Source organism: Marmota monax, unplaced genomic scaffold, assembly GCF_021218885.2.
Source record: "Marmota monax isolate L192 unplaced genomic scaffold, Marmota_monax_Labrador192_F-V1.1 WCK01_AAM20220418_F8-fsc00080, whole genome shotgun sequence".
NCBI classification, from domain to species: Eukaryota; Metazoa; Chordata; class Mammalia; order Rodentia; family Sciuridae; genus Marmota; species Marmota monax.
In genome coordinates, this window is record NW_026694750.1 from 2,042,497 (window position 1) to 2,170,927 (window position 128,431).

Below are 128,431 nucleotides of genomic sequence, written 5' to 3' on the forward strand. Positions count from 1 at the left end.
TGGGAAGCTGTGGGAGTGCCTGTTGTTCTTGCTCCATAAGTGGCAGAGTCAGTCTGCAAACTGGAGCTACCTGGAGAGACGCTCATGAAAGGAGCGTCTACAAAAACCTCTGCACGCATGTAGAATATTGAACAGCCTCCTCAGACCAGCAAACTGGAATGAGAACCAAATGTGGTCTTCAAGGCTGACGGGAATGGGAAAGTTTTATTTTAAAAACAGCAACTCCTGGGCTGGGGATACAGCTCAGTTGGTGGAGTGCTTACCTTGCATGCACAAGGCCCTGGGTTCAATCCCTAGCAACACACACACACATACACACACACACACACACACACCAACCAAACAAAATTAAACAGCAACGCCTAATTGGCTCCAGAAAAGATGATTTACCACACACACACACTCATTTGGTTCTGTTTACCCACCCCACCTTTTTATTTTTTCCACAAAAAGAAGAGACTCAAAATTCCTTGTGTGTGTGTATCACCGTTTATTGTAGTTTGCGTTAGGAACTGAACAGAGGACATGGTCTGTGGAGGGGAAAAAAAGGAAAAGAAAAGAGAAAGTATGTTTTTGTAGACTTAATTTCTTCAAAACACTTTATGGTTTCAAATCCTTTTTTACCCCAAAGGAAAGTCAAGAATTCAAGTATGTTACTTGGGAGCGGTAATACAAAACGCCTTTGCCGTGTGCGTGTGTGTGGCTGGCTGTGAGTGTTTAAACAAGCACACCAACATCCACATTTCTTGCACCCTTTTTTGCTTTGGTAAGGCCAAACCCCAAAGGACACATCATACAAATGAACCCTGCCTCAAACTCAGACTCAAGGGTAGAGCAATTTATTTACCCTCACAGGATAACGGTAAAGGTTTTGAACTGTCACACAGCATTAAAAAGACCAACCCTCACCCCCAAAACCATCAGTTGCTAAGTCCTGATATCCCTCAGCACCCCCATCTGCTGCATTGTTCCTTCAGTTCCTAACAGAGGGCTTGTTATAAGGACCAGAGCAACAGGATCCTCTTCATGTTGATTATAATAAAAAAAATTTAAAAGGGACATCTCAAAAGGAAAAAAAAAAAAAAAAACTGAAATTCAAATTCTGAAAATATCTTGCCTTTTTTATTAATCATGTCATCTAACACCAATTAAAAAAACAAATATGAGAATATGATATAAAAATACGATCCCAGGATTAACACTTTGTCGCAGGCACAGTTATCTCACAGAATATATGTTTGGAGGGTGGGGAAAGGAATTTGTTTTTGTTTCTTTTTTAAAAAAATCCACAGCAGTGCAAGTAGGGGCAGGAAGTGGGAGAAGGGAAAAGATTCTTTAGCAGCAAAATGTCCGAGTTCTCTAATCACAATCAAATCAACGGATACTGGATTAAAAAAAAAAAAAAAACAGAAAAAACAAACAAACAAAAAAAACTCAACAACAAAAGATGAAGGGGATGCTGCCCAGGCCCATTCGCCATCACTAAAAGACTTCCACTGCAAAAGCCCCAAATCGTGACATGGAAGGACGTGCTTTATTACGCAAGCAACCATAAAACCTGTCCCTTGAGCTTTTGACTGTGTCTGTCACTTAAATATATGTACAGGAATTGGGCTCCTCTTCTCATTCATGTCCCTCCAGATCTCTACTGTTTGGTCACTGGGCTGGGCTCTCAGGAATTTGGCCGCATCTGGCCTCCGATGTTTGAGCAACAGTTGCACCTCGGATGCTGCTTCTGGCCTCGCTGGCCTTGGCTGCTCCCAGCAGAGGGGGTGAGGGGGACGGTTAATGATCGCTGTTCTGTTTCTCTCTCATCCATGCCTGAATCTGTTCTTTCAGTTCTGGCACTGAGGGGAGAAGAAGAAAGGAAAATTAGTGTCCAGGTGGGAGAACTCTTCCTGAGATGAGGCTTGCATGGAAAGAAAACCACTCATTGCCTAGTTAGCTGAAGCCTGCAGAAAACAGGACAGAACAGGAAGGGCCAGATGTCTTTTCTGTAGGAAGTGCCACAAGCCTGGCAGAGCCCGGACTTGGCCCTTCTCCCTTTCTGGCTGCCTCTGGTACGGTTCTGGCTGAGCTCCTGGCACTGAGGGCAACTGCAATGAGCTGTGCCCTCCCCTACCTGGTTCCAGCATGCTCTCAGTCAGCGTCTGCCGGTTGAAGGGGTCGGTGGGGGAGTTCAGCAAGTGCCGCAGGATGATGGAGCGGTCCATGATGGTGCCAGAGGGCAGCCGCACGGGGTCAGTCATCAGGGTATCCATCAGAGGGTCTGCAGAGACAAAGCAAAACAAACTCTACCTGATGATAGGGGTTAAAACTGAAGAAAAACAAAACCAAGTCCCTCCCACCATCAAAAATATATCCAAAGGATATAGCAAATAGCTTCTCCAAGGTTCCCAGTTTGGGGAGGAAATAGCATGAGATGAAGGAATATCCACTGCCTTGTGGAGAGGGGAAAGTAGTCGGTGTCACCACTGCCGGGAAGAGAACAAAGACCTGAGGGCAGTTATGCAGCAGGACTTCTCAGAATTCTTTGAAAGCATGAGTCCTCATTTACAAAAGACAAAGCTGTCCTTCAAATCTTCCAGACTGTTATGTGGTTTGAAATCAGGCTAAGGACATTTTTTCAATTTATACTGTAACCTAAAAATAGGCAAAAGTAATTTCAGACAGAGCCTTTCAAGAAGCAAAGGCAAGCCATGTGTGGTGGTGCACTCTCTAATCCCAGCGACTTGGGAGGCTAAGGCAGAGGATTCTAAGTTCAAAGCCAGCCTCAGCAACTTAGCAAGACCCTAACCAATTTAGTGAGACCCTGTCTCGAAATATAAAAGGAATGGGGATGTGGCTCAATGGTAGAGCACACCTGGGTTAAATCCCAGTCCAAAAAAAAGGCAGCACCTGTAGTGCATCATTAAAGAAACTGGAAGTACAGGCAGTGCTGTTAGCGTATATTTCAAGTAGACTCAGATCACAGTGGTCAGTGTGAAAAAGCCAGGCCACTTGCCTCTGAACTCATCCGGAGCATCACTGTAGTCGATCTCTGCACGTGCGTTCTTAGCCACTATCTCCTCTACTTTTTCAGCGAGAAGTTTAAACTTCTCTATCGCTATTGTGGATTTGATCCCCGCCTTCCGCATTTTTGAAATTACTTCTTCAAACAGTTCCTTGCTGTAGGATCTCTGCATATGAGGAAAGACAATGTAACACATGAATTCATTTTGGATGGGAGAGCAAGTCCCAAGTATAATCCATCTGTGGTATCTCCCCCTAATGAAAAACCCCCCAAAATCACCAGGCACAGGGTGCATGCCTGTAATCCCAGCAAGTCAGGAGGCTGAGGCAAGAGGACTAGTTTGAGTCCAGCCTCGGCAACTAGGAGAGACCCTGTCTCAAAAAATAAAAAAGGGCTGGGAATGGAGCTCAGTGGTAGAGCACTCCTGGGTTCCATCCCCAATATCAAAAAAACAACCCCCCCCCAAAAAAAATCTCTGAATTCACATAATTTTGTATTATATATATATTCTAGTTTTCTCTGTGCATTTGTAGCTAGATAAAACATAAAGGATATATTTTTTTATAATTATAAATGCTTAAAGACTGGAATACTATGTGCTCAACTGAACAAGGCTATCATTTATGAAGACAGCTACAGGATTAAGGGAAATAGGGAGTTTTGACTTTTGAAGCCAGTGTGCCTTCCTTTTAAATATATGTTTAAATACTAAAGAGACACAAATTTTGACCATCTCAGTTCCTGCGGAGCACTGATTTCTAACAGCCTATGAGAGGAGGGGGCAATTTCAGCTTTCTTCCTTAATGGTCAACAAGGTAAGAATAGTTCAAACTCAAAAGAAGCCTTCTCCTATTGACTACCAATCACTTCACATCACTTAGCTTAACACTGTCATGTCAGGTGCTCTGCTTACATGTGACCATCCCAATAATACCAGTGAACAGGCCTGGGGGCAGACACAATCTATGTCCCATAGGAGGGTTGCAGATCAGAGGTATCCACCAGGGACCCAGACAACTTGAACATCAATTCTGGCCCTACTACCCACCAGCTGTGTGGTCTTGGACGAGTCCCTAACTCTCCCAAGCCCATTTCCTCGAGTGAAGTGGGAATGGGAACTTACCTAATTCACATAAATCACTGCCATTACACAATATCAAAGTGTATCATTCCTTGCACTTACCACTAAAGCTGTGGTCACTGGTTGATTTAGTGACAATGATACAGAGAACGGAAATAATTAAATCTGAGACACTGGGATAGGACCACAATCTCTCATCATGTCAGCTAATGCCAAAGAACTCAGACAAGGCTAAGCCCCAGTGACCAAGAGATAGTGTTGCTGTCTTGGGCTCTGCTCACCCTCATGGCCTCTTCTCCAAATGAAGAGGACTGTGTCCATCTGTCTTTCCCTCCCTGACCCCTAAGTCTGTGACACAGGCAAGCAACTGGGTGCCAGGCCATAGTACACTCTCCCCAGCCCAGCATAAGAGCACTGGCCCCGGGGCTCCACCCGGAGGGGCTTCTATGATTCTGCCTCACTGCAGGGTGCCCTGCTGACACTGCTGCTCACTTTCAGCTTTAGCTTTTGGGCCGTAGGACCTGTTGTTCCTATCTGGATTCACATCGCTGTCTTCTGCAGGAATTCATCTCATACTTGTTTTCTTTTAGAGCACTGGATCAAATTCCCCAACCTTTCATCTTTTTTTAACTTTGGTTTCTAAATAAGCACACAATCTTGCTTTCTCTCCACACACACCCACACCCCGCTAACCATGCAACTGGGGAAAGGGAGGAAAGGGGCTGGAGGTTTAGCTGGGGGCTGGCATGCTGGCACTGGCGAAGCAGGTGAGGCCCTGCGTTCACCTAGCAACACACACCCAATGGGAAGCAGAGAGGGAGAGAGAATGAAGAGGGGGAAGGAAAGGAAGGGAAAGAAGAGACGGGGGAAAGGAACCAAGAGAACACAGGTAGGGGAAAGCGGCAGCAGGGAGGCTGGGCCCCAGACACCCTAAAAGGCCATCTTTCTGGAGCCCCGAGGCATACAGAGTGCCTGGTTCAAGTTTCCCAAAGCTAAATTACTACATGAATTCAACAAACACTTTACTCAGTGCCTACTTATTGTCACGAGGTAATGGCAAAAAGCTGCCATAGGCACTACTGCACCATGAAGGCACTGATACTGAGGGGACAAGGCATTCAGCCTTGGGGAGCAATGGCACCGGCGACGCCAAACAGCTCACTCAGCTACATCCTTAGGTTTGGTGTGGCAGGTGTCAGAGAAGCAGATGACTTTTTTTTTTTTTGGGGGGGGGGTACCAGGGATTGAATTCAGGGGCACTCCACCACTGAGCCACATCCCAGCCCTATTTTCTATTTTATTTAGAGACAGGGTCTCACTGAGTTGCTTAGCACCTTGCTGTTGGTGAGGCTGGCTTTGAACTCACGATTCCTATCTCAGCCTCTAGAACCGCTGGGATTACTGAGGTGCGCCACGGCGCCTGGCTAAAAGATCATGTTCTTAACTTTAAGAATCTTACTATAGAGTAGTTACAAAATTAAAACAACAATACCTGCAAGTCATACATCAGATAAGGAACTACCATCCTGAATACACAAAGAATTCTTTCAACTCAACAAGAAACAACAAAGTGTCCAACTAAAAATAAGCAAAGGACTTGAACAGACATTTCTTCCAAGAAAATATATGAATGAATGTCTAGAAAGCACATAAAAAGGTGTTCAACAGTGTTTCTCATTAGGGAAAGAGAATCAAAATCACAATGAAATACCACTTTGCTTCCATGAGGATGGCTACACAAGTTTGTTAACCAGAAATTAACAAGTGTCAGTGAGGATGTGGAGAAATCTGAAGACCTGTACACTGCTGGGGGGAGGGTAACAATGCAGCAGCTGTGGAAGTCGGTGTGGGCTTTCAAAAGCTAATCACGGAATTGTCTATGGTCAGCCACTCCACTCCTGGGCATCCGGGAGACCGGAAAACAGGTATTCAAGGAACTCAGTGAGACTCTGTCTCTAAATAAAATATAAAATAGGCCTGGAGATATGGCTCAGTGGTCAAGTGCCCCTTAGTTCAATCCCCAGTATCCCCCCTCTAAAAAAGAAAACAGGTATTCAAATAAATACTTACATGAATGTTTATAGCAGCATTATTCATAATAGCCAGAAGGGGGAACAACCAAAATGTTCATTAACTGATGAAATATTCAGCAATAAAAAGGAATGAAGTGCTGAAACATTCCATAATATGGATGAACCTCAAAAACATTATTTACCTATTTAATCCATTTATTTTTATTTTTGTGTTGCTGGGGATGAAACCCAGGACCTCATGTATGCTAGGTGCTTTCCATCACTGAGCTACACCCCAGCCACTCAAAAACAGTATTAAATCCAAGAAGAAACACACACAAGTTACGTACCACATGATTCTGTTTATATGAAATGTCCAGAATAGGTAAATAGGTAAATCCAAACACAGGTAAAAGAGAGACAGAACCCAGAATTATGGTTGCTGGGTGAATGGACAGTGACTGCTTAATGGGTACATGTGTTCCTTTTGGGGTGATAATAATGTTTTGGAACAGAGATGATAGTTGCATACCACTGTGAATGCATTATACACCATCTAATTGTACACTTTAACATAGTTAATTTATATTATGGGACTTTTACCTTAAAGGAAAGAAAGAAAAACTTGAACAAGAAAATGAAGCACTAAATTTACAATAAGAAGGCTCAATATTCTGGTAGGTTAGAGAAGGAGCTTGCTTGGGAGATGTGCAACTTGAGACGGGTTATTTTACTTTTCCCTGGGAACAGTGTACTAATGCTCCATGAATGCTGGAAAGCAATCTGTCTGTGGAATTGGATCTGCCCATGAAAGGACGGTCAGGTGTGGTCATCAATGCCACCTGAGTCCCCCTCGGATCTCCCTATCCTGGGTTCTCTCAGTTCCAGGGACCAACTACTAAATGCCACTTCTCAGTAGTGCAGAGCCCAGGGGCTCTTCAACCCTGCAACTTTATCAACCTCCTGCACCTGGTCTTTAGCCCTTTCCTGATGTAGCCCTTAACTTTTTCCTTGTAAAGATGTCATTTTTTTCTTCTTTTGTTCTCCGTGAAAACAAGACATAGCAAAGCCAAGCCAAGCCAAGCCAACTACGATGATTTCTTCCAAAGGAGAAAATGGAATTCTGCTGCCTCTCCTCTAATTCCTCTGAGTGCTCAATACTCCCAGGCCTGAAAACCCTCAGATGAAACCAGCAAGTAGCAGAGTACTGGAATGCACACCTGTGATCCCAGCAACTCATGGGCTGAGTCAGGAGGATCCTAGTTCCAGGCCAGCCTCAGCAAAAAAATTAAGTGAGACCCTGTCTCAAAATAAGCAACCCAGGGTTGCTCAGTTACAGAGCAACCCTGGGTTTAATCCCCAGCACCCAATAAATGAATAAAATGAAATAAAATAACCAAGCAGGCAGGACTCTAATCACCTTAAGGCCACCATAAACAGAAAATGCCCAACCGGCAGCACAAACAATATCCTGTAAAAGAAAGCAAAGATACTACTGAAAATGTGTGTGTGTGTGTGTGTGTGTGTGTGTGTGTGTTTTTCAGCTGGGCACAGTGGCTCCCACCTAATCCCAAAGACTTGGGAGGATACCAACTTTGAGTCCAGCCTGGGCAACTTAGTGAGACCCTGTTTCAAAATAAGAAAAAAATTTTAAAAAGGGCTGGGGACATGGTTCAGTGGCAAGGCACCCCTGAATTCAGTTCCCAGTATAAAACATAAGTAAATAAAAGATGAATAAATAAAATGGGCTGGGATGTAGCTCAGTGGTAAAGCATCCCTGGATTCAATTCTCAGTAGCAAAAAGAAAAAAAAAAGTGTTTTTTCTCCATGTGTTATTGGTAGGGAAAGTCTCTTTCACAGGTCTGTTTTTTGTTTTTTGGGTACTGAGGATTCAATGCAGGGATGCTTAACCACTGAGTCATATCCTCAACTCATTTTTAAACTTTTGAGACAGGATCTCCCTAAATTGCTGAGGCTGGCTTTGAACCTGTGATCCTCCTGCCTCAGCCTTCTGGGCTGCTGGGATTATAGGCTTGTGTCACAGCAGCTGGCTCCTTTACAGGTCCGGAAGGTCAGGGCTCTTTAGACCCGGGGCAGGGGAGACTGGTGTGCCACGGTGTAGAATCCACTAACCACACTCCAGCCGTTGCCAGCAGAAGATGCCACCACAGTCCCTGGCACTGGCACTGGCACTGGCAGGCAGGGTGGAGCTGCTGTTGTCACCAGGACAGGCAGCGAGAGGCTCTCCTGTGGCTCCCACTTGTCTGCAGCCTTGCTGGACATGCCTGCTCATCTGCACTGAAGGCTTCCTGACTACCTTAAACTGTAGCCACAGCAAGACCCGCAGAGAACAGGGCACTCCAAATGCCCCCGCCCCCTTGGTGGTAGCGAGCAGCCGGGGATGCTTCACTGCCATCAGCCGGCTATGCAGGAGAGGCCAGCTGCCATCCAGCTGCGCAGTCTACCTTAGTAGGTACTTCCACTTCCCTGTCCTCACTATAGACTATCCACCATTCCTGAATATGTGTGCTATTATATAGTCATAGGCTAGAAAACAGTACATATTTTAACATTTCCCCAAATAACTACAATTTTCAAACCCTTTCATTTACCACCACTTTTTATGGAAAAAAAAAAAAAAAAAAAAAAAAAAAAAAAAAAAAAAAAAAAAAAACTGCTTTAGACACACATTTTCCCCCATTATAGGTACTCTGTCGAGGCTACTTCCCTTGCTTATAATAAAAGCACCCACATATGTAAATTATAACTCAAAAAAGCTTTAAAAAAAAAAAAAGCATCCATTAGGGGTGAGACGGGTAAAGAACCTTCCAGAGGGCTGGGGATGTGGCTCAAGTGGTAGCGCGATCGCCTGGCGTGCGTGCGGCCCGGGTTCGATCCTCAACACCACATACAAACAAAGATGTTGTGTCCGCCGAAAACTAAAATAAATAAATAAATATTTAAAAAAAAAAAAAAAAAAAAAAAAAAAAAAAAAAAAAAAAAAAAAAAAAAAAAAAAGAACCTTCCAGAATGGGTAACCTGTGAAGTGAGAAATTCTGGAAAAGGGGTGTGAGAAAGGTGGAGGCACAGAAGCCAGCAAGGCCCTCTCTGGGCACTGAGAGCAGGAAGCTGAGAGGACAATGTGTTCAGGGCCAGACACCAGGAGGCGAACTGTACCTCCATCCCACCCGAGCTCTGTGCACTTGCACAGGCAATTCGGCCTCTCTGAGCCTCCGTTTGCTCCTTCAGTAGAGACCCCACATCACTGAGTTCTGCGAGGACCAAGTGAGTGAAACAGAGGAGGGGTTCACTGCAGCAGTGAGTGAGCGCTGCAGACACAGGGAGCAGAGCTCAGAGGGAGGGGAAGCCCCTTCTGAGGCGACTGCGTATCACACAAGAAGGCTTCAGAGCAGGAGCTTAGACTAAATGGATGGCTGTGGAGGAGCAAAGCATACCTGAACCAGGCGCAGTAGCATATGCTCAGAATCCCAGTTATTCTGGAGGCTGAGGCAGGAGGATGGCAAGTTTAAGGCCAACCTGGCCAATTTAATGAGACCCTATCTCACAATAAAAAATGAAAAGGTCTGGGGAGGCGGCTCAGTGGCAGAGTGCTTGCCTAGCATGGCAATCCCCAGTACCCTAAAAACACACACAACCCAGATCTAATTCCAGGGGGCACAGGAATGCAGGAGAGGGAGGAGTACAGAGATAACCATGAGTGACTCCAGACCCAGATCATGAAGGCATGGCATCACTACAGCAGGAGACTGGGAAGATCTGGATTCTGTGAGAAAATCTGGCTCTTGGGAATTTAATGTGCTGTTGAATAAGGTGAGGGAAGAACTCAACCTCGGGAGGATCAGGGAGCCGGGTCTGCTCTTTACTCCCTAAGGAACATAAGCAATTCATCTCCTCTTATACCTGACATGTTTCCCAGCCACTGGGGCCATTATTCATGCTTAGGTACTAAAAACTTGTCAATCCATGATGACCATCACCTTTCTTCACTGGGAGTGGGGAGAATTCAAAGGACAGACGGAAATGTAACTGGGCAGGGTCTGCCAGGAGAAGAACTGAGAAGTGATTGAAATGCCCAACTCAGCAGCCTGAACTCCAGGCCCCTGAAAAATGGCCTTGCTCCCTTGGCACTAACCTGGTCATCAGCAATGGCTTTAGCAAACCGAGCACAGTCCAGCTGCAAGTAAATATCCGTCAGCTGGTCCAAAAGCTTCTTTGGTTCAAAGCCGTATTTCTCTGGATTTTCAACTTTCAGGTCACGGCACTTTGGGCCACAGAGTTGCTGAAGATTGAAGTTCAGCATTGCAGCCAATCGGGGTCCAAGTTCCTAGGAAATCACAGGATAATACAACAATTAATGCTGTTGAGACAAGTGAGAAGGACCAAAAACTCCTACTTCAGTGGCTGGTTTAGCCCTCAAAGACTCTCTTAAGTGTGCTGCGTGGCACATGCTAAAGAAGTCCAGCTTTACGTTCATATGTCTTTAATTCCCATTTCTTATATGAAAATTCTGGTAATTAATGGAATGTTGAGGGCTGATGACAAATACCAAAAAAGTCTTCTCTTTAAATTCATGCTTTTAATTATGAAAATAAGAAACATTCCAAATTCAGAAAGCCTGGTGTGGTGGTACACAACTATAATCCCAGCAACCTGGGAAGCTGAGGCAGGAGGATCACAAGTTTAAAGCCAGACTTAGCAATTCAGTGAGGCCCTAAGCAACTTAGTAAGATCCTGTCTCCACAAAAATAAATAAATAAATAGGAAACAAACAAAAACAACTTATTTGTGGTTCTAATTAGCCTTTGGCTGCTGCTGTTGCTTCTCCTTCCTTTTTTGGGGTTTTGGGGATGAAACTCAGGGCCTCTTGCATGCTAAGCATATTCTCTACTCTTTATCGACACCCCACGGAGTTTGTGGCTTCTTTTTATTTTTAAAAATTTATTTATTTATTTTTGTGCTACTGGGGACTGAACCAGGGGTGCTCCACCACTGAGCTACATCTCAGACCTTTTTAAGTTTTGAGACAGTGTCTCACTAAATTGCCAAGGTTAGCCTCAAACTTGCAATCTTCCTGCTTCTGCTGCCTGCGTCACTGTGATTACAAACGTGCACCACTGCATCCAGCTCTTTGGCTTCTTGAATGTGACAAAGCTATATCTACAAGAACCAAAGAACTTACATATTATCAATGATTCTACTTAATGTATTCCAATTTTATGTTACCTAATATTTTCCTACACAAAGAGGAATCAATAATGATAAAAATGTCATAACTTCAGTACCAACAAACCAATGTACTGTCTAAGCAGAAAGTGAACAAAGTCACCTTGGAATCATTTGCAGAAGGTGTAGTAACATCAGAGATCTTCACTAGAGTCTAACAGCAGGGTATCTGTGTGTATCAATTAGCATAAATGGGAATAAAATCAGCAACAGAACTTCATGTATTGGTGACTGTGATGCTAACATTTCCAGAATTTCAACAATTGCATCAAGTTTTAAGTGCTAAGGTCTGGATGTGGGGGCCAACAGATAAAACAAACACCCCACAGCTTCTACTCACTGGTCTGAGGAACGGCTTCTGGACCTGCTTCGTGAGGATATGGAACATGTCCACGGTTTCTGTCGCCAGGGCCAGATAAGAGCGTGAAACACGCTCATCCTGAGCAAGCTGAGACTGCCGGGCCTGCTGCTGATCCTAGGAAACATCAAGCAGGTGCCAAAAAAATCTCAGAACCAGCCATCAGCTCACTAACACGTCAAGTGCAAAGGAAAAACACAGTCATCTCATAACTGGAAAAGTGGCTACAGAGCCAACATGCTCAGGGGTAAGGTAACCACCCCCCACCCCCACCCCACTGCAGAGAGCTGACGTGGACTCCTCTCAGTGTGAGAACCATTTAGGTGGCCTGGGGACTTTTTTGCTTGGTGCTGAGGATAAACCCAGGGCTGTGTGTGCTAAGGATGGGTTCTACCACAGAGCTCCTCCCCAAGCCTGGCACGTTCCTTAACTCTCTTGAATTTCCTCTGTTTTCTCAATGATAAAAAAAGTGTCTCAATTTCCACGGAGGATGAGTTACGTGACTGTAACATGGCACCTGGTACAAACTGGTGCTATAAAAGTGTAGTTCATTTCTCTCTCTCTCTCTCTTTTTTTTTAGAGAGAGAGAGAGAGAGAGAAAATATGAAAATGAGAATTTTTAATATTTATTTTTTAGTTCTCAGTGGACACAACATCTTTGTTTGTATGTGGTGCTGAGGATCGAACCCGGGCAGCACGCATGCCAGGCGAGCGCGCTACGGCTTGAGCCACACCCCCAGCCCAGTTCATTTCTCTTAATAAAAACTTTTACTTAGTCATCGCTATTTTAAAAACAGGCGATGCACTCTGCCATGAGGCCTATCATTCTGCCCTTGCACCAGGTGCCTGTGGGTGGCCGAGCTTTCTGAATTTTCTTTCGACTGTCAGGCTGTCACCCCTTCATGGCGTCAGCATGCTTGCCTCTGGCACCGTCTTTCTCCCTTGGTTCTGCCTGGGTTGGGAAATGAGGGGAACTGAGCTCGTGAGCAGTCGAATTATCCCTAAGTTTTACATCTGCCCAGAGGCCTTTTCTCATAAGGGGAGGGGAAAACAGCTGGAACAGCTAATGTCACTCAGGGAGCACTCTCTGGGGTCAGAATTTGTCATGCCTGGTGGAGATCCTGCAGCAAGGCATGGGACCTATGCACTACTCCGCGGTCACAGATGAGCCCATTCAGAAAAAAATGAAAGAAAAGCTAGGTGCAATCCGACACTCTATGAGTACCATGTAGATGGTACTGAGTACCATGTAGATGCCTCTAGAGGCTGGGCCTCTGGTGCCCTGTGAGAAGCACAGCACAGGCCCAGGGGGGCTCTGCATCCTCCAGGAGCTTTGAGTCCCTTAGGGAGACTTTGCTTAATAAACCAACACCCCACAGAAACTCAAGTCTGACAGTGATAGAAAAAGTGGCAGTGGGTGAGGGAGAGTGACACTGGGCTCTGCGGATGCTATTCTGGAAAGGGCGGTCACCTCTCTGGGGGGTGATTTAACCTATGGGACTCCTCGAAGTAAGTGAGTCAGCAAAAGTCTGGTGAAACATCACTGCAGTGGAGGAGCCGCCAGTGCAAGGATAGAGGCCAGTGTGGCTGGGTGCAGGGAATGGAGGGGACAGTGTGGGGAGAAGAGGGCAGAAAGGTGCTATGCCCTGCAGGCCATATCCACAGCTGAATCAGCGGTACTGTGCTGACGGATTTTAGTAGCATCCCTCTGGTAGAGAAATGGGCAAGGGTGGAGGCTGGGAGTCCAAGAGCAGGCTCCTGCAATAACGCGGGCAAGACATGGTGGTGGTCTGGAGGTGGTGGGAAGTGGTCACAGAATGGGGGTACACACACATTATGTATATATGTGAGTGTGTGTGTTTTGTTTTGTTTTTTTTTTTTTTGCAACAGGGATTGAACTCAGGGGCCCTCAACCACATCTCTAGCCCTATTTTGTATTGTATTTAGAGACAGGGCCTCACTGACTTGTTTAGAGCCTCACTGTTGCTGAAGCTGGCTTTGAACTCCCAATCCTCCCGTCTCAGCCTCCCAAGCCACTGGTATTACAGGCATGCACCACTGTGCCCAGGTGTGTGTGTGTGTGTGTGTTTCTTTTTTTTTAATTTTTTTTATTTTGTGTGTTTCTTTTTAAAAATCTTTTTTTTTTTTTTTAGTTGAAGATGGACACAATACCTTTATTTTATTTATTTAATTTTATGGGGTGCTCAGGATCGAACTCAGTGCCCCACACGTACTAGGCAAGGCCTCTAACACTGAGCCACAAACCCAGTGCCTCCATCTTCCATGTGTGTGTGTGTGTGTGTGTGTTTGAAGCATATCTGTTTATTACAGTTTAAGCCAAATAATTATTTTTTAATTTTTTGTAGATGTTGATGGACCTTTATTTTATTTGCTTATTTATATGTGGTGCTAAGAATTGAACCCAATGCCTCACACATGCTAGGCAAGTGCTCTACCACTGAGCCACGACCCCCCATGTGTGTTTTTAATGGTGTAAGGAAAGGAACTCTTGCCTCTCAGATGCTGGGCACAGGCTCTTCCACTGACCTATAGCCCCAGTCCATGAGATAGTTTAAGATAGTGCCTAGAAGAATCTTCTGAGAGGGGGGTGGAAGAATCGAAGACAGTGCTGAAGTGTCCAGCCTGAGCAACTAGCAGAGGGAAACTCACAGCTGTTAAGGTTGGGCAGACTTAATTGAGATTTACAGGACACTGAAGTTCGGTCAGGGAGAAGTTAGGTTTGAGGTATGTATTAGGCTACCTGCTCATAAGGGAAGCCAACCCTGGCTGCACAGCCCAGAGTCAGGAGAGACCTGAGCTGAGGAGATATATTTTGGAGTTTTTATTCAACACCCTGGAATAGATGAGATCAACTGGCAGTGGTTTTTCACTTGGGGCATCAAGTTACATGTGGGGGTACTGGCTATGACGACTGGGGGTAGGAGTGTACATCACCGATGCTAAATGGACAGGAACCGAACATGGTAAATGTTCTATAGTGTAAAGGACAGTCTCTCACCACAAAAAAAATTCACAAAAATAACAAACTCCACTATGCTTAAAATTCTAACCAAAACCCTCCCTGAGAAATGCTAACCCAGCAGCGAGAGTGGAGGCAGAGGAGAAGCCTGAGGCTGAGAGTGGGAGTGACCTCACTCAGAGGCTGCAGAGATGAGCAGGAGCAGCCAGGGAGGTGGGAGGTAGCACCTAAGTTCAAAGTCAAAGAAAATGATTCCTGAAACAGTGATTATTAGGGACTATTTGTGTCCCCTTTCGTCCACTAAACAGAAAAATCAATAGTATCCGTTGTTTTAAGCAGACAGGAAGCAGTACCCACCGTGTGGCAGAAGGACCCTTTATAAAGCAGTTATTTGGAACTAACCCATGTCTGAAGTCACCAGCAGCTGTCAAGGGCCCAGTAACTGACCCAGGAACCACTGAAATGGCCGCAATCATATCAGGAGGGGACAGTGTACTGTTACCAGCACAGTGTGAAACTTGGCAAACAAGTATTCTTTCTATTAATAACTAAATATAAAAACTAAGATTGCTTCAAAGAAAACCCCCACAAGAAACCTGAGTGATTTAGTTGTCTGGAGAAGACCATATGAACAAATTGAATTCTTGTCCAGAGACAGAAATCTAGAGATTCATTTCGTAGTCACTTTCATAAATCTTAATATACTGACAATAAAAGCCTGTCTCTAAGAAGTGCTTCAAAATTAAGAAGGCAGAGAAGGTTTTGAAGATGCACTGTGAAAAGCTTCTCAACATTTCTTAGTTTTCTCTTAGGGTACAATTTCATGGAACCCACAGAAAGGAAAATCCTGGCAGTGAGACCTAGGGTCACCTGACAGCCCGAGAGGCCACCTAAGCAGAGCACCTCTGTGTCCAAGGCGGACTGCAGCCTCTAAGGGCCCAGGACTGTGTCCTCACCCGCGGCAACTGGGCCCACTGTTCTTTGTTTTTCATCTCTTCTTGCACCTCGTGGATCCGCTTCAGGGACTCCAGACTTTCATCCAGCAAGAATGTCGTGTCGTTTATCAGCATGTTTATATAGCGAACAAACTGCTTCCCAGAACTGAAAAGGAATGAGAAGGGGCATGCTCATTAAGTCCAGCAGGTTCCAGAGCCGTGCCCCTCCCTCCACCGAGTGCTGAGCTCGCCACCTGTGAGACTGCGGCATGGGCACAGCTCAAGGACAGTGAAGTCCAAGTACTACCAAGCCTCTCTTTTTAGATTCCATTATACTTTTTAATTAATCCTGATAAGCTCATTTTAGTGGCATCCTGGAGCCACTGTGAATGGCTCATGAGAGCCAACTGATGAATTTTGTGAGCTGCTTCCCTTGGCATCTTAAATTCAACAACAGAGGACACATTCACACCAGCAAATGCTGCCATCTCCCTCTAGAGAGCAGGTTTACCAGCTTGCCCTGGCTCATGTGCTCAGTGTCTTTAAGTAGAGAAGACACTCTTTCAGACTAGAAATGGAAATGTGCTCATACTCACCATAGTATAAGGAAAGCACAAATAATCACCTGTACAGAGCAGACAAGAGAACTGACAAAGTCATTCCTCGTCACAAAAAAAAAAAACATTTAAAGAAAAGTCGGACCTTGTGATACTGTTATGGCAAGACACTTGCTTTACAGAACCTGAAGCTTCCAGGCAAAGGACTGTTCTGCAGACCATGTTCCAACAAAGAGAGGAACTAATTGGTCAATGAAATAGCTGGCCTGCCTGTTAAGATGGCAACTGCCAGATTAGCAAAGAAAACAGAAACTTCACTTCAGGGCCTACGACTGTGCAAATCAGTGGATGGGAGGCCCCATCTCAGGACTGTGGTGAGTCCAGAGCACGTACTCCCAGTGAGCACCATGCTGATTAAGCCAGGAGCCGCCTCCTCTTTAAGCTCACACCAGGCTTTTGTTGGAATATAACTGACTACAAGAGCAGTTCATGGAAATAATGAATTCACTTCATCTCTTCTGGAAAGTTACCCAACTAATGGTTACTCAGCTGGTAATACATGCACTACTGACTCAGGTAACAAGGGGTATCTACACTTGATCAAAGATTTAAAACAAGGGTTACAGAAGATCCAACTAGGTGGGATACATTTTCTTTTGAAGCTCAGCAGTTCAACATCTTCACCTATCTTCTTTTTCTTTTTTTAGTTATAGATGGTCACAATACTTTATTTATTTGTTTGTTTGTTTGTTTTTATATGATGCGGAGGATCAAATCCAGTGCCTCACATGTGCTAGGTAAGCACTCTACCACTGAGCCACAGATGCAGCACCCTTCACTTATCTTTTTAAAGCACTGACAGATAACTTAGATGGAACTTCTACTGCCTGGATTTAAGTAATTCAGGAACCCCCCACCATTTTTTTTGTACCAGAGAAACTGAACCCAAGAACATTTTACCACTGAGCCAAATCCCCAGTCCTTTTAATTAATTTATTTTTTAGTTGTAGATGGACACAATCTTTATTTTATTTATTTTTATGTGGTGCTGAGGATTGAACCCAGGGCCTCACATATTCGAGACGAGTGTTCTACCTCTGAGCCATAACCCTAGCCCCCCTTTTTATTTTGAGACAGGGTCTAGCTAAGTTGCTTAGGGTCTTACTAAGTTCTTGGCAGAGGCTGGCCTCAAACATGTAATCTTCCTGCTACAGACTCCTGAGTCACTGGGATTACATGTGTACCACCACACTTGGGGAAAAGTCCTTAACCAAGGTTTAGGGCCTTACTACTGAGAATGACACCTCTAATGACATCCCTACTCTGCTTCTAAATCTAAAGCCTTCCTAACATTTCTAACTCCAAAGCTTGACATCATGTTCAAGAACACAGTATGATCTTTCTTCATTCTACCTTCAGTATGTTCTGTAATCAGAAATATCAAAAAACACTGAACACATACAAATGTATAGACTCTTTCTTTATGTAAACTGCTCCCAAAAGATGTTGACAAATCCAGAACTCAGCATTACCTTGTAAGTGCAGACAGGTAGATAACCCTGCCCACAATGAATAGCACCTGGGATAAAATGAGGCTGAAACCAGCAGCCAACAGCAACCCAGGTGTGAAAGCTTTTCAGCTGCAGCCCTGTGATTTGCAAGAGATCAAGCTGTGACATCAGGGGCCCAATACTCACTTGAACTCCTCCATAAAGGTGCCATGGTGAGCTATGTTTTGCCAAAGGCTTTTAAAAATGGTGCTAATGTGATAGCGAATCGTGAACTTGTCATAGAACTCACTGGTGGCTCCAGTATGCTCAACATCTAAAGAAGAAAAACAAAAAGATTAAGGAACACATCCTTTCTCATCTTTCCAAATGCAGTTACTGCCACAACAATAACATGGAGGGATAGATCTGCAGAATCAGAGATGTGGTAAAATCTTGCCTATATTTTTCATGTAAGCAAGAGAGAGATTATGAGCTGGTCTTTTTTTTTAAAATATTTATTTTTTAGAAGTAGTTGAAAACAATACCTTTATTTTATTTATGTATGCTGAGGATGGAACCCAGGGTCTCGCACATGCCAGATGAGTGCTCTACCACTAAGCCACAACCCCAGCCCTATGAGCTGGTCTTAAAGACAAAAATTTCACAATAAAGGTCTGGCAATAAGAGAATATTTAAGGAATGGGCTAGAGAAACAGGCATCATTCAGATGGTTATCTAATCATCAATGACCCAAAACTGAATTATCATACCCCCAATTTTATATATATATATATATATTTTTTTTAAAGAGAGAGTGAGAGAGAGGTAGAGAGAGGGAGAATTTTAATATTTATTTTTTAGTATTTGGCGGACACAACATCTTTGTTTGTATGTGGTGCTGAGGATCGAACCCGGGCCGCACCCATGCCAGGCGAGCGTGCTACCGCTTGAGCCACATCCCTAGCCCATACCCCCAATTTTAAATTAGAAATTTAAAATTAGAAATTCCACAGCACTTCAAATGCACATCCCAAGTGGAAAATTGGGATAAATTTTATTGAAGGACATGCACCTATTAAACGTGCCTATTATTTTATATATTTTTGTTTCAGGCACATTTTCTTTTACTCTTTTTTTTTGGGGGGGGTGGGTACCAGGGATTGAACTCAGGGGTACTTGACCACTGAGCCACATCCCCTGCTCAATTTTGTATTTATTTAGAGACAGGGTCTCACTGATTTGCTTAGTGTCTCACTTTTGCTGAGGCTGGCTTTGAACTTGGATCCTTCTGTCCCTGCCTCCTGAGCCACTGGGATTACAGGTATGTACCACCATGCCTGGATTCTTTGACTTCTTTGGTGTGTGTGTGTGTGTGTGGCGCGCCTGGGGATTGAACCCAGGGACACTTTACCACTGAGCCACATTCCTTGCCCTTTGAATTTTTTATTTGGAGACAGGGCCTAAATTGCTTAGGGCTAAATTGTTGAGGCTGGCCTCAAGCTTGGGTCTCAGCCTCCCAAGATGCTGGGATTATAGGCATGCATCAATGTGCCTGGCTATGCACATTTTCAAGATGTACTAAAGTAGAGAAAAACACAGTTAATCCTTCATGTACTCATTGTTCATTTACCATTTATCAACATCCCCGTACCTATTAAAATGGAACAAAAATCAAACTTGATTATATAAATCAAATGCAAACACTTCAGCCTGAGAAATTCCAGAATTCATTACAAATTTTAAAAAGGGGACTGTGTCAGGTCCCCTAACTCAACAAAGACATTATAAAAAAAATGTAAATTAAGTTACCATTTTTAACCTATCAAATTGGCAGACATTACAAAAATGACAAGACTGAGTGGAGGAGAGGATCTGGGGACACAGGCACAGTGTACATGCTGGTGAGTGAATGGTGACACAAACCCTCTAAAGGCAACTGGCATAGACCATCAACATTCTGCTGACCCACAAATTCTACTTAAAGAAAATGCACACAAGCAGTTCAAAGACTGATTTCTAAGGACGTGAAGGAGGTACTCCCCTGCACCCCCCGGAATAGGCCTTGAGCTTGCTAGGCAAGTGCTCTATCACCAAGCTACTCCCCAGCCCCAGGGCAAAATACCATTTTTTAAAAAAATAAATATTTATTTTCTAGTTGTTGGTGGACACAATACCTTTATTTTATTTTATTTAATGTGGTAATGAGGATCAAATCCAGTGCTTCATGCATGCTAGGTGAGTGCTTTACCTCTGAGCCACAACTCCAGCCCAAAGTATCATTTTTATTACAGAACAAATATAAATAATCCAAATGTGAAAGGGAGACTATGAAAAACTAATATATCATAATATATTAATAAGTGAAAACTGAAGACAATCAAATAAAACTATGGTTTGAGCTCAATGACATTTAAACCCAATCATGTTTTAAATTCCTTCATTTATACGTGGTGCTGAGAATCAAGCTCAGTGCCTCACACACCTGAGGCAAGCTCTCTACCCCTGAGCTATGACCCCAGCCCCCCAAAAGACATTTCTTAGTATTAAAGTGGAACATTAAAAATATTGCTAAAAAGCAAATGTCTACATACTGGTCTTCACTAGTGCCATTTTATTGTGGAAAAGTGTGGCCAAAAGTATGGAGAAGTGATTTAAGCAGAGCCTGCAAGAGACATATGGGGGCTGGCACAGGGCCTCTACCATCTAAGACTGCCTCTACTGTCTGGAATCTATTTCAAAGAAACAGAGGCTAAGCAACTATCCCTTAATTATCACCCAGCAACATACTTCTTTCAGTATTTTTTTATTCATTCCTAAATTTCCCTTACAATCATACCAGCCAAAGCTCTAATTCCCAAGTTCTAGGAGTCTTTAAGTGACCTTGACTCCTGTTGACTTCAAGATCTTCATCCTGAGCCTCTTGTAGGTTTTCTTGTTGAGTTCTTTCTTGATAACATTGCCACCAAGGCCTCAAGTCCTTCACATCTGCTGTCCCCTTTGCCTGCCACACTGTGGCCGAGAACTTATGGTTTCTGCTTCTCTCTCTCTCTCTTTTTTTAACATTTTTTTAGTTGTAGATGGACACAATATCTTTATTTTATTTATTTATTTTTATGTGGTGCTTGCATGTGAGGCAAGCGCTCTACCGCTGAGCCACAACCCCAGCCATGTCTCATTTTTAATGTCCCTCCAAAATCATCTTCTCAGAGACCTTCCCTGCCCAGTCTCCCACAGTAGCTTCCAATGCTGACTCCAGGTCTCTCCCTTATCTGTCCAGCATCTGCTTCCCAACAAGACTCTGATCTGAGGTGGCAGGGATGTGTTAAGCATCTGCTGAACCAGTGACAGAGTCCACTCTGGCCATGCTGGACTTACCATTCAGCTCTGCTTTGAGGAAGGTAAGAGTCTGGAAATAGGTCTTACTTTATCAATGTTCTTTCCAGTCCCCAGAGTTTTTTCTTAAGTTCAGACTATTGTGATACAATAACTACTCTTCTTTTAAAAATAATTTTATATTTGAAACAAAAATCAGAGCATAGCATTTTCCAAGCTAGAAGACTCTCTGTGTGGCACCAAGGAGCTTATTCCATGGCTGGACCTGGCATAGCAACTATAATTCACGCCTGAGAATCACACACCTTCAGGGCCAGACCTCATCAGCAGCTCTTAACAGGGAATCCAAGGGGCCTGGGACAGGGTCTGTGAGGGCCACCTACAGGGCTCTTGGTGGCTGGGAGAACAGAAGAGTGGCAAGCACACCTGTGCTCAGTCCAACTGCTGAGGTTGCTGCCACTTGCTAGTTAATGACCTTCAGCAAGCTTCTTGATCTTTCTAAGCTTCAGTTTCCTCATTTGTTAAATGGAGATATTTATAGTGCCTATCTTTAGGACTGCTATGCGGATTAAGTGAAAGGATTAGTGCATACTGGGTGAGTGCGCTATTATTAGGTCAGGTATCAACTATCCCTGAGTACAGAGGTGGTCCAGGCCAGAGGGCACACTGCCCCACCACAAAGGGGAAAAGAGAGAACAACACCCACCCACTGGCTCCTGGGAGACTGGCTGTGGGCTCACCGGTCCCAGCACCAGTCCCATGTAGGCCAGAGACCCAGCCCTGGTACTCAAATGCCAACACACACATACTCTATCCTGGTGCATGGTGACAGGCCCAGGGTACTAAATAAGCAAGCACTAAATGCCTTTAACTATTTTTTTGTATTTATTATTAACAATATATGTTTACTATAGAACTAAGAAGTTCAGAAAATAAAAAAGGCAATAAAACTATTTGTAATTATTATTATTTGAAAAAAAAATTAAACTTTATTAATTAATTTATTTTTATATGGTGCTGAGAATCAAACCCTGGGCCTTGCAAGTGCAAGGTGAGCACTCTACCGCTGAGCCATAACCCCAGACCCTTAAAATTTTTTTTTAGTTGTTGATGGTCCTTTATTTTATTTATTTATGTACTTATTTATTTATATGCAGTGCTGAGGATTGAACCCAGTGCTTCACATATGCTAGGCAAGCACTCTACCACTGTGCTATAAATCTGGCCCTCATAATTATTTTGTAGTTTAATTTTTTTTGAGAATTTTTAAATATTTATTTATTTTTTTTAGTTTTCGGCGGACACATCTTTATTTGTATGTGGTGCTGAGGATCGAACCCAGTGCCGTGTGCATGCCAGGCGAGCGCGCTACCGCTTGAGCCACATCCCCAGCCCTTGGTTTAATTTTTAAAAATAGAAAATTATTCAGGGCTGGGATTATAGCTAAGGCATTGTGTTCATTGCAACTGAAAATATTTCAACGGGGCTGGGGATGTGGATCAAGCGGTAGCGCGCTCACCTGGCATGCATGCAGCCCGGGTTCGATCCTCAGCACCACATACAAAGATGTTGTGTCCGCCGAAAACTAAAAAATAAACACTAAAAATTTCTCTCTCTCTCTCACTCTTTCTTTAAAAAAAATAAAAAAGAAAATATTTAAAAAAAAAAAAACTATTCATAATTCTCTTTTTCAAAAATAACCAATTCATGGGCTGGGAACATAGCTCAGTTGGTAGAGTGCTTGTCTTGCATGCACAAGGCCCTGGGTTCAATTCCCAGCACCACAAAAAACAAACAAACAAGTAAACCAATTCACCATTATACCTTGATGTATGTTCTTCCTGCTTTTTTGTATTACACATATTTGTACAAAAACGTGGGTGTTCTTTGTCATTACTTGGCATTTTCTTTACTTTTTGTTAACCCCTTGATGTGAATAACACCTTATTTTTCATTTCACTGCATTATAAATAATACTGTGGTGAACACTGTCATGGATTAATACAAATATACATTTACAAGCATTCCTCTTGAATAAACTACTAGAAATTAAATTTACAAGTAGGAGGATATGCTGGTCATCCTGCTGTGGTCCATCAGCTCTAAATCCTCTTTTCAGCTTTGCTTTGAGATTCAAGGGCTGGGACTCTGCAGAAGTTTTCCTTTGCTACTGGACTCTGTTTGGGTTGCCAGTAGGGAGTGCTGCAGGAGAACTGGAAAACTGAAGAAGAGACAAGGTCTTTGCTGTTCCTATCAAGGTCAGTTCTCCATCCCAGCTCTCCAGCTATTAGCAACCTTGAACACCCTCAGAGATCCTCACATTGTTGAAGCCCTTGGTCTCATAGCTAAGTTCTTGATGGCTGCTTCCTGCACCTGTACCCCAGTGGTACTGTTTTGCTGAGTCAGTCCTCCAATATGTAGATCAGTTCCCTCCATTAAATTCTATTAAAATTGTTGGTATAATTCTATTTTCCTGGCTAGTCCCTGACTTACATTAAAAAAAGGGGGGGGAGTGCTGGGGATGTGGCTCAAGCGGTAGTGCGCTCGCCTGGCGTGGGTGCAGCCCGGGTTCGATCCTCAGCACCACATACAAACAAAGATGTTGTGTCCGCTGAAAATTAAAAAATTAAAAAAAAAAAAAAAAAAAAATAAGGCTCTTGGTGCGGACTACCAAACAGCCTTCCAGAAAGTCTTTTCTTCGTAGGTTGGGGACTATACCAGGGACACTATACCCCTTAGCTAAGTCTCCAGACCTTTATTTTTTATTGTTTTTGAAATTTTTGAGATTGGGTGTTCCAGTGTTGCCCACGGTGGCCTCAAACTTGCTATCCACCTGCCTCAGGTCCAGTTACTGGGATTACAGGCCTGCACCATCTTTCACAGCTCAAAGGGTTTACCAACTTACATTTTCATAAGTTTCACAGCACCGATTTTACACAGTGGTTACAGGGAGATAAAATAGGTTCTTGCACATTATTTCTCTGTAAGAGCATTGGGTATTTCTAGCTTAAAAAATAAAATTGGTAGGTAAAAAGAGGTATGTCATTATTATTTTAAGAAATGTTTACTTATTCAATTTCCTAAGCCTGCCATGTACAAGCATCACACAAGGTCCTATCCTGCATATACTCTTTGTACCTCAACGATCTGTGTTTGTTCCCACCAGGGCCAAGAGGTGAAGAGAAGGACTTTCGCTCAATAAGGCTTTAACCCTGGGGTGTCCTCTGCTGTTAACAAAGAAAGGATACTGACCAGACATCCCTGGGTGGTGTGCTTGGCTTTAGATTTAAGGGGGTATAAGTAGAAAAGGAAGAAGGCAAGAGACTCTTACCAGATGCCACAAAATAATAGCGACAAAGGGAAAGGCAGGTGGACAAATTCTTAGAGCTCTCTTAAGTGGAGACAGATGATGGCATGGCCCCAAGAGAGCAGGAGCAGGTCTTGGCTGAAGGCAAGGATGACTGTCCAGGAGAACAGGGAACTTAAACTAGCTGCTGCTGGGATCAGTAAGGGGGCATGCTCTTGGGCTGCCTGAGTTTCTTGTAATGGCATGGGGAGTGTGGTCTTCAAAATGCCAAAGACCTGCCCAGAATACGCTGAGGGCAACAGAAGATAAGAAAGCAAATAAGAATACTTGCTTCCTGAGAAATTTACAAACTGGCAGGAAACCGGTCCACTTGTACAAATATGTGCCCTTGCCAGAGTACAGTGAATAGGTCTCCTACATAACAGATCAAAAGTCAAATTAAAAATTCAAAAATTAGAGTACAATTCAGCCAGAAGAGGAGGGTGTCCTTGTGTAGTGTCTCAAGTTCTCTACTGTTTGCAGGGTAACCCAGCACCAAGAACTGGGCCTGGCAAATGGTAGGTACCTGGTAAACTTCTCAAATTAATGATTGAGGGAAGGTTCCCAGAGGCTCTCAGAAATCCTGACTTCACTGGTTAAAGTGGGGTCAAGGATTCTTTTTTTTTGTGTGTGTGTGTGTTTGTGTGTGGGGTGCTGGGGCTGGAACCCAGGGCCTTGTGCATGGTGGGCAAGTGTTCTACCACTGAGCTATACTCCATCTCTAAGGATGGGCATTTTTAACAAGATCACTATTTTTCCCACACTTTGGAAACTGAATTACAGGGAGGTGCTACAAAACCAATGCTGTTAAGATCACAGCTAAAATAAACCAGGAACTTTAACTCAGATTAAAAATAACCAACTTGGAGAACTGATACCAAACTAAGCCTGCTACATATCAGAGATTACGATGCAGAATGGTCAGTGTAATATTTCAAATGTTCTGCAAGAAAAAGAAGCAACAGCATATGCTCCACATGCAGTAGGTTGGCAGGGTCTGAGGGGACCAATTTAGAGTAACTTCACTTACTGGCATAGGTGACCTTACCCAAGCCTGCTCTTCTGTGCTACAACACACACCCAGGAACCTACCTGTGTAGAATTTCATCAGGGAAGGTACCAGCAACTTGGTGGAGAGAGGATGGTTCTCAATCATTTCAAAAAACTTTTGGGTTCGTGGTTGAACAGCAGGGTTGGTCATAAACATGACTTCTACCAGTTTGGCCACGAGGTATGGATTTCGGATGTAGTTCTGGTTGCACAACATCACAACAAGGAACATCACAATATCCTGAGTGCAGGGCTCATAAAGCACCTGAGGAGAGTATCTGAATAGAGGGAGGAAGGGCAAGAAGTGAGTCTATGGAATCAACTTGTGTGGAGGCTGGTGTCACTGGGGGTGGGGGATAAACAGGAGTAAAGACACTCAGTTCCCTTTAGCTTGCTAAGTTCAAAGTGACTGTCACATTTTTTTTTCTTAAAATCATTTATACTAATTTTGGATTTTTCTATTTATTTTATTTTTTTGTTTCTTGGGGTTGAACCCAGGGGTACTCTTTCACTGAAAGACATCCCCATCCCTTTTTATTTTTGAGACAGGGTCTCACTAAAGTGTTGAGTATTGCCTCAAACTTGTGATCCTCCTGCCTCAGCCTCTAGGAATGTCCTATCACACCAGGCTGAATGCTTCTGTTAGAAAACTTTCACAATTTACGTTTTGTGACTGTTTATCTATGTATACTTTAATCATTCCCTGCCCCCATACTGAGTATACTACACTTACCATTTTGTCTTTTAAAAAGCTTTATGTTATTTATTTTTATGTGGTGCTAAGGGTGGAACTCAGTGCCTCACATGTACTAGGCAAGTGCTCTACCACTGAGCCACAGCCACAGCCCACTTTACTTTTTTTTAAAAAAAAATTGTTAATGAACCTTTATTTATTTACTTATATGAGGTGCTGAGAATCTCTTGAGATGTTCATTACTGACTGGTATGGACCTGCTGATGCAGTGGTTGATTTATCTTTCCAGTCCCTAGGCAGTATTTTGTTAAAAACAGTCCCATAAAATTTCAAGTTTAAACTGGACACCTGCAACATAGTTCATAATATCACAAACAAATTAAGTATGCATAGGAACATATTAGAAATATATAACAAGTCAAAGTCACTTACTGTACAATAAAAAATAAAAATTCAGCAATATCTTCTACATAAAACTCAGGCAATGCTGCAAATACCTTGGGGACATCTGAATTTAAAGGCAGTGTTATGCTGTCAAAAAGAAAAGAAAAGCATAATTGGCAGAATGAAATCACAGCACACCAAATTCTGAGAAACATAACATTAGCATTAATTAAGGAATATTACATTACCATTAAATATATACTTTATTTTTTGGGAAAACCCTTCATTCTATAATACAACTATGTAAAAGTATAGAGGCGAAGACCACAACTAAAATGAACAGGGAATAATGAAGACACTGGTTATACACCAGGGGACATGAAATGTTTCCCCTGATTTGGTATCTTGTTAAAATTAATGCAGTAGGGCTGGGGTTGTGGCTCAGTGGCAGAGCGTTTGCCTAGCATGTGTAAGACACTGCGTTCAATCCTCAGCACCACATAAAAATAAGTAAATAAAACAAAGAACTGTCAACAAATAAAAAAATATTTAAAAAAAATTAATGCAGTAAATACAACGGGAAGGAAATAACAAGGACACATTTGGTGACGTATGTGTAACTCAAACTGTTCGAGCCAACAGAGCCATGAATGTATTTTACGTAACATTTTTCTCTGAAGAGAGGCTGGGCCAGTTTTATCACAATGGTGACACAGAGACTTCGTAATAACCATAAAATAATAATAAATGAAGTAAAAATAGCTATCTAGAGATTCTGGTTGATAACAAAGGTGACTGATGCCATCTTGGCTTGCTCTCTGGACTAGTTGGACATTTTCCTGGACCTAGCACTTAGGAGGACCTAACACCCTGCTATCACCAGCATTTTGCTTCCAGTTTACAGATTTCTTTTTATTTATTTATTTGTTGTAGCTGTAGAGGACAGAATGTCTTTATTTTGTTTATTTTTATGTGGTGCTAAGGACTGAACCCAGTACCTCACGCATGCTAGGCAAGTGCTCTGCCACTGAGCTACAGCCCAAGCCCTACAGATTTCTTTTCCCATTAATTAAAGATTTTATAGCAAACTTAAAAAATATTGTCAAAGTTAAAGGAAAAAAAAAAGGTACTGATGTTCACCTACGGCTGTAACTAATTACAGGCAAAACACTGATTAATATTGACCAATGTCACAGTCTGTGTAAAGATAATCTGCAGACTGGGTAGTGAATTCTTGGTAGAGTAAGGTTTTGACTTCAGTAACCACCTCTGCGAACAGTGAAGACGACACAGCCCAGACAAGTAGAGATGAGGCAAAGAGGAAAGAGCACACTCACTCGGGATATGCAGGGTCCAGGATGCGGAGCAGCAGCTGAATAAGAAGGCCATAAAAATTCAGACATCTTCTCAGGAAGCTCTCGTCAAGTAAGCCAGCGTCAGCACAGGCCTTGCACCGTACCAGTTTCTGTGGAAGTAGGTGTGCCCCCAGCCATACATTAGTCAGGAGCTGAGGCCTGCAGTGTGACTGGGCAGGGAATGGGACCAGGATGTGGGAAACCTAGGTTCTAGAGCTTGAAGAACTTCCTCTCTACCTAGCTACTGGTTGCTGGTTGTGCAGCCAAATCTTTCTTTTTCCTGAGAAAAACACAAAGTAGGCCATGCAAACCACTGAGCACAAAGTCCAGCTCACAGTTAGTGCTCAAGATTAGTTATTACAGAGTTGGAATAACGTGGTTAGGGGAGGGTTCGACAGGGAGGCCCTGTAGGTATCAGGACAGTTAGTGGAAAAAGCCACACAAATCCACATCAGAATTCCAGCACCACCACTTGTGAGCTGCCCTCAGGCAAAATGCCTGTCCAAGGATACCATCCCTCCTCCAGGGACTTTTGTGATAACACACATGCATGCACACACTGACACACAGATTTAAACAATTCAGTGACACCTCATCGAAACACATCTGTGGACTGCTTCAGACCCCAGAGAGGCCCTGGTTTATGCTGCCTCTTGAAGTGGTCTAGTCTATTAGCAAATGAAACACTGAAATCTTAACATGTACCAGAAACCAAAGACAGGTTGATTCCATGTTTCATCCTATTTATCAATAGGGAGCATGACCAGCTAACATTCAGATTTATAATCCAAATATGAGCATACAAAAAAATGTATAAATTTGCTATCTAGTTTTCCCTATCCGAGGCTGGCCTGTATTCTTTTTCCTTCTTCCGTACTGGGAATTGAACCCAGGACTGTGCACATGCTAGGCAAGTGCCCCACCACTGGGCTACCTCCCTAGCCCTTTTTATTTTGAGACAGAGTCTCACTAATTTGCTGAGGCTGGCCTGGAACTGGCAATCTTCCTCCTCAGGCTCCCTTGAAGCTGGGGTTATGGGCATGTGCAACAATGCCCGACCAGCACTTGTTTTTAGTTCAGTCTCACGAGCAGGAATATTTCCATCTATCTTCACGTTCCACACAACAGATTGTTTTCCATTAAAAATGAAGAGTGAGGGGCAAAGGAAAGAGATCTTGCATTCCCACAAATCCTGCCTGTGCTGGAGGACCTGTGCAGAGGCAGCATGGCAGGGACACTGCGCGAGGGAGGGAAAGGGCGGGGGGCTGAACTGCAGGCGCATGTGCACGTTCTGTACTGAGACTGAAGTAATTACATGTAGATATGTGAAAGGTATCAACATGTTTTTAAAATGTCCTATTTTATCTTGAGGAAAAAGAATAATTAAGAAAAAATAAGGACACTAAACTACTTACTGAAAACACATATTCTGGTAGGAAAATGACTATTATGAGGCTGGTCTATAATTATTCCAATTAACTATACAAACCTTAAGCTGAGTTTTACAGCGTTTCAGCATTTCGCGGTGTCTAGTTGCCAGCGGGGAATCTTTCCACTGGCTTTCATTATTTTTCAAATCTTCTACAGTTCTGAAATTAAAGATTAACAGTCAAATGAAAAAAAAACACACATATCCATTTTCATCTATTCATTTTTACCATTTCACTGACTCTCAGACATAATTTTTTTTTAACATTTAAGTATATTTAAAATCACAGTATTTTTTTTTTTGTAGTGGGGATTGACCCCAGAGGTTCTCTACCACAGAGCCATATCCCCAGACTTTTTTCTGGTGGGGGTGCCAGGGATTGAACTCAGGGCGCTTGACCACTGGAGCCACATCCCCAGCCCTATTTTGTATTTTATTTAGAGAAAGGGTCGCACTGAGTTGCTAAGTACCTTGCCTTTGCTAAGGCTGGCTTTGAACTCGCAATCTTCCTGCCTCAGCCTCCTAAGCCACTGGGATTACAAGCGTGTGCCACCACGCCTGGCCACTGCTGGCTTTGAAAATGGAGCATGGGGGTCATGAATCAAGGAGAGCAGGTGGCTTTCACAGGCTAGAAAAAGCAACCCTGAGTTTAGAACTTTGGACTTTCATGACTATGGAAGAGAATTATTTTTGTTGTTTTATGCCAATAAGGTAAGATTGTGATTTGCTGCAGCAGCCATAAGAAATGAATATAATGACATATGTGGTTAACAGTGCCAGATCAGGTGACAGGGACGTGAGTTTCTATGACTACTATGGAGAAGCAGAGTCCTACAAGTTACCCAGTCATAATACAAGCTAAATTCACAACCTCCCTGGGGCTCCTAACTCTAAGCGAGGGCAAAGACTGGGACCCCAAGAGTTCAAATGGAGGAGTCTGGGCGAATCTGGTAACTTCAAGTACCCAAATATCTTAAGTCCGCTGTGGAGGCAGCTCCTGTAATGATCGCTCCTGACTGACTTGCCCTTCACCCTTCACCGTCTCAGACCCAAAATAGAGTCCAAACAAGCACCGCCTTGAGAACGAATTACAAAATAAGAATAAGCATATATATATAAAAGTTATTGATGGGCCTTTATTTGATTTATTTGTATGTGGTGCTTACCCAGTGCCTCATGCATGCCAGGCAAGTGCACTACCACTGAGCCACAACCCTAGCCCCAAGAATAAACAGATATTTGATAGGAAAAAACATGGCAATATTTGCTAACGTGTGGTATTAGCTTTCTATTGATGCTGCAACAAACCATCCCAAGACAAAACACATTTCTTGTCTTAAAGTTTTAGAGGTCCAAAGCCTATAACAAGTTGGCAGAGAGTTCCTTCTGGTGGTTTAGGGGGCATATTTCCTGGCCTTTTCCACTTCTGCGGTTACTGGCTGTCCTAAGCTTGTGACAAATCCACAATCACTGTTTGAATCTACATAAGCCTCTCAAGAACTGATACTATAAACTGATAAAATTAGCAGAGATTAGGAAAAACTGAAAAAAGGATCAAATACTTTACCTGAATGATATATAGATACTGTAGTAAGCACAAAAAACACATTCTTTTTAGGTCAATAAGGAACATTTGCTAATGTAGATTTAGGCTATAAAGTAAGCCTCAAAAAATTTTTGAAAGAGCTGGGGATGTAGCTCAGTGGTGGAACGCTTACCCCGAATGCATGAGGCCCTGGGTACAATCCCAGTATCAAAAAACTAACTGAATAACATGAAAAGAAAAATAAAGAGGATACCATGAACAACTTTGTGCCTGAAAATTTTAAACTTTAAGCAACTGACATAAAAAATGATATGAAAATATAAATAGTGAGCTGGGGATGTGGCTCAAGTGGTAGTGCGCTCGCCTGGCATGCGTGAGGCGCTGGGTTGGATCCTCAGCACCACATAAAAATAAAATAAAGATGTTGTGTCCACTGAAAACTAAAAAATAAACATTAAAACATTCTCTCTCTCTCTCTCAAAAAAAATAAAAATAAAAAAGAAAATATAAGTAGTCTTATACCTGTTAATTGAGTAAAACGCATAATTAAAAATCTACCAGAGGACATAAAAAAGCCTCTCCTCCCCATTAACTGGACATGACAAATTTCAAGGTTACAAGTGTCTCTCATCTGCAGCTTTGCTCCAGGGTTTCAGTTACTCATGGTCAAGCACGGTTAAGACATTCTCAGGGACAGATTACATTCATGTAAATTTTACTACAGAATGTCACTATATTCTATTTTACTATTGCTTATTGTTGTTACTCTGTCTTATACCTGTATTTACAAACTCAACTTCACCTCAGGTACGCACGTATAGGAAGACACACAGCAGACAGGTTTGGGAGCACCCGTAGTTTAAGACAACCACTGGGGATCTTAGAAATATCCCTTGGGGAGAAGGGAAACTACTACATTGCTACTCAACATTGTATTAGAGATTATAGCCAGCATGTTAAGGTATAAAAGCACAAGAAAGGAAAAAAGAAAATCATCTATATGATATGTGGAAAGAAAAATCTGAAACCACCTAAAAGTAAACATTAGGATTAATGAGCGATTTGAATAGGGTAGATACATAGAGGTTTGCCACAATCTCTCTCATAGCCAGACTAAATCAAAAAGCTCAAGGGGATTTTCTATTATTATTGCAAATATCTGTTCAAAAAACATTTGCTTCCATATTGCTGTGGCTGCCACCTGGGAAGCAGTGCTTGGGTGAGGAAACATAGCAACAGTGCTAATGCCCTGGAACCCAGGCTGCTATCTGGCATTGGGACTCTATGCTGTGGAACACCGGGCGAAAGGGGAATCACAGCTGGCAGTGATAAATCATCTTGATTATCAGAGGAATGATAACTTTGGTGACTACTTTGTGGTCCAGGGAGAGAGGGGTATGTCCAAAAGCCAGGGAATCCTTAAAAGTACCTCCGAGTAACACTCTGTCCAGGGAACATTAATGAAAGTTGCGGTATCCACAGAGGAAGAGCAAGGGCTTAGAACACTGGGAATCGGGGGATCAGTTCACCTGGTGAAGAGCTCTAGACAACGGAGGAGCACGGATGTGGCATGGAGGCCAACAGCACGCTGTCACAAACACCCCACATTCAAGTCTACTGTCACAGTTGGCAATCCCAGGACACACACGGGTCAGGCACATACCTATTTAGCTCCCGGATGGCCCGAAGTCTGCGAATATAGCGACGGCAACTAGGCAGAATAGAGAGGTGGTGTGCGTGCAGGGTAAGGAAGAAGCATTCCGTAGGGAATTTCGGCTCAGAAAATGGAGGCTGATCTCCATCTAGGAAGAATAACACAATTCACTAAGTAAAATTTATCACAAGTCTAAACCAGGGGGAAAGCTTGATTCAGAGGGAATATTTCACTTGAATTTTAAGAATATTTTTTTAAAATTATAAATTTAAGCAAAGTCACAAGAAGAATTGAATTCCTGTGAGCTCCATTTAAAGACCAGGTGTCCCATCTGATTAAATGTCTAAATAGATGTCCATTCACAATTTTTTTTTTTTTTCAGGGACAGCAGAACTGGGGACTGAACCCAGGGATACTTTATTTATTTGAGCCATACTCCAACCCTTTTTATTTTGAGACAGAGTCTGACTATGTTGCTGAGGGTCTTGCTAAGTCACTGAGGCTGGCCTCAAACTTGTGATCCTCCTGCCTCATCCTCCCGAGTCTCTGGGATTATAGGCCTGCACCACTGTGCCTGGCAATAATCTTTTTATTTTAGTTGTAGATGGCCACAATACCTTTACTTCATTTATTTATGAGGTGCTGAGGAGCGAACCTAGTGCCTCATGCGTGCAAGACAAGCACTCTACCACTGAGCCACAATCCCAGCCCTGGCAATAATTTTTCTTTCTTTTTTTTTTTTTTTCAAACATATTTTTTAGTTGTTGATGGACCTTTATTGTATTCATTTATTTATACGTGATGCTGAGAACTGAACCCAATGCCTCACACATATGAGGCAAATGATCCACAACCCCAGCCCAAATCTTTTATCATGTGTTTTCCTGATATATTTATAAAAACATTTCCACTTTCTAATACACATATATAATTTAAATCTCAAAACAGCATTAGATCATATTAATAAGCTACTGATTGCATAGCCATGTCCCCCATGTCTGTTCTGTTTTTCCTAACTTTTCTCTATTATAAACAACATATTGGGGTTATATAGCTGGGAAATAGCTCAGTTGGTAGAGTGCTTGCCTCACATGCACAAGGCCATGGGTTCAATCCCCAGCACCACACACACACAAAAGTCTTAAACAATATACTGCTGTGAGGAACTATGTGCAAAAATTACTCCCTCACCCCTTGGCATTGGGAATACACTCTGAAAACTAGGTTACTGGAAATCATATTATTGTATATTCATCCAAAGATAGATAGATAGTTATAGATGGAGAGCATGCCTTTATTTGTTTATTTTTACATGGTGCTAAGGATTGAACTCAGTGCCACATACATGCTAGGCAAGTGTTCTGCCACTGAGCTATAGACCCAGTCCTATATATATTTGTTTTTTAATTGACAAATAATATTAGCACATATTTGTGAGGCAAGATGTGACATTTTAGTATATGTATACAACGTGTAATGATCAAATCAGGGTAGCTGATATACCCATCACCTCAAATATTTATAATTTCTTTGTATTGGGAGCATTCAAAAGCCTCTTCCCGAGCTGTTTTGATTAAACAAGTAACTGATGTCAATCACAACTACTCTACTGTGGTAAAGAACATTAGAAGTTGTTCCTCCTATTCAACTGTACCCAAACTGGGTGCAGTGGTTCACACAACACCTACTATTTGGGAGACTAGGGCAGGATGATCACTGGAGTCTAGGAGTTTGAGGCTAGCCTGGGTAACTAGCAGGCCCGGATTCAAAACAAACAAAACAAAACCAGGTTAGGGGTGTAGCTCAGTGGTAGAGTCCCTGCCTAGCATGCCAGAGGTAATGAGTTTAATCCCCAGCACCACAAACAAAACAACCAACTACACCCTTGTACCCATTAATCATTTTCTCTTCATGCCTGCTCATTAGTATTATAAATTTTATTATAAATTCCCCGAATTCATGTTAGGTAGATTATTTTTATTAAATATTCTTTCTTCACAAACTTACATTCTTATAGAGCTCTTATAGATTACTTTGGTTTTGGCTAATTTATAGATAAATAATGCTAACTTGAATTTCTTTCAATTTGTACCATTCCTACAAGTCTCTTCCTTCCCCCAAATATATTTTATTTCCCAAGATGTATATATTACATATGTATATTTATACATTAAGGTATAAACATACATATGTAGTAAGGTAATACATAATTATATGTATTACCTCTTATAACAGGTTCATTTCCTAAATTCTAAATTTCTTCTTCACAATTGGGCCAATTCCTACATTTGGTTTTCTAAAGTTTTATTAGATTAATAGCCCTTTGGCTCTTGGAATTTATTGGTCTACAGATAGATTCCGAGATGAACACCAACAGCCATTCACTCAAAAGAGAGTCAGATGCTGAGCTTATTGTTCACCCTGTCATTAAATAAAGTTTACAACACCAAGATAAAAGATTAACAATCATCACATCTGCAAAATATTCATAATTTCAAATCATTCAATGTCTGTGGAATATTTCATTAACATTTTAATTTGTACAGTATAAACTCCATATAATAAGCTGCCTTCAATTTTAATATTTTATTTCTTCTTCAATGTGTCCATTTGTTCTACACATCTATTTGCTTTGGCTAATCCATATAAAAAGGTTTTACAGCCTGAGTTTATACTGTGCACCCGCAGCATCTCATCTGTGGAAAGGGGATGGCGTGTGTGAGCACTCAGCCTCTAGAGGGAAGGGCAGCCCCGCGTGGTCTCATGGTACTCACAGAGTTCAGCCAGCCAGTCGTTCACGTCCTCCATTGTTGCGTTCACTCGAGTCTCATCATTTGGGAGAGAGACGCGACATCTTGGGTGGAATATGTACGTGGGGTCAACTGTTTCCAATTTGATTTTTGTACTCAGCTGCTGCAGCACCCAAAGGAAATTCAGCATAAATCCATCCGTAGATACCAACCTATCATCTGTCTGTGAAGTATGAAAACAACTTAAATCATGATCTGAGTAGAAATTCTGGCACAAATTTTTATGAAAGCAGACTGAACATTCAAACATGACCAAATCTCAAGTCAATGACAGGACATATGTTGCCACCACTGTCACTTATCAGCAGGCGTTAACAGGTGAGAGTCATCAACTGTGAAGTTTTACACATTCTATCACTAAATCTTCCCAATAATCCTAAGAGGCCAGCAATACACACGTGGGGGTCAATATTCACATTCTTCTCAGGAAGAAACGAAGGTTTGTAAAATTTAAGAATTTTTGCCCAACAGCCTCAAAATGAATAAGGGCAAACAGTAGACATTGCTTCCTTTTTCTTCTTTATTTTCCCTCAAAAACATCAGAACAACGATCTCTACTCCTGAGCACATGTCATAGCTTTTCCAACTGATGTCGTGGTATAGTTCTACGTTAAACAATGTCAACCACTGTACCAGTGATGGCTAACACCAGCCGAGCAGTGCTATGTACTAGGCTCTATTCTAACAGACTACACACACCAAACCCACAGGCTAGGCACCATTATCACACCAGTTGGTAAATGAGAAAACTGAGGCACAGGGAACCAGGGTCTCACCTTTAGTAAATGGTAAAACCACAACCCCAAATCACCAGATCTGTGCTCATTTGCATCCTTTTTTTTTTCTTTTGAGCACAAGTGGTCATATCAACAATAGTTATTAACAACGCCAGAAGGAGGCCTTTTAAACTCTTCTACTCAGGCCAAGCAGCCCTACTCACAGCCTCTCTTCCTGAGGCTGCTGTACCTCGTGACTGTGTAGCTGGGCTCTTTGGTCCACTCTGACCCCTTTCCATACAGCAGATTTTGAGGTTTCCTGGCTGAAAGCCTTGCAGGAGGTTCCCAGCACAATTCTCATCAGATAAGCCTAGGGAAGCCCTGCACATCCCTAACCCATGACTACCCTTTTCTTTCCTGTTCACTCTTCCCAGCCACAGAGGTCTGTGTGTTGGGCACCAAAGTTGGTCCATTTCTACAGCCTTGCAATGGCTGGCTTTCTTATCAGTCAGGGCTCTGATCAAAGGTTACCTCCCCAGAAGCCTTCACACCCTAATCAAAAAATCACTCCACACCTTCGTTCTGGCATTCTATGGTTGTTCTCAAGCCCTTTGCTTTATTTTCTTCATAGGTCTTATCATAGTTCGTTTATGGTCTACTGACTAATCCAAAGAACCCACGCTCCACAAGAGCAGGAAGTCTTTCTTTTTTTTTTTTTTTTAAATGTTCAAGTTTTTTTTATTTTTTTTATTTTTAGTGTTTATTTTTTAGTTTTCGGCGGACACAACATCTTTGTTTGTATGTGGTGCTGAGGATCGAACCCGGGCCGCACGCATGCCAGGTGAGCGCGCTACCGCTTGAGCCACATCCCCAGCCCAAGGAAGTCTTTCTGTCTCAGTGAACACTGCATGCCCAGTTCCTAGAACAATGCTTGGAGGTGCTGGGCAAATCTGGGTTAGATGAACAGATTTAAGGAACAACTGAAAGCAGTCTCCAGGAGCCATACCTGCATCTGTGCTTTCTTCATATTGGCATTGACGACAGCTGCCATGTAACCAAGAGCAGCCTCTCGGGTTTCACCATTTAACAAAATACTATGCAGAATCTTGAAAAGCTCTTGCTAAATGGATTTTTAAAAAGAAGAAAAAAAAATTAACTTCATTTTGAACACTACTCCTTTTTGACTACAAGAAGAGCTGGCCCACTTCCCACTCCCTACTCTCCCACCACCGCTCATGTCAGTAGAGCCTGATGATAGAAGAAATGAAGAACTGTGTGCACGCGACTGGGTTGAGGTCATTAGCAGAAAAGCATCATCAAGAGTGGAAGAGGTAAACAGAATTTTAATAAAACAGTCTTTGTTATCTTCCTTTCCACAATCAAAAGTATCTTAATTACCCAATCCTGTAGTTTCTTTGCTTTTACATTTGGACCTGAAGACACGTTAATATACATTTGGGATAAGTGGGTCAGCAAGGTAAGTGCACAAACTAACCGCTCTCACTCGACCTCATGACAATAGGCAAGCGGGAGAGAGATTATGGCCACCAAATTTAGGACTAGTTCCTGGTTCTGCTAAGTAAGAGAGGCAGTGAAGAATAGTTGCAGTTATTATATAAGGTAAGTGGAGGCTGGTAATGTAGCTGAGTGGTTCAGTATTTGCCTAGTAAACAGGTCCCAGAACTGCAAAAGACGAAAATAAAATGTTTTCAAAAAGACATGAGTTACTGATGTGCACCACATCTTCTTTTTTAACTATCATTAACACTCATGAATCAGGCAGCAGACCATCTACAGAAGGAGCTCCCAAGGTACACAGTTCATCTTTCATTCATCCTTTGGATTCATTTTCTGAACACCTACCCTTCCCAGCTCCAAGTAATGCTGTAGTGATTGACTAACGACACGAGTGTTTTCCAGGGTAATGGCAGGCCCTGAGAAATATTTTTCAACCACTTTAACCTGAAAAGAGAAGAAAAAATAGTCAGCATATAATGTACATCTGGGAAGAAATCTGAACGAGAGCAGCAAATGCAAATGGTCACCATACTTACATCGTCTTCTGCAAAGACAGAGAAGCTAAAGAAGGCCCCCAAGTAAGAGAGTCTCTGCAGCTCCCGCCCAGAGCCAGGGCTTAAGGATTTCGGCAACCACAAGGGCAAAGAGGCAACCTAGGCAGAACATGGAAGAGGCCAGTCACATTACGATTAGGCTAACGAGAAAGGATGTCACAAGTAGAGTTCTCAGTGGGTAGTCCACTCAGATAGCACTGGCCACCAGCACCAGACTGAAACCAACCATCCTAAAATATAAGGCACAAACATGTTAGGATTCCTGGTGATGTTCCTCGCCTCAGATAAGAAAACCTTTCGACTGCTCTACATTTTCACAAGATACTCTTTGAACTTCTAAGTTCCAAGATATTCTCTGTGGAGTTCAAATGTACCATTCTTATACTACCCAAAGGACTCAAGCACATTTTCCTATAAGACTTGCTATTCTAGATGTATAATACTTGTCTTCCTGTGCACCCCACCCCCAAATTCAGAACTTCATTGCAGGAAATAAACCACATATAATGGAAGTTTAGCAATTGAGAGCCCTCTAGATAGGCTACTTCCACCAAACATCCTTCAAGAGAGGTCTTTGAGCTGATTTTATTCTGGAACAGCTTCTGCGTTGTGATAAATTTACTGTAAACGTGCAAGCACATCAGGCAGGCACTTACCAAATTGCACACGGGGTGTGTCTTCCCAAACTTAGTTTCACAGAGCTCACCTAATGCCTAGAAATAAGATAGAATCAATCAATTAAAGTATCACATCTCAGACTATAGTCACAGGTAACAGCAAGGGACAGCTTCAACTACTGCTATACACTCATGTGCATTTTCTCTAGGATGGCAAGATGTTTATGACTTTTTCTACTTAATAAATTAATACGTGTGCATCATAAAAAAAAAACTTCAAATGACACAGAAATGTAAAGCAAAATTATCAACCATAAGCTTTACCCTCAGATATAACCCTGCAGATACTCTGATCAACAGCTTGTCAGAATTATTTGTGCGCATCTCTACAGAGAAATAAAGGGGTATATTTGTTCAAAAAATATGTATTTAGTTTACACCTTTCCACGTGAAAAAGATTTGTTTCCTCAGTTTTAGGGGGTCAGGCTTGCCAGTGTTAACCATGGCTATTCTTACAATTCAATATGCTATTAAATTCAGAACAAACTGAAAAGCCTGACTTGGTTTCAAGATATGTAGTACTGACGAGAACTCCAACATGTCCCTCCAGCACACCAAGCATTCTCACGCTGGAGAAGTGGGAGAACGGTTTCTACACATGCCGTTTACCGTGGCCATAGTAATTCAATCACACAACACTGAATGTGCACTTAACTTTCTCTGTGATTTAGACGTAGCTATAGAAGATGCCGAGCTACCAAAGGAAGTTTTTCAGTTGATACTTTTAAGCACTCTTGTGACTCTGAGAAGCCTCTGGGGCCAGAGTTCCCACTGCCTCTGCTGCATGTCAGCATCACAGGGGAGCAAACCCCAATGCCATGCCACTCCCCCACAGTTTAGTTCCCAAGGCCTGTGGCAGGGAGCCAGGCATCAGCACTTTTAAAGATCCCCGGGGATTCCAACAGAGGACAGAGTAGGGCCCACTGACCAGAGAATCCCTGCTCCTTCCGATTTGAGCCTTCTCTCCTCCTGCCTGTCATCACTGCATTCCTCCTTGCTGCACCCTCATTATTATACAAGTATCAATAAAGGCCCCAAATAAACTTAGTATCCACCACAATGGAGACTTGTGTTTTTTGACCAAGGACACTTTTTTGATCTGACACTGAACGCTTCTCAGTGAAAGATTAAGCTAATTCAAACCAGAAGGAATATCTATGATACAGTGCTAATTAGTGTTAACTAAAACACTGCATGACTGAACTCCAACAATGAGATCACTCCATTTCCTGTTCTGTGTGCCACAGATAGAAATTCAACGAATAAGGATTAACGCATTTTAATTAGGAACTTGAATAGTACGTGCAATGGAGAAAGCTCTGGCATAAATGCATTCAAAATTACTTTAAAAGTAAGAAATCTGTTTCACATTCTGATTTCTACACATCACGTTTAACTTTTAGCCTGGTTTTTGATGATAGTTTTATTTATTTTTTTGCTGTACGGGGGACTGAAACCAGGGGTGCTCTACCACTGAGCTCCAGTTCCAGCCCATTCATTCATTCATTCATTCATTTATTTTCTGGGACAGGGTTTCATTTATTGCCCAGGCTGCCCTCAAAGCTGGGATGTTCCTGCTTCAGCCTTCTGTGTTGCCTGGATTATAGGTGTGTGTATTCAGGCTCAGCTTAACTTTTTTTTAATATTTTTTTAGTTGTCAATGGACCTCCATTTTATTTACTGATATGTGATGCTGAGAATCGAACCCAGTGCCTCACACATTAGGTGAGCACTCTGCCACTGAGCCACAAACCCAGCCCTAAGCTTAATTTTTAAAAAATTTTTATTAGTTGTTCATGGACTTTTATTTTATTTACTTATTTATATGTGGTGCTGAGAACCGAACCCAGTGCCTCACACATGCTAGACAAGTGCTCTACCACTGAGTCACAACCCCAGCCCCCTAAGCTTAATTTTTTAAACACAGAAATGCATCCTCTGTGAACCCCTCAGTTTCAACATTTACCAATGTAATTATCAAACTGTTTTGTTGTGGCTTGACTTGTGCAATGGATTATGAACATGTTAAGGGGGGACCTGTCTCATGAGCTCCCTGTCCCAGTGCCAAGCACAGGACAGATCCTCAGTAAACAATGAATTCATGGGTAACAGAACCTAATTAGCAGAATAAGTAAAAGGAACAAATAAGGTCTTAAAAAAAATCCATTTAACCATAGCCTCAATTTACACAGTCTGTAAGTATATACTATGTAATATATAGTAATTTCATGTTTCGATCTTTTTTCCTTGATACTTCTAAAATGAAAAATACTCGGGAACACTTGAAGACATTTTTCTGGCAAAATGTCAAAGAAGCAAATTGAGAATACAAAAGAGCTTCTGATTTTTGTCCGAGTTCCAATGTTTTCAAAGCAGTCCAGATGTCCCCTAGGAATCCAGGTTCTGTTCAGAACTTGAGCCTGCTCTGAGTGCTACAGGGGCTACTCAGACCAGTGTTCTCAAGGAAAGCCTCCAGACAAAGCATGTGGTCTTAGGAACAAGAGAGTCACTCTGAGATTTTTCTGTGCAAAGTCAACACATAAAGAAAAATTATATTACTTTTCTTGGTGTAACTCTGCTTTTTAAATTTGTAAATATTACTAATATTTTTATAATCAAATTTCATCTCAGATATGGTATGCTCACTGTATGGGGAATCAGAAGGGTACCACCAATGATCATGGTCATCTTTTTTTATTGGCTACACTACGTGGCAAAGTCCATTTTAGTCAGGGCATGGCTAGTGCCATCCAGGGTAGGGGCTGGGAGTGTGGACTGGCTGTGGCCTGTCCTTGCCGAGCTCTCCACTGCACAGCAAGCGCTCTCTGCATGGCCAACACAAGGACTGCATGTTTTAAATTTGAAACCAAGTTGATCTTAGACCTGAAAGGAAAGTGTATGTTAAAATTATTTGACAGAAAAACACCTACTGAATATATTAAAGAAAAAGAACTCAGTTTTACCATGAGGGGGTACTTAAAGTAGTCACTATCGAGGGAGCATTCTTTGGCAGCAAGAGCCAGGCCTTGTAAAATGGGGATAAAGATCTGTAAGAAAAACACAAATACAACATTACAAAAACGAAGAATGGTAAATGTCTAAGAAGGTGCTGGGTCTAAGTGCCCAGGCATCACCGCCTCTCCTTCCCCAAGGAGAATCCCTCTTCATACAAAGGAGCCTAGAACCAAGCAAGAGTGTTGATTTCTCTGTTGATAAACCTAACTATGAAGCGATGCAGCTGAATTCTCCAGAACTGACAGCATTCTGATGAACCCTAGTACTCCGGCGGGACGGCCAGTGATTCAACAGAAACCCACAAGTGTGCAGCCACTGAAGGACTAAGGGTCCTTGCTCTCATCAACTACATTCCGCACGTCTCAGAAATTGTGTTCTTGACTATCAGGCTTCTGTAAGCTGTGAGGAAGTAAGACTAAATGGCCAATACTTTCTCAAGTCTATCAATACTTTAAAAAATCCTTTAATATTTTGAGGTAAATAAGAAAAACACACCAATGATGGATGTTATCATTAAACATAATTGAGAGCAAAGAGACAGCTAATTAATGCTCAAATTGAAAAAGAAAACGTAAGAGCACCTTGCCTCCAAACACAGTGTAATTAACACAACAACCGACACTGAGATTTACTAAGGACACTCAGATTTACTTTTATAAGTTCACCATTAACACTGGGTAACACTATGCCAGATTTGCCAGCACAGCTCATCTTCAAATTACATTATGTACCCACTGATCCACTCATCTAGGGAGTGATTGGGATTCAAGACCAATACCATCAAGTAGAAAGCATGAGCAGCAGCACTCTGAACACCAACAAGCTGTAAAGGGAGTACTGAGAAAGCCGTTGGAAAACCTGAAAAACTACCAACTTCCTCCCATCTGTGTGAGCACCTCTGTATTTGAAAAGCACAAGAATAAAAAAGGTGCCCTAGATTTTAAGTGTCTGCTGAATGTCCTGAGGTATCAACAGCTCTACAAGAGATCATTGTAGTTTGTGCAACTTCAACAATCAGGGTAGAAGTAATGTAGTTTCACAAGCTGGGAAAAACAGACAAGAACCTCTCAGGCACAGGGTAAGGAATATCAGTCTGTAATTTAGAAGGAATGGCCAGCAGAAGTTCCAGAATCCAAAACAAAATCTCACAACTATCATCCAGGAAAGCCTCTGAACATTTTTCTCAGGAACACTAAAGTATCTTCACTCTCCCCACTAGAGCTACCCTCCTCTGCAAATCAACAAAATATGACTCAGCATAATATTTTTCAGTCAAGCATTATACTACTCATGTGACCTACATATTATTTTCTCTTATTTTCAAATAAATACCTCCCAGCACTGATGGAAGAATTCTACAGCTATTCATTTCCAATCCTAAATTTCAGCTGCTATTTGTTGTTTATCATCTGTGAACACCTCTCAAACATTAAAAGGTCATTAAAATTCCAAAGATTTAATAATTCACATTTGCCACACTTTTAAGAGAGGTAAAATGCATCCCCCCCCCCAGTTTAGCAGCTGCATTTAATTCCATTCCTTTCTCTCCAGATAAAACTTCTGTTAACATACGACAACAAGTGTTCAATCCTGTGTGGCTGAAAAGCCATCAGAGTTCCTTCTTTTCCTCTGTGACCGGGAGATGGAACCCAGGCAAGTGCTCTACCACCGAGCCACAGCCAGCCAAGGCCTTAGAATTCTGTGGGTAAAAATAATCAGGTCCATGGTGATCACACAACACTGTGAATGGGTTAAATGCCATGGATTTTACACTCTGAAATGGTAAATTTGATGTTATGTGAACTTAGCCTAAATTTCAAAAACCAAAGAGGTAACTCTGTGACCTCTGCATAAGTTTGTTCATGAGTAAAATGGCATAACCTGTCCCTTTTAGCAGATTCTGGGGCGGATTTTCTAGTTAACAACAACTGGGCTCCTCTGTCTGTGAGGCCTTTCTGAATAGGAAAGGCATTCCACATGCTACCGCCCACTATGGCTGTAAGAGCGCTTCGTTCAGCACGCTTGGGCAGTTCCTTGTTTCATCAGAGTTCAGCTCACTCTTCCACCTTCAATATGCCTGTTAGTCACAAGAAGATAAGCAGCCAAGGAACCCCAGGCAGAGTACACAGCAGGCCCTGGAATTTTCTTTTCCAAATACTTTGAAGACTGCTAAAAATACAATTCCCAAGAACTCAAAAGGTCTTAAAATCAATGCCACAGGTATGTATAAAATAGGTATAAAACAAGAGTAAAAGGAATCATGTCAATTACAGAGATTGCCTCTGTTTTTCTTTCTAATCACACACACAAAAAAAGAAACAGTAATGCAGCAAATTGTATAAAAAAATTGTAAAAATGCTTTCATCAGGGGAAATGGCCTGTGAGTACAGCTCAGACAAAGCACCCTTTACAACATGCAGTACAAAACATCAAACAGAATGTGCTACCTGTTTGACCTTGCAGGAAACTTTCAAGACAATGTAAACAGCTTCACCATTACACACTGCACATCTGCATTTGCACTTGGTTATAACCACCATGATATCAAAACAGTGTAGAAATAATGAATGAAATGAAAAGGTAACAGGCATCTTTTTTAGTTGGGTGGTAAGGAGACAGATCCTGTGTGACATGTGAACTGCCACTTAGCCAGCTGGGTCACTAATTTATGAATCTTAACAGACTCAGAACTACCTGTCAGCAGTACTCATCTGGAAAAATGCTCAGCATGCCTTATGCCATCTCCTGGTATTCCCTGATTAACAAGCTCCTTGAAATAGGGGACAGGGTTTTATGTTTCTTTCTTAGCTCCCAAAGCAGCTAGCATAGACCCTGTTTAAAAGACTAGATGCTTGACTGATTAGTTGAAATGGGTACATGATTTCAATAGTGCAGCTGTCAAACCAATTTCCTTAAGAAAAGAATCTTAGGTGGGTCTTCTCTCTGAGCAAATAACACATGCACGTTCAAATCTTGGAACAGAATTTCTAATATATGGCATATTTGGAAATCAGCCTCAGATAGATGCAGTTAGGCTAAAAGTAGTTAGATAGTAGTAGCAAACCTCACACATCCATACCTGTTTAAATACTTCCTCATCCTGGTGAGTGGTTCGCACCAGTTCTTGAATGAAGCCATATGGGAGATTCCTACATAGCATGTACGGCACGAGGAAGGACGGCTGCTGCATGGACCTGTGGAGCCATGAAAATCAAGGCTGTGATGAAGTCAATACGTTACACGCCAACACAGCACTTGAGATGTCACAGCAGAATCAACTGCCCAGGCAAAGCACCAAATTCCAAATCTTTCAAATAGTCTGCCTGACAGTCCTTTGCAAAAGATAAACGTTCTTATGAATGGCAACCATTTCTTGGCTTTTTAAATGAGACAATACAGGAAATTTCAAAGAACCCAGCTCTTTCTACAAAGAGTCCTTCAAAAAAGAAACATGAGGTGCTGGGACTGTAGCTCAGTGGTAGAGTACTTGCCTAGCATATGTGAGGCACTGGGCTCAATCCTCAGGACCACATAAAAGTAAATAAATAATATAAGAGTATTGTGTCCACCTACAACTAAAAAGAAATAGGAAAAAAATGAAGCATTATATATTTCTTTTACTTACTGTTTATGTCTATGTCTCATCCAAATTGAAAAAAAAAATTAAGATGAGCAGTCGTCTTTTTAAGACTCTTAAACATTTTTTAAAATAGTTTTTTAGTTGTCGATGGACCTTTATTTAATTTGTTTATTTATATATGGTGCCAAGAATCGAACCCAGAGAGTCACATATGTAGGCAAGTGTTCTACCACTGAGCCACAACCTCAGCCCTTAACCATGTAACGTAAAATTTTGCTACATGTATGCTGGGTATGTGGTGCAAAATTGTAATTCTGCGGGTCAAAAGGCTAAGACAAGAGGATCACAAGTTCAAAGCTAGCCTTGTCACTTAGTGAGACCATGTCTCAAAATAAAAAATACAAAGAGCGAGGGATGTGGCTCAGTGGTAAAGTGCCCCACTGTAAAATCCCCAGTACCAATAAAATGAAATGAAGTGAAATTTTGGTACATGTACTTAATTTTCATTCTTTTAAAAAATTTCAAAAACAGACGGTTATGGTACAAAAATAATACAGAACACACAGAATAAATGTAAATTTATCATTTTTCCTTTAGATATTTTTGCATAAGGGAAATGAAATATATACTTTTTTATTAAAACTGAAATCAGAAGCAAACACAAAGTAGTTCTTAGGATGATTTCCAAATTACCCATTCTACCACTCTGCTTTATTACTAAGTAACAGAAAATGATTCCACACAATCTGGAAATTCACGATCTATACATTTTGTTAAATTATCTCCACTGATTCCAAGCAATTGTTTTCAACTAAATTATAATTATCTATAATTGCTGTCCATGTTTAAAAAATAACCTATTTTAAAAAAGACATGGACCTCTTAGAACATAAATAATTCCTTTTAAAAATCTATTTTGCACTACTTTAGAAGATAAGGAAGGGAAGAAACAGTCCTCTATTTTCCTAGTACTTTAGAGAAGGAAAAGGCTCTCAGATCATTTAATCGAAAACTTTCACTTTTTCACTATTTTTTTTTAGTTGTAGATAGACACAATACCTTTATTCTATTTTTATGTGGTGCTGAGGATTGAACCCAGGGCCCCACACGTGCCAGGCGAGTGCTTTACCACTGAGCCCCAGCTCCAGTCTCAAATACCTTAACTTTTCAGGTCGAGGGAGTTCTCTGCATGTGGTATAGCATGCAGGGTCCTCTCCCTGCTGACCTCAAGCACATACCACATAAGGCTCTGCATTCTGCGTACCTTGGTTGTGTGAGGGAACCTTGTAGTACTAGTGCAGTGTGGGATATGCACTGGGAGCGGATGTTGCTCAGAAGCTGGCTGACTGCTGGCTGGCTGCACATCTGAAATGGACAAGAAACCAACAGAATCATCCCAAGCTGCTGAAGAGCACCAGGGGCCAGAAGAGTGAGGGCTGGAAAAGGGCATGCTCCTCTCTTTATTTCCTCCTCATCAGCAAGCTGCAGTGAAAGTGTCATCCAGCCACTACATTGCCTCTGATGGAATGTACGCTCAGAAAAGAGGAGAGAGGCCCAACCTCAGAGATGCACCTGTTATCTTTGCCTTTGCTAAAGCTAAATATGACAATTCCCAAAGGAGCCCTCACAAATAAGAAACCAATAGGTAGACAATCAGATTAGCTTCCAACATACAGCTAGAACTAAGTAATGAAATAAAGGTAAAAATGAGAGAATAAGGAAGCCAAGTCAGCACAGCTTAGTGGACAGGTGTAGCTTCCTGAGTTAAAACCTAACCTTATTGCCAGGCGCGGTGGTGAACACTTGTAATCCCAGTGGCTCAGGAGGCTAAGAGAGGAGGAGCACAAGTTCAAAGCCAGCCTCAGCAAAAAGCAAGGAGCTAAACAACTCACTGAGACCCTGTCTCTAACTATAGACAATTACGACCTTAGTCTCTAAGGTGTCTGTTTATTCTTGGTAAGAACACCTATCTTACATGTGGCTTCTCTGGGCTCACTGAGAAACTGTAAGAATTCAAACCAATACAGACTTCACAAGACCCTTGCTGGTCCTAGTGCTCCATAACGCTGGTTATTATCTTGACCATCGCTGGCTACCAGCAATCAGTAGGGCCTTATACGTCACTACATAGCCAGCTACAGGGCAGTCAAGAGAGGACTCTGAACGCAGGCTACCTGGGTTTCCTTCTTGGCTCTGTCACGTCTTTCCTTCACTAGAATGTGTTTTCTTCTCTTCTCTTCTCTTTCTTCCTTCCTTTCTTTCCCTTCCTTCCTTCCTTCCTTCCTTCCTTCTTTCTTTTTTTTTTCCCAAGCCAAACTGTATCCAGCTTTATTAAAGATACTTTCATAAACAATCATGGTATTTCAGGCAGGACATGGGCAGACAATCATTAACAGTATACAACAACTTTCAAACTCCCTTCTTGAATGGACTACCAAAACCAGAAAGCCACTATAAAACCCAATGAAGTCTTCATTTGATGCTCTGAATAGGGAAAGTTTAGAGTGAGGGTTGACATTTCACATTTAGCATGTTGTTTAACAACTTTTCACAAGCCGACCCTGACTTTCAGGAAATGAAAGGAAAATGGCAAAAATTATTAATCTGAAGATCCACAATCTAGAAAAGGAACTGCTGCTCTTCTGAAGGACACTATTCTCAGTGACATCACTGGAAAGTCCAGATTGCCCCACACACTGGTAAAACCAATCGTTGGGAATCAGGTCCCAATAGGTCTGAGTTTAGGGGAATTAAGTCTATGCCGATGGCAGAGAGGGACAGGAGGACATACAGATGAGTTTCAGTTTTTCCATACCACAAGGCATTTGTGCCAAGGTGGCTATGTGTGCCAACATCAGGGAATCCCTTCCTCTTGGGAACAAAGAGGAAGTCTCTCAAAACTAGAAGGGAAAGGTGTCTTCCCCCACAGCAATCCAGCTTTAGAGACATTCTACTAGTGACACATGCTCCTTCCCCCGCAAAACAACAATGAAGTGTTCTGTGTGCTAACAACATAGCTTAAAAAAAAAAAAAAAAAAAGTAAAACAAAATTCTGCATTTTTATAAAACTTGATAAAAAATAGTATTTCAAACTGTACAGTCACCAGAAGTACAGTTATCAAAAACGCACACACTTCACTTGGCATCTCCAGCACCTTCAGTTTTCTGTGCCTGGTCTGTTTTGGCATCTCCATTTTCTGCAGGGTTATTCCCATCCTTGCCAGTGTCAGCTTTTCCCTTTTTCCCTTTGGGTACCTTCTCTCCCTTCTTTGCAGGGGCCTTTTTAGGCTTGGGCTCTGGCTTTGGAGGAGCAGGTTTGGCAGACAACCTTGCAGATCTTCTCTGTGGTTCGTCTTTCACCTTGGCTTTATCTCCTTTAGCATCCCCTTCAGCCTTTCTCTTGGGCATGGTGGCGACGGCAGCGGGACGCAGGCGCTGGACGCGGGGATGCAGCGGCGCGTGGCTTTGGTCGGTCCGGGGGTCGTTCTCGCCTCTTCTTCACACTGCTCCTGTTTCTTTCTTTTTTAATATTTATTTTTTAGTTGTAGTTGGACACAATACTTTCACTTACTTATTTTTATGTGGTGCTGTGAATTGAACCCAGGACCTCGCACGTGCTAGGCAAGCACCTCTATCTCTAAGCCACAACCCCAGCCCTAAGATGTGATTTCTATGAAGGCAGAAATCTGTTTTGTTCACTAATGCATCCCAAGCTGCTAGTACAGTGCCTGGCACAGAGATGCTCCAAAACAAACTACTTGACTGACTAAATAAATGAATGACTTCTCCATTCGAGAGGGGATTATCAAAGAAATACTGGGGCTTTTTTTTTTCTTTAATAATCTGGTTCATATTACCTTTGGTGCTTTTTTTTCCTCTATTCCAACTCGGTCAAAACACTCAATGAGGTAGTTCAGCATATCTGTCTCCTTGCAGGTTTCAATGGTGAAATGGTCACTGTAGGAATCCCAACTACTTGCTCCACCAGAGGCTCCCAAACTTTGGAGAAGAGAAAAAAAAAAAAAAAAAAGATGATGCTTACCCCCTCTTGATCATTTCTTCTTGACAGTCTTTGTTTCTGCAGCAGAAAGCCTGCTAGGATCCCTGCAACCTTCACAAAGCACAGACACCCATGCAGCACAGACTGCAGCTGACTGCTTGGCTCACCTGTTCCCAGCCCAACAAAACTGGCTTCTGGTGAACACTTGATGGTTCTACTAAGGGGACCTCATCTTACTGAGGATGGCAACTTACCTAACCAGAGGGACTAAGACAGGTACTTACATCAAACTGAGCAGCATCACTTGGGCAGACCTGCAGGTTAAAGCCAGACTACGCTATTGCTATAACCCAACGCTCTAGGAGGGCAGGTTTAAGGAACTAAGAAAATACCTTTACTATTTCTAGTTTAGAACTGATAAAAATTCATCCAGCATTTGGCAATAGGACCAGAGCTCGTGGAGCATCCAGTTAGAGGGAGACATCAAGGATTTGCTATTAACACAAGATTTTCAAAACTTTCAGTGAAAAAACTTGAGTTAGCACAGTAAAATCAAAACAAACAAGTCTTATTTGTGAGCAGACCTGGCTCCAGCCCTGGCCTTAGTGCTGATATATTTACCTGAGCCCAGAACCTCTATTACATCTGCAGCGAGGCTTTAGTGAAATAATGTGGAAGTGCTTTGGAAAATATCACCAGGTCACAATGTGAAGCACAGTTATTATTTATATTAACTATTCTCTAGGACAAAAGCCAAACATAGTAGTGAGGGTTAGGTCTGAGGGAATTAAACAAAGTTAATGTCCACCATCACTGGTCTCACACCAAATTAGGTATTTAACTCAAATTATCTGATATACATACAATATACGAAGACATTAGTCAAGGCATAGAAGGCATGAAGAGGAAGAGAGAAAATAAGCTTAGTAAAATTATTACATTTAGAAGATGATAAATGATGGAAAGAACATCAGGAACCCAAGAGTTCCTATTTCAACCTGGGGCAGAAACTAGAAGGACCAGGAAGAATTTAGAGCACAATAGCATGTTATGCAGCATAACAGATATGCACAACAAGTTTTGGAACATATACAGCGATCTTGGAATTAGAACATAACTGATCTTAGAATTCTGGGGAGAAAATAATTAACCTTAAAATGAAAACATGATATTAAAGCTTTTCATTATAGAAGGTAAAAAATAATGCCAGCTTTAAGTCCAAGGTTCTCAGCCCAGAGTCCAGCAAATCTGAACTCCTGTAGGACCTACAAAATGGTCTGACAGTGGGAAGGGAGGAGACAGGCTGAGAGGATATCCAAGGAGACACAGCTCGTCCCTGCCCACTGCATAGGCCACGGGGCCACCCAGAGACATGCATAGGGTGGGCCAGCACGGAAACCTGAAAAACACATCTATGCTTGTGTCTTTATGGCAATTAATGTTTTGGTACATTTTATTAATTAATGGTGGGACCTGGTATCTGCTGAATGACCTGACAACAGAAAGGTGAGTAGTGTAGAAAAGTACAGAGAAAACTCACTAGGGAACTAAACAAAAAAACCATCACCTAATTTAGAATATGGAGAATCCTCACAATAGAAAGGGCCAAGATTTCTCTATGCTGGAGGCAAGCTCTGTTTCAAGTGATTTGTGATTTTTCCCTCTTATGCTTGACATTAGTGTCAATATTCACTGAACATCTCAAAGGTAAACAGTGCTATCGCAGGCTTGTACCTAGACACAACTGTGGGTAGTTTTCCTGGAAACAGCTCTCACAGACGTTTAAAAAAAAAGATATTTCTTATTTCCAACGAAAAATTTTAACTATTCATCTTCCTCATAATAAGACCCATATTTCTCACATTTTTAACACTTATGAAATGAAAAGCATCTTATATTTTATGACAACAGGTCATTACTAGCTGCAAGGAGTCAGTCTGAAGTGGCATCCCTTATAACACATGAACTTTTATGTCCACAAGAACTCAGCATGCTTAGATAGTGCTGGCTTGTGCAACGGCCAATGAAATTAAGTTCCATTCTTAGCAACACATTCCATTTAGTTTTAACTTCAATTTAACTCCTCACTCTCACTTGAAATATTTTCACAGGTATTTCACTGAGACATAAAAAGTGACCTATGCAGCAGTCTGCCTATCTTGTGCCAGGCAATGCAATGAAAGGCACAGGGACTCAGAAGATCTCAGACAATTTTCAAAGCTAAATGAGGTTGGTGTGTTTTGGTGATTATCAATCAGGCACCAACCAACTGGCTGGCTTTCAGAACGGGGGAAAAACCCTTTAACACAAAAGGAAATGTAAAGTCCAGTGTGTGTCAATGTTTCAATAAGACCAATCCTAAAGATGCCAAAGGAAGTCATGATCACATATTTAAAATGGCCAGTTTCATTAATGCTAAGCTAACAGTCAATAGCCCAAACTGATTAACAAGGATTTTTAGATTCATGGTGAAAGAGCTGGGCTGAAATTATGAATGTGATAATGAAGGAAAATGTGGTACTATTTCTATACATAAATTTATGCTATTAACAAACATTTTTTAAATATTTAAAATAGGTTGGGCTCCTGCAGTCCTGGGATTCAAAAGTTTGAGGCAGGAGAATCACTTCAAGATGAGTTTGGGAAACACAGTGGGCCCCCTGATCCTTACCTCTTCTACCCTCCAAATTTGTTTTCAGTAGTACTTCATTCTTCTTGAATTTCTTTTTATTATCAAAAAGCTGTGCCATTCTAAAATCTTGAAAACATGTTGTATTTAAGTTCTAAAAGCATATATAAAATTATACCTTCCCTTGGGAGAATATGTGAGCCATTTTCTGGTAACTAAATCAACAATTCAATGTAACCATTAATTACTTCACTAACAGAAATATAGTTGAATCCTTTTGAAAACGATAATAATATTCGGGGTGGGGGGTGGTGGCTGGGATTGGGCTCAGCAGTACAACGCTCGTCTAGCATTCGCAGGGCCCTGGGTATGATCCTCAGCACTACATAAAAAATAAATGAATGGAATAAAGGTATTGTGTCCAACTACCACTAAAAAATAAATATTAAAAAAATTTTTTTCCGGGGATTGACACACATCAGATCTGTGCAGACTAAATTCCATTTTAAATGTACCGAGAAAACTTGCTTTTGAAAAAAAAAAAATATTTATTTTTTAGTGGTAGTTGAACACAATACCTTTATTTTATTTATTTATTTTTATGTGGTGCTGATGATCGAACCCAGGATCTCGCAGGTGCGAGGCCAGAATTCTACTGTTGAGCCTCAACCCAGCCGCCCCCACTTTTTTTTTGGTACCAGGGATTGAACTCAGGGGCACTTAACCACTTGGCTATATCTCTAGCTCTTTTTATATTTTACTTTGAGTCAGGGTCTCACTAAGTTGCTGAGGCTGGCTTTGAACTTGTGATCCCCCTGCCCTATCCTCCGGAGTCGCTGGGTTTACAGGGTTTATGTGCCACTGGGCCTGGCTGAAAACTTGCTCATTAAAGGACCCCATAAAATTTTCTTCCATAATGAGAATAATCACCCTCCTATTTACCAACTTTTTGAATGCAAACTTGGGAATTTTATATTTTCTCAATCCAAGGCAAAGTCAGAGCTGTTATGGTTTAAGCAGTATAAATTCAGTCAATGAATGTGCACAGTGGGCCTGCTAGGTTCCAGGCACTGTTGCAGGTTCTGGAGTCTATACTGATGACCTTGTCGATGCGGCAATTATATTCTAGAGGTGGGGACTATCAACGACAAACTCATAGGTAAGTGCTGTGAGGGAAAAGAAAAGTGAGTACAGGCGATGGCGCGAGGCAGCATGTGTGTAAGTGCTGTTCAACACAGCAGAGCCGGCCACCAGCCTCTAAGCAGCCTGCACTCACACGGGCCTCACGGAAGGCAGAGAGCAGGCCAGATAGCTCTCTGCGGGAAGAGTGGCCCAAAGAGAGGAAATGAGTCCAAAGGTGTAAGGCAGGAGGAAATACTACATGCCACGAGGATGAAGGCGAGTGGAGAGAGGCGAGGGGAAATGTTTTGTTCCCACTACTTCCATGGTGAATCCTCCAGTATGATGACCAACGGCAACAGGAGGACAAACGTCAATCTTCTGTCTACTAACTGGCCTTTCTCTGCTCACACAGGCCACTGACGCATCTAAGCAGTTAACAAACAAAAGGGTCCCTGATGATGTCACTGAGTTACGAAATTAGCTGTGGAGCTGCCTGCCTCTTATTTATTGAGTCACCTGGAGTTTTCTGTCCCTTTCAGTCTTAGGGACCTCATGGAGAAAGTAATAATGTTGAAGTTTCTTTTCCTTCATGAGGACATGGGAGAAGGCTCTTTGGCAGGAGCCCCAAGCCTGACTGGAGGCAACGGAAGACTGTACTTACCACTTGACCATGTGCCTAAGCTGAGACCTAATCATTAGAAGAACCAGGGGGGGAAGGGTGGTGGGGAGGAGCAAACAAAAGTGCAATAAAAAATAACATAACCCCATTTCTCTCCAGTCACCAACTTCCTGAGGCAGACTCTACTGGGATCTGAATCACAAGACAATTTTCCCTTCACTCACTTTCCTGCGAGAACAGTTCCTCATAATTCCTACAGTGCATTTCACAGAAGACTTGAAAACACTTCAGAGGAATGTTTTGCCTTTCCTAAATTAGTTCCCGTCATTAAAACTGTAAATGATCAACACATGCCTGCAGGTCACAACTACTTCCAAAAGTATCTGCAGATTTCAAACTCTGCTGGGCCAACAGAAGGGAAAATGGAGACAATTCCACTTAATTCTTGTGACACTAACTTAGAAGTATGTGTTAAAATTGCTTATTTCAAAATAAAAAAAGATCGCATAGAAAGGGACGGGAAATCCATCTGTGCTGGTCACTCAAGTGAACAAGGTGTTTGCTGCCTCGTCCTGGTTTTGGCCCTGTATGTCCCCAAACTCTCCCATTTGTTTAAGCAGTTTGTGTTATACATTTTTCACTATTGTTGTGCCATTAAAAAAAAAATATCTATATATATATATATCTATATATATATATCTATATATATATATATATATATTTAGTTGTAGATGGACACAATACCTTAATTTATTTATTTTTATGTGGTGCTGAGAATCAAATCCAGTGTCTCACATGTGCTAGGCAAGTGCTCTACCACTGAGCCACAGCCCCTGTTGTGCCATTTTTGATACCCATGAGTAACATACAATTGGAGTATCTAACCTGCAACCTGGATTATATGATTTCCTTGCAACAGCCTGTGAGGGGCATGCCAACAGACCAGAAGGGCGTTTCGTAGTTAAGGAGTAAAATGAGGCTGGGGTGTAGCTCAGGGATAGAATGAGCTTTCCCAGCATACATGAGGTCTTACTTATCAACCCCCAGCTTTGCCCTCCTCTACCCCCCAAGAAAAGAAGCTGGCACTTCCTAGCCAAGGAACAGAGAAGATGCCTAGACTCTCAGTAGCGAAATTACTAGTGAGGAACAAGAAGAGCAGATACTGCTGCCCACAGAAGGCTAGGCCAGAGGCAGCGCAGGGTGGTGGAAAAGAATGTGAGCTCCAGTTTCCCGCCTGCCTGAGTCTGAATGCAGGCTCTGCTGCTAACTAGTTGGTGACTTTAACCTCCCTGTTCCTCAGTTTCCTCAGGGAATGCTACATGGGATTAAACAAGGTCACTTAAGCAGAGTATTAGGTGAATCATCCTTAATAAGCGTGTGCTGCTATTATTACATAACCAGCAAGTGTTTTTCCTAGGATATAAAAATCAAGATCTGAGGTGAGGCTCGGATGTTAGAAATCTAGAGAGAGAGGTGTTAGTAAAAGCACCATGACCAGATATACCTGTTAAGAAAGTTGGAATTAAATAGGCCAGGGAAAGAAAAGAGTGTTTCCCCCACAGATAATTTGCAGCAAAACAGGTAACAAAGCAATTTTACCATGATGGAATGTGATTCCTAAGGATTATGCCTGCAGTGTGACTTCAATCATGCAGAGGATTTTGTGTACATGAAAAAGCCACGTACACCTTTGGGAAATTTCCTTGAGAAGTAATGATGCAATGTTCACTTTTAATGTGGCCCAGGGATCCCCCACTCTCAATTTTTTTTTTAATACAAATATCAAGCTTCTGGAATTGATATTTAGCCTGTGTCAACACTCCTCAGTGCTCTCTAATGATTCTTCTGAACACGGTCAGATTTAATGAAGTGACCTAACCTTATTGCAGTCTCTATTTATAGCCTGGAGTTATTTTTGAACAGTGCTGGGCACAAATACCAACTCTGTCCAGAGGAAACTTCAATTTAAGAGCAAAACTGTAAGAAGAGTCAGAGGGTTAGATAGAAAGGACCATTACATTTTGTTGCTCAGAGTCACCTAGAAAACCCAAGTAGTGGTCTTCACTTGGTTTTTGGGCTGAACATGCAGCAACATCTTGAATTATATTTTAGCTTCTGAAGTCATTCCTGGGCTCTTTAAACAAATGGGGTCTGGCTTCACAAGGTCAAGGAGGGACTCAGAGCAATATAAGGTTAGAAGTGAAAATAGAAGCCTCATTATATCAAACATATGACCCCATGTGCTCTTCAACAGATTATCTAGACTGAGCATGGTGGAGTGGTGATAGGAGGGAACACAAACACACAAGGTCCCACCCCTATGCCACTGCTAAACACCAGCAACCCATGCAATCGTCATGACGAAAACATGCCTCACGGTACAGACTGTCCACAAGAACATTTTGCAATAGTAAAATGAAGGGTCCTTCATTTTAGATCTGAGAGTGCTTGAACTTAACCACAAATTTGTTTTCAGGCTTCTGACAAATGATTATGGGTGAGTGTTCCTCTGAATTACCTGGCAACTACATGAAGTGTTCTATGTGTCACTTTTTTCTAGTTAAAAGATCCTCACATGTCAACACAATTTTGCTAACCCACCTCCTTTGATCCTAGTCTGTTTGGATTCAAAGCACACCTCTAAGTAGGGCTCATACAAGTTAGTTCCTAAGCACCTAAGCACATGCAGGGTAAGACTCCATTCCTCAGATACCTGGACCCAAACTGGACACAAGAAAAATCATCACCACCACCACCACCTTCATCACCATCATCATCATCTTCTTCATCTTCTTCATCACTACTGTCTCCAGAAAGTGCGAGGAAGAGGAAGGAGAAAGGATTGTCGTACATACTACCACAACAAAAGCAAAAAAGGTCATCAGGGAACAAAGGAAAAACAAGAGGGAGAGGCTTTGCATCTGCTGTCTTTTAAAATCTTAAAAGTTTTATCCACTTACATGCAAAAAATTACACATTATAGAACTAAGTGGACACATTTGAGAGAAGAGGCCACTGGATTCATGGAATTCTGATACTGCTTATTTCTACGAGGTTGAAATTACATGTGATCAGAAATCAAAACATCAAGGTGTGACCAGAGTGAGCTGCACCCACTGGAAGGAAGAACACCAGGCCCAGACTTGCCCACAGTCTGGGGGTAGGATTGCACTTCACCACCCTGGTGGCAGTCCAAAAAGTCAAAATGTGGCCCAGGGATCCCCCACTCTCAAATAACACACTGACCACAGTCTTTGAAACTAATTTGTAATGAAGAATGACACACGAACTAGAGTTTTAAAAATAAAGTTGTTTCTTTTTTCAGAAAAGGAAGGAGGGAAAGGAGAGGAACGGGAGGCACAACAGAGCAGCCCTTGCTTACTGATGTGATCAAAGCCTAGGAAGAGCGTGGACTCAGGTCACATGCCCACCAAACTAGTTAGTGGCACAGGTTAATGACCCAAAACAACTTCCAAAATTTAACTGAGGTCAGCGTCACACAACAGTTCTTTCAAACCATGTTAATCTCCCTCCCTACACTGCAAACACACGCGCAACTCTCCTGTTAAGAAAATACCTAGGAGAGATCCGTAGGGAGGAGGGACGTCTGCTGGCGTCACTGGGTGAAGCAGGAGGCACAGCTGGGCCCATGCTGGGGGCCCTCGGTCTGGAAGTGCTGACAGGTACTGCCTGAGGGCTACTTGCAAGGGCAGGGAGCCGTGGGGAGCTAGATGGGATGGAGATGCCTGAAGACCGTGGGGTGGGACACGGTGAAGGCCCCCACGGATGCATGATAGTGTAGGGCCGATACCGTGGGGACGAGGGCTGGCTTCCTGCCGCCGCAGTTCCAGAAGCCACACTGTGATGGCTGAGGGAAGCAGAAGGCGTAGCTGTCTGGATGGCTACATGGGAAGGTGAGGCAAAAGATGGACTCAGCACTGGTACCGAGTTCCAGAAGCTGGTAGTGGGAGCTGGACTAGTTTCATAGAGGCTAAAGTAGTTGAGAAAGGGAGGAAAGAAGAGAAAAATCAAAGCAAAACTTGAGATAACTGAAACAGAAAGTTTTAGGTTTTTAAATGATAATTACATTTCATATCTCTTAAAGTTGCAGTACAGAGATCAGATAATCATTTAAATAATAATCTAATTGTTGTGTTGATCTAAGGTAGCATACATAGCTATTTATTTCTAAAATTTAAACTACCAATAACCTAACCATGGAAAGCCCGCCCCCCCAAAAAAATCCAATTTAGAAAAGATAATATCACTTAAAAAGACTAAGTCCATCTGCCCAAATATGATACGTATCATAATATCCATGACATAGTTCAACGTTGTAAATAAACATTCCCTTCTACACCCTTCATGGCTGTTTTACTCCCAATTAGACGTGCACACTGGTGAACCACACTGACCTAGACAAAGAGCTGGCGCTGAAGGAACCCAGGCTGCAGAACATGGGGCTTGTTCCTGGATTGGAGCCAGTGTTCAGCATAAGATTTCTGTCTGGTGACCGAGCTGCAGCTGCAATGGGCTGCGATGTGGCTGTCAGACTGGCAAATGGGTTTTCATCTCTAGTCTGAGTGGACATCATTAGCACTTCCATCAAAATCTGGCCAATCAAGTCCTTAAAATCAGAGAACACTGTTGGGAAGGCAGAATAAAGAACAAGTTACACATGGCTCTTCATACACATGGTCTTCAAATAAGCCAAATGGAACCAGAGGGTTCAGTATGACATCCTGGACTGGATTCTGGAACAGTAAAAGGACATTAGTGGACAACCTGTTGATATCCAAATAAAGTCTGGTGTTTTGTCACTAGTCATTAGTTTTAGTGAATGTACCACAGCTACATCAAGAAGTTACCATCAGAGGAAACTGAGTAAAGGAATACAGGAATTCCCTGCCCTATCTTTGAAATTTTTCTATAAATCGAGTTGCTCTCAAAGTAAAAGTTCATTTAAAAACAAAATGGAGTGTGTCAGTGGAGTTACTGCTGATGTAGGTGTTAACTGTAAACGAAGCCACGTCCACCCTCAGAGGTCAGGTCATCACACCACAATCACAACAGAGTTGATATTTCTTAACCAGTATACACAGTACGTAGAGCTTGACATACAGTGCAACTGATCAGACCAAAGTTCAAAAGATTTTATGGAGGGTCCAATGCTAAATCACCATCTGGCTTTCTGCAGCAGGTTCCACAGTCCAACAGCCTTCTTACTCTTTGTGGCTTCCAGCTGATTTGCTGCTGGTCTTCAGACTTATTCTAAATTTTACTAAACAAATAAAAGTTCTAACCCATAGAAATTTCACCTAATTTGGTTATTAAAAATTACCACTTTTATATGTTATACAGATATTGAGACTTGCAGCAAGAATAGCACATGGCAAGGTTTTAAAAGACATGGTTGCTCCGTTCATGTCCATAATCAGAGTCAATAAGAAGACACCAATAAAATCAGAAATAGCCTGTACATCCTCCAGGAACGGAGAGCTTTCTTCTCTTCCTAGAAGACAGGACAAATAAGGAGGGAAAGGCGGCCACCTTACCAGTCACTCATTCATTTAAAATATATCTATTGTGGGACTATTTTGTACAAGACACCTTTCTAAGGACTGGGGTACATCAGTGAGTAAAACAGACGGAAACCCCCACCCCTCAGGGGTGTCGCTGTGTGCAAGCATGCCAGCAGCCCCTCTGCTTCCCCATGCAGCCGACAGCAGAAGAAACAATGACAGCGCCACTGTTGCACCTGGCTGAAGTTTTACAGTCTGCTATGACCCTCGTTCACCACTCTAGTCATCCAGAACCCCAGGACGCCACCTGTACTAAGCAATTTAGCCCAACATATTTGCTTTGTTGTCTACACATGGCCTGGAAGGCACTTGAAGCAGGTCTCTGTAAACACCTCCCAGGCTCCCTAGGGACCCTTTATAAAGGAGCAAATGCCTTCTCTAAGTTACCTTCTACTAAAAAGGAAAAAACTCCAATTCTGTGACCATTAACTTACATCATTCTCTTGTGTGGAAGTCAAGAAAGTACAAAATAATTTATCAGAGGTCAGAGGACGGGGAAGAAAGGTGTCAAAACAGCAGTGTACGCAACAAGAAGTGCCCCTGTCATCAAATGTCCATCCCCACAGCAAGATATGTGGACACAGAGGGAAGCACAGCGTCAGGCTTGCCTCCTGTCAGCGCTCTGAAAAGGCTGCCTGCAGAGCTGGAGTCCTACCTTCTTTTGGGTTCTGCTTAAACTGCGCAGAAAGAGAAGAAAGAAAGATGACGTCTCTGTCCCGATCCTTCCAAGAGACTCGGAAGATCTTACAGACCAGCTGTAAGGCCTGCTCTTCAGACACCTCTGGGCCTGAGGAAGGCTCCTGGTAAGGAAGAAGATCTGGGGTTAATCTCCAGAAGGAGGCAAGAGCTGGAAACTTCAACAGGAATACTTTATTCAGATTGAATTCATTTAATAATGAGGATTTTTTAAAATGCATAAAACCATTCAAGCACTGATTAAGAGGAAAACTGAATCTGTCACTATTACTTCAAGGTTATAACATCTAGGTCTCATGAACTTCTGATATAGTTTATAGAAAAGCATAAAAAAAGCAAGGGTGTTATCAGGAACAACTCAGTGAGAAATGTGATACAGGCTGGATATACAGCCTATTTTTGGTTCTAAATTTCAAAGGATCAGGTTAACATTCTAGGTACATAACCAATTTTCCTTCAGGAGTTTTCTCCCAATTTAACACCTCTCATTATATTCCACCACAGATAAAATACCATATACGTAAGAACTTAAATTCTAAGAACTATACAAACTACAGCTCAGCATCACTAGAAGCTCTAGGCCAACGTCTGGTCATCACCGACGTGCACTACTAACGCAGCCCAACGCCCAGCTGAAGGGAAAGTGGTGGAACTGCCTCCCCCGTGACGCCAAAAGCAAACCCCAACAAACCCCTAGTACGGGAACTAAGCTCGGCCGACAGTACCACACACAGGCCTGGTGGCTAAAGGCTTTCCTTGCTACTGATTTTACATATTCCCACCATTTCTCTCGGAATACAGCCAAAGATACGATGATCTACTTGTTCAGGCAAGACCAACGGAAAAAATTCTAATGGGCTCTATATTAGTTCCTACCGCAAATTAAATTTACTGATAAAAACCTAAACCTAAACCAAAGATAAATGAGGGATTTTACGAATTAAAAGTACTGAGAGATACTTCCATTAATAAGGGCAACCCCACCCACGTAGACTGACCGATCAAGGAGACCCACTCATGGCCACTCCGGCAACGAGACACGACACTGGAGACTGGAAGGGGGCTTCCCTCTTACCCACCTTGTCACTGAGGCTCCTCTTTTCTCTTCGATCGTTTTCGTCAACCTCCATATTTTCAATTCCTGAATCCACATCCACCTGGGACATGCTTTAAGCATAAAAGACAAATAAGTCTTTCAGCTTCTGTAAAACCCCCAATGTCACAGCTGCTAGTTGAGGAAAAGTTTTTAAGTCAAAATCAGTCAGGAAAGCAAAATGAAAAATGTTCCTCTTTTTCTCTAATTAATTTTTAAAAGCTCTTCACCTATTGGGTTATAAGTATCCTGCCTCCCAGACTTTGGAAATGTTTCCCCCCAGATATCATTTCCTCAGGCTCAGTATCCAACAAAGAGGAAAGCAAAACAGTGGAGCAGATTTTCAGTCATGTTATTTTTAAATGACATAAAATGCAACCAGAACTTGATTACAAAATCTGGTTAAATACATGTTGTTTTTCTCCTGCATTAAATAGTTATCCAGGACCAGTTATTGAAAAGATCATCTTTTTTTTTTTTTTTTGGTACCAGGGAATGAACTCAGGGTCACTTAACCACTGAGCCACATCCCCATCCCTTTTGATTTTTTGAGACAAGGTCTTGCTAAGTTGCATAGGGCTTTGCTAAATTGCCGAGGCTGGCCTTGAACTTTTGATTCTCCTGCCTTAGCCTTAAGAGTTGCTGGAATTACAGGTGTGTGCTACCATTCCTGGCTAAGATCATCCTTTTTATATTAACATAAAATCTATGTTGTTGATTCTCATACATGTCTGGGGTTTATTTCTGGATACTCATTTTCCAGAGGCTAGCTGCGCAGGAGTCGACATCACTCTGTCTGACTGAACCCTCATGATGTGCCTCCACTTGTGTGAGATCAAACACCTCACTCCACTTCAAACCATCTCGATATTCCTGGCTCTTCCCTCTTCTATGCACACTTGAGAATCAGCCTACTAGTTCCTTAAAAATCCTGTCAGGATTTTGACTAGAATCTCATTGACCTTGGAGATCAAATGTGGGAAGAAATGACATTACTATGTTCTTGAGTCTCTCTCCCCAAGTACTAAAACCTCTTCAAGGTCTTTCAATAAACTTTTATAATTTTCTCCATAAAATTCCTGTAGTTCTTTTGCTAAATGTATTTCTAGATACCATATAGTTTTTATTGCAACTGTGAATGGCATGTTTTTAAAAGTGAAATTTTCTAAGTTTTTATTATTGGCACATAATAGCATAACTGGTTTAAAACATGCAGCTCTTACAGCAACGTGTTCTCTTATTCATAGAGTTACTACGCAGATAGTCCACCTGTCTCCAGGTAGTAACTGTTTAGTGTCTTCTACTCTAATCATGTGTCTTCCTGCACTGAGTAGGACCCACGTGTTGAACAGTAGTAGAAACAGCAGTCATCCTGGGTCTAACTCCTGATTTTACAGAGTGGTTCTAACCACTATCTGTGGGAGCTGCTGTGCTTTTTAGTAGATGTTCTCTCACAGTAAGATAACCTATACTAGTGCAACACACACACACTCTGGAATCTTAGAGGCTTATTAAAACTATAAGGATTCATTTCTTGCTTACGCAAAGTCTGAAGAGAGTGAAGCATCCTTACTCCATCTTTAATCTATGCCATCTGCAATACACAGCCTCCCAGGTCACTGGAGCAAGAGAAGAGAGGAACGGAGGAGGAATATCGGCTCAACTGCCTTCACCTAAAAGTGATGCATGTCACTCTCATTCACAATCTACTGGACAGAACTAGTCATTTGGCACCAATCTAACAGCAAAAGAGACTGGGAAATATTAGGAATCTTGTGAGATATTTGATGAACTCTTGTCTCTGCCACAATACTGCTTTTTTCTTTTTGGTACCGGGGATGGAACCCAGGGCTCTATCATTGAGCTACACCCCAGCCCCACACCGTCAGTTTAAGGCTACTTCTTCCTATTCCTCATTTGCTTAGATTTTAATAATGAATTAATGTAGAATTTTATCAAATTTTTGCAGCTAACATCAGAAGGATTTTCTCTATGATATATAATATGGTAAATGACATTTACAGATTTTCTAATGTTAATGCCCTCTTGTACTCTCAAGGTAAACCCGAGTTGATTATGATATAGCTATCATATTGTAGTGTTTTTTAAATAAACTTTTACTTGAAATACATGTGCAGAGTCGTGCGTAGATGTTTGGCTGAATGAACTTCCTTGAAGTAAACCTATCCAGATCAGGAAACAGAACATCACCAGTACTTCAAGAAAACCCTGCAGCTCTTCAAATCAAGGAGTAAGTTGACTCACAGCAACCATTATGCTCACCCTGAACTCCAAAGATTAGCTTAGCCTGCCATTAATGTGCTATGGGATTTGACTTGCTAATCTTAATATTTCTGCAAATTTGTTTATGGATGTGATTACCCTATTATTAATATTCTTTTATATTACTCACATAGGTTTTTTTGCTTTGTTCTTAATACCAGGATTGAATTCATGGAAACTCGACCACTGAGCCACATCCCCAGCCCTATTTTTTTTTTTTTAAGATGGACACAATATCTTTATTTTGTTTAGTTATTTTTATGTGGTGCTGAGGATCAAACCCAGTGCCTCATATGTGTGAGGCAAGCACTCTGCTACTGAGCCACAACCCCAGACCCTATTTTTTATATTTTATTTAGAAACAAGGTCTCAGTGAGTTTCTTTAGCACCTCGCTTTTTCCTGAGGCTAGCTTTGAACTTGTGATCCTCCTGCCTCAGCTTCCAGGGCCTCTGGGATTATAGACGTGTGCTACCACACCAGGCTTGGTTTTTTAAATTTTTAAAAATATTTTTATTTTTTGTGGTTGTAATTGAACACAATACCTTCATTTTATGTGTTTACTTTTATGTGGTGCTGAGGATCAAACCTAGCGCCACACATGTGCTAGGTGAGTGCTCTACCACTGAGCCACAAGCCCAGTCCCAGGCTTGGTTTTAATATTAAGGTTATATTAGCCTCATTTATTAAGTTGGAATGTTCTTTTTTTTTAAATTATCCAAAAATTTTTTATACAATTGAATACCTGCAAAAACATACAGCAGAAAAATACCAATTCAGTACATTTCCTGGTGTTTATTTGGGTTATCTCTTTCTTGTTGAGCCACATTTGGGGAGAATTGTTTTTTGAGAAATCTCATTTTCCACCAAGATTTCAAATTCATATGCACCTTGTAAATTTATACTTTTTCATGGAATTCTCTTTGGCAGTAATACATAGTACCGAGAACCCATTTTGTGTAGACATTCAGATACTGATGATCAAAAGAGACTAAAAAAACCCCTACTTCACAAAGCGTACATCCTCGTTAGAGAGAGGAAGAAAATAAACTATAAACATAATTTCTCATAAGCAAAGCATATAGTATATTACATAATAAATGCTATAGAAAAATGAAAGCAAATGAGTCAGGAAAAGACCACTAAGAGTGCAGGTATTTCCCATTTTAAATGGAAATTTAAACATTTTTCTCAAGTTGTCACTTTGATACATATTTATTATTTTTCAATTCTGAATACTTTCAAATTTCCATTATGATCTCTTCTTTGACAGGTATTTAAAATGTCTAATGTATGTGGGTTTTTAAAATTCCTATATTAATTTTCTAACAATGGATGAGTCAGAAAACATGAACCAATGGTTCTGACTCCTGAAACTTTCTGACTGAGGAGTGTTAGTGAAGGCCGTGTGCTCTCACACTAGGACGCAAGGCTCGGCCTCCTTCAACTAAATCATGATTGCCGAGTTGCCTTTTGGTGCTTACAGATGTTTACCCTCCTTGATCTATTACTGGCTGAAAAATGGTAATGGTAATCTCCCATTACCGTTATGTGTCATTTCTTCTTGTATCATCAATACCTGCTTTATTAGATGTTGAAATCATATTACCAAGTGAATACACATTTTTAAACTGTTATATCTGGCTAGCAAACTGTACACCTATCATTACAAAATGCTTATTTCTTATAAATTCTTTATGCCTTACTGTCTAACTCATCAGTAGGTTTATCCCAATTTTGTCTATGTGGTCCCTCTTCTTCCTTTAGCTTTTCATCTTTCTGTGTTCCAGGTATTGCCTTGTGTAAACAGATACAAAGATGAACTGTTTTGTTTTTGCTCCACCTATGACTTTAACTGATTTACTATGATCAGTGACATATTTAGATTTGTTAAACTATCCGATTTTGTGCTGTTTGTCCCTTTCTAAAATTTGTATTTTTTTCCCATAAACTTAAGTTTCCTCTACCCTACCCCCCTGCCTTGTTCCATGTTGCTCCCTTATTGATTTGGGAGAGGAACAGTAGTCCCCTCCTATCCATGGTTTACTTTCCATCAACTATGGTCCCAGTGCAGAAAATGGAAAGTCCCAGAAATAATTTACAGTTTTAAATTGCACTTGTAGCATGCTGACTTGTACCAACCTGCTTCATTCTGCCAAGGACATGAATCATCCCTTTGTCTGGCTCATCCACACATGACAGGCTACCCACTCATTGTTCATTTAGCTTGTTTATCAGATGATGGCAGAGGTATTGCAGTACTTGTGTTTGAGTAACTCTTATTATATTTAATAATGGCCCCCAAATCCAAGAACAGTGTTATTTGGGAGGTACCCTACACGACATGGAAGAAGGAGCCACTCTAGCACTTTGTGGCAATGTTTCGGGTATATGAAAAGATAGCTCAGTATACAGTTCAAAATTATCTGTGGTTTTAGGCATACCCTAGGGGTCTTAGAATATTCCAAGTTGTGGTGCTGAGGATCAAACCCAATATTCCCTGTGGATGGGGGCACAACTATACTGTATGTCTATTCTTTTAATGGTTACTCTTGAACTTTATCAAGTATTTTTAATTCAAAGCATAAAATTTACCCTCTTCCCAAGTAATACAAGAATTCGAGGGTGCCCTAACCATCCCTCTTCTGGCTTACCCGCTCTTGTTCAATATCTTAAATCTATCTGATTATTTTTACTCTCCTTTCCCATTGCTGTGTTATAAACTGCTGTGAGCATTCTATACATCAGGGTTTGTTCACATGTACCATATGTTTATTATTTTCTTCAGTCTTCACTCTTTCTTTCTTTTCATCTCAGACATTAGTTCTTAGATCCCTGAAAAGGACATTTTTTGGGGGGTGGGGCTGGGGACTGAACCCAGGGCCTTGCAGTCTATTATGAATCATACTCCATTCTCTATTTTAACAAACTCTATTGTTGGGGCTGGGGTTGTGACTCAGCGGTAGAGCGCTTGCCTTGCACGTGTGAGACCCTGGGTTCGATCCTCAGCACCACATAAAAATAAATAAACAAAATAAAGATTAAAAAAAAGAACTACATTTGTTAAAAGTTAGGGTCCATCTAGGCACAGTGGTATACACCTGTAATCCCAGTGTTTTGGGAGTCAGGCAAGAGAATCACAAGTTCCAGGCCAGTCTCAGCAATTTAGCAAGGCCTAAGCAACTTAATGAGACCCTGTCTTAAAAAATAAAGAGTTAGGGATGTAACTCAGGGGTAAAGCACCCCTGGATTCAATTCCCAATACAAACAAACAAACAAAAAATACATTGGGATCTTCTAACAAGGCTGGAAATTAGGAGTGGGGCAGATCAGCAGGTGAGTATTTTTTGTTGTTGTGTTTCCTAAAATCTATAAATATCTCTGTTTTAAACTTGCTCTTAAAAGACAATTCTACAGGGCTGGGGATGTGGCTCAAGCATTAGCTCGCTGGCCTGGCATGCGTGGGGCGCTGGGTTCGATCCTCAGCACCACATAAAAATAAAATAAAGACGTTGTGTCCACCGAAAACTAAAATAAATATATTTTAAAAAAATTCTCTCTCGCTATTTGAAAAAAAAAAAAGACAATTCTACAAGGGTACATAATTTTCAGTGGGTAGTTACTTTTTTCAGCATTTAACACTATTATTTTATCATCTTTGGCTTTCATCATTGAGACACCCAACAGTCATTTCTGTTGTTCTCCCTGCTTGTTCTAAAGGGCTCTGTCATTGGAATTTTATAATTTCACTGTAAATAGTGTAGTTACAATTTAACTTTGTTTATCCTGCTCATGATTTTCTGGACTTCCACAATCTGAGGATTTATATTATTTACCAACTCTTTCAAAAATAATTCTTGGTCTTTTTTTTTTTTTGGTACAAGGAATTGAACCCCGAGGTGCTTAACCATTGAGCTGCATACCATCCCATTTTATTTTACTTTCAGACGGGTCTCACCAAGTTGTATAGGGCCTCATGAAGTTGCTGAGGCTGGCTTTGAACTTGTGATCCTCATGCCTCAGATCCCCAAGCCGCTGGGATTACAGGTGTGAGCTACTGCACCTGGTTCAGCCTTATCTTTTTGATAACAGCTTCCAAACCAGTAGAGAAAAATATACAGGAAAACAGTTGGGTAAGGGAATCTGTTTATTTCTCTAATTTCTCCTTTGGACTTTTTAGATTTATATTGATCTCCATCTTTTGTATCTCTGAATATGCTTCATATTTTTCACTCTTGTTCTCTGTGGTGCATTCTAGGTAATTTCATTAGCTGGAGCTTTCAACTTATCAACTCTTTTTTTTAATATTTATTTTTTTAGTTTTAGGTGGACACAATATCTTTATTTTATTTTTATGTGGTGCTGAGAATCGAACCCAGTGCCTCACGCATGCTAGGCAAGCACGCTACCACTTGAGCCACATCCCCAACCCCTCAACTCTCTCTTTAGCTACTTTTATTCAATGGTTAAGCTCTTATATCAAATTTTCCACCTGGTAATTCTTACAGTGACTTGTTTTCTAATGTGTTTTGTGATTTGGGACTGAGGTCTCAAGTTTCTTTTTATTTTTTGAGCTTCTGAGACATGGTCTCACTCAGTTGCCCACTGCTGCTCAGACTCGAGATCCTCCTATCTTAGTCTCCCAAGTAATTGGAATTACAGGCATGCATCACTGCAGCTAACTTCTTGGAACTTTTTCTAAGGAAATTCTCTGAATTCTTGGATGACTTGTATTTGATTCTGCTAAATGCCTAATGGTAATACAGGTATGGGTCCACTTGTATAAATATTCTTGGCTTAAGGTATTTAAGCTACAGAAATGGTGTAAATCTAGGTCCTTACCCGACATGATAGTTACCTAGTGGCCATGAAATGAGTTGACTTGATTAAAAAAAAAAAAAAAAATCCCTAAACCCAGAGCAAAGATGATAAAAACATGATTATTTTTGTTCTGTAGGGTAGATTATTTTCTACTTGATTTTCTTCCTCTAAGAGAACAGTCCTCCTTAAATTTTTATCCTATGTGATGATCTCTGATCTGGCTCTTCACCTTGATTCCAACAATAGCTAAGGCTGTATATCAGTGCTTTGAAACATTTTTCATATCATGATACACATACAAGACGATATCTGTCTGGCCTGCTGAGGTAAACACAGAGTGCTGCCTGAGGGCAGGAGAAATGGACATTAGAAGTCTGATTGGCCCAAGGATTAAAGGAATCAACACCTAAGGCACTCTATCACCCATTCACAGCACACTTATAGCTCAAGCCAGCTCTGTTCTGGGACACCCTGATCCAAATGGAGCACTGAGGTACTTAGCTTACCTTTCTGAAATCTTCCAAATTTTAAACTTTCACTGAAAACTTTGAAGAATCTTTTAGGGACTGACATATGCTTGTTAGCTTTGTATTTACAAAATAGACATTGAAAACACTTTTTTAACCACCCATACCATAATTTTATAAAAAACCTATAACTCAAACAAATGGGGCTGGGATTGTTACTTAGTGGTAGAGTGCTTGTCTAGCATGTGTGAGGCACTGGGTTCAATTCTCAGCACCACATACAAATAAATAAAAATAAAAAATTTCATCAACAATTAATAAAAAATATTTTTTAAAAATGTACGAAGAACATTTCAGAGTAATAGAAAGACCCTTCAATTTAAGAAATCTGGTTCTAATTTGTTAAGGACTGGCACAGGTCTCCGGGATGGGGTTTCAGACCATAGTCTGGACCAGAGAGGTTGAATGAAATGGATCCTGCCCTTTCCTTAAATAAAAGGGCACATTAGAGAGCTAGCTCTTCTTTACCTTTTCTCACAGGAGACGCCATCAATGTCCATGCTCTGGGAGCGGGAGAGAGACTGGGACTGTGTCTCGAGGCTGTTGGAAGGTGAGCTGCTGAGAGAGCTGACTCCTTCGCTGCTCTGGCTCCGATGGGCGACTCCTAAACCGAACAACAAGAGATGAAGCCACGCGAAATGCTGCAGTAGCCGTCTATGGTGGCAACAGTCAGGACAACATTGTGCACTGGCACTGTCATCTTAGCAATTGACCACTTTCCATCAGATTATATTAAATGCATGATGTAGTATTAAAATCATAGGAACATTAGTAGGAAATCAGTTTATCTGGGCTCAGGGGTAAGAATTTTGCCTAGCATGTGTGAGGCACTGGGTTGGATCCCCAGCACCACATTAAATAAATTTATTTATTTAAATAAATAAATAAAATGAAGGTACTGTGTCCATTGACAACTGAAAAAAATATTAAAAAAAAAAAAAAAGAGGGCTGGGGATGTGGCTCAAGCGGTAGCGCGCTCGCCTGGCATGCGTGCGGCCCGGGTTCGATCCTCAGCACCACATACAAACAAAGATGTTGTGTCCGCCGAGAACTAAAAAAATAAATAAATATTAAAATTCTCTCTCTCTCTTTAAAAAAAAAAGAGAGAGAGAGATTGGTTTATCTATCGATAAGTACTGTATTTGAGGTCAGTAACAGGGCTACATCTGATTTTAAAAACTTATTACCGTTTCTCTTTCACCAACTCAAACTATAGTCTCTGAAAACAAATTAGATTCTGTAATAGCCAGAAAAATCCTTGAAATGGACCAAAAATATGTTACATCAATGAACAGACAGAGTGTAATAAGACAAGTATTATAAAATGTTAATGGCAGAATCTAGATGATGTGTTTATTGAGGTTTGTTATAAAATTCTTCCACCCCTGCTGTATATTTACAATTTTCATAATAAAATGTTGGAAAAAAATGTACTCAATTAAGCAACATGCTTCAATAAAGATTCATCCATTAATAAACTAAATATTTTTGTGTGTGTAATATTGGGCTTGAATCCAGGGGTACTCTACCACTGAGCTATATCTCCAGGCTTTTTATTTTTTGAGACAGAGTCTCCCTAATTCACTGAGGCTGACATTAAACTTGTGGTTCTCCTGCCCCAGCCTCTTGACCAGCTGGGATTACAGGTGTGCACCATCATATAAGCTTAACTAGATGTTTTGGTGAAAATAAAGAGCCCGATACTATCTTTGCCTTCACGGATCTTACAGTGTAGTGAAGCTGTGGTCAGGAATACTGGGACACATTATTTCTCTAGCAATTTCCTCATCAATGTCTTACAAATTATGTTTTTCAAGCAATTTTTAGAAATTACTCTAAATATGACAATGATTTTGCCAAAAAAAAAAGGGGGGGGAGGTGGGGTGCAGAAGACCAGACAGGGGGAAGAAAAGCAATGTTTAACTAAGCATTTGCAAATACTTTAAAAATATATATGCTTACATTGCTGAAAGGAAAATGAGACATGCATGTTTAAAAATAAAAAATACCTTAAAATGTCATTCGTAGCCAAAACAAGCAACAAAGAAATTAAATGTTATTCCTCCCAGCATTCTACAAAAGTAAACTTACCCCCCTTTAGAGAATATCATAAAATATTTATTTATCTACTCCTGACTATAGTTTTTGACACATATCAGTTTTTTAAAACTTCTGGAGGATTTACAAAGAAAATGAGAATCTAATTTGCACTACTCCTAAAAAGATGCTAGTAAAATTAAAAAAGCATCTAATGTAACCAGAATTCTGAAATAAGCTTGCAGATGAAAGTAAAACTTTATATTAATTAAATCAACAATTAAGACCCAATGTAAGTTCTCCACTATATATATATATATATATATATATATATATATATATATATATATATATATCAAGGAAAAAAAATAGTGTTCAAACTGTCCTTAGGAAAATATTGTTTCTTTATCACAAAGAAAGGCCAGACAATTTTAAAATTAAAACTAACTAATAATAAAGATAAATGATTTTCACAGGATATGACTAAGCAGGGTTTACAATTTCTGCCACAGGCTGGAACTACAGTCAGAGGAAGAGCACCTGCTTGGCATACAGAAGTCCCTGGGTTTGATCCCAGGAGCCACAATTTTTTTTAACGGTCTACCCTATAAAAAAAGTTCTGAAATCTTGCAAATTACATTGTTTGTTGCATTAAGTTATCTTAAAAACTGTATTTGTAATGACTATTACAGTATTCTATGTATATGATGTATGATAATATCGTACCAGAGTATCCCAGATAGTATAATATACTAATTTCCAATACATACATACAGACACCTTTTCTCAGTGCTGGGAATGAATCCCAAGGCCACACACATGCTAGACAAGCACTCTACCACTGAGTTATACCCAGCCCTGTCATATTTTTACAAGAATTAGCAGATATCATCTGAATACACTTTTCCCTGTGAGCCCTTCCACATCCAGGTTACGTGAGGCAATGCCCCCCACAGCTTATCACATATGACCCGCTCCTCAACCTCTGAACACCACAAGACTCTACTGTTTCTTTTTTCCGTGTGGTGCTGGGGAAGGAGAACCAGAGTCTCCCATATGCTAAGCAATCTTCTCATTTTTTTCAACTTAAAAAAAAAAAAAAACAAACTAATGGTTTCTTTCACTTTATTTAAAATATAAATTAAAATACCATGACTAAAACATACCAAAGCAATAATACAAATTATCCTCTCTTCTGAAACCACATACACTCCCTTTCTGTTCATACTCTCTCCCAACCCTCACCTGAGAAATCACATCTGGAACCCAAGAATCAAGGAATAAGATTTTCCTTTTCCTCCCTTCATCTTCAAAAAGTCACATATTAAAGAATTAAAATGGGGGGGATGGCGCTGGGGTTGTGGCTCAGTGGTAGAGCGCTCACCTAGCATGTGGGAGGCCCTGGGGTTCGATCCTCAGCACCACATAAAAATAAATAAATAAAATAAAGGTATTGTGTCCAACTACAACTAAAATATAATTTTTTTTTAAGAGAATTAAAACACAGGCCTATCCTTCTCTGACCTCTTTTAGAAGAGGAGCAAAATCCACACGTATCAATTTAAAAACATATCTTCTAGGGCTGGAGAATCAAAGACTTATACACCTAGAGTCCAAAGATCATAACTGCTCCCTGAAAAATAGCTGATTCTAGAGTTGAAGCAGGTGAACCTGGAGCGTCCACATTATCCAGAAGAACATGATCCAAAAGCTGAAGGGAAGGGCTGGGACTAGGTTTCAGGGATAGAGAGCTGGCCTGACACATGCAAGACACTGGGCTCGATTCTCAGAACCACATAAAAATAAACAAAGTACACAATTTGATGCTTAACAACAACAGCAACTAAAAGCATGGGGGTAGCCAATGGACAGAGAGTCCAGCCGGCAACAGCTACCAAGGCCAAAGCCAGAACATTTTTTATAAATAAATAATATAGTTATTTGGGGTATAATCCAAAGCATAAAGTAAATATACATGAATTCATATTGATACAAGCAAAAGATTAAATAAATAACAAAGAAGAAGGGATGAATCTATGAATCTTCCTTACAGAAGAATTTCAAATACTACAGATCCCCTGCTCCAGAAAGTGAAGCTGAAACCACTCCTTGAATACAGCTGCTGTCAGAACAACACCCAAGAAGTGCATGTGGAAAGAGAAAAACCGTCATTTCACAGTGGACACACCTGGCAAACACGACCTTAGTAACACAGTGCAGGTAACACAACCAGATGGTGGCTCTGACACACCTGCCGTGACACAATCAGTCTTTTCCTGTGAGAGTCCTCTCCCAAACCACAAGACCCAGCCTAAGGGGAAAACCCCAAACCAAGTGACATTCTGCAAAGTACTGGCCAGGACTCTTCAAAACTGCCAAGATTAAAAAAAAAAAAAAAAAAACAGAGAGAGACAAATGCTGTCACAGATGTAAGGAGACTCACGTTACTAATAGCACATCAAGGGTCATTTCTTACTGCTGACAAATGTACCACACCTTAACATTAGAGGAAACCAGGTGGTGTACACATGGAAATTCTATGTATTGCAACTGTCATGACAGAAAGGTATCATAAATATTTATTTTACAAAAACACTAGGCCTGCAGCCCTGATTCCATGATGTCTAGAATCATGACCTTGAGCAAGCCAGATTGCTTGAGTTCTCCCTGCATGGGTGATGCTGGCATCTGCACAGGGCTGCTGTGGAGATCCAATGGAGGACTGGGATTGTGGCTCAGCGGTAGAGCACTTGCCTAGCATGTTTGAGGCCCTGGGTTCGATCCTCAGCACCACATAAAAATACATACATACATACATACATAAAGGTGTTGTGTTCAACTAAAAAAATAAAAAAGAAAATTTAAAAAAAATCCAATGGAATGTGAAAGTGTTTATAAACTCTACAGTCACACCTGCAGGCATCCATAAAACAAGATAAGAACTCAGGGCAAACTCCCCAGTGTAAAAACAGATGAGCTTTCTACTACCTCAGTACCTGCTCCATTTTTAAAATACCTGAGCATCAATCAAGTCAAGGTTCAATGGCACACACCTGTAATCCCAGGAGTTTGGGAGGCTGAGGCAAGAGGATAGCAAGTTCAAAGCCAGCCTCAGCAAAAGCAAGGCACTATGCAACTCAGTGAGACCCTGTCTCTGAATAAAATACAAAATAGGCCTGAGGAGGTGGCTCAGTGGTAGAGTGACCCCAAGTTCAATCCCCAGTACCCCCTTCCCCCAAAAAAGACAAGGCAAATGCATCCCACCAGTCTCCAGGGACTTTTCCCCCTAACCTATGGGTTCAGATAATCAAAGTATAATTCCTGTTGATCCATTGATACTACAATACTATAACTCACAATTAACAAATAAGTGTAAAGTATAGCCTCAACTCCTGGAGCCAAAAAAAGATATGTGCATATAACTGCCACACCCCTCAATAACAAACAGTGCATTTCACAGTGGGTACTTTAGAACTATTCACTGAGTGCAACAGGATTTTGGAGATACATTTTAAATTTATGGTTGCAGCATCAAGCAGGTGCTATTAGTGAACTCTGTAACTTCAGTCATTTAAGTTCGAGCACCTTGATTTCTCTATCTGTACAATGATGGGACTGAAGTATAAAAGTCTCCGGTCCCTTCTGTTTCTATTAAAGTTAGGTATCCAGTTATTTTTTTAAACCATGCTGTGTTGACAATAACAATTATGCATTCTCCTAAACATATATATTTACTTCAGAAACAAAAGAAACTGAACCGAACAACAGTTCCTAGTTGATGCTTTGGGGCACTTGGCAAAGGCTTTCTCTCAGGTTGATGATGACCGACTCTCTTTCATGTACTGTGCTGACAGCCCCAAGAAGGTCAATCATCTGATTTAACAAGAGCCCAAAACTGAAGCTGAGGCTGGGCTCAATGGCAGGACTCTTGCTTAGCATGTGTAAGGCACTAGGTTCCATCACCACATAAAAATAAGGTATATGTCCATCTACAACTTAAATTTTTTTTTAAAAAGGCAAAAACTTATTTTTGAGCTTTCCTTAGGATCACAAAACCCCAGTCAGTGGGAGAGGCAGAAGGAACAAAAGAGTCTCACTTAGCTAAAGCAATGGGGACAGAGAGGAAAGAGGGAAGGATGACTTAAGACTCCACTTCAGGGAACGAATCCTGCCAAATCTGCTAGATATCTGCTTGTTGGAGCTGCCCAGATGCTCAACCTCAAAGTAAGGTTTTTCAAGTACCAACATTCAATCCAAGGCATTAAAGATGAAAAACCATCATGCATTCAAAGACTCAGAAACCTGTTTTCTTAAACTCACTTCCCTTAAGACACCAAATGGGAAACTGAGGAGAGATGGGGAGAAAAGCTCCCAGCATACTCCCAAATCAATCTGGCCATGACTGTGAGCTCAACAGATCAAAGAGAAATATAAGACAGTTGTTTTGTTTTTTTTTTTTCCCCTCAGAATTTTCAATCTGGTTAGGAAAACAAGACAAACGAACCACTAAGACTGGCTACTGTGGCACAGTATCTATTGGTTACAGAGCTACCAGGGTGAATAGGACTTCTAGGACAGGAAGAGGATGTGCTCTGAAAAGCAGCACATCAGTTATATCAAGAGGGAGGTGCCTAGTTACAGAGGACCTTCAAAAGTCCTTGGACCAGATTACCATGGGAAACGTGGGAAACGGAAATGGGAAAACAAGCAGGTCTTGGGCACAGGGAAGTGGCATGTCCTACCTCGCTTCAGCTCCCTAAGGAACAGAGACAAGTTTTATGGAAACCACTCACACACAGGGTCATCCCTGCGCCTGCACTGCACTGGGAAGCATGACTAAGGAATGAAAGCAGTGCTGTGGCGCAGTGTGTGTCCCCTGCATAGGCAGAATGCCAGCGGGCACCTGGAGTCAGATGCAGGCAGCTGGTAAAGCTGTGAGCACCGCAGAGACTGCAGGATGAGGGAGAGCAGCGAGAGGATGGACCGCCCCCCATCACAACAGGAAGCCCATTCCCAGCACTACATGCCTCTCCCTGGGAAGACATCAGCACCTGTTCCAGATCCACCAAGTAACTAGTATGACCCCAGCTCAGAAATGACACAACACCCCTTAGTAGCCAAAATGCCACTTCAGAGACATGAAGTGACCAGGCTGCACAGGACATACTTGTTACATTCAGAGAACTAAAATGTATGTGATAAAATGTGTTTGGTGAAAGGAGAGGATGTGACGAGGTGGAGGGAACAGAGGCATCTCCCTCGGCTACAGGAAAGAGGTGGGCGGGAAAAGGGATGCAATGTACATGACAGAACCAAGAGCAGCAGACTCCAGAGCCCAGGGGCCTTTGAGAGGCCACTGCAGCTCTGCCCCGGGGCCTTTCTGGAGCAGTTTTGTTTGGTCCTCGGGACAGAACCCAGGGTCAGCTAAGCGCATGCTCTACTGCTGAGCTGCACAAGCAGCCCCCACTTAAACCTTCTCCCTCTCCCAAGCTGCAGACCCAGTAGAAGTTGGGGGGGAGAATCTTAACACATTCCTGATAGTGTTCATAGCAAAAAACAATTTACTTCAAAAAAAAAATGGCTTCTAGTTAAAATTCCTACAAATACACTAAACAATAACGATGCTTATTAGACTCAAAATTCTGAAAAAAGCCATTAAAAGAGGACTGTCCCCTGCACCAGCAATCGTCACCAGCCCATTCTCGCCACAGGATTTCTGCATCTCCTTTTCTTCAGTCTGAAAAGATCACCCCACAGATCCTGCCAGGCAAGCTCCTTTCCTTCACTCAGGCCTCTGCTAGAAATGTTCGATCTGAGGTGCTCCCTGCAGTCCTCCCTGAAGCACCACTCTGGTGTTCCCCACAATCAGCACCACCTGACGGGTTTCAAGAGGTTTTAATTGTTCATTTTCTCACTAAACAACAAGCAATATGGCCCAGAATGGAACCTAACACAGAGAATGATTCAAATAAATATTAAATCAAGGCTTCGTGAATTTATGATGTTAGTAAACCACTGCTAACTACCAAAATAGACTAAAATGTAAAAGAGGTCAAATTTTATCAGATCAAACTCTGAGAGATGAGAATAACAACTGTAAGGGGATATGGAAGGATGTTCGAAAGTAACAATCTTGTTTTTATTAAATAATATATAATGCATTATTAATTTTTAGTCACCATTCTATACGATCACTAAAGCTTATTCCCTTAAAATTTTGTACCCTTTAATCAACTATCTTCCCTTCCCTTGTCCATCCCCCTCCCTGACCTCTAGTTATCACCATTCATTATACTATTTCCATGTGTTCAAGATTTTTAGATTCCACATATAAATGAAATCATGCAGTTTATCTTTCTAGGCCAGCTAATTTCACTTCACATAATGTCCTCCAGGTCTATGTATGTGCTGCAAGTGGCAGACTTCCCTTCTTAAGGCTGAACAGTACTCCACTGCACACACATACCCCTCCTTCTCTATTCACTCATCTGACAATGGACACCGAGATCCTCAGCCACCAGGGGCGAGGCTGCAGTGAGCACAGTGCAGATCTCTCTTCAGTGTGCGTATTTCAATTCCTTTGGAGATAAACCCAGCAGTGGGATCACTGAATCATATGGTGATTTAATTTTTAGTTTTCTGAGGAACCTCCATAAGAATTACTGTTGTCCATAAGGGCTGTATTAATTTATATTCTGACCAAGGCAGAATTTTCCATGAGACAAGCACCTACATAGAATAGCTCCAGGAGGGGAAAAAAAAAATCCCCAACTCACGGCCATGAGCCTGAGAGGTTCTGTCTGCGGCTGTGCTGTCAGGCAGCCAGCACCAGCACCTGGACATGTCGCAGGTTAGTCTCTTTCACTTAGTCACCAGCGAAGCCCTCGAGGCCACTCACTGAAACACGTATCTCTGTAACCCTGGTTTCTAATTCAGTGCCCAGCAAACCTAAGCACTTGACATGAATTCAAATGTAAGAACAGGAGCAGGCTGAAAAAGACAAGCAATCAGGCAAAGGAAATGAATTCTGATCCAGACCCCTGCTACTGTTTTGTTTTGTATTGGGGGTTGAACCCAGGGACACTTTACCACTGAGCCACATCCCCAGCCCTTTTTATTTATTTTGAGATAGTCTTGCTAAGTTACCTAGGCTGGCCTCAAACTTGCCTCTGGCCTTCTTCAGCCTCCTGAGTATCAGTGACCACAGGTCTATGCCTCCATGCCTAATTCATTTGGCTTTTTAACTAGTCCCAAAAAGGCTCTGCTATTCATTTCTCCCTTTTAAAGCTGAAAGCCTTAACTGGGATCCACAGATGGAAAACAGGACTTGAGGCTGAAATGACAGCACTTGGTTGATCAGCCCTAGGTCTTTATGATTTGGAAAATTAATAATGGAACATAAATAATTATATCATCACCTTTAAAAATATTTTGAAAGCTATTTCTATATAACTTCTTTGTTTTATAATCATGTGTATGTTGTTATATGTATTTAAAAATATTTTGTGAGAAGTCAATTAAAGGTTTCACCATCTTGCCAGAGGAACTGTGGAAAGACAACAGCTAAGAACTCAGTTCTAGAGACAACCTGAGGACAGGTTCCACAAGACCTAAGAATCCTGACAAGATGAAACCAGCTAATAAAAGATTCATTGTGGGAATCCTGGGCAAGAATGTCCATCTCTTAAAAGAAGTCAAAACAGGAAGGGTAAGGCCTGAGCTGAATAAATTCAAGATGTGTGATGGGTAAACATCAAAGAGAGCTGAGGGGAGGTAGCATTATTCCAAAATAAGACTTTAAAAATCATCCAAGAGGGCCTAAGACGTCCTGAAGGTGATGCATTCACAAAAAAAAAAAAAAAAAAAAAAAAAAACCTAAAGATGGGAAAGAAATTAAGAAAATCCCTCCCAGAAATTTAATAAACAGACGTGATTTCTTTTATTGTCTGTGCTGGGGACTGAATGTAGGGCCTCACACATGCTCAGCACTGAACTCTACACCCAGCCCACCAGATTTTCAAAAGAAGTTCAAAGAACGCTTCTGCTCGACTGGACTGTAAGTTCTTCAAGGAGGACACTGAGTCTTACTGTCTTTGCACTCCAGGGAACTAGCACTGCACTTGACCTGCTGTAAGCCCTATCACTTAAATGTCAAAGTAGAGTAACCAAAGATGGCTTTTAAAAAGTGGCAATCATTCCTAGGGAAAATCTGACCCATATAAGTAAAGTTGTAAGAAATGCAAAAGCAAAGTCAAATAACTAAAAGTTGCCTGAATCAAAACAGAGCTACCTGGATCAAACCCAAACCAAGCTGAAGCTGGGAGGAAGAAGAAGGAGCTCCCCCTACTCATGCCTCTGGGAAAAACCATTATGGGGACTTTGCACAAAGGCCATTGCATTCATATACAAAAAACACTTCCATGAGGACATCTGCCCAGTAACTGCCTATTCAGCCTTGATGCCACCCTTGTTATTGATTCTTGCCAATAATAACTGTTTCCAGCCTTCCTCATTTGATCTTTAAAAACCCCATCTTCCTTTGCACCACTAGATAAGCCTATCTGTCCAAGAATGCACATTCTGGATAATAATCCCCTTCTTACTCCTGAATAAACTCATTGTTTCTTTCCAAAGCCTTTCTCTCCTGTTATTTTAAGTTGAAATAACAATTCAGCAAAAATATTAAGAAATTTCTGAGAATGAAGAATACAGAATGTGGAACACCAACAACCTCTTGTTAGGGGAGGGATGGCGAGCACCAAGGATTCCACAGGGGTCACAGGTAACATTTACGTTACTCTCTACATCTAAAATACTTTGCTCTGGGTTTTTTTTTGTTGTTGTTGTTGTTGTTGTTGTTTTTAGGAGAAAATGAATAAGCATAATGTTAGTAAATGTTCCTTGAATAAAATTCAACTCTTGCCAGGCATAAAAGGCAAGAGGGAGGCTGAGGCAAAAGGATCCCAAGTCGAAGGCCAGCCTGGGCAACTCAGCAAGTTTGACTCAAAATAAAAAAAATTTTTTAAAAGGGCCTAGAGCTGTAGCTCAGTGATAAAGCACTTGCCTAGCATGCATGACATATGGATTCCAGCCCCAGAGCCACAAAAAGAAAAGTAAATAACATTTCTATTTAGAAGTTGGGTCTTTGCATATGTAAGCAAGTCAATGAGGTCACACTGGATGAGGGTGATCCTTAATCCAAAGACTGGCATCTTTATAAGAAGGATGGAGGCCAGAAGTTTGAAGTTAAGATGCTGGCAGAGGTGCACACGTGTAATTCTAGTGGCTTGGGAAGCTGAGGCAGGAGGATCGCGAATTCAGAGCCAGCTTCAGCAAAAGCGAGGTGCTAAGCAACTCAGTGAGACCCTGTCTCTAAATAAAATATAAAATAGAGCTCAGTGTGTAGTTCAGTCTAGTGCACCTGAGTTTAATCCCCAGTACCCCCCCCCCAAAAAAAAAAAAAATAAAAGGTGCTGTCAGGGCCATGGTCCTTTCAAAGGCTCTAAGAAAGAATCCCTGGCTTTTCTGCTCTTCTGGCAACTTCTGGTATTCCTTGACTTGTGATGGGAAGACTCTGATATCTTGTCTCGCCTTCACATGGCTGTCTTCCTTTTGTGTGAATCTGTCCAAAATTCCCTCTTCTTACAAAGATGCCGCATTCTGAGAAAATATATTTCTACTGTTTTAAGACATCAGGATTAAGCCAGGCACGGTGGTTCATGCCTATAATGCCAGAAGCTCCGGAGGCTGAGACAGGAAGATTCCAAATTTAAGGCCATCCTCAGTAACTTAAGCCCTAAGCAACTTAGCAAGACCCTGTCTCAAAATAAAAAATAAAAAGGGCTAGGGTTGTGGCTCAGTAGTTAAGCACCCCTTAGATCATTCCCCAGTACCAAAAAATGAAAAAAAAGATATCAGGTTTATGGCACCTTGTTGGGGCAGCCCTGGGAAATGAACACAGAAGCCAAGAGTATGGCAAGATGCTGGGTCTGCATGTTGGAGAATCAACCTGCGGGACCCCCTACAGCTTCCCAATCCTTGATTTAGTTACTTGCAACTGAAAGCATCCTAAGGCTTTCAGATAAGAGGCTCCTTACAATGTCTGATAGAAAGCACTTCTAAAACAATAAAAAAGAAAAAGACACAGAGCTGGAGTTTTGGCTCAGTGGTAGAGCTCTTGCCTCACATGTGTGAGACACTGTGTTCAATTCTCAGCACCGCATATAAATAAATGAACAAAATAAATGTCCAAAGTCTAAAAAAAAAAAAAAAATTAAAAAAAAAAAAAGAAAGAAAAAGACAATCCCTTGTCTAAGCTGTACCACCCTGATCATATCAGATCTCTTCTGCTTTTTCTTTTTTGCAGTGCTGGGGATGAAACTCAGAGCCTCCAGCATTCTAGGCGTGTGCCCTCCCATTGAGACACGCCCGCAGCCCTGAGCCAGATCTCTTCTGATCTCCAAAGCTAAGCAAGGTGGGGACTGGTTGGCATGCAGGTAGGAAGAAACACTTCTTGACTCTGAACACAAGTCTCTCCTTCACATTCAGTGGATGATAAATCTAGCCATGGGCCCGTTAACTTCTAAAACAACAGAAAACAAGCATAAGCAATTATCTTCCTTGTGATAGATAACCTTTCATTTCTAAATGCACAGCTATCATATTTTCTTAAAATTTCTTTAAGTTATACATGCCCATGTCATTTTGCTTTATCTGTTACGAATCATTTCTTAATTCAACCCAACTCATTATTAATGATTTAATGAATAACATCCAGGCACTGGTGACACAGCAGTGAACAAAATGGGCACAAGTCCTTGCCAATAGGTGAGCATACAAAACAGAACACACCCTACTACACCTGCAGTATCTGCTGACAGTTAAGAGCTAGAAAAGGATCCATGTCAGTGGTAGCAACTGCAGGCAGTGGCCAAGGACCAAGGTCATCTTATTGAGGAAGTGACACTTGAGTAACACCTGAAGCACTGTTTCTAAAGTGTGTATAGCCTAAGCAAAGAAATAGCAAACGCAAATGACCCAAATTAGGGTCCTGCCTAGAATGTTCCAGGACCAAGAAAATCAGCATGCCTGAGCAGAGAAAACAGGAGAGCAGTGGGAAAGGGGTCACACCTCCTGCTGAACACACACAGCCCTGGGGCATGGTGGGGGCTCTAAAAGACTTTTGTCTTGAGGAAGGGAGGGAGCCACTGGTGGGTTCTGAAAAGAGATGACACAATCTGCCTTGTGGAGGGTTTTATTTTTCTTTTTACTTGTTTATTTAATAAATCACGAATTTGTTTATCCAACCTGCCAAAGCATAGCTAATATAACCACCTGTTTGTAATTATGAATAATGGTGATTATGTGAGAAACATAATCAGGAGATTATGGAGAAACTGGCATTTCGATGCACTGCCAAGAGCTAACCACTGAGAGGACACCCAAGTGTTTGTTAGTTTGTGACAACGTACCTGCTGTAAGAAACAACACTGCTGTTACGAAACACTGCACTATGCACCAGGGCTCGGTGGCTGGGTGCTGAGAGTGCAGCCAGCATGGGCCTAGAGAGACCAGGCAAGAGGCCTCGCCAGCAACAGAGCAGAGATGCTGGTGCCTCGGGCTTAGAAGGGACAAGGGGTGACAAGCAGAAGTTGACAATCTGGTCTTCTTCTAGTTTGCTGATGGGCTGAGAGCCAGGGGCTTCAAGCTGCAGCCCACAGGCCAAGTCCCCTCACTACCTGCTTCACTGAGTTGAGTTTTACTGTAACACAGTCACACTTGTTTGTTTACATACTGCCTACGGCTGCTTTTGTGCTATGGACAGAGATGAATAGCTGTTACCTTATGGTCTGTTAAAAAAAAAAAAATTGGCCCTTTACAGAAAGTATGCCAATCCACAGTCCAGCATATAAGATAAAAACAAAAGGGATGATGTTTCAGGCTTAAGCAACTTGAAAAAAAAAATGAGTTATCACTTATTGAAATGATGGCCTGGAAGAAGATAAGATGAAGGAACTATCAAAACTTCACTTTAGAGGCGTTAACTGGGAGATGCTTATCAAGACATACTAGCAAAGATGTCAAACACGCCATTAGATTATAAATTTTCAGATGCTAGGTCTGAGCTTGGGCTGGGGCTGTGGCTCAAGCAGTGGCGCGCTCGCCTGGCATGCGTGCGGCCTGGGTTCGATCCTCAGCACCACATACAAACAAAGATGTTGTGTCCGCCGAAAACTGAAAAATAAATATTTAAAAATTCTCTCTCTCTCTCTTTAAAAAAAAAAAAAAGAATTAGGTCTGAGCCAAAGATATAAACTTAGGAATCATCAAATTGGAGGTAGTAATTAAAGCCAGGAGAACAGATGAAATCAATAAGGAAAACACAGATGTAGAGAACAAGATTTTAAATATTGAACCCTGGCATCCTATCATTTAGAAATCAGGGAAATGAAAAAGAACCATGCGAAATACTAGGAAGGAGCAGATAAGAGACAGGATGAAAACCAAGAGAACTGAGTGGTATTCTGAAAACCAAAAGAAAAAAGTATTTTCAGGCAGAGATGGTGATAGCCTGTGTCAAAAGAGGCTGAAAGATCAGACCAGTGACTCAGAGCAAACCACAAAAGGCCTCCCCACCTGGAGTCAATTTAGCAGAGGATACAAGGACAAAAGGAGGAGATTCGGAGGACTAGACTCATTCCAAAACTTCTGGGGTGAAGAGCTGCAAAAATGGGGTGGAAGCTGGCAGGGGAAAAAAGATTAAGAGAGTTCCTTTCTAAAATTCCCATAACAGGAGAAGTAACAGCATGAATACAGATTACTACAAAAATCCCCTTGAGATGGGAGAACTGATGAGGCAGGACAAGAGAAAGGAACAACTAGAACCATGGCCCGGAGTAAGTCAGAGGGAACAGGATTCAGGACCCAGCTTCAATGACACAGAGGCAGTTCATTCTAAGAAAAACTGAGCACACGCAGAGGCAGGCAGCTGGATGCCATGGGGGTACAGGTTCCCTCTTGCCTGCATCCGCATTCTCAATGAAACAGGATGCTGAGAGAGTATAATGTGTGACGACTGGAGGATAAGGTATGACATCTATTTTAGAAAGAAAAGTGGACTGGGAAATATGCTGCAACTGCCTGACAGTATTATGGGTCCACTTGAGTTTGTGATCATGAATTTGTCTTGTTCCAGGGTATGAAACAGAGGACAGGACAGAAATGGGACTTAACCAGAATTGTGATATAACAAAACAAGAAAGATAAAGTGAGAAAAAGGCACTCCTCTGCACAAGTTCTAGAACTGCGGGTATGGCCTGATCATGGTGAGACAAATAGAACAGCTGTTAGCACTTTTTCCAAAGAAAAGATAAAATCACCACTGGAACCCTAAAATTTCAGTCCTACTGAAAGACAATTACACTTTGCAAAGTTATACAGAAGAAACATTTCAGACAAAGGTATTCATTACTAATTTTGATTTTTAGCCTGAATATCCCTCTTTTATAATTAATAGAATTAAGGATAAGAGGGCTGGGGATATAGCTCAGTTGGTACAGTGCTTGCCTCACCTGCACAAGGTCCTGGATTCAATCCCCAGCACACCACACACACACACACACACACACACACACACACACAAAATGTTAGAAGAATTAAGGATAAGAATTTTTTCTGGAAAATGAAAAGGAACCTCCACCAATGCTTAAGGAGTTATAGTAACTGAAATATTTTTAATTAACAAATAATCCTAGCTCAAGAAGACAGATTATTTGGAAGGTTGACAAAGGCAGAATACATGAAATAATCATGGAACTAATAGTCATAGATCAAATTATTAGATATGATGATCCGTGCAATCTTAGAATCTACTTTCTAATGGCTTAAATTATAAAAGGGCAATCATAATAATTATTATAATGACACCATATTTTGTATGATAGAAAAGTTCAAATAGAGCTGAGTATGGTGATACACACCTGTAATCCCAGCAGCTATGTAGGCTTAGGCAGGAGGATCACAAGTTCAAGACCAGTTTCAGCAACTAAAGAGAGACTCTCAGCAATTTAGCAAGTCCCTCAGCAACTCAGCAAGACCCTATCTCAAACTGAAAAAAATAAAAAGGGTTGGGGATATGGCTCAGTGGTAGAGCAACCCTGGGTTCAATCTCCAGTACCAAAAAAAGAAAGAAAAGGTCACATGGAAAAAATATTTTTCAAATATGCAGTATAAATCAACATCATTATTTTTCTTTTTTTTTTTTTGATAGACCTTTATTTTATTTATTTTATGTGGTGCTGAGAATTGAACCCAGTGCCTCACACATGCCAGGTAAGTGCACTACCGCTGAGCCACAATCCCAGCCCCTCAACATCATTAGTTTTCAAGAGTTCCAGATATCAACTATCAGCTTGTTTAAAGAAATAAATCCTGACTATAGTTAAATGGTTGCCAATGAGGTAGTTACCCAATATCACATCAGGTGAAGTTTTCTGATTTGTTTTGCTTTGTTTGCAGTGCTAGGGATGGAACCCAGGGCCTTGCACATGCTAAGCAAATGCTCTACCACTGAGCTGTACCTTCAGCCCCAGGAGACATTCATACCCTGAAAATTTAGAGAACCAGTTCTGTGCCAATGCAGCATAAAGGAAATTTGTCTTTTGACTATGAAATCAATTTTTGCATTTTTATATTATTTTTTCTTAACAGGTGGGGGTAGCTCAGTGGTAGAGGCTGTGCTTATCATACCCAAAACCCTGGGAACAGAGGGAGCAAGGGAAGATAGGAGAGAGGGAAAAAGGAAAGCATCAACAAATTCATAAAATCAGCAGGACCCAATTCAGTCTTAATCCCCTTGCCAGCAGAGATGAAACCTGAGCCTGTTTGAAGGAAGATAGAAGGTAAGGCAAAGGAAATCCACCAGTTCGACAGATCATCACCAAAATGAGCAGACAATAACAAAACACACTGCAAAAATCTTTATCCACTACTGCTTGCCATCATTGCGGTGGACCCTCCTGACCATTGGCTTAGCAGAAAGCTGAGATCAGAAGTACAGGCTTCCCAGATAGGAAGCTGCGGCTTACCTGCTGCACCTATTGGGGAGGTAGCTGGGGTCATGTTGTGGACATTGAGACCAAGACTCTGGGAGGGGCCTGGGGCTGACGCTGCTATCGGGGGCCCTGGAGGGTTCTCCCTCTGGGGAGAGGTAAGCGGGGTGCTCGGCTGGGAGGTCTGTCCACCAGCAAGTCGTGCCAGGCGCCGCCGTCGGATCTACAACAGGAGGGGAGAGAGGGCATTGCGTGACTCAACAGCAGAAACACTGCACCTGAGCATAACTGTATCCCTGCTGCTGACGACATCAAGGGCCACAGCAGAGCCTCATGGCCTCATAGGCCTTGAAAAGGAAGCACTCATTCGAGAGAGTAACTCAGCAAATCAGCTTTCTTGCAAACCGCCAACTCACTTTTTAAAGACCATCTTAATCACCTTACCATCTGTTTACTGTACCTCCTTGACTGAACTTCCAATAAGCATACTACCCTTCTACACAACAGAGCCTGTTATTTATTTGAGATTATATTTTTCAATGTTAGGGATGGAACCCCAGGCCTCACATGCTAGGCAAGCCCTCTACAGCTGAGTTACGTCCCCAGTGAGCCATTTTAATTAAATGCTATCACTTGATCACTTAAAATAGGTAAGATTTAAAATAGTCATTTTAATTCAATGAGAGAAAGAAAAAAGTTACACTAAGACAAATTTTACCAATAGTTTCAGGAGCAAATGATTTTGTTGTTTTTACTTGATTACAATGAAAATATAATCTGCCACTTTTTCTTCTCAATACTCCAGAGTTATCAAGTAATTATAAATATGTGCCACAAAATCACAGTAGATCACAAAAATGTTTTATTCACATTTTCATAGTCATTAATTCTAGGCACTCAATCAACTCACTGACTACCTGCTGCCACAGGTATGAGGATACAAAGTTACTTGAGGCAGCTGGGCCTGAGCAGGCATTAGAGAGAAGGAAATCAACCAGGCTGGACAGCTTCCTCTGCTGGGAATATGGAAGAATGAAAGTTCACGATGGCAAATGCTCACAGGGAGCCTCATCTGAACTAGGAACCACCCTAACACTGCAGAAAACCTGCTCCTCCCATCATTTTTAGACAAGAATTCCCCCAGAGTCCTCACTAAAAGTTCAGCAGCCCCTCCCTGTGCCTCTGCTGCAAAGGAACTTCAATGAACTTACATCAACCCCTGAAGTTGTTTGGTTGGTCACTGTGTCTACTTAATTAGATTATATAAATTCCTTGAAGAAAATATTAAGTCTTACTTAATAAATACTTCTGTGGCACTTACTACCTTGTAGCATGGTTCTAAGAACTTATAAGTATTTACCTACTTAATCCTCATAATGACCCATTAAGACAGGTGCCTGTAACATACCCACTTTATCTAGGCACAAACTGAGGCACAGAAACACTGTATACATTGGTGACACTGCTGGCTACCAAGTGGCAAAGCTGGCTTCTGTTCTCATGCAGTCTGACTCTAGTCTGTAATTGCATCACTACACCAACCGTTTAGGATCTCCAGGGTCCCCAAGACGTTTCCAGAAAGTCTCTGAAGCAAAAACTATTTTTATAAAAATACCAAGACAATTGTCTCTTTCACTCCAATTCTCTTAACAAGTGTCCAGTAGAGTTTTTCAGATGATTTTGTAACAAATTAAATACCAAAGTTAATATGAGAATCAAACTGTCTTCTATTGATTCAGACAGTTAAAAGACTTGCAAAAGTAAAACCAATGTCCCAACTCTCACCAAATTTGTTGTTCAAAATGTATTTTCATTAAAAATGTTATTTATGCTAACATGATATTTTTAAAATTAATAAATATTTCTTAAACATCTTTAATTTTCCTTGCTGACCTGGTATGACCCACACATGTGAAAGCTACTTGGGATCCTCACTAATTTGTGTGTAAAGGAGTCCCCCAGACATCCTGTTCCACTTGTCTTAATCTCCATGAAGTCCAGCACAGCATCTGCTCCCAAATAGGCACTGCTGACCTGAACTGACCAGAGCAGAGGTCACTGCACATCACCCATGGGAGAGCGGACACTGGGGTGAAAAAAATTTCTGAAAGAAACTGAAGAAATATTTATTTCATGGAAGAACTGGTGGAGGGCAGGAATCCACCTGTTCCAGCCTATTACTCAAGCCTAGAGGTCCATGCATGCCCTCTTCCTCCCCCTCACCTCCTCAAACACTGCCAATTTATCACCAAGTTTTGTCACTTTTTCTTGAGTCCACCTCTTCCCAACCCCATGCCTCCACTGTATCCAGGCCACCATCCTCTCTTACCAGGGCCTCCACAAAAGCTTTACAACAAATCTGTCCATGTCCACTGTGACCTGGTAAAGCAGAGGCCTCATATTCCTTCCTTAAACCACTTTCAAGATTTCAGATTTTAGAAAGGCAAATGAAAACCATGATTAGATACCACCTCACATTAGGATGGCTACTATTAAAAAAAAAAACAAAAAAAAAAAAACAAAACTATTTGCCTGATTGTGAGGATTTTGACAAATCAGAACCCTTATGCTGGGCTGGGGCTGTGCCTCAGTGGTGGAGCGCTCCCTTAGCATGCGTGGGGCACTGGGTTCGATCCTCAGCACCATGTAAAAATGAAATAAAGATATTGTGTGTCCACCTACAACTAAAAAATAAATATATTCTTTAAAAAAAAAAAAGAACCCTTATGCACTGCTGGTGGGAATGTCAAATGATACAGCCACTATGAAAACAGTTGGGGGGGGGGGTCCTCAAAAAACTGAAACAGAATCACCATATGATCCAGCAATTCCACCTGAGAATATACCCCAAAAAACTGAAAGCAAAGACTCAAAGAAAAAATTCTGTACTGTGTCTCATCAACAAATGAACAAATAAATAAATGGCATACAGAATTACCAGGTATAAGTGTGTGTGTGTGTGTGTGTGTGTGTTTGTGTGTATGTGTATTAGTGCATATACCTACATAGAGAGGCTAAGTACTAGAGATTGAAATCAGGGTCTGAGACATGCTGGGCAGGTCCTCTACCACTGAGTTCTATCCCAGCCCTACCATGATATATGTTACTTAACCTTAAAAAGGAAGGAAATTGCTGGGCTCAGTGGTGCACACCTGTAATGCCAGCGGCTCGGGAGGCTGAGACAGGAGGACCGCAAGTTCAAAACCAGCCTCAGCAAAAGTGAGGTGCTACGCAACTCGGTGAGACCCTGTCTCTAAATAAAATACAAAACAGGGATGGGGACTTGGCTCAGTGGTTGAGTGCCCCTGAGTTCAATCCCTAGTATCACCGCCCCTCCCCACAAAAAGGGAAGAAAACTGACATAAGCTAAAACACAAATGAACCTCGAGGACAGTCAGTAAAAGACTGACTGATTCTACATTTATAAAGTTCCTGGAGTAGTCAAAATCACAGTGTAGAATGTTGGCTGCCAGGGGCTGGAAGGGAGGGAGGAATAGAGTCACTGTTTGTTGAAAACTGTTTCAGTTTCAGTTTTGCAAGATGAAAGGAGTCTAGGAGGTGGGTGACTGCAATGGCTATGCAACAATGTGAATGTCCTTAACCTGTCTGAAGTTACACTTAACAGTAGATTTGGGGGCTGGGGTTATGGCTCAGTGGTAGAGCACTAGTGAGATGTGCAAGGCCCTGGGTTCGATCCTCAGCACCACATATAAATAAATAAAATAAAGTTACTATGTCCAACTACAACTACAAAAAATAAATATTAAAAAAAAAGAGTAGATTTTGTTAATCTGTATTTTATGATTTTTTAAAAAATGCAAAAAAGTTTGAGATTAGACTCAGTTATAAGTCTCTAAGTTCACTGCAAAATCATCCTCCTTAGCAGGCAGCAATCAATCAAACTGGAGAGGTAAGTGGAAAAGGTTCCAAATAACTCAATGTAAACAGTGAAGCCACTTAGAAAAACTTGAATGGAGTTTGGGCTGAAACATAAGCATCTCATCTTACTGATTGTCTGAACATTGACAGGCAGGTACCTTTATATGTAAAATTTGAAACATGTAACTTTCTGCTTTGCATTTAGTAACCAATGCAAAGTTTTCTAAGAAGTCTCTTGGAAACACTCTAGACTCTAAGGAAACATTTTCTTTTCTGAAAAATAATTTTTTTTTCAAAAATTTTTTAAATGTTGATGAACCTTTATTTTATTCATTTATTTATATGCAGTGTTGAAAATTAAGCCCAGCTAGGCAAGTGCTCTACCACTGAGCCACAACCCAGCCCCTGAAATATAATTTTTAATTAAATTATTTATTTATTCTAATTTCTTACATATGATGGCAGAATGCAATTCATTTCATATTACACATATAGAGCACAATTTTTCAAGTCACTAATTGTACAAAGTATTTTCACAGCATTCGTGTCTTCATACATGTACTTAGGGTAATGACATCTAACTCATTCCACCATCAGTCCTACCCCCTTGCCCTCTCCTCTCCCTTACCTCCGTCCCTTTGCCCTATCTAAAGGTCCTCCATTCTTCCCATGCTGTCCCCATCACCATTATGAGTCGGCATCCTCATATCCTAAAATATAATTTTAAACTCAAAAGACTACATCCTAATTGGCTGGCATGGAAAACTACAATCAAACTGAGGGCCTTATCTCCTAACACACAAACTGCCTATTTGACAGGCAGAAGGTGCTCACAATCTGTTTCTTTTCTTTCTGACCAAAGGCAAAACAATTTCCTCAACATCTGAAATACCTCTGAAATTGACATATATCTGAAAGTCAGATTTATGGCTGATGGTCTCCTATAATCCAAGCAACTTATGAGGTTGAGGTAGGAGGATTGAAAGTTTGAGGCTAGCCTGGGCAACTTAGCGAACCCTGTATCAAAATAAAATAAAAAGGAATATAGCTCAGTGGTACACCCCTGGGTTCAATCCCCACTACCATTAAAAAAAAAAAGAAGAAAAAGTCACACTAGGCACCAGTGGCTTGGATAATAACCCTGGAGACAACAGAAAGACACACTATTTCCCCAGAAACCAAACTACTATAGATGGGATGGGAGTGGTCAATCTGATGTGGGCAGCAACAGTTCCAAAACAATCCCCAAATCAAATGCAGCCAGCAGAAAAGACCACCACTACTAACTGCCTTCTTTTTTAAAGGTGCCAGCCACATCACCAACACTGGATGGCAGAGGATGGCACTGAGGGGAAAGGCTCAGCCATGGACAACTGCAAGACCAAAGTCATCCAGAGGCAGATTTCAAAATGCAACAAGCTAGAGCAATAGCTTAACCTATTTATTTATTTATTTTAAACTTTTTTTAGTTGTAGATGGACATAATATCTTTGTTTATTTTTATGTGGTGCTGAGGATCGAACCCAGTGCTTTACACGTGTGAGGCAAGTGCTCTACCATTGAGCTACAGTCCAAGCCCTTAACCAATTTATTTTGCTGATATGTTCCTTTATATATTTATGTCAGTATAAATAACACACTTTTTTTTAAAGAGAGAGAGAGAGAGAGAGAGAGAGAGAGAGAGAGAGAGGGAATTTTTTTAATATTTATTTTTTAAGTTTTCGGCGGACACAACATCTTTGTTTGTATGTGGTGCTGAGGATCGAACCCGGGCCACACGCATGCCAGGCAAGCGCGCTACCGCTTGAGCCACATCCCCAGCCCCAACACACAATTTTTTAAATGTAAGTATTGGGGAGATCCTAAGTGATAAGAAAGTATGCTATGACAGTTCCCCTACAATCCATTCTCCACATGGCAATCATAGTAATTATTTAAAAACGTAATAGCTGGTCCCAGGGGCACAAGCCTGTGATCCCAGATACTCTGAAGGCTGAGGAAGAAGGATCACCTGGGCAACCTGGCAAGATCCTGTTTCAAAATAAAAATAAATAAATAGTAATAAAGTCAGGGGATGTAGCTGGGTGGTAAAGCACACCTGGGTTCAATCTCCAAAAAAGATATTCAAAGAGCAGACACCGTATTAGGAGGCTGACAATGACTCCTCTTCAAACATTCACCATGACATTCACCAAGAGCCCAATAGAAGTACCGCAGTATGCTCACAGTCCTGGCCCTCATGGAGGTCCTATTCCAGTTGAGGTCAAGAGGACAACAGTCAAATGCAAAAGTGCTCCGTGGTCACAAGATCCACTGGGAGAAGTGAAGCCAGGAAGGACTGAGGGGCCTGCACCGCACTCACATAAGTTAGATGGAAGAGCCTCTGGGGGCCCTGAAAGCCCTTGAAGAGAAAGAGGAGCAGCCATGCAGCTATGCAGGAGGCGTGCTGGGCATGCACTTGGCAGGCTCAAGGTCAGCAAGATGGAGGTCCAGGCAGAATGTGCATGGGGAAAACAGCAGAGGAGGCCAGAGGTGGGAAGGGGTCAGACTCCATGTGCCCAGAGGCAGGGGTGGGGGCACTGTCTCTGGGAATCCAAGGAGGGTTAGGTCAGAAAAATGATGTTACCTGTCTTACATTTTTAAATTACTGTTCTGGCTTCTATGCAGAACAAAAATTGCAGGAAACAAAGACAATCAGCAAGAGGACTACCTAGGGAGTAAGAGGCAGGGAGAGAAGATGGTCAATGGCTGGCCTGGGTATGAGCTGCGAAGGCTGACAAGTGGCAGATCTGGGATCTGGAGCAAGCTCTCAGGGTCTGCTGCTGGCTGGACCCAGACTGGGAAACCACGTGGAAAAAGGGAACACCTAAGCAACTAAGCATATCTGCTTTCTGAGATGAAGACAATAAAGAAAGGGAAGGGAACCAAAATTCTTTTAGACACTTTTATTAAACATTCAGATGAAATGATCAAATAGATACAGGATATGCAGGACAGAGGGCAGGTTCAAAGGACAATTGGAGAGCTGTCAACCTCAAGATGGCATTTTAGTCATGAGATCAAGGAGACCAGGTAAGTTGTGAGTGTGGGGAGAGATAAGATTCTGAGGACAAAGCCCACTGGGGGCAACACCAGTTGCAAGTGATATGAAACCAATAAAGACTGAGACCTCTAAGGCTAGTTCCAGGACAACTAAGATGAGCATTTAAAAAAAAAAAAGAGAGAGAGAGAGAGAGTGAGAGCAATTAACTCTGATTCTACTGATAACATGAATACTGAGAGCCATGGCAGGGTCAGGCAATGAGGAGGCCGTGGGAACCCTGGAAAGAGCTATTCCAATGAAATGCAGTGGATGAAAAGTTTGATTGGAGTGGGTCTAAGAATGGGAAGGAAAAAATGCGGAGACAGGAAGTACAGATATCTGAGGATTTTTTGCCACAAAAAAAGGAGTAGATAAATGGGCCTGGGAGGGAGCAGGAGTTGGAAAGCAGGGAGATGAGAGGGTTTGCTAGTTTGTTGTGTGGTGCTGGGAATCAGACCCAGGGCCTGTGTGTGTGAGGCAATCACTTTATCACTGAGCTACATCCCCAGCCCTATTTATTTTCTGAGACATCGTCTTATTAATTTGCTGAAGCTGGCCTTGAACTTGGGACCCTCCTGCCTCAGCCTCCCAAATCACTGGGATTATAGGTGTGCACCACCACACTCAGCTGCTTATTTGTTTCTAAAGATGAAAAAGAGTACAGCAAGACTGCATGCTGATTGCCAAGTGTGGCAATGCAGATGAGGGACAGAGCCAGGCCAAGTCTCTGGGTGAGCAAGAAGGAACAGGACGTTATTCCCACGTGGGGCGGTGACCCTGCACAGGAGCAGAGTTCACACACAGTAACAGGAAAAGAAGGCAGAGGGTGCAGGTGCGGGTGTAACACGGAGGGAAGATGGGAGGGAGCGTGGAGAAGTTTCCCTCTGCCTGCCTCTATCTTCTTGATGAAACAGGAGGTGAGGTAGTCAGCTGAGGGTGTGGACAGAAGAGCAAGGTTTAGAGAGAGAAAGACTGTGAAGTGCCATCCAGAAGGGTGAGGGCATAAGATACCAAGGAGATGAAGCAGAATCACTAGGTGGCACTTAGCAAGCTCACAACCCCTTAAGATTGGTGTCAAGAAATCCAAATGAAACCAGCCACAGCTTCAGAGAGGTAGTGTAGGCAGAACGCTGATTCACCCTAGGTGGGGTCTTGCCAGGCAAGTAGATTAGTGGAGAGTGTACCCAAAAGAGCAACCACGGAATCCACCGCCATCATGAAGCAGAGATGTAAGGACTTCTACGGACTGATGACAGGTAGACTGTAGATCACAGTGCAGGGAAGATACAAAAAGAAATGTGGTTTAGCAGAGCAAAATCACTGGATCATCCAGGAAACCCAGGAGCTGGGACCACCATAGATTAGTCACAGGGCCTGTGATACTGGGTAAGGGAACTTACCACTGGGATCTGGAGCAAGCTCTCAGGGTCTGCTGCTGGCTGGACCCAGACTGGGAAACCACGTGGAAAAAGGGAACACCTAATGTGGTACCATTTCCTCAGCTAAGAACAGGGCTGATAAACTCTTCCTGATATAACTTTCTCCTATAGTTGTTAAATAGGATGGTACAGTCATCCCTCAGAATCCATGGGGTTGGTTTTTGGGACTCCCCCCATACCAAAATCCATGGACACTCAAGTCCCTTATATGAAATGATATAGTATTTGCATAAAACCTACACACACCCTCTCATATTCTTTAAATCACTTCCCGATTACTTATAATACCTAAGACAACATAAAGACCATATAAATAGTTGTTCTACTACACTGTTTAGAGACTGACATATACTTAACCGTACATGTTAAATACAGAGGATACACACCACCACACACACACACACACACACACACACACTCACTCACTCACTCCAGTAATTTTTGATCCAGGGTTGGCTGAACCACTGATATGTGGACACAAGGGGCTGAATGAATATGAAAAGTACTTTTATTTTATTTTTTTTTAAGTGATTTTTTTTTTAGAGAGAGGAGAGAGAGAGAGAGAGAGAGAGAGAGAGAGAGAGAGAGAGAGAATTTTTTAATATTTATTTCTTTTAGTTCTCGGCGGACACAACATCTTTGTTGGTATGTGGTGCTGAGGATCGAACCCGGGCCGCACGCATGCCAGGCGAGCACGCTACCGCTTGAGCCATATCCCCAGCCCTGAAAAGTACTTTTATAACAATGGATGAACCTGCTAGGCATGATGTTGCCGGCCTGTAATCCCAGCAACCCAGGAGGCTGAGGCAGGATGATTCCAAGTACAAGGCCAACCTTAGTTAGCAACTTAGCAAAACCCTGTCTCAAAATAATAAAGAGGGCTGGAGATGTAGCTCAGTGGTAAGGTACCTCTGGGTTGGATTCCCAGTACTCTAATAATAATAACAATAACTACAGGCGAAGATAAATTAATTATGGTACACTCCTAACGGGAATCTATAGAGTAATCAAATGAATGAACCACTGCTCTATGCAACAATGTGGATGACTCTCCACATTGCAACTGAGAGCAAAAGCAAGATGTACAGAAGTATGGACTGCTGGGCTGGGGTTGTGGCTCAGTGGCAGCGCGCTTGCCTTGCACATATGAGGCAATGGGTTTGATCCTCAGCTGATTAAATGAATAAAAATAAAATGAATAAACAAAATAAAGATATCGAGTCCATATGTAAGTAAAAAAATTTTTAAAAAAAGGAAATATAGACTGCTGCTTCCATGTATACAAAGTTTAAAAACAAGAGTAATCCTTGATGGGAAGAGGTGGGGATACAAGAAGACTTAGAAAGGCATAGAGATCTCCCAAGGGGCTTTAAAAAAAAATTCAATGCTAAGTTCCCAGGTATTATATCCATGCTGAGAAAATGCATACTTACAACTGGGGGTAATGACTTCACAAATATTTATACTATACTTTGAAACTTATGTTAAACATCGGCTTTTGTATGTTTCAAATAGAATATAACTTTAAAAAATTAATCCTACCTATCCTTCAAAACCCACTGAAAATACTATTCCTGGAGAATTCTATGATCTTTCAGATTTATTGAGAATTCAACAAAAATATCTTATATAAACACTGCAGTTATGATCTACTGAATTAAAAAGGTGGTATTTTAACTGAAAATGTGTTCATGTGTATATTCCAATATGAGGAATTTATGAGGAAACCATTTAAGTTCTCAAAGGAAATCATATTCAGAAATTTATTTCAAGTGTTCAGTTTACCTTAAAGATAGCTGAACTTAAGAGCTCTTGCTTGATTTCAAATCCAAATCTAACCTGTACTACGTTTTGCCTATGCAGACTCAAGATACATCACTTAATCTCCGAACTTCAGTTTCCACCTTTTTTTTTTTTTTTTTGTATCAGGGACTAAACCAAGGAGTGCTTAATCACTGAGCTACATCCCCAGCCCTTTTAACTTTTTATTTTGAGACAGCGTCTCACTAAGTTGCTTAGGCTGGCCTTGAACTTGAGATCCTCCTGCTCAGTCTCTTTTGAGTTGCTAGGATTACAGGTGTTCTCTACCATGCCCAACTTACCTAAGTTTCTTAAGAGCAGGGATTTTCATTACTTTCCTACGTTCAAATATGAATATACAACCAGTGTGATTCCACATCATGTACAACCACAAGAATGGGAAGTTATACACCACGTAAGTGTAAGATGTCAAAATACAATCTACTGTCCTGTATTCCCAGTGTCTAAAATGGTGCCTGGCCCATAATAGGCTGTCTTTAAATATCTGCTGAATGAATGAAAGAAAAAGTGAAAAATACTAGAAAAATGTGCTACACATAAAATCAACAATTTTCTAGTTAATATTATCTTTTTATGAAATGGGATCTTGCTATGTTGCCAAGTCTGAACTCAAATTTGAAGACTCAAGTGCTCTTTCTACCTTAGCCTTCCAAGCAGCAGGCTGCGCTGCCACACAGCGCCCAGTTTGTCACTAGCTTTAAAAGAGCACATTCATGGAACTGGAAACTTTCATGCTAAGTAAAATAAGCCAACCCCCACAAAAAACCCAAAGCAGAAGGTTATCTCTGATATGTGAATGTACACAGAATAATTAGGGGCATGAAGCATAAGAAGTTCATTGGATTGGACAAAGGGGAATGAAGGGATGGTAACAGCAAAGACAGCAGATTCAATTGGACATAACTTTCCTAACGTTCCTATATGAATACACACCAGTGAAACTCCACATAATGTACAACCACAAGAACGGGAATTTATACTCCATGTGAGTATAATATGTCAAAATATGCCAAGAGAATGGCTTTGTGCAATCCACTCTTCTGGGCCAGGGTTGTGGCTCAGTGGTCGAGTGCTTGCTTAGCACGCATGAGGCACTGGGTTTGATCCCTGGCACCACATAAAAATAAACAAAAAAAAAAAACTATTGTGTACACCTACAACTAAAAAATATTTTTTAAAAATATTATATACTAAAAAGAACAAATAAAATTTTTTTTAAAAAAAGAGCACATTTCACTATTCTTGAAAAAAATATGAGTCACCTTAAGCATGGATGCCACTTTCAGCCTGAGATGTCAAATGCAGATGTTCTACTCAGTGATGTAAGCAGACAAAACATCCCTGCTCACTGCAATGCCGCTTCAAAGAAGTTTTCCAAGACAGATTTTCACTGTGCTGGGATCCCCCACCACCTCCACAAACCCAGGTGAAAGAAAGAGAAGGAAGGAAAGGAGAGAGAGAAGGGAAAGAGAGGGAAAAGGAAAGAGGAATGAAGAACCAAGACTAAGTGATACGTACTATGGACTGCAAGAGACAGAGGAGGCCCACAGAAGGCTCCCCACAGGTAAGAGAAACGGGGAGTGTTTCTCCTGGAGCAGGCAACACTCTTCAGTGGACTATCCATTCTTACAACGGAGATACCCTGGGACTGGTTTAGCAACCTGAGGATCCCCAGGGAATATATGGACAGGAAGCTCCCAAGAGAATGGCTTTGTGCAATCCACTAATCTGACTACTAAGAGACGCGGGAGCAGCTCAGTGGTAAAGCTCCATCCCCTTTGCCTGGCACACAAAAGGCCCTGAGTTCCATCTCCAGCACTGGGGGTAGGAAAGAAAAACCAGCTGTGACCTCATTTTTATCACACAGAGAACATATGAAATACATGCTAAAAATAGTCAACACAAAATATTATCAAAACATTATTAGGCATTCTTTCTTTGCTTGCTCTACTTTTCTACACTACACATAAAAGACTGCTATACTCTCCTTTAAATTCAACAAAAGTCCTATATATAAGAATGTTGTTTTCCCATGTCACAGAGGGGGAAAAAAAAAAGCACAAAAAAGGAACTTTTAATTCCTCAACGTACGCCCCAAACCACAATTTAAACCCAAAAACACTGACCAGGAAATCTCATTCCTAGAGTTTTTCTTGTCCTGTTTCAGTTCTGATTTTACAAATGTCATTAAAATAGGTCTTTCCCCTAAACTGTCCCTATCTGATGTGGCACCCTTACCTTTGTGTTCCTGATTACCTAAAATCAGATTTCAAACAGTAAGGGCCACTGTGATATCAGAAGAAGCTAAGACTGGATCAAACTTTTCCTCTATTTTTAGCAGTCTGAGGTGGGGGAATCCACAAGATAGTGTTTAAATATAGTAAATAGTCATTCTAAGAGAGTATCTTATATTTCCACTAAAAGAAAGTAAATTCCAACATAAGAAAAACACCTGAACTCTTCAGGGAGGTCTCCTTCTAAAGATATCACCTATTTTAGTGTTGGTTTTCTTCAACTAAGCTATATCCCCGACCCTTTTTATTTTTTTGAGACAGAGTCTCACTAATTTGCTTAGGCTGGCCTCAAACTTGCTATCCTCCTGCCTCAGTCTTGGGGCTCTCCACACCTGCACAACTCAGCCACACCAACAGCATGCGTGCATGCTGTGGGCGCGTTCACTTCCACACACACTGAGTGAATGCGGCAAAACACATTAACTGACCAATCAGGCCATTCATTCAAGCTTCCTGCAGATCTTTACATTTTCTGAATAAAACAGTTAGAGAAGACTCAGACCCAGCAGCGTGTCTGCCCTCTGGCAATGCTTAGCTGCCAGGGTGGGCATGGGGCATGGGGCAGGATCAGCCAGGGCTGTCAGGAGTGAGGAGAGAGCAGCGGAGGTCAGGGAGTGTGTACAATGGTGGTTATGCCAATGCCAAGGAAGCCCTGGCGGCACTTGTGTTCTCAGTTCCTGCTATCTTTCTGTCCCTAGGGTCAGAAAAAGGACTCCTGTATTCTTAAAATAAATCTCGTTTCTCGCTTGAGCTGAGTGCGCTGTTCCATTATTTCCTGCAATGAACACCGTGATGCTCCAGAGCGGCAATCTGCAGAGTATCAGCTTTTATTCTTTTTTTTTTTCCACTATTAAGTTTTCAGAGTTCAAATTCACCTATACTAGCTGCATATTAGTGTCACAGATGAATCATCCCTGCAAGTAATTCTGAAAATGGAGCAGAGCAGTAACAGTGTACCCAGGACCTCAGTGTCTTCTTCAGGCCAGGCAGCAGTGAAGGAGGGATGGAGCAGCTGTTGGGGCTGAGAAGGGCACGTGCGCCTGGATGTGGTGAGACACCAGGCATGAATGACAGGCTGGGACAAGTTCTGGATGGACGAGCTCAGAATACCACCCCAAGGCACTGAACTTCTTCATGAAGGCAAAGAAGAGACTTTGAAGGATTTAAGCAAGGGCAATGTGGTCAGACTGGTTGCTTTAAAAAACAGATCATTCCATCTATTATACAGAGAAGGGACTGAGGCAGGACATAGCCAGCCCAGTGATGGGGATGTAGAAGAGACCATTCCAATGCCCCTGAATACCAGCAGAGTCCAATGAGTCCTTCAGAAGGGCTCAAATGAGGACATCCAAGCATCACCTGAACAGATGTGGCTAGATTTAACAACGGATTTTAAAGTACCTGGGACAGGGGTTTAAAATCAGGGACCCATGAAGGCCACAAGGGCCTCCAATTTTCTTAAGATTTTTAAAGAGGTCCCTAACCCAAAAGGGGTTAAAAATCACTCTCAGGAGTGGGTGGGCTGCATACCCTTCACTTGATCCTCCATAAAAACTTGCTCTCAACAGAAGTCTTGATGGGCACTGAGCTGCAGGGAATTGCAGTGGCTCCAACAGAAACCCAGAGAGCTCCAGGCAGGAGGAGCAGGTGAGATGCCATGCGCTCTTGGTGAGCCGCCCTGGGTGAGATCCCAAGGAGGCAATCTGGACGCCATCAGCCTGAACATGTCAGTGACTCTAGGTACTGAGAGGTCAAGACCCCAGCTCAAATAAAAATCTAGTTCACGCCCATATCCTGAGCACACCAGAACTGATCCTGGACCACTGGAGGCACTGAATATCGGGAGAATATGTGAATGCCCAAGAGTAGGGCACTCATTCATTCAGTCACCAAATACATCTTGATCACTCTGACTTCCTGTTTTGTGACACTGAAATGTCCCTCGATCATGTCCAAGTGTGTGCAATCATGTCACTGTGTCTGGTTTCTGAGTCACGTCACTATTGGCTGGCCCTGACATTTGGACCCAATATTCATTTTAAGTACAACTGTATTAAATATTTTTCCAGATCAGTGTAAGAGTGTTGTACAATTAAAAACAAAATGAGATGTGTTGTACACAATTATAGAAATGTGACCAGTTGTCTGTTCCTCTCCTCTAATCTCTTCCTTTATATCTCACTCCAAAGGGAGGATTTAAAGCCAGGCACAGCAGCTCCCACCTGTTATCCACCTGTTATCCCAGCAACTCAGGAGGCTGAGGCAGAAGGATGACAAATTCAAGGCCAGCCTCAACAACTTATAGAAACCCTGTCTCAAAATAAAAAAAAAAAATAAAACGTACTAGGAATAGAGCTCAGTGGTGAAGTATCCCTGAGTTCCAACTTCCAGTACAAAAAATTAATTAATCGATTAACTTTAGAGATGTCTGGAGGTACAGCTCAGTGGTAGAGCAGTTATGTAGCACACATGATGTCCCTGGGTTCAATCCCCAGTACCACAAAATATATCAATATAAAATAGGAAACAGATGATAGAAATAAAAGATTTGCCCAGAGTCTCTTGGAGGATTCTAAAATACCCAAGAGGATGAGCCCTAATCCCTTAAAAGTCAAGATGCTAATTTGACACTGGTGTGAAGAATGGGTTATTTTCTTATAAGTACCGCGCGCTAACCGATTGCGCCACTGGAGCTCCAAGAATGGCTTATTTTCTGATGATCACTTTTGTACTATTTCAACAACCACCAGAACCCCAGGGGGTGGCTTGACTGATTAACCGTTGATTAGTTATTACTATAAAATAAATGCAATGTCTAAATACTCAGGATTGACTCCTAAGCTTCTGAAGCCAACGTCTTTGGGGAAAGGAAAGAAATTTTTGTTGCTCTGTTTTATAAATCGCTATGAGGTAACACTCATCTTCCACTGGAAAGACCTGACTAGCGAGCGGTACTAAGCTCCTGGACACACAGGCCCTTCCACTTCTCAGGGTCAGGCCTTAGCAGGTTCTTCCACTCCCTATTCAAGCAGGTCCTCAGCAAACAAGCTGTTAGTAAAGCCCCCAGGGTAGCCACCTCTCTCTCTCAGATAAGAGGGGCCTTTCCTGGGCCTGTCCTGAGGACCTTGCCCCAACCTGCATGCCAACTGGACTTTGTGAAGGAAGTACAGGCAAAGAGGCTAAAAGGAAAAGCGAACCCAGCAGCCCTATCTACAACTCAAGATGCCTAGAGAGGTCAGTGCCACACATGCAGGGGAGAGGTGAGGAGGGAGAAGACAGGCAGGAAGGGATGCTTCTTAGCATGAAAGTCCAGCCTGCTGGCCTTTACTTCTGGCCTTGCCCTAGGCTGCCACATCTCCATAGACTGACATGCTCCAATGCATCAATCACCCAGGAACTGCATGAGATTGATGCTGCAAGTTCTTGACCAATTCCTAGAAGAGAGGAAACCTGGTAGGCAGGTTCAGCTCCCCACCAGCCTCTTCAGAAACTCTTCAGGAAAGCTGCTGCCCTGGGCTATAACTATTACCCACTTCCCCTCCTGGCTCTGGAACAGTGTTTCTTCATGCCAGAAACACAGAGAGCTCTGGCAACAGCATTCTTCAGACTCTCAGAGGAGTGCAGGCAGGCTATCATGCGAGATCTACCCGCTGGCAACATGCTGCTATAGAAGGGAGGTCAGCTCCTCCAGACCTCTACCTGGGCCCTCAGGCCAAGCAGACCCTCAAGGTGCTGCTCACTGAAGTACCAAGTCCTCCCTACTAGCAGCCACATCTTGTCAATTAGTCCCTCCAGCACAGACCAGGGGGTGAGGATTGCTGTCTTCTGCCCCGAGGTTTAGCAGATAAAAGCTCAGCGCCAGCACCTCAGAGTCCGCCCATGGACTAACTACCTCCTGCTCGGGGCTCAGGGCAGCAAGAAAAGCAGCTGAAGTGGTTCCCCAGGTGCCAGATCAGTGCCAGCTTACAGGTGAAGGATGCAGCATGACATCTGAATCCCCACTGCAGGAACCCCGTCACCACCATCACCCTCACCCAGCTCCCCACACCCTGCCAGCCACCGTCCCACTCCTATGCCCAGCACCCTGCTGCTCAGCTCCTAATACCCTAGCACCCTCCACATGGCTCCTGGAGCCCACTAACCAGCTCCCCACACCTCACTCTCCAGCTCCCCAATGCCCACAGTCCAGCTCCACACACTTTCTCCAACACAGGTTTTAACACAAACACAACAGTTCAATAAGCCCAGAATCCCCTGGCCCCCAGTAACAGGGAGCAGGCCCACCAAGCAGCTGAGCAATGTTATAGGACAGACAGGACAGAGTGGAAAGAGACAAGGGCAGACAGGTGTCACCCTGCCATCTCAGCTTTCCAATCATTTTCTACTTCACTTTCCAGATTACTCATTGGACTCCAAATATATTTACTCCAAAATTATTTTTTTATATTTATTTTTTAGATGTAGTTGGACGCAATACCTTTGTTTTATTTATTTATCTTTATGTGGTGCTGAGGATCGAACCCAGGGCCTCACACATGCTAGGCGAACACTCTACCGCTGAGACACAAACCCAGCTGCCTAAAATCATTTTAAAGAAGCCAGGTATGGTGGGACAATCTGTAACCCCAGAGGCTCTGGAAGCTGAGGCAGGAGGCCAGCCTAGGCAACACAAAGACACTGCCTCAATATAAAACTTAAAAAGGAAGGGGGATGGGCTGGGGCTGTAGCTCAGGAGCAGAGCGCTTGCCTAGCATGTGTGAGGCACTGGGTTTGAGCCTCAGCACCACATAAAAACAAATAAAATAAAGGTATTGTGTCCAACTACAACTAAAAAAATAGATATTTAAAAAAAATAAAATAAAGGCATTCGGTCTATCTACAACTACAAAAAAAATTTAAAAAAAAAAAAAAAAAAAAAAAGGAATAGGGATGTAGCACCCCTGGGATCCATCCCCTATACGGGGGGGAAAAAAAAGTTTCCCTGACTTCATGGCATTTTGCTGCAATTGTCCAAATGAACAAAGCCATCCACCCAGGCACAGCAAAAGTTGGTGACAATCACAACCAGGTACAGAATTTGTAGGACTTTGTGCCAAATGAAAATGCAGGACCCCTTGTTCACATTTATTAAGAATTTCCAGACAGCAATAGCACAACATGAAATCAAACATGGAGCACACTTCCGACTTCAGGTCTCACCTCCACAGAGCTGGGCCTGGTGATGAGCACAGACACAGGTCTGGCAAAAAACCGTGACTGACATGATTCTGAAGAGTGCCCAGAATGTGACAGGAGCTTAATATGATTTGCTTAGACATCCTCAGAATTCAGCTCCCGAAACAGGTCCATAAAAGCAAAGTGCTATCCCCATCTAGTCCAAAATATAATTAAAGCACCATGATACTATTAGACATCTAGAACCTATACCAAACCCTGGCAGGGAACAAAGAGACTATGTGCACTGAACACATTTCATGATGTTTAATTAGAAAGCTAATGAAGTCAAGGGGAACACTTCTCAGTGCTAGACCCAACCTCTTGCTAACCTCAATACTGTCTTTAAAGAACTAGACAAGAGGGGCTGGGATTGTGGCTCAGTGGTAGAGCGCTCACCTCGCACGTGAGAGGCCCTGGGTTCGATCCTCAGAACCACATAAACATAAATAAATAAAATAAAGATATTGTGTTCAACTATAACTAAAAAATTAAAAAAAAAAGAACTAGACAAGAGATTAACGATATGGCAGCTGATAAGTAGTTCATACAATGACATTAGGTTCAGAGATTGTTTCCCCCTGCTAGAAGAGAAACAATATCTTCAAAAAGACAAAATAAGCCATCTGATTCAAAAGAGTCGCCTCAGGTTCACTCAGGGATGGGGAGGTAGCTCAGTGTTAGAGTACTTGCCTACCACGTGTAAGGCCCTCAGTTGGATTCACAATATACAAAAAAAAAGTATTTCAAATGTCCCCACTCGGGGCTGGGGATGTGGCTCAAGCGGTAGGGCGCTCGCCTGGCATGCGTGCGGCCCGGGTTCGATCCTCAGCACCACATACAAAACAAAGATGTTGTGTCTGCCGAGAACTAAAAAATAAATATTAAAAAAGAAATTCTAAAAAAAAAAAAAAAAAAAAAAAATGTCCCCACTCTTCCTTTACCCTTTTTGTACCTTCAGGCCACCCATCATTCCACATTTTAGAGAAAGGAAGGAGGAAGTCCACCAAGTGACAACAGTGTGAAACAGTACAAAAGACAGCTCTAAGATGAGAAGAGATTTTAGGAAGTACAATGGGTCCCTGGAGAGAATTTGAACCTGAATTTATTTGCTTCTAAATGGTAAGACACCATGACCTATGCTGCTGACATTATTGCATGCAAAGGGTTTGTTAAGCCGCAACTAATACTATAGTTATCTACAATTCAATCTGACTTGGGAAAGGAGAGCTAATACATCCCAGGAATCCTCTCTGCCAGGCCCTCCAATAGACACCTGACGTAGTACCGCAGTGAGCTGAGGAGCCATGCAGAGACCATGCTCACACAAACGAAGAAACTGAGGCTCAGAAAAGTTAGGCACTTTGCCCAGTGTCACCAACTGGCTAGTCCAAATAAAACCTTGGATTTCTGACCCTGAATTACAATTTTCATATTTCTTTTATCAAGTGTCTACCTTAAAATAACTAAAGTCATGTAGCAACAAAAAAATTACTGCAATACAAGAATTGGGAATCACAAAGACACACTGTCTATTCTAGTCAATCATGCATTTGACAAATATTTGTCCTCAGCCATTCTGTGCCAAGCCCTGTGCTAGAAGTTGGGTGAAAATCAGTGAACAAGAAAAGCCGCAACCCTGTGTTCCAGCAGGGGATATACCTAGTGAACAGCAATTCAACGCGCTGTAATTGGTATGAGGACAGGAAATGCAATAATAATGAAACACCTTTCCAATCCTTCCTCCTCCTCCAGCTGCTGCTGCTGCATAGCTGTCTAGGACAGTTTGGAGTCAAACACTTGTCTGGGCCTGATACTCGCATCTCCGAATGCTTGAGATCAGCAAGCACCCACCAAAATTGGATTTGGCACCATCTTCGGTTTTTCTTCAATGGTTCTCCTATTCCTATAATAAGTTTCAAAAGAATGAACATAGAGTCTGCCCAGTGGAAGAAGTAAATGAAATATCTGTCCTCACCACTGACTTTTCCTTTTATGTATATGTTGTAGGTGAACACAAATACATTTATTTTATTTTTATGTGGTGCTGAGGAGCAAACCCAGTGCCTCATGTGTGCTAGGCGAGCGCTCTTATCACTGAGCCACAACCCCAGCCCCACCACTGACTTTTCTACATGCCAAAATCCTGATCATCTTTAAGAACCAACTCAAATCCTCCCAGACTCTTCTCCAGCATTTCCCATCGGATCAACTGCTCCATTAACAGTACTCCCTTTACTGAAAGTTCTACTTAGTAAACAACTTGTGTCTCCCGCACTTGAGACAAGCTTCAAATAAGGTAAAGACCATATTTGAAGGCATCTCCACATGTTTATCTTTTAGTATCTAGGAAACATCCAACATATATTTGTTAACAATAATACTTATATTCTCTACCACTTACATATTTGTCATTCAGGTTTTTTTAAAACTTTAAAAATTAACTATATCTGGGCACGGTAGTGCACATCTATAATTCCAGCAACTAAGGAGACTGAAGCAGAAGGATCCCAAGTTCAAGGGAAACCTCGGCAACCTACTGAGACACTGTTTCAAAATGAAAAACAAAAATGGCGGCAATGTGCCTCAATGGCTAAACACCCCTGGTTCAATCCCTGAAAAAAAAAATTTAATTATATTAAAAATTAACTATATTAAAACCCAGTGTTCCTCAGGTTATGACTCAAAATTTTTGAAACCCAAACCCTACCAGGAATAATCTACAAAAGTGTCTCTTCACCTATTTCCTACCTTGGGAAAGGGAGAGAAACAGAGTAAACATTTAATAAATATATACTAAGTAAACAAAGGAATTAGTGATTGAAATATGGAAAGATAAAATTTTAAAGGATATGCTCCCAGCAACTCAGGAGGCTGAGGCAGGAAGAGGGCAAATTCAAGGTCAGCCTGGGCAACTTAATGAGACCCTGTCTTCCCCGCAAAAGAGGCAGGGGGTGCTGCTGGGAACAGAACTCAATGGTAAGAGCATCCCTGGATTCAATCTTCAGTACCACAAATAAATAAAAGGATGTGCTCACCAAGTATTTTCTTCTTTCTTCTCAAACTCATGGCTTACACCATCTTCTGATGGCTCCCAGAATATACCAGAGCCGACGCCTCACTCCTGAGCTCTCTCCTCTCCTCCCATTCTCTCTTGACCTTGTCAGCAATGCCACTGGTCTTGGGGAGACCAGTCCACATCGCAGATCACATTGCCAAATCACACGGTCATGTCTTGCTCCTCATCTAGCTTGCTGTACCCATTCGGCAGAGCTGACCGCTCCCCTGTCACAGTACCTTCCTCCTCAGATGACAGGTTGTTGTGTGCCCTCTTTTTTCCTCCTCTCCCCGTGGTTGTTCCTTATCAGTGTCATTTTCTGGGTCCTCTTTATCTCTGGACTTTAAAAAGCTGGAGTGGGTCACTACTGAGTCCTCTGCTCTCTTCTGTTTATGCTCACTCCCAAGCAATTTGGTCATTTTTGAGATTTTAAATATACTGACAACTTCCAGATTTGTATCCCCAAACCCAATCTTCCACCCTGACTGCAAATCCCCATAAAATAACCTACTTAATATTTCCATGTAGATAATAGACAACATACTCACAGTATCTTCAAAACAGATAACTTCTCCCTCCAAATTTTCTCTTTCAATTCTTCCCATCTCAGTCTCTGACAATTCTTTTTCAAGCTTCTTAAACTAAAACTCTTGGTTATACTGTGGCAGAGACAGCTGCTTGCATCCTAATGCAGCAGGCCACCCATCTAGATGGCCATGTAACTAAGTTCTCACCAAAGAGATGCAAGCTGCTACCGGAAACTTTCTGATCCTGCCCTCTGCTTTAGTCCGAAGACCGAAATGCACATTTCCTCATAGGAACTGGAGCACCAATGCTGGACTGCAAAGGTCAGTGCACAACACAGCATGAGTCTGGCTCCACAGTAATTGGGGTGTCACTAAACCAGCTCCCAACCTCCTACCCAGATTTGTACTCAAAGGGAAAATAAGCTTCCATCTTGTTGAAGCCATAATTACATTGTATCTCTGCTGCAGCAGCCAAATCAAACTCCTTATATATAGAATTTGGAACCTAGAAGTCATTGACCTTAATAAAATAAAAATATGTGACTTGGCTTAGGCATTGTTATTGTTTAGATCTAAAAATGTCCCTCAGAAAGCTCATACTTTTAGCAAAGTAGCAATCTTAGCCATGAAAACACTGGATTATGAGATCTATCACCTCATGTGTGGACTAATTCATTTGATGGATTAATAATCTGAATGGACTATTGGGTGATAACTGTAGGCAGGTGGAGCATGGCTGGAGGAAGTAGGTCACTGGGGATATGGCCTTGAACTGTATCTGTCCCTGACCCTTTCTCTCTGCTTTGGAGCTGCCAGAGCTGAGCAGCTTTCCTCCACCACCTCCTTCCACCCTAACGTCCTGCCTCACCTCAGGTTCAGCACAATGGAGTCAGATGACCATGCACTGAACCTCTGAAACCGTGAGCCCTAAACAAATTTTTCCGCCTCTAAATTGCTCTGGGCAGGTATTTTGGTCACTTAGACAAAAAGCTAACATAGGAGTCAACATGGGCATAGATACTGCAGGATGGAAGGCTGGTGACCCTTATTAGGTCTATGACATCTTCGAAAACAGCCCACACGACAACATGGCCTATAATTCTAGGGGTGCTGGCTGAACAACTCAGGATCTGGGTGCATGCCACATGAAGGAAGAAGTCCCCCAAGCACGAGGCAGACTAGAGGAACTGCTTGCCCACCTGCATGCAGAGATGAGGAGCACAGGGCTGCCTAATGGATATCCAGGTCTCCAGTAAGTTTATGCAGAGTCTGGTCAGTCAGGGCTAAGCAGAGGAAAAAAGCCAACTCCCACAGCAGGTGCAGGCTGAACTCTGGAGAAGCCACAGGGTCTCAGGAAGGGGACAATGCCTGCTCAAGTGCCAGCCCCAGAGGAAAAGAGACACACAAAACTAGTCAGAGATGGCACACACCTGTAATCCCAGCAGCTAGAAGGCTGAAGCAGGACAGCAAGTTCAAAACCAGTCTCAGCAACTTAGTGAGGCCCTAAGCAACTCAGTGAGACCCTGTCTCTAAATAAAATACCAAAAAAAATTTAAAAAAACTAGTAAGAGGATAAAGCCAGTGGCCACAGAAGGCCAGGGACAAGGGAGGACCTCCAAGAGATCAGATCTAGGGCTGTAGCTGGGCTCCATCAAAAACCCACACCAGGGGCTGGAGATGTGGCTCAAGTGGTAGCGCACTCGCCTAGCATGCATGAGGCATTGGGTTCGATTCTCAGCACCACATACAAACAAAATAAAGATATTTGTGTCCTCCTAAAACTAAAAAATAAATATTAAAAAAAAAAAAGAAAGAAAGCCACACCACTGCTAAATCAATGGCCACAGACCAGGGTTGGGTACAGCTCATGTGGAGCTGCCCTTATCAGGAAGATGCAGTGTTTTAGATTTGGGAAGAAGGGTCTAGAAAGAAAGGTATACTGTTCTCCTCTTCTAACTTCAGCTGAACACACAGCTTTTATTTCTCAGTCTTCCCAGTGGCTGGGGCCAGATGACAGGTTCTGGCCAGTGAGAGGTGAGCAGGGGCAGTCCAAGCAACTTCCAGGCTGCGCCATCAAAGCAGAGCCTGACCCCTTTCCCACCTCCTCTGGCTAAATGCAGACACAAATGGACCAAAAGACGGATGCCATATTAGGGAAGCTGGTTTAAGAAGAGACAGTGGCTGGCCCCTAATGAGCATAGAACTGCCATTCCAGCCCTAGCCTCCCACCCAGACTCCTATTTAGAGGCAAATAAACATCTGTCTGGCTGAAGCAGCTATTTCAGGTCTCTCTGCTGTTCAAGGATCAACCCAATAACAACCTGACTCATCGGCCATCTCGACTCCACTCCCTCACACCCTACATCCCACCCATCACATCACCCAGTCCTACCAACTCTACCCACAAAATATCTATCTAGCATCTGACTCTTTCTCACCTTATCCACCACTAACCCTGGTTGGTGGCCCCCATTATCACCTCTCACTGGGACCTCTGCAATAGCCTCCTAACCTCTTCTCTGTGCACTCTTATCCATTCTCTTCATAGCAGCCAGAACAATTTTTTTTAACATATCAGAATATACAATTCACAAAGGCAGAGATTCTGTTGGCTTTGTTCACTGGTATGTCCTTGCAGTCTAGAACAATGCTACACATATACTGTATTTCTTCTTTGTTTTGCGGGGGGGATGTTGGTATTGGGAATCGAACCCAGGGATACTCTCCCACTGAGCTACAATCGCCTACCCTCTTTTATTTTGAGACAAGGTTTCTCCAAGTTTCCAAGGTTGGTCTCCAACTTGCAATCCTCCAGCCTCAGCCTCCTGAGTTTACAGGTGAGCATCTCCACACCCAACCAGATTCTGTATTTTAAATAAGATGTCAAGGATTACAAAGCACACAATTATTTTTTATACTGCCAAGAAAAAAAATCCTAACCATTAAACCACAAAAAAATGCCTAAACAGAGGAGAACAGTGTTGTAATCAGTTACACCAGACTCTTTTTGCTTTGCAATTTATTTCTGAGCACTGTGAAGTGCCTCTGACCTTCACTGGTCTCCTGGGTATATGTTCAGGTCCACAATATGATGTAGCCTCACAGAACTACGGATTTCTGCCTTTAGAGAGTCCCTGACACACTTGGTTGTTGCCTTGCAATAAAATGTGGAATCCAAACGTTTAAAATTATGTGTGTGTGTGTGTGTGTATTTTAGTTGTAGGTGGACATCATACCTTTATTTATTTTTTTCCTTTATTTCATTTATTTATTTTTATTTGGTGCTGAGGATCGAACCCAGAGCCTCACACGTGCTAGGCGAGCGCTCTACCGCTGAGCCACAACCCCAGCCCCCATTTTTTTTATTAATATTAAATTGACACCCCACAGCTATTGCCATCCCTCTCTGCATATAAAATAACATTTCTTGCATTGTTAAATCAAAGTGTAATTTTTTTGAAGACACTTAAAATGGAAACTAAATTTAACAGGTATACACTCAACCGAAGGGGCGATAATATGGACAAGTCTAAGCAGGTTTGCACATAATCAGGAAATGTGTCAATTCTGTCACAACCCCCACCTGATCAACAGTAATTATACAAGCCATAAGAAGTAACCCACTTTCAAAGAAACAGGCGGGGGAGAGATCTCAGAATCGACTGAAACACAGGAGAACTCAATGGCTTTTGGCTGACAAAATGAATAATTTCATCTCCTGCCACTGTGCACCCTGCACAGCAGACCCCAAGCACTCTTGGCCTCCTCCTGTTCTTGGAACAGGTTAAGAATGTATCCACCCCAGGCTGGGGTTGTGACTCAGTAGCAGAGCGCTTGCCTAGCATGTGCGAGGCACTGGGTTCGATTCTCAGCACTGCATATAAATAAAATAAAGGCCTGTTGACAACTAAAATAAAAATAAAAAACAAAAACAAACAAACAAAGAATGTGTCCACCTCAAAGCCTGTGCTACTGGCTCTTCCCTGTACCTAGAAATATTCTTCCCCCAGACAATTCCCTATCATCCCTTGAATTCTTTTCAAAAGCCACTCCCTAGACATGTAGCTTGGTGCAAGGCCCCAGATTCCATCCCCAGTAATGCAAAAAAAAAAAAAAAAAAAAAAAAAAAGCCACTTCCTAAACTGGACGTAGTGATGGGTGCCCCGAATCTCAGCTGCTGGGGAGGCTCAGGCTAAAGGATTGCTTGAGCTCAGGAATCAAAACCAGACTGGCAACAGGAAACCCCATTTCAAAAAACAGACAATCACTTAAAACTACACACACTCTACATACCCCATTGTCCTCCATCCCTCAGGGCAACTTTATTTCCTTCACAGTACTTTTTCACCAATGACATCTGATGTGTGTGTCTATTATCTGCCCCTCCTACGGGAATGAAGTACCACAACTGGTGCCCGCATGTGTCCAACAGACAGCAAGAAGCAACCTGCAAATATTCTGAGGGTGCCAAGCTCGTGGCATGGGCCTGCAATCCCAGGGACCCTGTCTCAAACAAAAAAATCTTAAAAGGCTGGGGATGAGTCAGTGGTAAAGCACCCCTGGGTTCCACTCCCAGCCCCCCACCCCCCACCCCCAAAAAAAGAAAGTAAGTATCCTTGAGGCACTGCTTGCAGACAGTGTCCCTCCTAAATTGCACTCAAGTGTTTGTGAGAAAATGCACTCTGAAGAGACCAGGAGCCTTCCTGACTTCCCTCCTCCCCTTCAGAGTTCAGGGCTTTGCGATACATTCCACCCTCAGTCCTAACAACTAGAGAGTAAAAGTGGGGTTTCCATGTTCCATCCACTCTGCTCAGATTATTGCTGTTTAGAAATTAGTTTAGTGAGGAAATTGGAAACTACAGCCAGACTCTGAATTATAACCCAAGTTCCACCACCTAGCAGACCAGTGCCTTTCAGCAAGCACTTAATTTCATTAACCTCAGTTTTCTTATCTGTAAAGTGAGGATAACAACACGCATTTTGCTAAGTATACTTAGTACATGCAAGAGCTCACTGCTTGTCAGCTAACATCTCTATTATCATTCCCTGTCACTCATCTAAAATGAACAAAGGAGTTCTGTGGCCCAGGCCTGTAATCTCATCAATTTGGGAGACACAGGCAGAAGAATGCTGGTTTGGGACCAGTCTCAGCAACTTAGCAGGGTTCTGTCTCAAAACAAAAAAATAAAAAGGGCTGGGGATGGAGCTCAGTGGTAAAAGCGCCTCTGGGTTCAATCCCCAGTATTAAAAAAAAAAAGTAGAAAAGGGGCCTGGAGACCACATCCCCTCTCCTACACTGTTTAAGAAGACAAACCCTGTTGTAAAACACATAGTTAACCTGGTCTACTGTACTGGGTGGAAAGCGAGTTTGGGTCCTCAGGCCTGTCACAGGACCCAAGAGATTTAAAGAGGTGGAAACTTCAGAATAGAAAAGCTAAAATGAGATTGAGTCATCTTTTCAAAGATCCAAAACAAAACTCATTTTTCTTCATAATCTGCTCCCGGTCTGGAACTCCTATCCAATCCCAATCCATCCTTCTCCTTTTCTTTCCTCTTCTGAATATTGAAACTGTATTAACAGGTCCTCCATACTCCTGGTGTCTCCATTCCCACTGCCAGAGCCTCAGTTCAGTGGACCCCACCCTTTTCCTCCTGGGGAGTAACAAGAGTCTCCTAATTCATCTTCTCATCTGCAGCCATGGTCCCACAATCCTCTTTCACCCTTGCCAGTCCTTTTCCTCATCCCTTAAAATCCTTCAAACTCTCCTTATAGTCTTTCAGAGCCTGTAATTCCTGCATACTCCCTGGGTGCTCCAGTCCCACCATGGGGTGCTGTTTCCTAAGCTTCCCATGCCCACAGCCAGTTCCCAGGGCCCTTTGGGGGACAACTACCACTCAGCACACATACCACTTTTTCTCCAAAATCTTCACTAAGACACTGCTCACCTAGGGTCCCTTCTTACCTTCCTTCAGTGTCTCATGAATACCTCTGAAATAGCACTTGGCATTATGTTGTAATTTTTAGATCCCTATCTATCTCCTCCACCCCAATTAAACTATAATTTCCTTAAATGCTTGTGGAATGAAGCATCTAAGGCAGGGGGTTGGGGGAAGGGGACAGTTCCCAAAAGACCAGCTCACATCACTAATGCCTTCATGCAAAACACTACCTAACAGAAGAGCTATCCGTGGCAAGCATAGTGGGTCAATGTTGGCAGGATATTGATATAGAAGCTGTGGGGTGAACATAAGGCCAGTTGTTAAGCAGTCAAATATAGTGAGAAGGAGAACCAGGAGACCTAGGTTTGAAATCTAACCTGTCCCTTCTAAGCCACTAGGGTCACTATGTGTAAGTTAATTAACCTAAATCTGTTTCCTCACCTGTAAAATAAACAAAATAGGACCTGCACAACTGTGCTGATTATCAGGTGGGACAATGGCTGTAGCACACCTGGCACAGAGCAGGCTTCTAAGGCTGCTGATAAATGTCAAACCTTTTCCACTTACAGATCACTACGGGAAGTCCAAGGTCACATATTCTGCATTTGGGAACATTTAACACTCTTCCAAAACCTTGACCACACCCTGAATCCCAGCCAGCCATCTTGCAGATGAAGTAGGTCATAAAAGAAGATTAAGCCAAAAAAAAAAAAAAAAGAAGAAAGAAAGAAAAAAAAATCATTTCAATTTTAATGCCATCTCCTCACCATTGTTGAAAAGCAGTTTGAAACGCCTGCCCAACTCACAGCATCATCTTGGTATATGAAAATGAGGAGGCTATAGAATGAATCTAATATAAACAATGATGCCTTGGAATGCAGGCTCCAAGAGAATGAATTTAGTCATGGATCTCACTCTAATGGAGTACATAAATAACAAATAGCAACGAAGTTAAAGAATTCAACTAAAAGGACAGAGAGGAAAAAAAAAAAAAACTCACAAAAATTCAAAGTGAGTGGGACCAAAAAGAGCCCATGTCAAATCTTCTTAAGCTACTAGTCTGGTTTTACCAGTCTTTAGTTTATAAGGACTGTATCCCAACATTTTCATGTTGTTACAATATGAAATTCTGGCTTACTTAATTTCCTCATTTAAAGTGAGAGATCACTGTCATGCCTGTTTAAATCCTGAAATGTACACTTGAACTTTCAATAACATAAACGTTTATTTTTTAAACAAACTGTCACCTACCATATCAGCCACACAACAAAGTTTCCACCAACAGAATAACAAAGCAAATGCAAAAGCTTTGGAGATGTCTCTGTTGAGAATTGCTCAAAACTAGAATTCAAGAAACTGGATTTAAAAAACAAACAAACAAAAAAAAAACTTTAATTAGATTGTTCCCAAAAAACTCTCTGTTCTAGATTCTATTAAGAGTAAAATGACCATTTATTGAATTTCCCTTTGTGTTCAGGCCAACTAATTTGTAGAAGATAATTTAATGAATTTAATTTTTCACATTTGTTTTAATATTCTGTTGACCTTGAAAAAAGTTTCTTCTATTTCTTTCAAAGGTTACATGTGTTCCTCATATGGTCACAAAAAAAAGTTACACCTTCCTCAAGGGCTGGGTAAAGTGAAGAGACATATTTCAGATTATACAGTATCCTTTACTGGTCTGTATGCTTTATTGATTTGAAAACAATTCCTTGGTGAAAAACTCAAATATGTAAAAGCCTCTAAACAGGGACTATTTAGAGATCATAAAGAAAAAAAAAGTAATTTCTGGAAATAAAGGACTACTGAAAAACAGACTCTGCCTGAAGAGAAATTGTCCATCAGAATTAATATGAAAGAAAAAAGCGGGGAGATTGTGCCATTTTTCAAAACTACATAAAATAAAGTGCCTCTAAGCAGGTCTCTTCATAATTCCTGAGAGAAAGAAACTGCTCAATATTTTTCTATCTCAAGATTACATTCCTAATGTTTATTGTGGAAAACAAATTCAGGAACAGAATGAACAATCCTGACTTCCAAATAACCAAGTATTATAATCAGTGAAATTTTTTGCTTCCTTTCCTACCTGACCCTTAACACCCATCACTTGCATGCTCTATCCCTGGAGAATTTTAGTGACTACAAAAACACAGCGACTACTCTGTAGCCAAAACTGGAGCATGGGAGTCTTACAGAAGATCTAACCTGATAGATGACTAATTTCTTAATAATGCAGGGAAGTTTATATGAACCAGTAGAAGAAATGGGGAGATGGGGTGAGGGCCTAGCCAGCAGGAGTAAGGAAAAGGAAGCTCCCAATTTGTAAAAAGGCAGGGAAAAGGCAGTAGAATCACAGGAAATTCCTTTTACCCCAATTACCACTATTTTTACAACTATCTTTCTAAACAATCCTTCCAACATTAAGAAGGGGATCTGTATGACTCCTTTCAAAATGAAAACGGGAGAGTTTACAAAGTCATTTGTTTCCTGTTCAGTCTCTGCTACAGCCAAACACAAGTTTGAAAAGGAAAAGGTATAATAAAAGAGAAAAATTCCAGAAGTCATTAGTGGTCTGCTAAATTACCAGAATTTAACCGGAATCTTCTAAACTATTAAAAAGATACATATTTCACCAAATAGCACGGAATCTGTCTGTAAGCCACCTTCCAAACCTAAGGTATATTTACTCAACATATACAATGACATGGCCACACATATTTGGAATTTCTAATACGGCCCTTAAAAACATACACCCACTAAACATCCTGATGTCATCCAAAATAGTCTTTAAATCCCTGAAGACACACACAATTTATCGTGATTTAAATCTAGCCCTTCTTTTTTGAAAACCCTTAAGAATGAACACCACAAGATGCTCTACTCTCCAGACCTTAAAGGAACGCTCGAAAAGCAAGCAGAGTTCCGACTGAAGAAAGAAGAGAATAAAACCTGAGACCCTCGCCAGAAGAAATCTTATTCTTGGAAAATGTCATCTCCCCTTCCTTCCCCAAGCCCCAAAGCCCGGCAGTGCTGGCGCAAAATCATTCCTGTCCAAAGCGCCGCCAAAGAGTTGCTAACTAATCCCTCAAGGTGTCCCCCAACCTCCTCACCTCATCAGCGCTCAGTTCCTCCATCGCTTTCCTCTTAATGGTGAAAGGCGTTAGGGAGAGATCCTTCTGTTCTCGAGACCAGGGCGAGAGGAAGGAGGGTAGAAGGTGTCTAGCAGGCTCTCTGGTCCCCCGAATGGGGGAGGTTTCAGAATTGCATAGTCAGAGGTTAAAAAATAAGAACACGAGGCACTGGTCTGCCTTGGCTTCGGTCACTCCAATCGCCCCAGACTCCTACAGCTGCTCGTGCCCAGAGCAGCCTACGCCGGCCGCCGGGGCTTCTGCTACAGGGTCGCCACTCACTACCCTCAGCTTCCCAGGTTACCCCGAGCAGGCAGCGCTGTCTCCAGCTCGTCTCGTGCCCCCAGCGTGATGTGTCTTGCTGGTGGCGGCGCGGCAGCTGCGTTTTCTCCAGCAGCTCCGGCCCTCCTTCCTACTCTCTGCCCTAGGCGGGAACTGCTCGCCAGAGGGGTGGATGCCCCGAGGTAAGGCGACCCCACAGCCGCCCTGGCAGAGCCCAGCACTGTACAGGGAAGCCCCTCCTCTCTAAAAGCAGGCCCGACACGCCCCTCCTCCACGCTGGAGCCTGGGCAGGGGGGAGGGGGAGGATGGGACTGGCGGTGCTCTCGCTAGAAGCGTAAATCCTCCTACCCCTCCACCCCTACTCTTACCCCCTCGCCCCACCAAGTATTATTCATCAAAACAACAGGGCGGCCATCTTTGAAAGGGATCACGTGACCCCGCCGGGGAGGCGGGGCTTCTAGCTCTGGGACGCGGCAGCCAATAGGCCGCGGGCGTCGCGCCGCCGATTTCCTCTCGCCTGCGTCCTCTCCCCGCCCCTCCCCCGCAGCAGCTCCCGGTGGGGAGCGTGGCTAGAGAGGCTGCGGGCGGGCGGGCGGACCGGGGCGGGGCGGGGCGGGGCGGGGCGTTGCCGCGGCGACCGCGCGGGGACGGCGGGCGCGGTAAACGCAGGTAGGATGTCAAGGGAAGGCCTGCGCCCGCCTGCGCCCGCCTGCGCCCGCCTGCGCCCGCCTGCGCCCTCCTGCGCCCGCCTGCGCACCACGGAGATGCGCCTGCAGGGGGCGCTCGCCCGCCCGAGGTTTGGGTTCCCGCGACTCCTGAGTTGTTCCCAGGCTCCTGCTGCTTAGTGACGTGGAGCTCTGAAACCCACCGCCGCCGGGCGCTCCCGCCCGCCGCGCAGCGGAGAAGGAAAACGGAAGACGTCTCCTTCCTGCGGAGAGCTTCGCTGCTGCAGAGCCCTCGCTGCACTCCTCCCCTCCCCAGGAGAGCGCAATGGAGGAAAAGTCGCAAGAACTTCATTACTTTTATTTTGCTTTGGCATTTTGGAGACACACTTTACAAAAAAAAAAAAAAAAAATATATATATATATATATATATATATATATATATATATATATATATATATTAAGCGTACTGCTAAATATAGATAAATCAGAGACCCAAATAACCGAGAAGTGTGGACACCCTCTGCAAGAAAGACGTTTAAAAAACAGCCTCGGGGCTAGTGGCGCCCGCCTGTAATGCCAGAGGCAGACAGGTCACAAATTCGAGGCTAGCCTCAGCAGTTTAGCAGATCTCTAACCCAGACCCTGTCTTAAAATATAACATAAAGAAGGGGCTGGGGGCTAGGAATGTGGCTCAGTGTCTCAGCACCCTGAACTCAATCCCCAGTACCAATAAATAAATAAATATTTGATTTTTTAAAAAAATAGCCTCACCCTGATAAGGACATAAATATTTTGTAACATGCAAATCTAAATTGAATCGTCAAAGTAACAGTACCATGAAACCCAGACTTTGCCACAAAGAATATATTGTATTGGAAGGTTTACCAAACCATAATCTCAAAGGTTCCATTCCAGAATTAAGAGTTACAATTTATTTGTTACATACTTAAAATAGGAACCTATTAAATTTGTTAGGAATTTGTGAGTAAAGTTACCACTGGTTCGGCGTGTTACCTGCTTTCCAGGAAAGGAATCTGTGTAGACAGAACTTGGATTGGACCCCTGTTGACATAGTCGTTAATACATTCACTTCTCTTTTAAAAATACATTATTGCCATATAATCTCACACCCGCTTTTTTATTTTTTATTTTTTTTATTTTTTGGGGGGGGGGGGTACCAGGGATTGAACTCAGGGGCACTTGACCACTGAGCCACACCCAGCCCTATTTTGTATTTTATTTAGAGACAGGGAGAGTCTCCCTGAGTTGCTAAGCACCTCGCCTTTGGTGAGGCTGGCTTTAAACTCGTGATCCTCCTGCCTCCGCCTCCGGAGCCACTGAGATTACAAGCGTGTGCCACTGCGCCCAGCTATTCAAACCCCCTTTTAAAGTATACAGAGGCTGAGGCAGGAGGAGCACAAGTTCTGGGCCAGCCTCAGCAGTTTAGCAAGAACCTATCTCGAAATGAAAGAAAGAGAGAAAGTGAGAGAGAGAGAGAGAGAGAGAGAGAGAGAGAAGCAAGCTACCGTCAGGATTCACAGAGTTGTTCAACTGTCATTGCTCTCTAATTCCAGAACCATTTCATCCCCCCCAAGAGAAACCCTCTCCCTAACACATTAACAGTCACTTTTCATATCCCTCTCCTTCCAACCACTAATCTACCTTCTGTCTCTGTGGAGTTTCCTATTTTGGACTTTTTACATCAAGAGAATCACAAACTCTGTGACTTTTTGGGTCTGGTCTAAATTTAAAGTATGTTTTTAAGGCTCATCGGTGTTGTAGCACAGCAGGCACAGTGGTCTAGGCCTAACACCAGCAGCTGGAGAGGCTGAGGCAGGAGGATCACAAGTTCAAAGCCTATCCAAATCAGCTAGATGCTGGCTCTAAATAAAATATAAAAAAGGGCTGGGGATTTGGCTCAGTGGTTAAGTGCCCTGGGATTAATTCCCAATACTATGTAACACATATTGGTATTTCTTTTTTTTCCTCATTACCGTGGATTGAACCCAGAGGTGCTGCACCACTGGGCCACATCCCCAGCCCCCTTTATTTCTTATTTATAAAGAGAGTCTTGCTGGCACAGGCTGGCCTCAAATTTGCAATCCTCCTGCCTCAACCATCAGTTGCTGGGATTACAGGTGATTGCTGACAAGTATTTCATTTCTTTAATGCCAAACAATGTCCCATTGTATGGCTATAACACCTTTTCATAGTTAATGGAATTTTAGGTCACTTCTACCTTTGGGCTTTTCTGAATCATGCTGCGATAAACTTACCTATACAAGTGTTTGTGTATTTTTGTCTCTCTCTTGGGCAAATGTAGAAGAGGAATTTCTGAGTTGAGATTTTGAGGAACTTTCAGACTTTTCCAACCCAGCTGTACCATCTTACCTTCCCACCAGGAATGTGAGCATTCCAGCTTATTCACACTTTACCAATTGTTGTTGTCTTTTTTATTGTAGCCACACTAGAAGATGTGAAATGATCCCTCATTGCGGTTTTGTTTCTTATTTCCCTAAGGGTTAAGGATGTTGAGGTTTTTTCATGTGTTACCTTTCTTTGGGAAAATATTCAAATCCTATGTAATTTTTAATTGGATTATTTATTTTTATTATTAAATTGTAAGAGCTCTTTTTTATATTCCAGAGACCAGTCCCTTATCAGATATATGGTTTGCAAACCCTTTCTCCCATTCTGAGGACTTTTTTTCACTTTTTTGATGGTAAAAAATTTAATATGATGTCGTCCATTTTATCAAATTTTTGTCATTTGTGCTTTAGTTGTAATAGATTCACTTTACAAGGAATATTTAATCATTTAGTATTCAAATGTTATACTTAGGTATCCTTCCCACTGTGGTTGGAGAAAATAAAATCAGCAAAGTTAAATGGCTTGCTTCGAGTCAAATAGGAAATTATTAGAAATCTTGCTTCCTCTGAATTCGTTCCCCAAAATAAAAATAACTATGTGTATTACAAAGATATATTGTCTAGTATATAGTAGATTTTTAAAAAATGCAAGATAAAGCACTGATTACATATTTGTTTGCTGAATAGTTATATTGTGATTATTTTGGCACAGTATTCTGCTCCCTATAAATTCCATGTCCTGTCTGGTTTATAGGTGGTACAATCTGTGATTTCTGACATTTGAATTTTTCTGAGTTGAATTTTTTTTTTTCTTGCAATACTGGAGTTTGAACATAGACCTCATGAATTCTAGAGAAGTGCTATACCAGTGAGTTACATCTCCAGCCCTTTCCATTTTATTTTATTTTGAATCAGGGTCTTGCTATATTACCCAGGCTGGCCTTGAACTTGTGATTCTCCGGCCTAAGACTCCTAAGTAGCTGGGACTATAGGCGTGCACTATAAGGTAATTTTGTAGAGTCACAAAAATTAGACATGAGGTCTCTTTGGCTGTATAATTTACTTCCCAGAGTTCTTTTACAAGTTGAATCCCTCTAATACATTTTTTATTGCCTCTACAGCTGTGTTCCAACGTTTGTGATCATTTCACAATTTTCCTTAGGGGAAGCTTTCCCACAACCTCATGAATAACTGCCTCAGAGCTGTTTGTGATAGACAGCCCATACATTGTTTTGCTCATTTTCTTCCATTTGAATGTATTTTCCCTTTGGAACTTGTGAAATCATCTCTTTGCCTCACTAAGGAACAACCAAGCTTCAAGATCTTCAACAAATTCGTTCTTAGAATTACTTGGATGTGAGTAAAAATATTTCTTTTCTAATTTTCTGTAGGGGTACTGGTGATTAAACTCAGGTCCCTGCATAAACTAGGTGCTTTACCACTGAGCTACATCCCCTGCTCCCAAAATACTTTTTTAAACTAATAACTGATAAAGGAAGAGCCCATAAAACAACCAAATCATGAAAGGGAAAAATTAAAGTATATTTAGGGCAGGATTTTCTTATTTTAAAAGGGTAAAGGTGTTTGGTTTTGTTTACTTTTATGTGATAATAAAAAATAGCCTCCACTAGAATTTGTAACCTTTTAGAAGAACTCTTATTCAAATACCAGGACTTAGCCCTGTGAGAATGGACTTTTGATCTGACACTTAAATATAGCATGCCTGAGCCTAAGCAACTCCATTTTAAAACTCCAGTTTGAAACCTGCAGTCTCACCAGGCACAAAGCCCTCCAGTGTGGCCCTCAGGCACAAACAAGTCACTTCCCCCCACCCTGATAAACTCAGAGTGAAGTCTCAGGCAGGCTGTTCTCGCCCAATAAGAGGGAAAGGTGAAAAGATCAGGGTGGGGACCACCAAACACTGAGAAATCCAGTGGTAGCTGATAAGGATTGAAAGGTGGGGGTCAAAAGCCCCAAAATCTGGTATAAATAGTGGAGCAAAAATGAACAGACATTCAGCCAGCCACACTGATGCCCTCACACTGAGAACCTGAGGAGGACCTGGACTCACATCCCAACACTTTTCATTGTTGCCTGATCCTCTGCGTCTTCCTCACGGCTCTCAAACTCTACAGCCACATCTTAACCCTGCTGAGAGACGCAGCTTCTCCCTAGGACTGCCACCTCAGCCAGCCATCAGTGTAAGTTGAGGCACCCGTGACAAAAAGGAGGCAGGTGAAAAGTAGCTGAAAAGGCTTTATTGAGATTTGCTCCTGGGCAAGACCCTCCCGTCCAACAGAGCCTCCTGGTGGTGTAGAAGTCGCACCCAGGCTCAGCCAGATTGGAATTTTAATAGGTTTAGAGCAGGAAGGGAGGGCTTGGGACAGGAAAGGGAGGCTTTTAGAGCCCCTTGTCCTCCTGGTCGGGGTTCTTGCTGAGATCCAAGTCCCTCCAGGATTGGTCAGGAGACCCCCCCCCCCCATTGACAGATGGTTAGGAGGCACTGTCACTGCTTGTCTGTTGGCGCCTGATGGGTTGTTCTTTCGCGCGCACAGGTTGCCTGGTACTTTGTTCCCTTAGCACCGCAAACCAACCTAACAGTCAGCTCCACCCCAGGAGAAGCCTGCCTTGGTTCCTGACCTGATCACCGAGGTCTGAGTGAGTATGCATCTGCTGGACTTAGCGCCTAAGGCTTGAGACTTTTGATCTGACACTTGAACTTAGCATCCAGAGGGAATGTCTGTCATGAGCCTCTTATGAATAAGTGTGTTTGCAGTGCTTAGAATTAATCTAGAATTATTTGCTGTGAATTGACTCTATCTCTTGCAGTGACTAGCATTAAGGATTGTCATTTCCTTGATTAAAAACCTATAGAGTAAAATTGTATTGAGTGATTTGAGGGAATAAAGCATTGACTAGGGCAGAAACGCGTGGATATTCTTTATTTCTCCCCCTGGACGGCATAAGTTGCACCTTTGGCCCATCACAACAAGTGCTCACTGGGTTGAAGTTTGTCTTCCTGAGCTGGAGACCACTTGTCTATCATGCACAAGGCCCTGATTTCAGGCCCCAGCACTGCCAAATAAAAATAAAAATTGCCTTCCTAGAGAGATAGAAAGCTAGACCTAGCAAACTTCCTGATATTGATCACCTACATTTGTGAATATGTTCTGTTTTCTTTACTGCCATCAGAAGGCAACCCCTTCACCTGAACTCTGGGTCCCTTCCCCTCTCCCTTTAAGGACATTGCCCCCACACATATCCCTTCTCTTCTCTTACCATCAATGCCTCCCGCCTGCTGCACACATTCCTGTAGTAGAGTTTTAGAAGCCTGCTATGGTCTGAATGTTTGTCAACCACCCCCATATGTTTCATATGTTGAAACCCAACCCCCAGAGTGACAGTATTTAGAGTTGGGACCTAGAAGAGGTGATTAGGCCATTACAGTTCTTTTCTCATGAGCGGAATTAGTGTCCTTATCAAAGAGACCTGAGAGAGCTTGTTTACCTCTTCCACGTGAGGACACAGCCATGATCTTGAACTTCTCAGCCCCCAGAACAGTGAACAATACATTTCTGTTTTTTATAAATTGCCCAATTAGCCAGGCTCAGTAGCACCTGCCTATAATCCCAGCAGCTTGGGAGGCTGAGGCAGGAGGATCATGAGTTCAAAGCCTCAGTAATTTATTGAGGCCTTAAGTAACTCAGTGAAACCGTATCTCTAAATAAATTATTTAAAAGAGCTGGGGATGTAGCTTAGTGGTAAAGTGCTCCTGGGTTCAATCCCCATCCTCCACCCCTCAAAAAGAGAGAAATTGGGAGAAATACCTGGGTTCGATAGTACACACATGTAATCACAGTGACTCAGGAGACTGAGGCAGGAGGATCACTAGTTTGATGCCAGCTTGAGCAACTTGACAAAATCTTGTCTTAAATTTTAAGTAAATAAATGGCTAGGGATGGAGCTCAGTGGTAGAGTGCTTGCCTAGCATGTGCAAAGCCCTGGATTCAATCCTCAGCACCATAAATAAATAAATGGGAGAAATATAGCACATCTTGTATATATGTTTGAGAATTCACAAAACAGAGGTGAAAATTGAAGATTTAGGGTAAAAGTAGAATTAATGAGAGCATTACTGTTGGATTCTTTACATTATTGGTTGGATTCTGTACATTATCTGAATCCTAGGCTTCCTAAAATCTATATTTTTTAATTTCACTTCCTCTTGAAAAAAACCTTTTCTTTGTTGTGTTGTTTTGTTTTTTATGGTGCTGAGGATTGAACCCAGGGCCTGTGCATGCAAAGCAAGCACTCTACCAACTAAGCTATATCCTAGCTCAAAATCTTTTCTTTGATAAAGTTATTGTGGACTAGATCTGGTCTGCCATTTGGTGCTAGCAATTTTTTAGATTTTTATCCTTCTTCTTGCATATAACAAGACAGTGTGCTCAAAAGGACTATCTGCTGAATTAGGAGGCATCTGGCCTGTTACAGCCAGATGCCGCGTATGACAAGCACATATGACAACCATACATGGCATCTGGCTATAGCCATTGGTAGTACCTATGATTGAATTAAAGCCTCTGAATGTTACTGTTTGAAATTCACATATGCCGCTCCTTACTTGGGCTTAGATTTGGAATTCCTCTTGCTTGGGGCAGGACTTTATTTCTGTAGGGCTGCACAGTTGTGCCAAATGATAGGTCCTTTGCTGCTCTCAGCAAATGTGGTTGCCAAAGCCAGGAAACAAAGCCAGTGCTGCTGACTCAGTCCCTCAGCTATTCTTATATCTGCTAACCACTTATCGAACACCATAATGGACAAAGACCCAGCAAGATGCGAAGATGAGTTAGTGAATCACGACTCGCCAGGTATGACCCTGCTGGTAAGGGACGTACGTTCAAGGAGACACAAAGCACACTGAACTATAATACACAGTAGAAACTCTTGAATGTCATAAAATTTCAAAGAAAGTACTAAAAGAGTCCAGAGGAAAAAGATATATCACTTCAGGTTTGGAGGATATAGCTTCAAACTAACTAAAAGCAGGCAGACATTTTAAAGGAAATATACCCAATCAACCTCCTTCAGTGATCTCAATATTTCCCACATTTTGGTGATGGGAGTGTAACTCAGTGGTAGAGTACATGCCTAGCATGTTCAAAGCCCTGGGTTTGATCCCTAGCACCACTAAATAAATAAATAAATAGGGGTGTGGGGGGGGGGTGTGTGCGCGCGCGTGTGTTTGTGTGCACATATGCATATTTTTCCCTTTGAAACACAAAAATTCACCAGGAATTATGAGGCATACCTGTAATCCCAGCAACTAGGGAAAATGAGGTAAGAGGATCACAAGTTGGAGGCTAGCCTCAGCAATGTAGCAAGATCCTGTCTCAAAATAAAACATTAAAAGGGCTGGAAACGGAGCACAGTGTAAGAGCACCCGAGATTCAATCCCCAGTACCACCAAAATAATAAAAATAGTAGGAACAATAATAATAAAGGAGAAAGGGATGAATATGGTGAATGATAACTGCTCATATGATATGAAACTCATCACATCAGATGCAAGGGGTTTGAGGAGAAAGGCAACGTACATAGTATTGAAAACTGAAGAATACTGTCTACTGTTTTCCCTCTCCTTCCTTTCTGTTAATATTTCCAGTAGCTCCAAATATGTTGTGACTGGTGTCACAACAGACCCAGGAGAGGCAGGAAGAAATTGTGCATTCAATTTTGAAAACTATCCAAAAATATATGACTTAGGGCTGGGAATATAGCTTAGTATAGAGTGTATGCTTTGCGTACATGAGGCCCTGGGTTCAATCCCCAGCACAGCAAAGGAAAAAAAAAAAAGGCAAAGAAAACAAGGTGTGTATACAATTTTCTTTTATTTTATAAGGTCATACCTTTTATGTGAGAGAAGGATAAGAGAACACATTCCCACCTCCCCCCGCATCCAGCAGTGTGTGTGTGTGTGTGTGAGTGTAAGAACAACTAAGACTTAACAGAACTGTTATGAAGAAGGTAAATCAGCCACATAAATTGTAAAACAGATGACCTGTTTCTATTTTTATGCAACCATTTAAAATCCACAAGTTTTCATCAATGTTATATCTTTGTATTAGGAGATACACAAATACTTATAAATAAACCTACTTTATTTGAGCACTTATTTAATTGGGTATTTATAGTAGCTTTTTTTTTTATATTTATCACTATTGATACAGGTTTAAAATTAGTTCCAGGATGCAGTTTTCTTTGCATAATTCTGAGAAGCAAGCAGGTTTCTAAATGATGTTCTAGTATATTTCTCTGCGCTTGGACTTTTATGAGGTGCACCTGGGTTCTCAAAAATTGCACCTAGAGTAAAATAGCTGAACAAACCATTGAAGAAAAAAATTTAACTCTTGCTTGTTTGCTCAGGAATATCTTTTTCTCTCTTTTATTTATTTATTTTTAAAATATTTTTAGTTGTAGATGGACCCAATACCTTTATTTATTTATTTTTATATGGTGCAGAGGATCAAACCCAGTGCCTCATGTGTTAGGCAAGCACTCTACCACTGAGCCACAACCCCAGCCCTTCTTCTCTCCTTTAAAAAAAAAAAAAATTCATTGTGCAATTATATGCACACAGGAAAGTGCATATAAATATTTATAAAGTAAAACCTGTATAATTCCCAAACTAACCAAGGAATCCAGCATTGCCAGACCTCACTCACGTCCCGATCACAGCCTGACCCTTGCATCTAGAGGGTTATTATCCTGGCTTTCAATTGCAATTGCACTACACTGAGCCACAACCCCAGCCCTATCATAACCTTTCATTCATAGTTCTCTTGAACGAATCTTTCTAGGTTTTAGTAATGATAAATCATGCTGCTATGCATATATATTTACACATACATAAATGTATACATTACATATATAATTTCCTCACTTTTCTTCACAATTTTATCATTTACATATTCACCCCAAAAGAATATGGTGGAGTTTTTGGCCTGCCTTTGAATTGTGAAGAAATGAAATTATACTGTTATACTTTTTGCATCTTCCTTTTGTTTGTTTTTTGGTGGTGCTGGGGACTGAACCCCGGGCCTGTGCACTCTACTAACTGAGCTACATCCCTGCCCCATCTTACTTATTTTTGTTGTTCAACCTTGTAAGGTTTATCTATGTTGCTGTATTTATTTGCATAGTTGATTTATGTTCATCTAGTATTCCATTGGATGAATATACCATAATGTTTTTAAAAATATTTTTTTAGTTGATAGACCTTTATTTTATTTATTTATATGTGGTGCTGAGAATTGAACCCAGTTCCTCACACAGGCCAGGCAAGTGCCCTAACACTGAGCCACAACCCCAGCCCTATCATAACCTTTTATTCATAGTTCTCTTGAACATATCTTTCTAGGTTTTAGTAATAATAAATCATGCTGCTATGCATATATATTTACACATATATAAATATATACATTACATATATAAAAATATATTGTTATGGCCATACTGGGGATTAAACCCAGGAGGACTCCACTACCAAACTACACCCTCAGCCCCTTTTCATTTTTTGTTTTGAGACAGGTCTTGCCAAGTTGCCCAGACTGGTCTTTTTTTTTTTTTTTTTTTTTTTTTTTTTAAAGAAAGAGGAGAGAGAGAGAGAGAGAGAGAGAGAGAGAGAGAGAGAGAGAGAGAGAGAGAATTTTTTTTTAATATTTATTTTTCAGTTCTCGGCAGACACAACATCTTTGTTTGTATGTGGTGCTGAGGATCGAACCCGGGCCGCACGCATGGCAGGCGAGCGCGCTACCGCTTGAGCCACATCCCCAGCCCCCAGACTGGTCTTGAACTCATGACCCTCCTGCCCCAGCCTCCCAAATTGCTGGGATTACAGGTGTGTGCCACTGTACATGGCTTGTTCCACATATTTTCATTTTCAAATCCTGGTATAATTAAGCATATGTTTCCCCTTTGTCTTCTTGAAAATAACATTGCCTTGGGAAGAGAATGTAACTCAGTGGTGGAGTGTGTACTTAGCTAAGCATCTACCGGACCTGACAACATCAAAAATAAAGAAAAAACTTAGTCTCTTTATTTGATGGATTTACCACATTACCACTTCCAGTGTTTTATATATATATATATATATATATTTTATTTTTCTCCCTCCCTCCACTTCTTCTCCCTTTTCATGGTTTTTAAACTGATACATGAAAACATAAAAGTTGTACATATTAATGTGGTACCATGTAATGTTTGATACGTTTACATATTGCATAATGGCTCTTGTAGGGGTTCTTTGGGCAAAACTAGGGATTGACCCCAGGGGCACTCTACCACTAAGCCATACCCCCAGCACTTTTCATTTTTTCTTTTGAGACTGGGTCTCAAAAGTTGCTGAGGCTGGGCTGGGTGCATTGGCACACATCTGTAATCCCAGCGGCTCAGGGGTCTGGGACAGGAGGATTGCAAGTTCACAGCTAGCCTCAGCAAAGGTGAGGTACTAAGCAACTCAGTGAGACCCTGTCTCTAAATAAAATTCAAAATAGGGCTGGGGATGTGGCTCAGTAGTCAAGTGCCCCTGAGTTCAATCATGGTATAATAATAATAATAATAATAATAATAAAGCTGCTGAGGCTAGCCTCAAACTGGTGATTCTCCTGCCTCAGCCTCCAGAGTCACTGGGTTACAGGTGTGCGCCACCATGCCTGGCCCTCTTTGGTAATATTTAAATAAGGGGGAGGGGAGGGAGAGGGGAAAGCACACTTCCCTCTAACTGTTATTGAACCAGGCCCATTTTGCCTGCTACACAATATGCCCATCACTGAAGTGAAGAGTACTGTAAGAGTTTGTCAGGCAGCCAAGTGCGGATACAAGAGAGTAAGTCAAATCTGCCTCCCCCAGGATAGCGGTTAGAGATATTTATAGGATAAAGGAC

At 41.9% G+C, this 128,431-nt stretch overlaps 2 protein-coding genes across 4 annotated transcripts; both read right to left on the reverse strand.

Annotated features, from left to right (window-relative positions):
* Nucleotides 1-470: 470 nt before the first annotated feature.
* Ube4b (ubiquitination factor E4B) lies at nt 471-116,869 on the reverse strand. Of its 3 annotated transcripts, XM_046424849.2 has the most exons (29): nt 116,153-116,869; nt 85,825-86,011; nt 69,170-69,305; nt 61,059-61,146; nt 59,939-60,083; nt 58,117-58,345; nt 57,279-57,692; nt 56,415-56,555; nt 49,189-49,330; nt 46,596-46,696; nt 44,831-44,945; nt 41,700-41,783; nt 38,716-38,772; nt 38,042-38,158; nt 37,851-37,949; nt 36,994-37,107; nt 35,236-35,434; nt 32,471-32,609; nt 29,322-29,421; nt 27,815-27,942; nt 26,526-26,624; nt 25,442-25,677; nt 17,878-18,004; nt 15,645-15,789; nt 11,691-11,825; nt 10,260-10,451; nt 3,005-3,179; nt 2,123-2,269; nt 471-1,847 (listed from the first exon to the last, which is right to left on the reverse strand). In XM_046424849.2, the coding sequence occupies exons 1-29, from the start codon at nt 116,174-116,176 to the stop codon at nt 1,786-1,788; spliced, it is 4,077 nt and encodes a 1,358-aa protein (XP_046280805.1). In that variant the 5' UTR covers nt 116,177-116,869; the 3' UTR covers nt 471-1,785. The 3 variants fall into 3 exon arrangements, with proteins under 3 accessions (XP_046280805.1, XP_046280806.1, XP_046280807.1); XM_046424850.2 differs by lacking the exon at nt 56,415-56,555; XM_046424851.2 differs by lacking the exons at nt 56,415-56,555; nt 57,279-57,692 and having other exon boundaries at nt 116,153-116,867.
* Nucleotides 48,335-48,842, reverse strand: LOC124079340 (non-histone chromosomal protein HMG-17-like). The gene has a single exon (XM_046424852.2). It carries the CDS (start codon nt 48,737-48,739, stop codon nt 48,467-48,469), a length of 273 nt encoding a protein of 90 aa, XP_046280808.1. The 5' UTR covers nt 48,740-48,842; the 3' UTR covers nt 48,335-48,466.
* Nucleotides 116,870-128,431: the final 11,562 nt, after the last annotated feature.

Coding starts and splice junctions, on each gene's coding strand:
- LOC124079340 (XM_046424852.2), bottom strand. CDS start 48,739: ATGCCCAAGAGAAAGGCTGAAGGGGATGCTAAAGGAGATAAAGCCAAG.
- Ube4b (XM_046424849.2), bottom strand. CDS start 116,176: ATGGAGGAACTGAGCGCTGATGAG. Junction 37,950..38,041: donor CTGTCTTTGCAGAAGACGAT/GTAAGTATGGTG, acceptor TTCTCTTTTCAG/GTTAAAGTGGTTGAAAAATA. Junction 1,848..2,122: donor TGAGAGCATGCTGGAACCAG/GTAGGGGAGGGC, acceptor TTCTCCCCTCAG/TGCCAGAACTGAAAGAACAG.